We start from the raw sequence: 114,275 nt of genomic DNA on the forward strand, positions 1-114,275 counted from the left end.
CGTTTTCGGTTTCGGATCTCATTTGAAGTGTTATCCTGATATGTGTGATAAACTATTTCGTCGGTCGCAACACATAGTGGCGTACGGTGATTTTGGTCAATTTTATGAAATTTGGCCCAACGGTTTTATATATCAAGTTCTTCAAGTATACCAAGTTAGAAAGCTCAATTATACTTAATTAAGAAATAACGTTAATTAAATAATTGACTTATGTTAACAATCCCGTAAGAACCCAATATCTTCCGTTTCACAAACTGACGTACGATCATCGTACGCCATTATGTGAAACGGCGAAAATCAGATTTGATGACATTTACGCACATCATCCGTCAATAATGTGGCGTACGCTTCAGAAACCAGCCGAAGACCCCCAAATCTTCCGTTTCACATAGTGGCGTACGTGCGACTTACGCTTCAAAAACCTGCTGAAACCTCCAAATCTTCCGTTTCACATAGTGGCGTACGTGCGACTTACGCTTCAAAAACCCGCCAAAACCCCCAAATCTTCCGTTTCACATAGTGGCGTATAAGTTTAGAGCTAGATATAGATATATCATGTAAAATTCCTTTTTAACTATTTAAGTTACAGTTGAATAGCTTAATCCTTTAACTTCAATTTCAAATGTAATCGGTCCACTGAGAGATAATATTGGAGGAGTACTGACTATGTTATTAGTAGCATATCCTTCAAACGCGTTTGTCTTGCACGTACGCCACTATGTGTTGCGACCGACGATTTCATTGTAATCTTTTGTGGCTCACTGAAAAGTTGAAGGAGGTTTATTTTCGATCTCGATTATGTAAATTTCTGACATGAAACTTAAGGTGAGAAGGTATGTGCTTATCTAAAGAAGTGTCTAAAATTTACTGGTTATAAATTCGCGAGATTTTGAACGGCTTCAATTAACTTACATGTACTTCCGCCTAGTCTAGAATCAAAATATACTAAGCAGAGTTGCCAAGAACACGGAAGAGGTAGTGGGCATATATGGAGTGTCAAAAGCATCAAAATCGCGTGTATGGTGGTATATAACACAAAAGAATTGCATTCACATGACACACCATTTATACACGCCAGAAAATTATTCAAGTAACATATCTATCGGGAACTACCTTTTGTTATGGTAAATAGCAATCCGAATTTTGCGTGTTAAAGGTCGCGTTCTACCTGAACATCAAAAGAGAAGCCAGTCTCCGTGTTACGAATGTGGCGTTTCTGAAATGACTCATTTTTACGATCTGCGCATGTTCATTACCCTCTTTAACGTTGTCAACACACAAAAAATCGATTTGTTGTCGGTTTTTTGTTTTCAATACACTGACTGGAAGTTCAATCAACTAAGATACAATTACCATATTCTTTCAACACATATATGTAACTGCAATTTCACCAAAGGATTTTTAAATTGACCGATAATAATGTGATGTTTTCAACTGTTTGAGAATATAATCATATCAAAAGAATCTACACCATCAGTCTATTTTCATTATAACTAGGAATAAAATTAATTCATCTCAATATAAAACTGATGAATGTGAGACACTGAGTTTACAGATCATTGAAAGACTCGACCTTCAACGACACAGTGACAATAAGTTTAACCAGTTTATATTCATAGCTGCATCGCTACTTTATTAGCGATTGGTTTTTAGCCAATGATTAGTTTTTAACCAACATGACCAATCGCTCACCGAGCGCGGAGAACAAGTATAAGGTTATATTATAATAGAAGCTATTCTCAGCGGCCGGCGGGCAGTTTATAAAGACACATGCTTTAATGGCTATACAAAATAATTCTTTACCTGGCGTGGACGATGTGGGGTGTCTTCTATCCGATGAGCCTGGGGTGGCAATCATGTTGCCGTGCCCAGAGACCAGTAAATCAGACCATCAGCAAAATTTATTTCTGGACCCCCCTTGAGAAAATAGTCTAGCGACGGCCCTGGAAATCTTTAGGGGACACCTGGCATGACATGATGCACCCCATGCAATGCAATTGCAGACAGGTCAGTTTATTTAAAGTAGCATTTTATTGCGAAGGACCTTTTTTACCCACTAGTTGGTAGTTTTAAATCTTTTTAAAAGTCGTTTTGTCATTTAGGAGGTTATAAGCGCATGCTTTTGTTGACTAGTGGATATAACTTTATTTACCTAAACAAATATAAAAAAGTACTCATAAATGCTCACATGGAAAGGAGGCGTTGACTTTCATGGAAAATGCTGATCCGAATTTATTTTGTGCTATGCATTGATATAATCCTTGATCCGATGCTGCGACTCGCTCTGGCGCGAACCATTGTAACTCCGTGTCTCCCAACTCTAGATTGCCATCAGCAATAGTTACTCTTGCATCAGTAGGATCCAACTCCACTGGGTTTTCACCATTTATATCATACCTTAACCACTTGTACCTGCAAATCAATCAGGAAAAATTCATAAATCGTCTTTTATGTGTAAACCATGCTGTAAAGGGACATTTCATGATCCAGAGTCTCATCCCCCACTTTTCTCAAAAAAGCTGAGATTTTTATACCATCGTGACCATCGGAAACATCTGGCTACATAATGTTTGTGTTGATAAAAAAATATTGTCAAATTTGTATTTATGTCCTGATAAGAAAACGAAATTACAGCACAGTGGCTAGTATGGAGGAAATGTCATATAATTACATAAACTCGCAAGCGCAAAATCGGAACAAGAGCTATATAGAAAGTCATGCGAGACATGACACACAAGCCGACCTGTTAATGGGTCAAGTTTGAGCAATTTAGAAATTTGACCTTTGACCCCTAAACTTTGACCTTTGGGGTCATAAATATTTTTAACATGTTTAGAATGTCGTAAGAATAATTCCTGTTGAATTTGAGCTCGATTGGACCAATTTCGAAATTTGACCTTTGACCCCTATAACTTGACCCTTGGGTCACGGATGGGGTCAACTGCTCTTGCATTGCGCTTAGGATGTCATAAGAAAGATTCCTGGTGAATTTCAGCTTAATCGGAACTTATACATGGATTTTGATTTTTTAAAATTTTTGATTGACCTTTTGACCCCCTTAATGACCTTTGACTTCAATGGAAAAAAAACCTTACGTACACCGACAAAATGCATTGTTCCAATTTTAATTAAAAAATTCTAGCATGTTTAGTTCTTGAGATAAAAATTCTTGAAGTTATTCAGCTAAAAACAGGAAGTGACCCCTTAATGACCTTTGATCCCCAAAATAAAAATACCATGCATACATCAGGGAACACTAATTCATGTATGATGATTATATTATTCTGGTCTGTTTATCTTTTGAGATAAAATTTTTTTGAACATTTTTGATAATTTTGGTTTTTGACCGGAAGTGACACCTTAATGACCTTTGACCCCAAAACTGTAGGCATCCTAAAGACCCTGGCTAGTAGCAATGCATGTGTGCTAATGGCGACTCTCTGCTATGTAATTTGTAAAGACAGTGATTTTTGAATATTTTAGCTTTCAGACCGGAAATGACCCCTTAATGACCATTGACCCCTTATCTGTGAACACCCTATAGACACCGACCAAAGTCAAGTCACATGACCTAAGCATGTCACCATCACATGTTATTTGTGGAAGAAGATACATTTTATAGTAAAAATCGCATTTTAGCCATTGTGAGCAGGTCACAGGTCAAATGGAGTTCAATGTCATGTAACATGTGGGGACATGGTCAGTGGTGTTTGTGACCAAGTATGATCAAAATCGGTCAAAGCATAGCAGAGCTAGGGCGAAACGTGGCAAATCACGCAAATGTCACGTTTTGCTAAGAAAAAGCAAAAAAATCACGTTTTTGACCATTGTAGCTAGGTCAAAGGTCAGATGCAAGTCAAAGTCATATGACATGTGCGGGCAATGCCAACGGTCCTTCTGACAACGTTTAGTTAAAATACGTCAACCCGTGACTGAGTTATACGTACGAATGTGGTCGACAGAAAGAAGAACGCCAAGAAGATAAGACAGTACAAGCCGACGTTCGTCGTCGGCTTGTAATCACCTGAAATTTTGGGAACAGACTTTTTTCGTGGATATCTACATAAGCATTCCATAAAAAAGATGTTAAAGTCACAAAATACTTGTGACAATGCCAACGGTCCTTCTGACAACGTTTAGTTAAAATACGTCAACCCGTGACTGAGTTATACGTACGAATGTGGTCGACAGAAAGAAGAACGCCAAGAAGACAGTACAAGCCGACGTTCGTCGTCGGCTTGTAATCACCTGAAATTTTGGGAACAGACTTTTTCGTGGATATCTACATAAGCATTCCATAAAAAAAAGATGTTAAAGTCACAAAATACTTCCATTATTTCTTATGTTGAATTTAACTCGTCACCTGATTTCATTTTTTCTTGGAAGTCAGCGTCGCTACAAATGTCATCTAATTTCTTTTCTCTTGGAAGTCAACGTCGTCGCTAAATATGAAAATATTGAAAATTGGTGATTAAAATAACTTTGTATTCCAAACGTCAAGGCTTTCTAGAAAAGAGTGTGCGAAATGGCATAAAGTGAAAATCTACAAGGATGGTAAACTTCACGCAGTGGCGTAGCTGTGATTTTTTCAGGGGGGGGGGGGAGCCTGTATGGGGCGGGGGTCCAAACCCACCAAACAAAAATGGGGGTAGGTTCGTGCGACGCAGTGTACCCCAGTAAAAATATCAAAAGAAAAAAGGAAATAAGTTTAGATTTTGCAAGTGGCCCAAGACGGAAAATTGCAAATTACGTTATTACTTTTTCAGAGAAATTGCGTGCTTCGTGAGAAAATGTGCTTTTTTATTACTAACACTGAAAGCCAAATGGAGTCTAGGTGACTCTAAAAGCAGAGTCCAGCCACTCCATATTGGGAGTCATTTGACTCCCTTGTAGAGTCATAAATTTCTTGACTCCGCTGAATCGATGAAGAGTCACTGTTGATGACTCTACACAGGAGGCAAGTGCAGTTTTACCATATATTGGTCCAAAAGATGATGTTTTCGGCTAAAAGGGAACATACACTAGCATGCTAGGCAATTTTGAGAGCCCTGGGCCCAGGCCCATCTGACCCAATGGTAAATCCGGCCATGCGTTTGAAACAGCTCAATGGTAAATGACTTAATTGACAATTTTTGTGTCGATACTGATACTAATATGCGGTCGGGGCACACAATACAAGAAACGTGTCGCACACAGCATTCTTAACCACCTTTTTTCGACTTTTCTTTTTGGGTTGGCCCTGCAACTGTTTTATCTTTACTATTATAGTCAATTTATTGCTCCTATAGGAGCTTTTTGTGAAAATTAGCATTTCAACAGAGCTTTCCATTTAATTTCTTTGACTGAGAAGTCAAACACGATCCTGGAATCTAGTATATTGATAATAATCGTATGAGCTTCGTATGGATTCCCTCCCTCTCCACTCTCTTTTCTCTCTTTCACCCTTTCTCTTTTTCCCTGAACTGGGGGAGGGGGGTAAATTGGCAATGTTTGCGAACTCCCTGCCCCGCTCCCTGCATGCAGCTATACGCCACTGTTTCAGTGCCTTTTTATATCTTTGCCTTCATCCTGGGATATACGGCTACGGGTATATTGATAATAATCGCATGGAACTGCGTATCGTATGGATTCCCTCTCCCCCCCTCTTCTCCCTTACGTAATTACTTACGTTGGTGGCGGTGTTCCGGATGCATCACAGGACAGTCTAATGGGGATTCTTGAGTCCATCATATACACATCGTAACCTCTTGAAGGTGATGGCTGTAAAGTTATAGATGGGGGATCTGTAACAAATTACATAAACTGCTCAATTCCAAATTATTTAGATTTGTATGCTTTTTAAAAAATTGGTGCAATTTGAAAAGTTGCAACGTGTTTGCGCTGAAAGATGGAAGCAAACGCCACAATTGCTGACGCTCGGACCGGGCGCGCAGACATCGTAAATAGACGCCGACGCTCATGATAAATGAAATTAAGAGTCACATTTATTTATATTGAATACATTAAATTGTAAATTCATGCCGTTTGGTTTGAGTGTCCCAAGTTGGAAAATGATTCGTTGTTCCATCAACTTGCGGTCCTTTCTATCTGAAACTTGAGTAATTGCTGTCACTTCCACATCATCCAAGGTGTGGTCACTGGTAGTGAAGTGCTCCGGGACCGGTCGGGAAATGTCACGGAGAAGGATATCACCTGTGCTCTGTAAATCTGTCAGCCAACCTACGTTCTGTCTCCCCGATATACAGGCAGGTGGGATGACGTTTACAACCATGACAACCAATGCAATAAATCACATGGATTGAAACGCAACTGAATGTTTTCTTGATGTGATACACTCCTCTGGGTCCCGTTACGCTGTTGTTGCTCGGACTTGCTCCTTAGATGGCGGCAGGTGTTGCATCTGCGTCACTTGCAGGTTACCGTGCCGTGGTTGGCTACCGTCTCTTCATCTGTTTGTGGTAGTGAAGAGCGAACAAGGTGATCTTTAACGTTCTTGTCGCGACGGTAGGACACAATGGGTTTGTCTTTGAAGATATCAGCGGTTGTAGGATGATCACTAATTATCTTCCAGTTGCGCATGATCACATTACTTACTGCAACAGTGGCTGGATGATATGTGAGTACAAGCGGGGGACGTTGGTGATTGTCGGCACGCTCTTTGGTGCGAAGGCTCTCTTCTCTGGTGATGGTATGAACCCGTTGTAATGCCGCAGAGTTTACATTGTCGGGGTAACCACGAGACCTGAAGAAGGATTGCTTGTTGAAGTCGTCTTCACTGCTGCATAGTCGTCTCAGGCGGAGAAGTTGTGAGAACGGTATGGAATTCTTACATGACTTTGGATATGATGATGTGTAGGTCAAGTACGAATGGGAGTCAGTGCTCTTGTAGTGTACTGAAGTGCAGAGATGGTTGCCATCGATGGTGATCATGATGTGGAGTAAACTGATCCGTTCGTTGGAAATTTCCCAGGTATAGCTAAGCGCCGGGTGGAATTGATTGACAAATTCCATGAAGTGTAACAAATCTTCTTCTGTGCAGTTAGCGACGCCGATTATGTCATCAATGTATCTGAGGAAGAGATGATGTTTTGGTCCCCTATACTGTTGTAGAAACTGTTGTTCAATGAAATAAATATATATATATATAAATAAACAAAAAACAATAAAAAAAATAACACAATTAATCCAACTAGCATAACAGACTCCTTCAACAATGAGCATTTTTTGAGGAAATTTAATCTTACTTTACAAACTCGAGGAAGGCATGTAGATGGGTATCAAACACGTACAATGCTCACCAAACTGAAAACACCGCGGTCAATGAAGGACCTTAGAAAAAGAGTGAGAACTAGATAGCACAGCTGTGTTTAAGCAAACACGAATATCTATGCCCGTGTCTTCCACCCTAACAAACCTTAACCCACCATGACACCCAATGGCCCACCCTAGCACCCCATTCACCACCTTAACCTACCCTGATACCTCTTAACCCACCATGACACCCCCAATCCACCATGACATCCCTTTAATGCAGCATAACACCCTTAACCCAACGTTGGGCAAGATTTGACAATTTTATGCTAGTTGTTATTTTATGAATAATGCAAATTGCAAAGAACGGACGAAGCTATCATGTGCTATGATCTGTTAAACACCATGACATTTATATCTTTAGAAATTGTGTATAAGCATACCCTTGGGAGATATGGTAACGCAGTGTTCATTTGTAGTATACTGGCAGGGCCGGATCATAGATGAACTCCTGGATGGGGCAGCTTTAATTAGCATGAGGCCGCATTGATATGTAAATAGCGTATTGTTATTTAAATTTGTGCCCAGACGTATTGAGGGCGACAGTCATGTTATCCAGACGGAGAATGGCTGCATATGCCAGGCATGTCAATTTGCTGAGTGAAGGCTGATAATCACCTTTCTGTATAGGTAATAAGCTAGTATATTTCGTGTAACAGTTGGTTATAACAAAAAATTAGTATCATATTAAATATATTAAATGTATAAACTTTGAAATTTACATGAATTTGAAGAGCAGAGCTTCGAAATCTAGCTAAGCGAGGTGATGTGAAATTCTGCTGCGTGACCCCCTCTGCGTGGTAGAATTATATTCATAAAACATTGAATTTAACAGATATCATGCACAGCCAACCACGATTTATCAGCAGTTAAAATATTTGTTAATTAACAAAGATGAATAATAAAGAGTACAAATAGCAATTAACTAGTAAACAAGCCTGAAATCTTAAAATGTTGCCACGTGATTTCCCGAACACATGATATGTTAACATGTGACCACTATTCAGATTTACCGTAAATATTTGGAGTATGCTTGCACATCATGCACATACACTGTGCATTTCTTTACCTCCGTATAAAATCAATAATTCATGCTGGGAGCCAAGTAACATTGTCTGCTCAGTGCAGATTGGTATTTTATTTTACGTGAGAGCATAATAGAAATACATAAGACGAATAAGGCGCCATGCTGGAAGGTCAGGTCGGGTATCAAAGGTTATTATAACTTAAATACTACTTGTATTTCCCACCTTGCCTCTGTCACATATTTCCTTCATATTATTGACAGCAAGTCCTAATTTTGACTTTGCTATTGCAAAATGTCATTTCATATCAAATTAGTAGGCTTTCTTTGAAAAAACATATCACTGGTGCCTGATAGGAATACCCGTCCGCCATTTCATTAAACTGGATCGTTTTCGCCTGGTTTGTGCCCAGATGTATTGGGGGCGCGCTATACTCTCATTGAACATGTAAAGTTCGCAAAACTAACAACGTTGTTATTTGCCAAACTCAATTAACATGATCCAAGGGGTCGAACATGAATAATTCATAACGAGCTATAACGGATCGATAACTGGCCTCACTTTCTAGCTAGTAAACCAGCTGAACTTTTCATAGATTTTGCGTTGCTAATAGAACAACCGTGAATTTAGTGTCACCCCCTTGGCCGGATTTACCTTTTTGGGGGCCCTGGGCCAGGCCAAAATTTGGAAGCCCAACGCACCATGAGGAAGGCATGTGCACTAAAGTGGCAATATTTCTTGATCTTGCTAGGACATTTGCGCGCGAAAAAATGTTAATTTTAGACTATTTTAGCCCAAATTGAATCCGAATTTTGCTACATTATAGGCCAATGCGCGTGAAGCGCGCAAAATTTTGCAATTTTTGTACACTATTTTGGTCCAAATCTGGTGTTTTTCGGCTTAAATGGATGATGCACATTGCACAGGGCAATTTTGGAGGCCCTCAAAATTTGGGGGCCCTGGGCCCGGATCCATCTGGCCCTATGGTAAATCCGGCACTGTTTACTGGGCCAAAAAAAATATCCGTAAACTTGGAAGAAAAATTCTGGTTTTAAAACTAAACCATATTTAGGTAAATATTATTATTTAATAAATGCACTATCTAGTCCGGCACATTATGACACCCTATTGAATTCAACGTGACTTCCAGGAGTAAAGTTACAAGCATTTGATCAGACGAAGGTCCAATTATATATAAGTGACAAACTGGCCTATTCAAAACTCCGCGGACGACTAGACATCTGGTTCGAGAGTGGAGAAACCAAAGAACTGTCAAATAAAATGAGTTATTGTTATTAGAATGTTCACGTGACCTTGGCACGGTTGTTTGATGTGATCATTTATTAATGTTTCTAACAAAACATTGCATAATTTTCAATTCTAGACCTTTATAATACCGACAGCTATCACACTAGTGGATTCTGGAGAAAACCCCATTGAAATTAAACAACCAGTTTCAAAGATATGAGCAATTAAAGAGTTTCCAAAACAGGAGGAAACAAAAGGAAATATTTCCTTTGTTTGGCTATATCTCTAAATCAATATGTCCGAGTTCCGACTGATTTTGCTTGATCGCATCACATATACGCATATATTTTTCAGCTATTTTTAACTTAGATTTTCTTTTTCAAATTTTTCATCTTTTTCTGCCTTTTTGTGGCAATTTTTATTCTTTATTCTATAAACTGTATATTTATGTACAAATTGAAGGCGCTATATACATATATTTTAAATACAATTTTGTCATTTGTTTCGTATATTATTGACAGCAAGTTCCAATTTCAACACTACTATTGCAAAAAGTCATTCCCATATCAAATTAGAAGACTTTCTTTGAAAAGTAGTTTGACCCATTTAGAGATAGATTTAGATAATGAAAATCGATTTTTTGGTTGCTTCGACCAACAATACCTAATAGTATACCCTTAGATGGTTGATTTTCAACGCATTGTGCGATCAATATTTCCTGATCAGGCAATGTTTTGCCAGATTGGTCACATTTCCTAATCTGGAAATTTGGTCGGACTGTTCGATAGGACGGAAGTAAACCTAGCTGGAAAATACAGCGAAACCTGGAGAATTCGGCACCCCGTTCCGTCTGCGTTTTCCCTCTCTGGCATCCTATCCCACCACACACATAACTAATTAACTTATTTATAATTTCTAATTCTTTATTTTAAAAAACAAAACAAAAGATTACAGATTACAGGTTTTTATTCTCAATACATATTTTAAGATGACGATTGACTTACTTTGACGATCTATGATTTGACTGTGCATACTGCATACTGCACAGATTACTATGAGAGTTGTAAGGCCAACGAGTCTTTGTAGTACTTTTCCCATTGTGGACTGTGTTATTCTAACACGATTTGCTGCTCCATGCTGCGTGGTTAGGTCACTAATAATAATAATAATAATAATAATAATAATAATAATAATAATAATAATAATAATAATAATAATAACAATTATAATAATAATAATAATAATAATAATAATAATAATAATAATAATAATAATAATAATAATAATAGTATATTTAAAAGTAGCACACAAATAGCAAAAGCTTAAATGATGTTTTCAATTGCACAGAAACAGATGCTCTATCGTATTGTATGAAATAGCACAAATTCCACAGTTGGCATAGACTTTCAGATTGCGTATTAATACACTAACTAATATAGTAGATCATTTGCGCGAATTGCAGACCTTGTCACTACCTAAAGGCTATAGCGCAATTCGCATTCAACCTTGCCTATCCGTGGCTACTATATATCATATTGCACATGTTGCAGTACGTGTATTAACTAAGAGCTATTTGTGCGATTGGAAGTCAATTTTACTGCACGATATAGGGAACAATAAAAACGTGAGGTTTCATCCTCACTTGGAAACATCACTAGCCTGCCCTCTAAAATTATGTGAGGGAATATAATTATATTCATAATTCAATCAATGGTTCCAACCAAAAGATCTGAAATATTTTTCTGGCCATTGGATGCCATCTTTAAGCTTTCTATTGGTGAATACTTCCAGTGACGGCGAAATCATTACAATTTTAAGCATTATTTTGTGCATTATTTGAGATGGACGCGCGAAATTTTAAAGAAGCTGATTTATCGCCACCTCACGTTCGTTTCAAACAGTTGATAAAAAAGTAGCGTGTTATAAATTACATAAAAAACAATGGTTAAAAAGTAACAAGGAAACAGGTTTTGATGTACAAAAAATGTAACAGGATAGACGCCTTCGAAGGCATTCGAAATAAATCGAAACAACGACAATGAAGCTCTACTCTACTATACTTTTCTTTCTTTTTTCTTTCTCTCTTGATATAAGAGTTATAGTGTCATGAAACACGAACAAGGGTAAAGATACATGTTTTGATAATTTAATTCAACGCCTAATGTGGCAATCTGATGAAACTTTAGCACATAAACTCAACAAATTACCGGTGTATTGTTTCAACTTTGAAAATAAATTATAGTCTTGTCACCGTCATGACACAAACAAGGGTAAAGATTATATATATTTTTAATAATCTAATTCAATGCCCAATATTTGGTGGCAATCTGATGAAACTTTAGCACGTAAACTCAACAAATTACCGGTGTATTGTTTCAAACTTTGACAGTGATTTATAGTCTTGATACCGTCATGACACAAACAAGGGTAAAGTTACATGTAATATTTTATATTTTTAATAATCTAATTCAATGCCCAATGGTGGCAATCTGATGAAACTTTAGCACGTAAACTCAACAAATTACCGGTGTATTGTTTCAAACTTTGACAATGATTTATAGTCTTGATACCGTCATGAAACAAACAAGGGTAAAGATACATGTAATATGTGACTCCTCGCCACAACTGAGCCCGGATGTCGCCAGTGCCACTATTGAGATATGCTCCATCAAACTTAACAATAAACAATAGGAAAGAAAGGATTTATTGACTGTTTTATTGATTTTTCACTACTTAAATGTCAAGTACTATAGACATGATATACATCATTTTAAGGCTAATTTCAAGCAGAATATTTTGGTTGAATATCTCAAAAATGATGATTGGCGACATCCGGGCTCAGTTGTGGCGAGGAGTCACATATTATATATATTTTAATAAGCTAATTCAATGCCCAATGGTGGTAATCTGATGAAACTTTAGCACATAAACTCAACAAACTACCGGTGTATTGTTTCAACGTCGACAATGAGTTATAGTTTTGATACCGTCATAAAACACGAACAAGGATAACGTTACATGCATAATTTTATTATTTTAATAAGCTAATTGAATGGTGGCGAGTTTGCCGAGTTATAGTGTTGATAGGGTAACGTTTAATAATATTATTTTATCAAGCTTGGTGGTACAATCTGATGAAACTTTAGCAGGTAATATCTAATGTTATTCATTTTATTCTTCCAAATCCGATTAATACTCTCATACTGGCAAAATGCAACTATTTTTACTGGCTCTCGTCTTTATTTGAGAGTGGTATTAGTGCCTTTTCACGGTTGCATCGCCATTGTGCAGAAAACCCTTTTACGCGCGTTTATACGCCCAGCGCAAGGTAATTGAGCTAGTGCCCGATCAGGCTCAGCTACACCATTCGATCAGAATAACACGGGAACCGCCAAGAAAAAAAACCAATGGCAACTGGCGAACTGTATTTAGGATAAAAAAATTATATACTAAATTAACTCAACAGGTCACGTTGTCTGTGAAAAAAAAATGGCGAAATTGCGATAAGAATTTCGAGCGAAAGTAGTCAAAATACAGCTTATTTAGCCAATATCAACATGGGGTTATCAGAAAAATAATTTTCTCAACATATTGGACTAACACCACATTTATATGTTTCTTCACAATATAACAGTATTGGAAAGAAATTTTTCGGCAAACAAACTTTTGGCGAAAAAAGAAGAAGAAGAAGAAGAAAAAGAAAAAGAAAAAGAAAGAGAAAAAGAAAAAGAAGAAGAAGAATTAGCGGGATTATTTCCCACCAAAAATTCCCACTAAAAAGATCTCGTCGCCTTACTAGTTGATGAATTGGTGGACTGTGCTCGAATGGATGTCTAAAGGGTATAGATTATACACTGCAACCTGAAAGTGCCAACTAGATATATCGCACATAATATCAGAATGTGTGTCTGCCCCTTAAATTCCATATGTTAATTAAAAAACTGTGATTCTACTCAGGAGTATAATTTCCACAGAACAGACACTGATCAACCGGTGCCTGGATTACAAGGGTTGGGCGTGGGCGGTGTTATGTTTCACATAAATACTGACGATGGTAAGTGTGTGATGATCAGTCGCATCTCGCCTTTTCAAACCGATAAGACGTCTTTCCAAATCATAACTTCAATCGCTTTTTAAGCATCAGAGTGCTATCAAAACACTATAACAACGGATCGAGGTACGCTATTACTCGACAGTATTTTGTTTTGAATTTGTCTTTTGATTCTGGAACCAAGTCATCTGGAGCAGTCATTGTGGTAAGTTACACGTTTGCCTCTTGCTTTGCAATATTTATTTTGTAATAACAATACAGAGTGTCCCATAAAATATACGGGGTGAATGAATTTGGACATAAGTCGAGAATTAGGCATTACAATCCAAACATGTAAAAAAACAGGGTGTAGCCCATCTTATTGCGCATCTTATACGCTAATTTTACTTGAATCGATTGACTGATTGCGAAGAAATAAACGATTACATAATGCAAGCTATCCAATTTCATGAATCCATGTAAGTTTCATATACAGGGCCGGATTTAACTTTGTGGGGACCCTGTGCCAGGCCCAAATTGGAGGCCCCAAACTCACCATGAGGAAGGCAAGGGCAATCAAGTGGTTAAGTTTTTGTTTAGGTGTAAGATTTTGCTGGGACATTTGCGCGCGAAAAATGTCAATGTCAAACTATTTTAGCCCAAAGTGAAATTGAACTTTACTATATAAGAGTCCAATGTGCGCGACGTGCGCCAAATGTTGTAATCTTATCCTATTTTGGCCCTCAAAATGGTGTTTTCCGGCTTAAAAGGGAGATGCACATGGCAATTTTGGGGGCCCCTTGGCCCGGGCCAATCTGGCCCAATGGTAAATCCGGCACTGTTCATATATCACTGTGTATCAATGTGAAGTCAAATCAAAAGTTATTTCAGGTTGTTAACCATCAGCGAAAGTATGAATAACCAATAACATACACCGTCAAATTATATAAAATAGATAGCGAAAACTATAAGCGAATAATATGGAACAAGCGTCTGTTGATCAAACTGTCATTGGTGCGCGCATTATGTGATCGCTCATTTCTTCGTAGCCATTTAACCGAATTTTAACCAATTAACCTACTAGTAGTAGTAGTAGTAGTAGTAGTAGTAGTAGTAGTAGTAGTAGTAGTAGTAGTAGTAGTAGTAGTAGTAGTAGTAGTAGTAGTAGTAGTAGTAGTAGTAGTAGTAGCAGTAGTAGCAGTATTATTATTATTACTATTATTAGTATCATTATTATATTATCATCATTGTGCTCAATATATATATATAATTTAGTAGAGAGAGTTTAGTGTATTTTTCTGATATTTACCAACATTATCTGGATATTGGTCTTAGTCTCAGTATGTGTACCACATCACACCCTTTTGGTTGGCAGTATAAATTGGGTTAGATGGTAAAAAATGTTGTATTTGTTTTACTATACCTCATTAATATTTTCACTACCACGGTAAAATCGTAAACAAAAGTTAGAACACACCGGTAGCCTGCCAGTCAGCGTGCCGGCCGACAAGGTAAATATTAAAAAAGCTCAATATTTTGCTTACCTGCTTTTATTGTAGGATTTCTGTTCAATCTATTTACATTTAGACCTATATGTTTTTAATTTTCTTTTAACATTAACACTCCATAATTAATATTTTGTTTCATAAAACATCAAATTAGTGTGTTATTATCCATCGGTAATCTCGCCAAAATAACTGCAGCAGACGCCATTTTTAGGATAAACGCATCTGCGGAATCGCCGTGTGTAGTACAATGATACGTCTGAAGGAACGCTCACGCCCGGGGTCAAGACACCGTGGGGTGCGGAAGTTTTTACTTCCCCGCGTGAGCGTAATTGTACAGGCGCGGGGAAGTAGTCAAAATATCGTACTCGGACGCTGGCGTTTTTAACCAATAAGATGTCTGGATTACATAATAAATATTTATGAGGTATAGTAATAGTATGATATTGTACATGATCCACATATAGTTATTTTGTCTTATAATTTAATATTAACAAAGCATTCCTTTCTTTATTGTTTTTTCCTATGACTAATGAAAATATATTTAGATTCATCAAGCGGTTTATTCAGGGGCATAGTAAAGTCGAAATATTAGGGCGACCATCAAGAATTGGGATTGGTCTAACACGAGATTTTTTTGTTATGATTTGTTAAAAAGAAATATTGCTATGCCACTGTGATATTAGCTAGTTATGTTGGACTCTTAGAACCCCATATCACCCTTATATACTAACGGGAGTGTGGGTTTGAGGCTACCAAATTGATTTTACAAGTTCCATTCCCAGACTTAACCACACCTCCGATTTTTTTATCCATCATAAAAAAACGCGCCTGTTCTTACGCCCAAACGACCTAAGCTAATCGTAGATCAATCCTTTGCGCTCATTTTAGTGATAATACTGTTACCCCAGCACCTTACCCGGGGATAGGACTGGCAATCAAAAATGACCATGGGGGGGGTGAAGCCCACTATCGGTTCCTACAGTAAAATCCATGGTTGTAAAATTATAAAACTATTCAAGAGCTACTGACTTTTTAGTTGTTTGTCATTTCCTTTCATATGTAGGAGACAATTCTGTGATTAGATTGGTTCCCTAGATTCAGTAAGATTCTAAATTCAGAAAACAATTATTAAAATTATGGTTGTCTCTTTCTCTCCCAGGAAACGAGCTGTTCATCCTAGACACTGGAGGCTTGCAACTTGGCCTTACTGAGATAGATGGTCCTGGTAAGTATACATACGAGGGGGTATCCAAAAGTTTTTGACATCACCCAGAAGCGAAGGAGCTATATCAATCAAATTTTGTCAGTGTAATTACTGGTCCTTATGTACATTATGGTCCAAAAATGGTCTCATAAGTTTGTTTACTTTTTTACAGGTGGTGCTAGATGGGCAGTAGGCGCATAACCTATAAAATGGTGAAAATTGAGGCACGCAGCGTGATTAAGTTCCTGCATGTGAAGGGTTAGGCCTACAATGCTCAGAAAATCCATGATGAAATGAAAGCTATCTACGGTGATGATTGCCCATCATATGGCACTGTTGCTTTTTGAAAAAGGAATTTCCAAACTGGCCACATGTCCCTCACAGATGAGCCAAGAAGTGGACGCGTCCATCACTTTTGGATGATGCGGCCACAGTGAAGAAATTCAAGAAAGTGGAGGATCTTATCATGAAAAGGTTATGCGCCTACTGCCCATCTAGCACCACCTGTAAAAAAGTAAACATACTTATGAGACCATTTTTGGACCATAATGTACATAAGGATCAGTAATTACACTGACAAATTTTTATCGATATAGCTCTTTCGCTTCTTGGTGATGTCAAAAACTTTTGGATACCCCCTCGTACATCTCTTGGGTATCTGTCGTTTTACGTACAAACACCATCTCTGGTAGTCGCATGATGGGGCAAAATATCTTGACTACGGAGGTCAAAAGTCCTTCCTTTTGGATAAGCCCATGAAGATTCATGCTTGAATAACGAGTATTGCATCTTGCATGTAATAGTCGTTTACATAGGCACAGGTGGCGTGGGATAAGTGTGACGGGATGGTTGAGTAAATAATAATTTCCAAATTTTATTTTATTTTTATATTTTGGCAATATCGTTGCTTTTTTCTCTGCTAAAATATTTGTTAAGATTATATTAACCTACAGCAATTCATTCATACTTCCTCTGATAAAATGCTAAGATGATACTGACCTATAGATAATGTGGCATGTAACATCATACCAAATTAGTTGGTCGGCAGTTGCCATTGTTTTTCGCCATGCAGTGTGTGCGTGTCCCGGGGTACTTATATCATATTTTTTAAGGATCTGTGTTTTTTCAATTAAGATTAAGAGCAATATTAGGGCTACTTAAATGTGAAGTGGTCATTATGCTCCGGGTATATGCATGCTGTTCTTTCAAACATATCACTAGACCAGTCCCATAGCTTTGTTTATAAACACTGCTGTCACCTCGTCTATGGTAATTCATTAATTCTTCCTTTGTTGCAGTACTAATGTGACACTTACATGTTTTAATTTCTTCATTGATTGATTCACAAACTTGATTATGTGGTGAATCATACTTTGTTTCCTTTGTTTTCATTCACAGCTGTGCACTAGAGAAAAACAAGACTGTGTTTCAAGATTACGGAGCGCCAAAGCCAAAGCCAAACACTGAACAATCCAGCATATGTTACTTTTGATGACTTAGTTTCTTCTTTTGATGTGGTGTATTTTTGTGTGTACTGCGTAAATAGTAATAAAAGTATTTGTAGGTATAGTCATATCTTAAGGAGACTTTTATGTACTAACTTCTTCTCATTTACTTTTCATTTTTGATTTCTACACTAGCCTGAAAGTTTCTAAATATCCAAATATCATATTTAAGATTGAAATACGTTCACAACGAGAACATTATTATTTTACTAGATTGTTGACATTCTTCCGAAATTGCAATGATCAAGCAAACTCAACAAATTCAGTATAGGACACTGTTTACTGAAACATCGATGTTTCTAGTACTTCTTTTTGTGCTTTGGTGCACAACTGTCGATTGCGACGGTACCGTTGATGATGATAGCCCTAGTTCGCTGGAAACGTACACTGTTATGATGACAGAGTTTGTCACTAAACAAGTACACCAGTCAGAACAATCTGATATTCACGATACATCTTCGTCAAAACAAAATGAAAAAACCAAACCAACAAATTTGCCTACATCATATACTACTGCCTTTGACGATATTGTTTCTGAAAGTCCTATAAATAATTACAAATTCACAGCTCAAACTAGCACAAAGAAGGCTGACATGTTGGAAAATGCTACACATTTGGACGCTTCTAATAGGCCTAGAGGACAACACGTGATGTCTTCTCCCACTGTCCATACTACACAACATATTACATCATCCCCTACAACACAGAGTGTAACTGATGCATGTACTACTGATCAACCTCTGATAGTTTCTACCGATCATATCCAACTCAAAGCATTTACCGGACCACACAAATGCAGTGTGTTGGTTTATACTACTGAAAGTAGTACAGCTCTTTCTGTCAAAATGCTACATTCAGGTCTGAACCCTGTATCCTCTTATTTCTATATGGAAATGTTAGGAAATGAAACCCAACAGTGTGTAGGTCAATACGGCTTATTTTCACATGACTATGTTCCTTGCATGATAGGTATCAGTGGAAGTCAATTCAAATTCCACTTTCAGAACACTGAGATATTGCTAGAGATACGTGCTAACGATGGTAGTATGTCAGCTTGTTTTGAAAGTGTGTCTGATATGGTTGTAGTATGTGATTTGAAGCTACATACAAGTCTTGTCGAGCAATTTAACCAAAATAAGGAATATAGAATCAGAGACTATTATTTATACTACCGACCGGTAGATTTTATTTCCTTCGATGTAACTACTCACATAATCAAGCGTGAATGTGAGAGTCTTCTGTCTTGCACATGTTCATTGGGTTATCGAGAATGGCGGTATTTGTGCAGTACAGACAGTACTATTAAGACCGGTACAGATTTAATAGTCTATGGACCAGCTATCTTGGGTGTATCATTTGCGAACACCAGTTTAAATGACATTAAGGCACATGCATTAGCAGATCTCAGCACACTGAAATATTTAATCTTAGACCATAACAACATTCATGCACTTCCCATGACCGTATTTCAGAATTTGTCACAATTAGAAGTACTTAACTTAGGTTACAACTATTTGACTGTCTTAACTCCTGGCTTATTTCATTCATCGGTTAGTTTGAAATATCTTGACTTGAGTCACAATGACATTTACATCATAGCGAGGGATGTGTTCAGCTTACTGCATGAATCTTTCTACCTTGACCTGAGTCACAACAACCTCACTTCATTACCAGATGGAATATTCATGTCACTAAGCAAAATATATAGTACCCTTGACCTGAGTCATAATTACCTGACCATGTTACCAAATGATATATTCACATCACTGAAGACAATATCCTATGGTATCCTTGATCTGAGTCATAATAATCTGACTATATTACCAAATGGTATATTTGCATCACTACATCAAATTTATCCGGGTACCCTTGATCTGAGTCATAATAGCTTAACCATGTTGCCAAATGGGATATTCACATCACTACAGACAATATTAAATGGTGGTTCCATTGACCTGAGTCATAACAACATGACCATATTACCAAATGGTATATTCGAATCACTAGAAACAATATCCTATGGTACCCTTGATCTCAGTCATAATGACTTGACCATATTACCAAATGGTACATTCACATCACTACAGCAAATATTCAATGACGCTTCCCTTGACCTGAGTCATAATAAGTTGACAATATTACCAAATGGTACATTCACATCACTACAAGGAATATTCAACGATGGTTCCCTTGATCTGAGTCATAATTATTTGACCATATTACCAAGTGGTACATTAACATCACTACAGACAATATCCTATGGTACCCTTGATTTAAGTCATAACAACTTGACCATATTACCGAATGGTATATTCACATCACTATATAAAGTATACCGGGGTACTCTTGATCTAAGTCATAATAACTTAAACATGTTATCAAATAGTATATTCACATCACTCCAGGAAATATTCAATGCTGATTCCCTTGACCTGAGTCATAATAACTTGAACTCACTTCCAGATGGAATATTCACATCACTCCCGACAATATCCCATGGTACCCTTGACCTGAGTCATAATACAAACTTGACCATACTACCAAATGGTATATTCACATCACTACATACAATAGAATATGGAATTGTTGATCTGAGTAATAATAAGTTAAGCACATTACCGGATGGAATATTCACATCACTGCAGACAATATCCTATGGTACCCTTAACCTGAGTCATAATAACTTGAACTCATTGCCATATGAAATATTCGATTCACTAAAGAAAATCTATTATGGTTCCCTTGATCTTAGTCATAATACTTTTTCCACATTACCAGATAGAATATTTGTATCACTCTCGCAAATAGTTGGTTCCCTTTACCTGAATCATAATACTTTGAAAATGTTACCAGATACAATATTCACGTCACTAGGTCAAATGTACTCTAGCACTCTTGACCTGAGTCATAATAATTTGACCAAGGTACCTGATGAAATATTCATCAGATTAGAGAATACATACAAATGTTCTCTTGCCCTGAGCTACAACAATTTGATCACATTACCTAATAGAATATTCTCTACGATGGGAGAACTACTGGCCCTTGACCTAAGTCACAATGACTTGGTTATGTTACCAGGTGACATATTCTCTTCTATGAGGAAATTACTGACCCTTGACTTGAGTCACAATAACTTGGCAACATTGTCAGATGACTGTTTTAAGACCTTGTACCAATTAAAATCGCTCAACCTAAGATATAATCGGTTGAAGATAAATTCATCCCTGCTTTTTCAGTCTCTCACTGAATTAAAAGTACTTGATATAAGCAAGAACACAATTGTCCAATTTTCAACAGATCTGTGTCATTCAACTGTAAACTTGTTAAGTTTAGATCTGTTTGGAAACAATTTGACAGCAATCCCTTTTGGAGCATTTAACAACCTTAGTGCATTGACCTATTTGAACATAAGTAGAAATATGCTTTTCACTCTCCCTTCATTTAAATCACTTGTAGAGTTGATAGTTTTAGATCTTAGTGTCAACAGACTTCAAGACATCACATCTGAAACCTTTCATGGACTAAAGAATTTACAATCTTTGTTTCTTTCCAATAATTATATATTACAACTACCAAAATATGCATTTTATCACTTACATGAGCTTGTATTTCTAAATCTCTCTCATAATACTATTCAAGAAATTGACTCTAAGGCTTTCCAAAACAAACTTGAAACTATAGATCTTAGGGGAAATGACATGTATAACATAAGACATCACTCATTCAGCATTTTCAACAATTCAACAGTTGTGATACTAGTTGACCAATACTCAACATGTTGCTTTATTGAAGATCAGCTGGACGATGACCAATGCATTTCTCAAGAACCACGCCCAGAATATTTAACTTGCAAAAGAATGTTACCTGATGTATCTATAAGAGTTTCAGTATGGCTTATTGCATTATTTGCATTAACATGCAATGGAATTGCTTATTACCTGCGCTCACGAAAAAGACAAGCAAACAAAGTTCAAACATTACTCATATCCCAATTGTCACTATCAGACTTTCTCATGGGCATCAATATGATCATTTTAGTTATTGCCGATGTGTACTACAATGATTTCTTTCCATCATATGCCTATCAGTGGCGTCAAGGATTTGCTTGTAAACTAGCAGGGTTTTTGTCGATATTATCTAGTGAGGGATCTGTATTTTTTATTACCCTGATAAGCATTGATCGTTTACTAGCAATAAAATACACATTTGGTAGCTGTCGACTAACAACAAGAATAGCTCGAATTTGTGTTGCACTTATTTGGTTAGCTGCCACGTTGATGAGTGGTCTTTCCATTGGCTTAGCAAGTGAGGAAGGAGATGCATTTAGTATTTCGGAAGTGTGCATTGGTATCCCAATAGTTCGCAGACACTTGAACGAATATAGGAATGACAGCATTAAAATTATTAATAGGACTGTTTTTGATACTAAAACAGAGTTAAAGCCCCGCGGATGGTCCAACAAGGTAGTTTATGTTCCAGTCGATATTAACATAGAACCGCAACAATATGAACAAAATGTTACTTACATCAGTGCTGAAACTACTAGAAGCCAAATTTCCCCTATCATTTCTATTGTGATATTTATTGGGATTAACCTTTTTTGCTTTATGGTGGTAGCAGTATGTTACATACAAATATTTTTGACCGCAAGAAATACATCAAAACAGGCAGCACGAGCTCAAAGCCGTGATGAAGAAATACGCATGGCCCGAAAAATGTCTGCTCTTGTGCTTACAGATCTTTGTTGTTGGGTACCATTGTGTATAACATGCATCCTTGCACAATGTAAGCTAGCAAAGATTCCCCCAGAAATGTATGTGTGGATAATAGGGTTTATATTGCCTATCAATTCTTCAATGAATCCAGTTTTGTACGTGATTTATGGGGAGATATCGGATTACTGGCAAAAAAGGAAGGATGCTAGAAATGCTAGGCAACATATTGCGTTACAACATCGCTAGATAAAAGTTCCATGCAGTGTTAAAATATGATTAAAGAAATTTACAAAGAAAAAGTACATTTGACTTTCCTTTTCAACACAGTGGCGTCCGCAGGTTTTCAAAGGTGGGAGAGTAGCAAGTCTACGCTCAAATACTAGAGTTACTACTTTCACACAACTTATAACTGTCTCAGCTCGATATATATACCATTAAAAATACGAATATACATTCTGTGGTGTTAAAATATAGGTTATGGTATTTTTTCATTCGCAGAATGACGATTGAAATCATTCTATTTGGCAATTCAGTGCGCAAAAGAATTAAGGTACCAGTTATATTCACCCCTGTATATCCTAAACAAGACAGGCATGTCATCAAGGAAGATGCAAATTCAAAACTTGCGGTTTGCTCCATTGCATGCCCAGCCCTATTGATTTGTTCTTGAACATGAGAACTAGCCCCGTGCCTTCAATTAATTAGCACATTAACACTAGCGGCGTGCTTTCATTTATTAGAACATAAGAGTGCGACTTTTGATTTTGTTCCTTTTAAATCATTGTTCTTTAATTTCAACAAATGAGTAAATCAGAGCTAAAGAGTCCAGGTACTGGCTGCTTGTTTTAATTTTGACATATTTGACATATTTGTCTTTGTATACAGGGGTGAACATAACTGGTACCTTAATTATTTGGCGCACTAAATGCCATGCTCATAACCAAACAGTCAGCATCTTGATTAAGTTTATATCCTTGCATTATAGCATATATTACCCCAATCATCTCCGATTGTTGGAATGTTTGAGCATAAAAAAATCAGAGGCAAAAGACTTATTGGCATGAATCTATCTGAAACAACATTTTTAATGAATAGTAATATTGATTAATTTCTAAATAGTTGAAAAACGCATTCTGCATTAATTTTTCAACTTCTCATAGGTTTTGGGACAAAACTGACTTTCTTCGATTTTTTAGCCTTACATGTAGCATTAAAGTATACAATTAATATTTAATGCTTAAGAGTGCGATAGTGAAAAATATATCATAAGGTAAAATGTTTACTTTTCCATTTCACGAGGCGAAGCCGATTAAAATGGAACAGTCAAAATGTGACTGAATGATATATTTTTACTATTGCACAAATTAAGGCAGTAAATATTTGTTTTATATAACTATTTCACAGAGTTTAATCACAGTGTAATACCGTGCAATGGAACAAAATAATGTACGGCTCAAATCACCTGAGAGTTGTATAATTATTATTAGCCACACATGTAATGACTATCTTTAAACAATTTTAACTGTATTTGTTGATACATATATGTATAACTACAAGTTACATGTAATGTTAGACTTATTATAAAACCAGAGAAAATATAAAAATTAAACAGAAACTAGAACATGATTGAGTAATGTGCTTGCTTTATAGCGTGTGCCTTTGTCAATGATGAAAACTCCCAATAGCATCATGTATATGATATGGATTATTTGCCATATTAGATTGTCATTCACGGGGACTATACTGTTTATACTGTCTCCCTCTCAATAGCACATGTATAATGTGCCATGTTGAATAGCCATTCAAAAAGGACTAAAGTTGTACTGCCTCCCAATAGCACCATGCATAATGCTATGGGATATGTGACATGTTGGATTGTCATTCATGGGGATTATAGTATTACTGTCTCCCAATAGCACCATAGATAATGATATGTGATATTTGCCATAATTTATTAGGTTGTCATTCATGGGAGCTATAGTGTTACTGGCTCCCAATACTAATAGTACCATGGATAATGATATGGGAAATGTGCCATATTGGATTGCCATCCATATAGGACTTAGAGGTTAATAACTGCGCATCGGTTATTTGGAGGGCATTGTGAAAAATTGGAACCGAGATCCAAAGCAAAGTGTTTAGATTTTTCACAATGCCCGACATATTACTGATGCAAAGTTATTAACCTCATTCATAACCATCACTTTCATCTCTTCACTTTACAAAACAACACACAATTTTCCTCAAAAAATAAACAATTTTTACGTTTTGCCTTTCCAAAAATCGATCAGGCTAAAACAGGATGACCAATAAAAAAAAGTGCGAATCACAATCTGTGCAAATATGGTAGCGCGCAATCCAAATACGGCGACCGGCGCTCTCGCAATTTGTTCGACGCACAACACGGCGCGCGCGGAGGTTACTTATATTTACGCTGACGGCGAAGAGGTCCACTGTTGTTTATTAGTGACCGCGTTCAGCGTTTGCGTTTTGCCAAATAAATAATAATGATTGGATCGCATGTATCGCATATATTAGTGAGGTTATGAATTATAGCGCATTAGTTATTTGGAGGGCATTGTGAAAAATTTATGATTGAAATGAAATTTATGCAACAGATGCGCACACGCGGAAATCATTGTACCGCGTAAGCATATGCGGAGGTCATTGATGGATATCAATAACCTCCGCGCCGGCGTGCGTATATCATCTAACGAGCAATTTGATTGGGACGCACATATGGCGTAATACGCGGAGGTTATGAATAAAGTTTAACTGCTTCCAAATAGGACCATGCGCGAGTAAATTTAAACGCGCTGAGTGTACACGCACGCGTACAGGGGCGGTTTGTCGGCATGCTTTCAGCGCAACTGCGAAACAGCATTGACGTCACTACCGAACTTGAGGTGAACCAAATTATGGATTGTCATTCATGGGGACTATAGTACATTATTATTGCCTCCCAATAATACCATGTTTAATGATATGGGAAATGTGCCATATTCCCATTGCCATTCATATAGGACTAAAGTTAAACTGCCTCCCTATAGGACCATGCATAATGGTACCATATGTGATATTATTTGCCCTAATTAGATTGTCATTAATAGTGTTACTGACTCCCAGCAGCAGCATAATACAGCATGTCTAAAAAAAATACAAATGAAAAGCGCCCTCTTTGGCAATTAGAAAATACCGTTGTGACTTGATGCTTACATCAGCGTCACGGGCACAGTCTTGCCTCTCAAATACCGTTTGTTCTGTTCAATTTGCTTTTTTAATCTCGAGATATGTTTAGTTAACAACGAAAGGGTAAAATCACAATTGTGCCACTTTTACCAGGGAATAGGGCGTACATGTAAATCAATGATAGCTGATGTTGATGCGTCTAATGCACTCCCCCTTCGGGGCTCGTGCTTTAGACGCATCAACATCAGCGGGCGTGCATTATTTTGTGTAATTTCATTAATTTGTCCAATTTCATGAACTTGTCTAAGTTCATTAACCTATAAGTGTGCAATATTTGTTTGTCTTTTAACATGTCTTGAGTGACAAAGAAAACAGTATTTACCATTATAAAATAAAGCACGTGTATTTAATTTTACAGCAGAATGTGAAATATATATTTATCTTTTAACTTGTCGTAAGTGGAAAAGAGAATCATTATACCTGTATCAGGATAAAACAGTAAAAATAGTAAAAACAATTTTGTATTTTGTAATTGATGCATTCTCTTGATTTCACGAAGGAACTCTTGATAAACTTGATGCTATCATTGATTTACATGTACATCTCCCTTTCCTAGTAAAAGTGGCACAATTGTGATTTTACCCTTTCGTTGTTAAGTAAGCATATCTCGAGATTAAAACAAGCGAATTGAACACAACAAACGGCATTGGAGACCTAAGACTACGCCCTTGACGTTGATGTAAGCATTATATCACAACGGTATTTTCTAACTGCCAAAGAGGGCGCTATTCACTTGCACAACTTTTTTTGTGACAGGCTGTATAATGCTATAGGAAATGTGCCATATTGGATTATCATTCATGGGGGTAAAAACTTAAAACCTCCAGGAGTGTACAATAATTGGCTTCTAAATTTAGTAAATTGTTCCATATGCCAAAAGAAGGCTTTCTCAATATCACTCACTGCTATTGCAACATAAATTGTGACAGTTAACCTCATAATAATAATGATATTATATTTTTTTGCGGTCATATCCCAGTGTAAATGAACGAAGTGCACCAAGAACCTCTCATTCCAAGCCAATGACGAGACATGGATATTGGAAGACGTCCGATTATAGGAGCAGGAGGAAAACTGGAAAAATAAATCCTAATTCAGATTTTTTGACAAAAGTCGCTTTTCAATACAGTATGGTTACATTGACTGAGATGAAGTTTACTAATTCGATCCGCTGGAGGTCCCAGAAGACCATATTGCTTCCAAATGAAACACAATTGAGACACATGATAATTTATTTAATTTATATAATGAAAATTAACACCGACCTGTCCATCAGTGACGGGTTTGTCTTCCATCATTTGAGTTCATTTTCAACATCAAATTTGATGTGATAATACTGCACTGTAAATTGGCCAGAACACATGGAACGCGTTCATTGATGTAACGGTTTTTTAACACATGACACGTGTTCAACTTATTCAGAGAACACTAGTGTTAATGTAGAGAACACAGGTGTTATTACCTCAGAACACTAGTGTAACATGTTCTAATCTTTTAAACTCTGGTGTTCAAAATTACTATCTATGAACACCTCGGACACATGAAAGAAATGTAACGGTTTTTAACACATGACACGTGTTCAAACATTGATTTTCAGAATGCTGGTGTTCAACCTTTATTTATACATTTTCAAAATCTCATTACTCGACAATAAACAAATGCATGGTAGTATAAACAAGATAATGGCGGTGTTCCGAAGAATGCCGATGAAATCAGAGAGTTTTCACCTCAGGCAAGACCACTGGCTCGAACCCTCGCCGATCGTATCTCCCGGCTGACAGCGCAACGCATTAATCGCTCGGCCATTCCCTCTTGTGTCTCTCCGAGTCGCTCCCAAAGTTGCCCTGAATTTCATTCTTCTCTATTCCTTCGAATTTACTCTCACTATCATCCCATTTGCATTGAAAAAGACAGTTTGGAATAGCGTTTCCCGGGAGCGTTACCACGTTGCATCGCCATTGTTGTTGTTGTTGTTACTTATATCCCTCCTTCAAAGGAGCACCGTGTATTTCTCGCTGACACGTCGCAGCTCTCCAACGCCTATATCTGCTCATGCGTTCCATTTTTGAACACCAGTATTCAATATAATCATTCAGAACACTTGTGACACGTCTGATCAATACTATGTGTTCTACATTATACTAAAAGAACACTAATGTGTAAGGCTTATTATATTTTCAAATACACTAGTGTTCTAAAGAGACAATTATGAACACCTCGGACGCGTCTGAGAAGCGTCATGTGTTCGGGAACATTTGCAGTGTGGGTGTTGTAGTAATAACACTTAGTGTTGTTGGGATGATACTGAGTGTTCATATGATAACAGCGAGTGTTGTTTTTGTTCTATATAGCTTGTTACCAAAATCCGAGGTGGGTGACTTCATCATGATCATTTAATCAAGCAACCTGAATTCAGTATTATATTATAGAAGTATTATTTCAATTTAAAATCACAGAATTTTAGATATCAAAACACCTTGAGTAAATGTTTCTTGTAAAGTAAACTTGAGTTTTATTGAATTATAATTATTTGTCTGACGATACGATGAAATATATTATAATTAAATGTTAATACAATCCACTAATTCATTGTAGTTCTATCTATTTTGAATATTATTATACCAGTTGGCTTAATAACTTTTGACTGCAAAGTGCTATTAAACTTGTTAAAACTTGATTGAGGTACACTGCTGGCTAGTTTGAAATAGATTCAATCATCATTTATGAAATAATAATTTTGCCAAAATCCAGACGATAATGTTTAAATTAGAATTGGATATTTTGAAATTTTCCATGATTTTGACTCGGTGTTTTTATAAAAAAAAAACCCACAATGGTTTTATTTTTCAACTGTGAGTGGCTATACCTTTTTGTTGTAACCAAAATACACGCTAACACCATAATGGTTGTCCAACAGAGAACTGCGGGCTTTTGAAACATCACTTTTTTGACCTAAAATTAGAATAAACTAGGAAAATAACGTTCTCCCTGTTGAAAACTAGAAACACTGCAAATCTTGTTTTTTTTTTGTTTTTTGACAAAACATAATATACTGACAAAAATGGATGTGAAAATTTTAACATCTAGGCCTACATGTTAGCAGTGTGATAATGTCTTAATAATTACTCTTGATTTTAAGAGTGTTTCGGAGGCGTTAAAGCCATAATGTGTGATTTGCTTCACAGCGACGCCCTCAATTTTACTCGGATTCCTACTTTTTGCATAATTATAATGCCCAGTGGTATACTTAAATACCACGTAAAAGACTACGATTGAAGTGCTTTAATAACAGCAAAATTTAACTGTTTGTATTAAAACCGGGTCGACCCGGTTTTATTCAGAGTTCAACGATCGAGTACTTGCTAACATGTACCGTGGATATCAGCATGTATGTACACACGTCGAGCGCGATGCTCCGTGCAGTTACATGTAATACGATCGGGGAGCATAGTAACACGCCATGTAGGCGTTGGAATGATTCGCAATTTTATTCGCGTTTGGCTCGAAATTAAAAGGGGATCATGCAAATCACACATTATTGCTTTAAATTCAGGTTTGTACAATATAATCTAGAAGCACTTTTTTAATGCCCATCGTTGATGTTGTCAACAAAAATTGCCGACACCCTTCTTCCAAGATTTGTTTTTTAATCGTATGGTGGTAAGCTTTAATTGCACTTAAGGGGGTACTACACCCCTGTGGTAAATTTGTGACTATTTTTGCATTTTTCTCAAAAAATAATAAAACACTGGTAACAAAAGCTATGTATATTATTGGGGCAAGGAATCCAATTACTACACTGAAATTTCAGTGACTCAAGACAAGCGGTTCGGTATATATAATAGGAAATAAGGTACATCCTAGCGGTACCTTATTTCTTATCATAAATAACGAACCGCTTGTCTTGGGTCACTGAAATTCCACTATAGTAATTGGATTCCTTGTCCCTATAATAAACATAACTTTTGTTACCACTGTGTTATTAGTTTTTGAGAAAAATCCAAAAATATACACAAATTTATCGAGGGGTGTAGTACCCCCTTAAGTTATTAAAAGGCATTTTGGCGGTCATTTTGAAACAAGCATAAACATACAGTTGTGTACAATTTAATGCCCTTCCTACCGGGTATTTTAATTTGGACATGAGTCAAGAAATATGCATCAGAATCAAAACATTTTAAAAGCCTCGCAACGCTCATTCCATTTTGCATTATATATGCACATTTTATTTGATTCGGTTGACTGGTTGTGAAGAAAGGGGTGATTACATAATGACTGCTTCAATGCAGTTCATCCTTCATGTAATTATGTCGTGTAAGGTAATCCAAACCCTAACCCTAACTCTAAGCCTAATCCTAATCATAACCCTAACCCTAATGCTAACCTTAACCCTAACCCTAATTTCATGTAAAATTACATAAAACAGTAACCGAAGTTTGATCAACAGGACTTTTTTTCATACTCGCTTACCCCTTCCTAAAGTTTGTGTATCTCATAAAATTTAGTCCTCGTAATCTATTTTATAATCCGGGTGTATATGATTTCACTACTGGTGACTATAGCTTTTGATTTGCCTTCTGATTGACACACGGTGGTTGAATTATCAGTAACATAACACTGTAATATAATCATAGCACGCGCTCAATTTACACCGATTGAAGTAAGCAAAAAAACAAAAGACTTTAAAATCCTTGATTTATAGCTGTATAACCATAACATGCAGTCAATCACACCGGATGGAGAATATAAAATATCAGAGTTTCAAAGTTCTTGATTTATAGCCATAGTGGTTACCTTCAGAGAATCTGATTTAAAGGTGTGTTCTGACTGACATGAGATTTTGACATTATAGCCAGCTCAAAATCTTTATATAGACGAATCCCATTACACGCATTTCTACACCTCCATGGCAGCCATAGCTGGGTCCCCGTAGTGTATATCCCACCCAAAGATGTTTTACTTTAGTAAAACCTAGATAAGCTGATGCCTATACTGATGCACGGCAGTGAACGTAACCGTTCCGGCTGAAATCCAGAAATGACGTCATTTGTTCTGGTGCTGCCACTTCCGGGTAACGCGGGAGAAGAACATGCCTTTTGCAAACAAAATGGCCGACTCGTCCCGGCCCCTTTCCAGCGAAAATACAGCTTATTTAGCCAATGTGAACATGGGTCATCGCCAGAAATATTTTCCTATGCATATTGGACTAACACCTCAGCTATATGGTATTTCACGATATAACAGTAATTAAAAGAAAACTGCAAACGTTCGTTCGTCGGATGTTTGACGAAGTGACCAGCTCTAATGACGTCACTATGTAAACAACATAGAGGTATAAATAATTAATTAGGTAATACCAAATATGGAGGTATCCAAAAGTATGTTAATTAGAACAGGTTAGAAGGAACGACGAATCAGAATACGATCCTGGTATCCAGTTCTATGCAAATGAGTTGAAGGAGGTTACGTGAACATGTAAACTTATGCGACTCTTGTGTATACCGACCTCTGTGATCCCACCTAAAATATCAAATGAAGCGTCCTTTGCGGGGATTTTAAACTGCATTTCATCACCTGTGTTACACGTAGACAATAGAATGGTGAAAGTTTACAACACAATACAACATAATATTTTTTAAGCGGCTTTGATGCACCCAATTGGGCAGTCATAACACTAGTTTGGTGCGCCGGGGACCCAGTCATGGCCGACTAAATTCTGAGCATCACTTAGCTCGTGGGATTTGTCTATAGAGGTTCGCCAAACGCCAAGAGTTTCTAGAATGCGGTCAAAATAAGAAACTTTTTAATGCAAATTTATTGCACATTCTAGGGAAGCGTGGTTACCTTTTTGAAATAGTCGAGTGGGAGGGTTTTCAATGAAATTATTTTTGTGTCAAAACCAGTGGCGTAGCGCGGGTCATCCGATTGGGGGGAGGGGGCACCGGGTCTGATGGGGGGGGGCACAAGCCGTTTTTTGGCCATTTTCCTATGGGTTTAAAAAAATTTCAGATCGATGCCCCCTCCTCCCGTCCCCCTATGACGCTACGCCACTGGTCAAAACTGGAGGAGTGCCACATACCCTACAAAACACAACTGAAGTGAGCCCTCTCTCTTAAAAGCACATTTTCGCCACAATAGTGGCTTGTTGATTAATATTAGATAAAGCAGTTTGGCGAATTGAACATCAATTCTATGATTGTCCGCCAACGCCGCCCTTCCCCAAACTTGTTACATACATTAACCCTAACGTCCAAAGGGATTTTTGGCGACTGGGAGGGAAAGAATGTAGGAATAGAAAGAGATAAAACAAACAAAAGCGGTTGTTTGCTCTGTGTGGGTTTCGAACCCGTGACCCCTCGCATGCCAAGCACTAGGACGTCGACACTTAGCCACGCGTCTTTTCGCTGGCCGGGCCACCGGCCATTAATAACTTACAAAATGCCAATTTATGCGTTATTCGCGCGATTCTGTCACAAATTACATCATATTTCACTATTTGTACCATTGATTTATTCTGTCACCAAGAGGTATTGGATTCACTATGCTTTCAATTTTTTCCAACCCCATCCACCAAATCCATGAATTTCCACAAGAAATGTACGCTACTGAAAAAACACGAAATAGTTGTGTTCAAGACTTAATTGCCCTTGGCATAATCTAGACTCTCCCTCAGACCCGTGGATAACGACTGGTAATGTAGACTATATCATTATTAATTAACCCAAAATACAGGCGGCGAGTGGCATGATAGAGCCGGCAACATATCATATTACTTTAGGTTTTGTCGTAGGTCTATGTATTGCTCCATTACCCAAAGACGGAATCGAGACTGTGGGAAAGTCTAGGCATAATCAAGTACACCTTTTCTAAACCTTGTAAGGCAAAGATAAGAAACTGTAATTAGAACTCACATCGTAATGTATAAAAAGTATATTTTATTGCACCTTCTTTACCAATTATTTAAATGCACTATAATACAGTTCATGTACATAATAAAATATAGTCATTGCAATTTTGCTTTTTTTAATACAAGTTTAAAATGTATAACAATACCAATCTTTTTTCACAAAAGCAAAGAATATGTGATTGATTGTAATTTTGAATCCTGATATAATTTTTGAATACAATGAACTCGGTTTTGAAAACTTTAAGTTTTGAATACAAATGCAAGAATTTTGAATACAATGAAAATTTGAATACATATTGCATTGGTATTTGGTTTAAAATGGGGTGAGTTGACTTTTTTAAAACAATACATTGAGTCGTTACAAACATTGAATACACTGTTTTGAATACACTGATATTTGATACAATTATGAAGATTTGCATACATGAGTTTCTGATGGAAAAAGGAATTTGATTGTGAATGCAGTTATACGGGAAGTGTCATTACTTACAAGTCAAAGTGGTTCTTTCGGGTTCAGAATTCCACTTCATCATCGCATCAATTCAATCGTAAGATGCATATACAGTGCGCAAAATAATTAAGGTAACATTCATCCCTGTTTATTCTAAACAAAGACAGATGTGTCATAATTGGAATCAGCAGCCAATTGCTGCATCTTTTAGCTCGGATTAAAGACCCCATTTTTAAAAATCGTTCAAGAAATAAAGACACGATTAAAATCCCCATGAAAGGTGCATGCCCTTTTGAGTTGTACATAAAGCGTTATTTTGATTCCATTGATTAGCACATAAAAGTGAAAATTTTGATTTCGTTCCTTTCGTAGGTTTGTGATCCGATCAAGCAAAATCAGTCGGAACACGGAAATATTGATTTTGACATATAGCCAAACAAAGGAAATATTTCCTTTTCTTTCCTGTTGTTTTGGTAAAAAAACCCAATTGGCCATATCGTTGAAACTTGTTGTTCAATTTCAATGGGATTTTCTGCAAAATGCAGCTTTGTAAATGCTTTTTACTATCCTATAAGAAAATGAAAATTAAATATATCTGAGTTCCGAATGATTTTGCTTGATCGCATCATATTTAAACAAATAAAGTCTTAAATCAGAGCTAAAGCGCTACAGGGCTGGATATAACTGGTACCTTATTTTTTGAGCACTGTACTTCAACTTCCAAATCACATCTGCACTGTCATTGTAAACATACGAAAACGTATGTTACAACCTCAGACATTATATGGTCTTTTCCCATGTTGAGCTTCGCCATGTGTAAAGCGAGTTTTACCATACTCTTTGGTCGGTTGGCTGGTTGGTTGGTACATCATCTCATAAGCTTAATTTCCCAGTAAAATATAGAAACACACATACTCAAATTGCAACAAACTGATTTGATAATCATGATAATATATAATGTAGATCTGAAAGTAGATCTGGAAGAGCCATGCCAGTCTGTCATTGAACTTTGTCACAGGTGATTATGATCAACTCATCGTTAATGTCATATAATGTGTCCTATTGTTGAGAATACAGTAATAGTCAAATCATCATCAGTGTCTTATGTCTACCATCATCATCAAGTACACCTTTTGCCCAGTTACCGGGTTCAACAATACAGATACATGGGTGGCACACTGCACATCTATATTGATAAATCGGTGACATTTTTATGTGCTTAGAAAATACAATTACCCCATTAATATAGATTCATCTTCAGATGAGCACCTGCATGATGGCATACATATTAACACTTGATGTTTCATTAATACACAAATCACTTCATGATTTTCTCTTGATTTTGGTCATAATATTTATAATGCCAATCGTAGATGTCGGGATCCTCTTTGGGTTTCTTCACTTCATCCAGAAGAGTTGCTTCTTCACAAGCTTCTTCTATAATGCCCTCACAAAGAGAACAAATACCGGCAATTTCTTGAAAACACTCGAAGCAATAGCGGCCAGGACATTTATGCGTTGCACACTGTTTGTATGTATCGTGTTCGTCTTCACTGGCACAGCCTAAGCAAATGCGTTTTTCCATTCCAAATAGTTTGAAAAATCTTTGCGAACGTGGGTAGCGAATAGCTAAATATGCCATGAAGCTTACCTGTCGAGAAGCTTCAAGTTCATGCTGATGCTGTTTAACTTTATCCTGGAGGAAATTAGCAAGGCTTTGTCTTTTATGCAGTGTGTGGTTGTACAAATAATAAAGCCTTTCAAGTTCTCTTTCAGGATAGAAGAAAGCGGCAATGCGCCTTCGAAGACGCAGTGCGTAAGCTTGGAAAAGTACGGTTAAGATTGCAATAAGATATAAAGAGCCAATAGCAATTGAGAGATACTCATTCGGTTGGGTTGGTTTTGGAAGACATAAATTCGAGTCGATAGTGGAATTGAACTTACTAGCAGCTTCAAAGCTCTCGATGAAAGTTCTCTGGATGAAAGTGGCAACTGCGCCATTACCTTTGACGTTGATTTCCGTAGCGTGTTCTGCTGAAACTTCACTCTTCACTTGGCCGTGGCGAGTTATCAACGCCAGCAAAGCAAAGAGAGCATAATCGATGAGGATAAGCAAACCAGCGATTAACGAATGCATAATAACCGTAAGTAGCCCTAATTTGAATAGTCCTTTTTCTGGCTTACTCAATGAGAACTGTGTCAAATCGATCAATCGAACTTTTTCTGATTTCTTCAATGGCAACAATGAAGGCCTTCCTTGTTCCTTCCGTTTTGCATCCAGTTTCTTAAACTCTTTTGTGACATAGAAATTATCAAACCGATCTTTAGTGCGGTATTTCATGTGATATTGATACGATTGAAAGCATAACCACAACACGGACAGAGCCAACAATTTATTTGCTATTGAGAAAGCCAAATCCATGTATTCGATCTTTTCATCAAGTTCTTTTTCAACTGCTTCTTGTACGGATGCAAAAGATCGACTGGTGTTCATTCTTTCCGCCCAGTATAAACTGAAGTCCACGTCGACCTCAAATGACGATCGCATATCTTGTAGCGCCTGCAATGTTCTCCGAGCTGCATCATCGACCCACTGATCCATCAATGCCGGTGCTTCACAGAGACCTTCTACACGTAACAGTTTACAAGCACCTCCCAGATTCACTACCTCACAGATGGCCTCTACAGATATAAGAAAGGAAAGAAATCGAAATAAATTACTGTGCAATACTATGGGTGGACACCATAAACCTACGCAGACACTATTTGTTTGCTTTCTTAGGAAAGAAATCGAGATATTGTTTTCGTTTTCTTCTGTCTGTTCGTGTGATTGTCGAAATATACTGTTCCACTACACTAAAATAATATCTCGATTTCTTTCCTAAGAAAGTAAATTATATTCGACCATTTCATTATTTATTAAAGACAGTTAAAATGTGGCACTTTGGGTGTCAGAAATATTTCATTTACACTTTTAATTCTCGCAAAATACGGTAATCAAGAGTGTCATTTTACCCCCTCATTGTTCATGAACTGCCAATCAAAGAATGGTCTATATATACGATTGCCGCGCCCCATTCGAGGCCAGACGTTTGGTTAGATCCTGACAGTACTTTGCAGTAATTTTACCTATATTTGATCCTTTAAATGCTTTCGATGCCGATAATTCTCGTTTGCAGTCTCTGTAAGCTTGATTTAGGCTGTTCGTGCAGTCTAGATATGCCCCTGTTATCACTTGCCGACAACGACGACTCGCTTCAGATAACACATCGGACGCCGCCTACAACAGGAAAAAATAATACAATTTTGATAACGGTTAGAACGCGTTACAAAAAAATTAATGAAACGAAGTTTTACAATAGTAAAAAATAGGTTATTATGCTTTACTCAAACATTACATTTTTAGATCTTTATTTAAAAAAGAAAATGGAATCTATTCGTTTAGTTTTCAGTCGTTCTTTATCTGTCACTGAACAACGCCAAATATGGAAAGTAAGACCTTTGACCTTTGTACAACAGCATGATGTGATATAATGAGAAATTGTAAATGTTAAGAAATCACATATCTTACAACTGTCAATATAATTTGGATCTGTATAAATGCCTACAGTTGATTCATTTGTTGGATCCGGGTAAACTCAGTAGATGAGATTCTTAGTATCTGATCCAGAAGGTTCACTTGTGTACGTTTCAGCAACACCTGCTGTCTTTATCAACACTTGATGGTTTATCCTTCATAATAGGTGAAACAGGTAGAAAGTTTGGCACGTGACTTGAAGAACACAGAAGTGAGGCATAGAAAATAAGCAAAACGGTAACCACCAGAGCAGGTAGAAAGGAATTGCTAACAAATGCGCACAAATCGGCCATTACTGACCATGTCGTCGACAGAATCAAAAGAGAAGGGGCTCCATCATGAATAGAGACGAATGACAGTACAAACTATCTCACATATTTGATGAGTTTCTGAAACAGGGATCTAAAAAATCCCTTGGAGGAAAACCAACTGGAAACGCCAAGGAACTACTTCTAGCGTCGGTAAATAGCAGTCACTACCATTAAGTGTTGATAAAGACAACCTGTGTTGTTAAAACGTACACAAGTAAGTGAACATTCTGGATCAGATACTAAGAACCTTATCTACTGTGTTTACTCTACCGATCCTGATGAATTTGTTCAATCATGGATCTGGGTAAGCTTTTGAACATTGAACGTATCCATTTTGAATTAAGGGATCTAAAATGAGCGTTTATTGCGTTTCGACAGTATTTTTTGAGGGACATGAGAGCACCTCAGACCTATCGAATTGCATTCTGAATACGAAGCATGTCTTTCTGATATCAAATAATTTTCATTTTTTGAAAATCACAATATAATACCAATTTTATGACAAATTATAAAAATTTGATATTTTTCAAATTTTTGATATATAACAGTCCTCGAAGTAAATTATATAAATCTAATGATATATTCTTAAAGTGTATGTAGCAGGGAGGAAAAGCCGACGGTCAATTGAAAATTTTGACCTTTCATATTGAAGATATAGATTTTTTTCCCAAAAGACCTAATTTTTTTGGTGTTTTGGGAAAAAATCCATATCTTCAATACAAAAGGTCAAAATTTTCAATTGATCGTCGGCATTTCATCCCACCTACATACTCGTTAAGTATAAATCATCAGATTTATAAAGTTTACTTCGAGTACTGTTAAATATCAAAAATATCAATTTTAATGATTTGCCATAAAATGTGTATTAAATTGCGAATTTCAAAAACCAAAATTATTTGATATCAGAATGACATTCTTCGTATTCAGAATGCAATTGATATGTCTGATGTGCTCTAATGTCCCAAAATAAATACTGTCCAAACGTTCATACCCCACCCCTTAAACAAATCGGAAAGCTTTCTTCCGCCATAGGGAGATAATGCGATTAACCACAACAGCCATTGTGCTGGGATGTTATTATTATGCAATACTTCGACTGTTCGATAGTTAGCACTGTTTTGATAAAAACACTAAAAATGTACTTAAAACACAGAATACGTCGTGGCAGGTCTTCACACACAACGAGAATACACACATACTAAAGGAAAAACAAAGAAATGGTACAAAAACAAACTAACCGAAAGAATAACAACAAAACAATGGCAACATTAAAAAACCAATCCCAAAATGGTGACATTTTAAAACAAAAGTAAAATTGTAATGTTTTGAAAAGCAACAATGTCAATCCACAAAACAAAACAGGACAAGACATAGAATTTTTCTCACACGTTCAATAATTGGCATCATATCAAGCAAACTACCGTAAAACCTCGTCTACAAGCATATAGAGTGCTTCTGATGAAAGCTCAATTAATCCAGGCGCCATTATGGAATTTGAGCAAATAAATTACAGATCCAAGCATAAATACAAACAAGTATTATTGTAAGGCCATTTCTTGTATTGGTATATTTACGCATGTATCGTCTTAATTAAGCTTTCATCAAAAACACCATATATGCTTGTAGACGAGGTTTTACGGTATGTTATCATGTCATGTATGTTGAAAAAGAGGTGATATGAAATACTTAATATTATCTCCTGATAATTAAAAAAAAATACTGATTTTCAAGTTCAATGGTCAACTTTGAAATGAAGACTACAGTCAGTCTACTGAAGTACAAAGTACCGACGCGGACGCACACATTATGCCGACTTTGAAGGCACGTATACCTCAGCAGAGATGCAGCACTGCGCACTGTTTACGCGCTGTACACGCGCGCGTTGTCACTTTGTACTTCAGAGTGGACAAACTGTAAGCTTAGTTTTGTTTAAATATTTACAAATGACAAAAATGCATTGAAACTGGAAGCCACTTGCTGAAATTAACATCTGTGGATAAGTAACTCGAAATACAGAAAACAAGTAACGATCGTAGCTTTGACCGCAGATATTTAAAACTATTTCTTTAGTTCACTTCGTGACAATTTCGTGAGACCACGACGTCAATATAATATCTATATTCTATCGAGCCAAGTGGCGGCGCCACGGGACAGGAACTTGGGAGACATACCCCCTTCCGCTGCCCCAGGATTCAGAAATGGCCCTAAATTGTCCAATTTTAGGCATATGTTCATATTTTTGCCACATAGTTCACTCCCTTGTCCTTCTGATGCCACTACTGTTCGGTTATCAACCCCTTCTGCGGGTCCGGGGCAGGTCCTGGCAGCCATATCAATACATTAATAACATATGGTAAAAATAGGAAAATAAGCCAATTTGAACATACACTTTATCATGTCAATTTATTGCTGATTATTCTGTATCAAAAGTACAATATTTTGCTGACATAAACATAAAGAAATTAAAACTATATTGTTGCATACAAAAACTATATTGTTGCATACAAAACATTATTTAGAAGTTCTTACATGAGGTACTGTATAAAATTATGTGTATCAAAAAGATAAAGGTACTGCTCAGCCTTTGGTTTGCTAAAATATTACTTATATTTTTAATAGTACTATGTTAAAATTATTAGTACTCTTTGCTTTGCTGTTTGTATAGTTGCCTTTACTTATATTAGTGTTGTTCTGTTTCTGAGTAAGGCTTAGGCACAACATCTTTTTGGTCCTATAGCGCTCTCGGTACCCGAAGAGGTAACGATGATACTTTTAACCGTACCCTGAACATTTGTACAGTGCATTTGTTTTTTAAATGAAAAACAATAACACTATGTAACTGTTAATTATTATGCTTGATACAATGTATTACAATCTCCAGGGAGCGATGTTAAAAGTCATCGGTACCTAACCGGGCACCGATAGTTCTATAGGACCAAATTGGATGTGGTGCCTTAAGTATTATTATTTAGAGGTTCCAAAGAATATATATGCTGTTGTTTGTTATCAAACTTTATGTATATATTTTGTATTCCTTGTATACTATAACTCTATGGTAATGGTCCGTTCAAACCAATTATAATAAATTATTATAGAAAGGGTACTACTGGTTCTTCGTAGTAAACACGGTTGTTTGTATTCAGTGTCCACGTATCATTAATATCAGATGTGTTTGTTCTGATTCACGAGCTCTATATCCTAGCGTGAAACCTATTGGTTCCTTACACATTATTTCTTTATGTGGTACTCGTATATCAGCGTGAGGTGAGCAACATGATGAAATTAAATGTACGGCGTGAACTTCGGAATACCTTTTTCAGTCTTTAAGCAAGAAAATGATAATAATTAGAACCGCGATTCACTGCTTTCTTCAATAGTTTCGTAAATGTCTTCAAAACCTTCACCACAAATTGTGCATGTATTATTTGTTACTTTCAGACACTCGTCGCAATAACGTCCCGCGCACTTGTTGCTTCCACATTGCTTGAAGGTGCCATCATCATCACTGTCACATCCAAAACACAACTTCTGCTCTTTGGAAATATGCAGGATCTTGAAGATCTTCTTGCAGATTGGATAACGGTCTGCCAGATAAACACGAATGCTGACTTGTTGTGTTGCATCATGTTCTTTTTTCTTCTGTTTTATTATATCCTTCAGAAACTTGAATAACGTTTGACGTTTCTTTAGTGTGTCGTTGTAGATAAAATAAAGCCGTTCCAGCTCGCGCTCTGGGTAGAAATATGCAGCAACACGTCGCCGTAATCTGAGTGCATATGCTTGAAATAGTACCATGAATATTGCTATTAAGTAGCAGATACCTATACCGGCCGCCAATACGGGATTCGGTGCTTTACCATTTGGCAGACATTGGGTGTTATCATAAGATATATCGAAGCTGTTATCTAAATCGAACGAGAATGCTTCACGAATGAAATTAGATAATGCACTGTCTCCAGAAATTTCTAGCGTCACCCCACTTTCTCCTGATAAATCCACTTGTATGGAGCCATGTTTTCGTATAACTAGCAATAACCAATACAAGCCGTAATCGACCAGAATAAGAATGGTTGCAATGCAGATGTGCGCCATAAGATTAACCAAACCAAGTTTAAATAACCCTTTTTCAGGCTTACTGAGTCTCAATGACGTGACATCAATCAAGCGCACTTTTTCGGATTTTTTCAAAGGTAACAATGTCTTTTTACCCCTCTCTTTTCTTTTCATATCTAATTCCTTAAATTGTTCAGTGATATAAAAGTTATCAAATTTATCCTTGGTACGATATGCTGTATGATACATGTAAGATCTATATAGGAGATAAACTACCGACAGAGCGACTAATTTGTCGAGAATTGAGAATATATAGTAAATGATTTCAAGGCCATAATCAATGTCTTCTTCAATAGCTTCTTGAATGCTTTCAAACGTGTTACTTTGGTTGCCTCGCTGCTCAAAATATGGTAAGAAGTCGATATCTGTTTTAAACTGATCGTAGACCTGGTTGATTTCAGCGTTTAGTAGATCTACAGTGTCCACCAAGAACGCGGGAACCTGACAAAGGGCCGTAGCACCGGTAGCATAGCCATTGCATAAGGCGTTTGTAATCTTTGCTAACTCGCTGAATAGGTCACACACAGTATCTGAAACAAATAGAAAGGAGCGTGTTAGTAGAAAACGGAACAAAATAATACTTCTTCTATTGAGCAAGAATAACTTTCTGTGCCTTAAAAATAGGCCCATGACATCTTCTTCGACATTTCTTTAAAAAGGCATCACGTCGAGTAAGATCCTATAGCACTCCCGGTGCCCGGGAAGGCATTTTAATCGTATCTTGGGGATGTAATAAATGGTATCGAGCATAATAATTAACATTTGCATAGTGTTATCGTGTTCCATTTAAATATAAAAAGCAGGGCAAATGCTCAGGGTACGTTAGGAAGAGCTATAGAGGTTATCCGTGTTCTATAAGTTGCATATCCTATCAGCGACTACTATATCTTGTTTAGGACTTTCAAAAGAAGAACCTGCATTGTGCAACAGTGAGCGTGTTTATAGTGAGCCAGATTATCCGGTATTTAGAGTATAAGTACATCTTATACGGTATTGGTCGCCACTATAAACAGACCAATAGCGCTATTTGCCGCACATATTATACGGAACTGATATCCTTCGATATCGATGGATATTGCAGTATATTCATTCCGTATACGGCCACTATAAACAGACAGGGATTAACGATACCGTTATTCAAGGAAGTGGAACAGGGTTGTATAACTCTCCCAGCTCAAATTTATCACTGTAATAACACATCACCTACAAATATGGTACAGTACTGTAGCAATAATGTTAAAAAATAGGCCGGTATCGTTGCGACGGCAAACTATTTGAAACTGTGAAAATATTTGTGCCTCCCACATTGCATTGCGGTGACCTCGAACACGCCGAGTTCAACCACCTCGGATTCAGAATAGCGCTATTGGTTGCCACTATAAACAGCCGAGATAACGGATAAGTCACATTCCATCCTAATCCCATATGCGTATAAGGATACCGTATAAATACCGTACACCACTATAGACGAATCCAACGAGCCAAGTCATGGTCAGGATTTGGTCGGCCATGACGGGTCCCCGCATGCACCAAACTGGTGTAGTGACTGCCCAATTGGGTGGATTAAAGACGCTTAAAATTCGATGTTAGATTCTTTTGTGTTGTACACTGTCATTATTCTTTTGTCTACGTGTAACACAGGTGATAGAATGCAGTTTAGAATACCCTCCAAGGCCGCATCATTTCACATTTTAGGTGAGATGGAGCCGACGGGGACCCAACTTTGGCAGCCATTAAGGTGTAGGAATGCGTGCAATTGGATTCGTCTATACAACCATGACTGCTTCAAAATAGCCCGCCAAAGTCACGCAGGTAACTTCGAGGTCGTACAATGAATTGGTTTGAATGAAGAATACTACGGGAATCAGCGCCTTTTGTTAGAAGTCACGCATGAGTAAAGTGGATAACCTCTATAGGTACAAGGTACCTATCAAGCTGATCACTCGCACCTGTAAGATTAGTATATTTGAAAGGAGCGGTATTGTATTCAATCTATGATTGCAGACATACACAGGTGATGAGTACAACCTGTTTGTAGTGCAGCGCGATACATTCAAAAATTGTTTTACCCCATTGCTATGGTAGTTTTATTCCGATTATTCCGTCACTTTGACAGCGAATTGAATGCCAATCGTTCAGCACGTATCATTTTGAACAAGATTCGATCACAAGTTTGACGTCGCGCGCGTATACGCTTGAGTTAACATTTTGAATGGGGATACAAAAGTTGGTATTTTCTTCTTGATATAATAGAGGCCCTGCATGCTTTTATTGATTAGCTCCAAACAAAGGATTTGAACTGGTATCCTTAATGGCGCAGTGCAGTTCATTCAATCAAATGTTGTCATCAACATATTTGATCGTAGTGTATTTGTTATGTGTGCGAACTGTCGCGGTAGATTGCAATCATGCTTTTGTTGAATGCATTTGAGCAGTCCGCCTCTATACAAATACGTTATAGAATAAACAACAGAGGTTGTGCATATGACGTATCATACCGTAAATATGGCGAACTACTCAAATGCATTCAACAAAAGCACATAACAAATACACTACGATCAAATAGGTTGATGACAACATTTGATTGAATGCACTGCACTGCGCCATGATTACGATGAAGGACACCGGTTCAAATCCTTTGTTTGGAGCCAACCGGGCCCATTGAAAGGAATAATTTAGTAGATATATAGCTGCTGCAAATTCAATTCCCGAGATATGGACTTCATTAGCTGAATTTCGTTCCTACAAAATGCTAGGCTTGTTTTTATGATTTTAATTAATTTTTAATGCCGATTCTAAATATGTACATGAAAATTTACAATTCTAAAATTTTGGAATTGAAAAAAGAAATTCACAAAACTGCAGTCAACACCTGCGTGGAGAGAGTTAAAAAAGTTGGGGGTGAAGTTGTTCATGCACATTCATAACAAGTTTATTCTTACCGAGCGTATTGCCGACTTGCCTTCTGCAGTCTGCTCTTAATTCGATAAGCTCATCGGACGTGGCGCTAGTGCAGTCTTCTCTTGCCTCCGTCTCTATGCCGGCACAATCTCCAAAGGCATCTATAACGCCTTTCTTGAACTCCTGAAAAGAAATCAACGGTTGAAAACCCTTATAATAATTGCATTTTAAGATAATCAAAAGATCGGGGCAAATTAATCTTAAGAGTATAAAGCAAGTGCGAAGGTATTTAAGGGCACGATGTAGTTCAAGAAAGTGGCATGCTTATGTTTGAAACTCGGGTTTGGACACACCAAGTAATTTATGATTCAAGTAAGGCATCCACAACAAGCAATGTCAAAATAAACATAATTTAAAGCCATAATGTACGATCTTATAATATGAAATTGGTTAATTTTTTTCAAACCTGACTTTTTTGCATATTTGTAATGTTTACACATGTCCCAACTTGCACCTAAATGGAATCGGCCAAATTTGTTGTCTTTGTAGGTCAACAGAGCAAAGTTCGACATTATTATCATATTTTAAAAATTGTGATAATATGTCCTCCCATAGAACTGCATGTTAAATGGTCAAAATAACCAGTTGGGTTTCTTTCACTTCACCTTGTTATTTCAACTTAAAATGGACAGCAACCATTCCCAGCAGTTATTATTATTATTATTGCAACATTTTGAATAAAGAATAACAACATTAAAATTTGACGGAAATCGTACATTAAGGCTTTAATTAATGAGCTATTCAGCAATATGACAGATCACATGCATTTGGATGAAAAAGTTGATGTAATAAATCAGTACTTTTCTTAATAAAACTATAAACTATATCTCTTTCTCATTGGATTTTAGAACAATAGAACCATAGTGAAAAGAGATATTGTGCAACTTTTTCTGAAGTTTTAATGCTCTGCGTGCTAGCCATAGGTTTCAACATAAAAAGTCCAAGTTTTGAGATATTTTCTCAAAATATCAAGAGCTACCTTAAGAACCGCCAAACCAATACTAGGCTTATTTGTACTCATATTAATGCATTTTTTATGCTGAATCCATATATGGTTATGGCAATTAATAATTCTGATTGTTTATTATTTTTAAAACACAAAATTCTCAAAACAAAATGAAATCTGTCGTCTGCAGTCGATACCCGCGTGGACAGATCAAAACCAAGGTACATACAAATCATGCTGCTCAAGTTTGACCATGCATGAGGGTACATTCATGACGTCATGCAATTCAATCGTACATGCCAACTAACCTGTCACGTGTTACTATCTGCTCATCTTCACGTACAGCGCAAAGGATGACGGGATACATTTTATCCGATATGATATGAGTGTGATAATATTAAAACATTAACCGTTTTCTGTTTCACAAGTATACCAATTTCATATAAAATGACGTTTTCATTTATAACAAAATTAGAGCACTTACGAACTTTACGGTTTTATGTGTTTGCCAAATCGACATTTTGAAATACAGGTGTGTGTATGGGGGAGGGTGTTTGCATATGCGTATGTTTTTACCGGTAAACGTGGACGTTTTTATGAAACTTTACATTTCAACCGTGGACGTTACTGCAGGCGGGGACCGTGCCCGTTTAGCTGAAATGTGCAATGACTGCAAATATCCTAATAATTTATATTGAGAGTGCGTCCCCATATTGAGAGTATGTCCCCTATTATTGATATAAAAATCATTCCCTGGTTGATATGTTAATATCCTAACAGGCGCAGAAAGTCAGAAACAAAACACATCCCGTTTGCCGGCAAATACCTGTAGGTGCGGTGGGAAGGTGTGTGTGTTTTCATGTAACAAAATTAATAAGAAACACAAGATACAACATTACATTGACATTGAAAACCAATACACGGACGCGAAAACAAATTTTGACATGAGCTTAACACTCACTCATTTTGGTCCACATGGTTGCAAATAATAAAGAATAAAGAAAAATACCATCATAATTATTTTAACATAATAATAGTATTACGTTATAATTAGTGTTTAAGGGTTTCAATTGATAAGATTTAAGTCTCTATTGTCAATCAATCTTTCAAAGTATTTATTATGAATAACCTGTAGGTATTCTTTTCAATGGTGCCTACACATCATTTCATATTAAATTTTGCGAAGCCATTAAACCGTTACTTACGTTAAGTCCTCCTTGAACCGCGTCAAGTCCATTTTCAATCGGTTGAAATACTCCTTGAACCCCGTCTGCTAAGTCTTGTAGGTTAGTGACAGTCTTTTCTAGGTTCTTTACGTATTGATCAAATACTTCCGCAGCTACTTCCTTTATCTGTTGGCTTTGGTTGTATGCAAGCTGTAATGTCAGGCAATGGACAAGCAAAATACATTTTCAATGGTGTCAATTTATGGTATTCTTAATGACATTTTGATGTTAAAGGTCCGTAACCTGATCGACAGCCACATCCCCACCCGGATTTTCCTCATTGTTTATACGTTTTTGCTATCATATAATCGATCATATTTATCTCATTACCATCCTGAAATTTGACTCTCAAAATCGATGCATTTCCAAAGAAATCGTGACAACACAATCGATTTGTGGTAACCAATTTATAAAATTTCACACGCCCCCTAGAAATTCTGGGTAGCGGTCAGAAATTTTACTTCAATGAAATTGGGACATGTACAAACATCTTCCTATCAGCTACATCTTCTTTGATGTGATATGATACTTTTTCGCGGGGAAAGTCACGTTGCATGAACCACGTGACCACCGTACAAAACTGTCAATTCAACGTCCACCGTGCGTATACTCCGTGTGTTTGTATCAAAGATGAAAAACGCAATCTCTTTTTTATACGGCCTATCTCCCGCGCATTTCAATCGACAATCTGCACGTATGAACCACACGTATAAACCACACGTATGAATGAAGTCAAATGTTCACACCTCACTGTTGCTTTATTATAGTAATTTCTTACAAACAAAACATCATATTAATAGTTAGACTTTCCTCCGTATGTTCAATACCCTTGAATGAATTTTATAATATTATAAAACAGACAGATTTTGTGCATTTTCTACGTTGTCTACACGTTGATTTCGTACGTGTAGAAACGTCAATGCTGGCTAAGTAATCGACCTCGCTCCGTCACTGGAGAGTGATTTTGAATAGATAGACGGGCGTACGCGATCACGGCGTTTGGAAATCGCAACCTCTCTACTAATTTACTGATCCTTACCTCTGCACTGCAACTCATGGAGGTTGACACTTCATTGGCATTGATGAAGATGTTATTGATTGGTCCATTGAGAAGCAATGCCACCACAATGGCTAAGAATGCAGCTCTTCCACGTTGTGTGCATAGGGTTGGGACCATCAACAAAGCCACGCATCTTCCTCTCACTGTAACAAAATACTAATATTATGACTAAGGCATATATCTATATGGTTTAGTCCTAAAACGCTAAAATGCTCGCCTGCTTTGTTGCTTCATATTTTGTATAGGTAAAATGCATAAAATAACACGGGTTATGAAGAGAAATTTCCGGGCGCCGAAATTGTCGAGTGCAATGACGTCCCAGTAATACAATGAAGGCTGACGACAATTGAGCACGAATAACCATTACGTCATTGCACTTATACAATTTCAGCGCGGGAATTTTGAATATCGCGTGTTGAGAGCCGACTGTTTTTATTCGTTTTTATGATCAATATGAGTTTGTTTTAAATAAAACCATGTGATTCGTGCTTGATAATTATTTTTCTAATATATAAGGCATAATGTTAAGATTTCCGGAGACTCCCTTTAAGTATGTAAGTTTACTTTTGTTTGTGCCAGACCAAATTCAGTAAAAGTAGGCCGAATTATATTATTATCATAAATTTACTTTCTCTCTGCTCAGGCAGTAAAACATAATGAGTGCTTTTCATCTATGTAGAATTCGGCACCTTTGATTGGCGGCCATATTGGATATGTTAAGGAAGTATTAAAAAGATTTTCTCTTAAGTAGCCTCACCTGTGAATGCAAGACACACTGACATAAACACTGTGGACACAGCGGTGATAATAACGGCTGGAATAACTCCATAATCCAATCCATAATATAATCCGACCAACAAAATCACTCCCAATATAAGTCCTGTAATGATACCAGCCACCGCCTTTAATCCTTTATTTGTGCCTCGTTCACTTAGGAATAACTCATTGAGTACTTCTCTACTACCAAAGATGGATTTCATAGATTTTGTGCTTGACACTGAGCTTATATGACGCATAAGTGCTGGCCTGTGTCTTGGTGAAGATGTTGGAGAAGGTGATGAGACGTAACCGGATGATGGACTCGATGGGTCATTGGAGGAACCTGGGGTTTGAGGTTCACCCTGTGATGTAATAGAAAATAAACAAATATTATTTTAAAAGTTTTAACAGCTTGTTTTATAAATTCTAGAGTATGAAAATGTAGGTAAATAAAGCACTACGACAAATAAACAATGCTCCATACTTTACTCCTTGTTCCAGGTCCTCTCTGGCAAATTAAAAAACACCAAACAAACAAACAAAAAACACAAACACAAACATTCCAGGTGCGCCACATAAATACCTCATGGTGCAAACCCTAAACAACCAACCTACATTAAGGATTAAAATGTTCTGCAATATTTGATGTTTAGTAAATTAGTGTGAACAATTATAGAAGTAGAAATTGTAGTAAGAATGTAGATATTTTTAACGCGCATGAAAAAGAAACTTTTGGGAGGTTTGACTTGAAAACCCCATGTTTTTCATTTCGTTTGAATAGCAAAAGTATCGTACTTTTCGAAATTGGACAATAATTTTTGGTTTACAATATAATACTAGTAACTTGTAAACACGTTTGCAGTATTCTTAGCTGCTTTTGTCAGTGTTCCAAATCGTTAAGTATAAATGACCTTGTCTCCACAGTTGAACTAATAAACTGCGATATACAGGCTGGATCAAAAGGATTGTTACTCATAACTTTCCAATGATTATGGCCAAGACTTGCACATTAATATGTAACATGGTCCATCTCATAAGTAGATTATTGTTTGTAAACAGTTAAAACATTCAAAAGGATCCAAGATTCCTTTAGGGAAAAAATGGCTTTTCAATTCGCCGTAGAAGCAGTGATGTTACAGGTTTAATTATCATAGCAATGGGTTTACTCTATTGTAAATTTTGAATGTATTGCCCTGCACTAGACGTTACACCGTAGAATGATAAAGACATGGATCGCAATTCTATAGAACTTTTACACCATGTACCTTTGAAAAGAGCAGTATCATAGTCAATCTATCATTGCACACAAACACAAGTGATAAGTGCATCCTGTTTATACATGTAGTGTAGCACAGCGACAACGCCTGGTAAATAATTATATTCTAACTAAATCAATACACGTGTATCTGCTATGCACACCAATACACGTGTATTGATTTTCAGACGATAGATCTTTAGATACCGGGTTAGAAAAGGATGAATATCTCCCGTCATTTTTGGTTTGTAAAGAACCCAATTGTAAGGCTTGCACTTGAATATGTGTGTTGAAAGAGCATGATAGTCGTAAGCGTGCGTATTGACTACTGCCCTCATTCGTCAACCCTGCAGGGTTACAGAACATAGCAAGGTACTAGCGCAGTGTAGACCACTGGTAGGGGTAGTGTAAAGCAGATGACGTACCAGGCTCAGTGACATCTACAGAGGTCAGTGACCAGGCATTGTCAGGCTATAGTCTAGATCCTTGACCCATGGTCTCAAAACTATTGAATAGGTCGGAACAAAATGGCCATGTGTGGCTGTTGAAGAACTAGTGAATTCAGCATACCATGAAGATATCGGGGCGATGATACTGTGTGCAGGGCAATACATTCCTAAATAGTGTAAACCCATCGCTATGGATAATCCTGTTGCAGCACTACTTCTACGGCGAATATAAATCAAAACTTCTGGGAACCAATCATTTTGATATAACCTGTAAAGTGGCAGGCAATTACAGTGACCTAATGTATTTGGCATCTTTCGAATAAAATTTAAAGTCTTAATTTCTTCCCAAAGATAAAATTGACACAATGAACTATTTCTGTGAAACGTGGCTTAATTAAGGCGGAAACACTAAGTTGTGCAACTTGCTTTTTATATTTTACGATAAACAACATGGGATTTTTGAATTACATTAGCAGATATAGACTAATTTAAGAAATTAAGAAATAACTGAGACTTAATATTGCTAATAGAGATTTCCAAAAGTGCGTATCGAACGCCCGTCATAGGAGAGTGACATATCTTGCATCTATCGTCTAACATGCTAGCTCAGGAAATGACTGGGAAAAGTTTTGGCTGATACATGTAATAAATATTTTAGAAGATTTTTATCTGGATTTGTGAGCATTTGGTTTGGACAATTTTATAACCAGAAACTGTTGTAAGGCTGGTATGTCTGACTACCAAAATGTAAACAACCGATAAAGGTTAATTTTAATTGTACTTCTGGTACTAACAAGCTAAAAAACAGAACTTCCCTCTGCCTTATATGACAGGAAAAAACGTCGTTTTTGCTTATAATAAATATTTCACTGATTCTTTATTTTAAGTATTTGGTTTGGTCACTTTCATAAGCAGAAACAGTTGTAAGACTGGTAGGGCTGATGACCAAATTGTAACAACTCTAAACGGATATTTTGATTTTACTTAAACAAAATAATATCGGTCACTTTGACTTTTGACTGCTTATATAGTATAATATCAAACCACAAAATAAGTTGATCATTTCCTATAATGATGTACTGTATACTTCAAACGCGTTTAAATAAACTCCCGTACTGATTTGTCAAAGGCCTTTTCAAAATCGATCATAAGACCTGGAACGTTTTAAGGTTTAGACATAGTAATTAATTTAAAAAAACCCAAAAAACAACAACAGCAACAAAAAACCCAACATTGTAACCAGGGATGCTGTACGCAAGAGAGCAGAATAACCAAACACCTATGTTTATTATCATGTAACATGTGAAACAACCTATGTCATGGTGTGTTGTAGAGTAGTATAATTATTAAAGCATTGCGCTTAAATCAAGTCTTCTTCAACATTATCGTAAAACGATTGAGACATGTTTGTTTTCCATTGACACGCGTTTAAATAAACTCCCGTTCTGATTTGTCAAAGGCCTTTTCAAAATCGATCATAAGACCTGGAACTTTTTAAGGTTTAGACATAGTAATTAATGTTTTCAAACATCTAATATTATACAATTTAAAAAAAGCAAAAACAACAACAGCAACAAAAAAAACCCCCAACATTGTAACCAGGGATGCTGTACGCAAGAGAGCAGAATAACCAAACACCTATGTTTATTATCATGTAACATGTGAAACAACCTATGTCATGGTGTGTTGTAGAGTAGTATATTAAAGCATTGCGCTTAAATCAAGTCTTCTTCAACATTATCGTAAAACGATTGAGACATGTTTGTTTTCCATTGCCATGTGTTAATTAGGTCAGCGTCACCTTAACAATACAAACAGGTGTCTGGCATATGACTAGCTGTCACAGTGATATAACCAAAGGCAAAAATAGAATACATGCATATACAGTAATGCATTAATCATATCCTTTTTGTAGGCTTAACTGGAATTCTTAATTTTATACAGTAAAGGTTCGTACCAAGTTTTATTTTTTTACAATCTGCATAAATTAGATAAAATACCAAGCATTTGTGGTAGGTGTGTTGCAAACAAGTCGTTCGTTATGGTTTTGTCGTACAAGTCTTGCGTAATGTTAAGATTGTTTTTGTGAGTTACAGTTATTGTGGATTTGACGTTGAGGGCTCGGTCATCCACCTTTGAACAATATTTTTTATGCTGCCTGAGAGCACATCTGACCAAAATTGCCTTCTGAATCAAAAGAATGCCCTACTGATATCATAAATTTTGATTTTTTTTTTTTAATTTGCGATACAATACATTTAAGGCAAGTTATTAAAAATTCAAATTTTTGACATTTAACTGTCCTCGAAGTAAACTTTACAAATCTAGTGATATGTACTTAAAATTTTTGTAGCTGTGCGGAAAATATGAACATATTGACCTTTCGAATTAATGATTGGCCTATACATGAAGTTTCATAAAAGACCTTATTGCAGGTCTTTTATTATTATTTTATTTGACACACTCACCATTTGTGATCAAAATTGGCTTGCATGCAAAAATTCCATGCTGTCTGAAAAGCTTAAAAGAATATTATGGATAAAGAAATAAAACGTAAATAATATGAATAAATGAAACAAAAATCAAATATGCGATGAATTAAAAAGTAAATGGCAATGTAAATTTAAGAAAACATAAAGATTGTGGTGATGAAGTTAATGGTTATATTAATGCTGCTGCTGATGATAATAATAATGATACTATACCGTGTGCAATAAGTTCGTTCCGCCCCCACCCCAAAGCATCTTTAATGTATTTAAAATCAAACTCAAACAATAAAGTGTAGGCTATATTTTGTTATTTGTTATTTTGTTACATTAGTAGAGATGTTAAACCAATTTATTTGAAGTCATAGTATCCTTGGTGGTCAATCACCATGATCACCTTCAAAACATGCTTTCACCAGTCACGGCCCACTAATGGCACAAAAAGTTTCTTATTCTTATCTAGGCTTGTCCATACATTCTGGACTCTATCTGTAAGTTGTGTTATGATTTTACAATAAGGAGTTTCACAAAAACCTTTCTTTTAGAATAGACCATAATATCTCTATTGGGTTAAGAATTTTCTTCATCCATTCTCTAGCAATTTATCTCTCCTTGAACAAGCCACTCTCGGATTTTTTGGGACGCCATCTTTAAATTCTCTGAGGTTTGTGGTTATCTAAATTCCTCAAAACACACGTCTGCCCACACTATAAGAAATGCAAAATGCCTGGAGAATGTTTACACCATGCATGCCTTAAGAACATTCATAGCAAGTAATCCTGAGGGCAAAAGCTGATGGGGCTCTAACTATAGTGATGATATGCTTGGAGCAAACCGGACATTAGGGCGGAACGAACTTTTTGCACACCGTATAATACTAATACTTACTCGTACACTAATACTAATACTAATACTAATACTAATACTAATACTAATACTAATACTACAATGATAATGCAAATAATCAAAATAATCCCAGCATTAATTATATTATTATGGGATAACATTATTCGCTGTCGATAATCGGATTAACTACCATAGCAATAGATGAATACAATTTTTGATTAGATCTCCTGCACTACAACGTTTATGTGGTACCTATGCATTGTACCATAGATGTTAAAGAAATGCTGATCACTCGCACCTGTAAGATAAGTATCTTTGAAAATAGCGGTATTGTATTCAATCTATGATTACAAACATACGCAGGTGATGACTGCAACCTGCTTGTAGTGCAGGGCGATCTATTAAAAAATTGTATTCATCTATTACTATGGTAGTAAATCCGATTATTACGTGACTTCGACAGCAAATTTATGGCAACAAAATAAGAAAACAATATACGAATGTAACTGAGTCAGAAAAATAAGTTAAGTAGACTATTACGACAAAATTAAATTCTGTACCTGAATGAACACTCCATCCCTGTCCTCGATTCCTGACTTCTGTCTCGCAATACGGTTTATTAATTGTGTATTTTCCTGATCCACATTATTACTAGTCCTGAGAACCTCCTCTCGAGCAGGGGTTATGGCCGATGTTTGTTGTGGCTCGGTCTTATTCAAAATCATGGAATTTAATAAACCATCGCGAATAGACTGACTTCTCCTAACCTGCCTCTGAGCATGTTCTGCTTGGATCGCCGCTCCAAATGATTGCGCAGGATCCACGCTACGATCTGGACTTCGTGGCAAACTCATCGTAGCTGTTGATTTACTACGATGTGTACGCTGTTTGCCTTTCCGGATTGACGACGATCTAGTGTTACTCTGTATACCTATACTTGATCCACTGGTTGCTTTACGAAATGGTTTCTGCCGAGCTGATCCAGATGATGGGGTGATTGAAGAGCGCGATCTTGATAGTTTCCTGTGTGGACCTGACAGTATGAGAACAAAACATAAAGTTCAAACAAACTGAGAGTGATAAAAGTCTTTTTAGGTTCCTGAAAGACACATACCGTCATTTGGGCGTCAATTGCGCAATAGATAACACATTAAAAAAGACTCATTCCACATTCATGCTATCCTTCTTAAGATAATTCTACACAAGTAAGTATAGTCTTACAGAGAATAGCATACTTACGTGTTTCGTCCACTATGTTGGCAGTCGATTGCCAAGTAATTCCACTTAATGGTGACTTTTGTGTGTTCCTGACTTTAAGTGGAGAAGCAAGCGGGCTGATTGGTAAACTCTTTGGTGACGTAGTTGACGGGGTACTGCTTGAGCTAGTCGAGTGTTGGCTGCTTAGAGAGGAAGGGGATCTAGGGGACGACCACACAGGACTGACTGACTGTGGAACCGGGGAAGGGGTGGAGTCAGAACTGTCCGAGGAACCCCAGACTCGTTTAGACATTGCCAACTTTGCCGCGCGCTCCACTGGAGAGCGCGTGGATCCTTGAGCTACATCGTAGGAATCCAAAGTTGTGTCCCTATCTATGTTGAACTGTTTTCGTCTTGGTTGTGGTGTGTAAAATAATCTCTTCTTTGTCGGAGACCCGTCAGGTGAAGAGGATAAATCAGAGTCAGATGTACCTAAACCTGAAATGAGAATTATTATCAATAATATAATATAATATGGTGTGACGTTAATCTCATCACAGCGCTTACACGTAAAATATATCAGGATTTGGTTGATCCTTCATCTAATTATCCCAGGATTTATGTATCATGGTTTCTTTGTACAAACTAGCGGGTGATTGTTGTTGACGTAATTTAATTGCTCAGAAAAAACTCCGGGTATTCAGTTTCTACTTTTATACAAACAGAGGAATATACTGCTCTGAGTGCCCTCCCATGGCAAAAGGGACTAAGTAATATATGAAGAGCTTATTTCCAAACCGTGTTTTAACAAACTTTAACAAACCGTGTTTTAACAAACTTAAAAGTCCACGACCCCGTGTGTCTCATTTACTTGTGTGATACAATCACAATTAGTTTGACATTAGCGACAATGAGTTGTACCATCAACAAGCCATTATTTACCATAACAATGCTGCATAACAATATGCAGACTATTGTTCTCATTTGGGAAACAAAGCCATCACACAGTACTGTGCATCCATCCACTGTTTGCTTTGTAATAGTGCATCCAACTGAAATTATAATACCTAGAATCACAACCCATTGTAATATCGCACAGGTAAATCAGTAACATGGGTTTGTGGACTTAACATGGTTTGGAAATAAGCTCATCATATTTTGAGAAATAGAATCATCACCTCAGGGTCAATGGATACTGAATCTACGTTCCTATTAAAAACATAAAACGTTTCTATTCTAATCCACAATAAATAGTAAATACATTATAATAAATCAGAATTTAAGGGTTCAAGATTCAAATATCGTGTATTCTTGTGTCCAAAATAGCAGCTGATTATTCTAATCAGAAAAAATACGGGTATTTATTTCTACTTTTACACAGGGTTATGTATAGCTCCAGAAAAGTTTTTGACATGTAGATAGTGTATGGATATTATGATTTCGTTTGCTACGTGGCATCATTAAATGCTTTATTTTGTCTTTTAAGAGCTAAAAACGTTTAATGATTCCAAATGACATTAGCATAACGCATGTGACAGAAACAATTTTATCGATAAATGTTGCATTGTTTTCATGATTTGGGGATAGTCTGGGTGCATGCCTACCTTGATTCGGACCTAAGCTCTTCACCCTTGCTTTCTGTTGTTTGCGGAGTTGTTTCAATTCAGCCGCGTTAGTATCTGACTTCCTTCTTCTTTCTCCTCTATTGGACGGTGGTTGAGGTGCCTTTCGTTTAGGGGTCAGTGGACCACTTGTAGCCACAAGGTCACGCTTGGCTTCCTCGAGCCTTTCGTTCTCATGGGTGTGTTCAGTTTTCATGGCGTTACTAGTATTGGATGGGTTGTTGTGTGATTCATTTTCGACACATAATTCTTCATGTTCTTCAATGATAGGAATGCCATTTTCTCGTGGGGAGAATGATGATAATGATCGACGGAAACTGTTCGCTGGGGGTCTTGGTGGTATAAATGGTTTACGTTTAGATGGTTGAGGAGTAAGGTACCTGTGACCTGCATTGACCTCTTCAGCAGCCTCTTCCACGTTAAGTCTAGGGAGACTTCTGGCTTTCTGTAATCCACCTGTTGTATAATTAATAGATGATCAAAACATTAAAACAGTGTGCATTAATTAATTAAACATGCATAAATTAACAATCATTCTGAGGAAATATTTTGTCTCAGTAAATGAAGCTCTGGAAATCGTACAATAATATGTCACCCGGCAGCACAAACGAGCCGTAAATTCCCTAAATTGTATTCTGTGTTACGGTGTAAAATGTGTACGAAGGTCGTATTCATCGATAACTTAAGCTGGCCCGACATCAGTCTTATTTTGATAGTCAAAAACTAATCAATAATCCTATTGTTGAAGTGGATAATAAGCTTCTACCTTAGATGGCCGGCTATAGAACTTTTAATAGCTCTGGTCTTTGTTTGCTTTTGCTAAATCCTGTTCAAGTGGTGGGTTACCAGGCATTGTATTTTGTACAGGTATGCATAACCAACAATTAACAATGAGAGAACTTTCTTAAACCTCGTTGACTTGGGGATGATTTGAAATGACCGCCAATTATGACTGTTTGATATATATTGCCAGCAATGTGGAAAAAGAGACACATGTAAAAACGTAAAAAGCTATAATTTTGTTGAAGGAGCAACGTTTAACAAACCATAACCCCGCTTCTGGATATCGTTTGAAGTCAAATGATATACCATTTTTAAGTTTATGATGTTTATTTTTTAACACGAAATAAAACAAAATTGGGGGAGGAATTTACGGCTCATTCGCCGTGGACGGTCACATATAGTTATGTGACCTAATCTGATCCAAAGTCAGACATTTTGAAAATTGAGTTATATCTTGCTCAGTACCTAAGGTTACTTATATCATGTATGTTGAATCCCCAGGTCTCTTTAACAATTAGTTGCAAAGTTATGAATTTTTTATATGCCCATTTGCTCATGTTTTTATTGTGTTTTTTTCTCCTCACTTTTTGGGTATTATATTCATTATTGCCGAATTTAGTCTGATTGGATCAGATCTGGTCACATATATTCTGTCACATCGGGTCCACCCTGACGCTTTTTGTTGTTGCTGTTAACAGTTTATTTGAGTTATTGGAATCAGTTAAAAGGATTTGCCCTTTGGAATCAAGTCCGCCATCTAGGAATAACACGCCTTTGTCAAAAAAAAAGCTGACAATGCCTGGTCACCTTCAATGAATTTGTACATAGAGAAGTGAAAACGATTCTTTATAATATAATTTGCTCATTACTTGAAATGGTCAAATTCTTGATAATAAATATAGATATTATTCAAATGTATTTATTCGGCAAAGAGTATCAATCGCTAAACAATCTAGTTGAAGTAGTATGAAATCCCTTAAGGGTTGTATTAAAAGTTTTAGGTGAGCCCCTGTTGTTAGGTAAACATGATTTACATCAACTATAATGAAGACAGAATTAAAAAGACTAATTTGCTTCTGACGTCGACAATCAAACTCGAGCACGGTTTGTTTACAATTGTCGAGTGTCAAGTGCTGAACGCGGCGGTTAAACCGAGTCAACAATGCTTAGAAAAGTTGCTTTTTGTACGTAATTTTTCGCCATTTTCTGCTATTCCTTTTCTCCGATCGGCACCAGATAAAGCGACCTTCCTTTTACGCGCTTACAACCAATCAAAGATCGTAGGGAATTTGATTGACAGTGACGTGAGACACAAACTAGTCTTTTTTTTTATCTCTGTCTTCATTTATAACATTATGTGAGTAATGACATGGATCAATATATATCGTATCATCTATTCATTTACGAATCTGAGCAAATTGGCGAAAATCACTAATTTGCTCATTTTACATTAACTCCACGCGAGTTTCAATTCTTTTAAATAAAAGCAAAACAAAACAAAACAAATCTTCTTGGTTTAGTGGCTTTATACGCGTTTTACAGCGGGGAGGTCCTGGGTTCGATTCCCAAGTCCTTTTTTTTCTTCAAAAAAGAATGTCTGAACTGCTAATTTATCGATGACAGATATGACAAAAGTACTTATTTAATTGGCGTAAGGAATTTCTTTAGTATTCACATTTCAAATGTATATTTTACACATACGTTTAAAACATCAAATGCAGGGTGTATAGCAAGATCTTCGGGGCCGATGGACAAGGAGCAGTGGAGCCCTTTTAACATCTCATGCATCAGTCCTTATTTCATTTTCGCTTTTGCTCGGGCCCCTGTACCCTCAGAGCCCATGGACTTTGTCCATCATGTCCATCTATTTGCTACGCCCCTGATCAAATGTATGGTGCCCTTGCAGTTCTTTGCTTTTATATTCCGTGTATTCCTCCATGGTAATCAATTTGTTGCAGGGTGTATAGATAGTCTGTTCTAGGAGTTTCTTTAATTGTCCACAACTAAAGAAGACTTCAGTTTCTCAATATATTTTTAAGTAACATAGACGATTACAGGCATATATGAAAGTATTATATTTTTGAAAGGAAATGGTTAAAGGAATTTAATCGTGTCTTCAAAATTTTGACAAAAATCACAGCATTTTTGAAAAAGGTCCGAAAAACGAAACAAAACAAAAAAAAAACCTCTAAAATTAGTTTACTCGAGTTTTGCATTGTTTTTTGCAATTGGAACACAAAATTATTCCTGCGGCTGAAATTGTCTTCTTCTTGAAGTCACGAGGTGGTTTCGTGGGCATGCCGGATCGCCCTCAGCGCCAGTTTGTCGCCAATGACGCATTCTATGTCAGTTGATCATCGAGAACGGACGCATATTTTTTTTATCCCACCCACCACTCCCTTTATGTCAAGGTTGATCTGATTAAAATTGATTTAAATAGTTGACATCAACTGACATTTTGGGAATAAGCTTTTTTCGTGGATATCGATATGAAAATTGTAGTAAAAGGAGGATGCTAGGATCACGAAATAAAACGAACGTTGCTAGGAAAAACAAACACTTCTCGCGTATCAACAAGGGATTAGAAATGACTTTTGGGCTTAATGCCAGCACCCTTCAAATGAATAGCCGCTTTTCATTGACCAATGTAAGGGCAAATCTACATTTTCAAATTTTTTTATTATTTTAGTTTTATTATTAATGGTTTAACTTGATCAGTATTTAGATCTGCATTATCATAAAACGAGAGGATATGGAGTGTTAGGGTGAAAATGTCTACGTTTAATTGTATTGGAAGAATCTATGAGCATGATGAAGATAACTGCATCACATGCGCGCAGACGATTTGATAATTTCACTTAGTTACACAGGTGCACAATACTGATTTCTTGGAGTAATTTGTTTCACAGGCCGCTTGTCACACATTTTATGCAAAATCATCATCCACCTTGGCATGACCATTTGACAAATAATTTCACATTCTGCAGTACTAAAACCTACCGCGGAGCGCTTGGAAAATCTTCCATTTGTATATTTTACATGTATTTAAATTACAGTATTGTATTAATAACAAATGCGAGCGTCTGGTGCTTTGTTGCTGTTGGCTGAGCTCTTCCAAATCAGTATTATAGGGGACTTGGAAAACAAAACTCGAAGAGATTGGATAAGCTATGAACCCTGGACAATAAAACAACGTATATACGCACAAAACAATGGAACCGATTTTTTGAATGGTTACCAAGGCAACCGGACGCATCCAATCAGGGTATTTTGAGCGCAAAAACGCATATTCTTTCTAGAAATGTACCTCTTTATTGTTTTGTAGGTATTAATCTTCACATCAACAGTACCAACTTGCATCTTATGCGGACATTGTGTTCTTAAGTTACGCGTGATTCAGTGTTTAGCCAATCAGAGGCCTAGTTACGTTACCAGGTCAACCAGACATTAATAATACAATACATATTGTTTAAAACTAGACTTCAATAAGATATAACTTCTGATAGTTGGTAAAGTTGTGAAAGAACGCTGTTCAAAATGGCCTCAAATATAACCCCTCCTTAAATTTGATTTTAATAAGACAACAACCGTTTCTGTTATAAGCATGTAGGAAGAAGCAAAACCAAATAAGTTTGACAAATAAACACGTGATACACGTCGTACATGAATGATACTCCTTTGCGAGTTGTACCCCGCCGCACCCGCGGTTGTTGTCCTAGTAAAAAGTAAAACAACGTATTTGTCTGACAGGAAGCATACTAAGTCTGACATTTAGGCTTGCCTTTCCGGCGGTAATTAACTTGGAGTATTATTTACTTCATGTTGATAAAAACTGAAAAGTGAAAATAAATTATTTCAACCAGGGGTCGATTTTATAGTATTTTAAAGGATTAAAAATAATATATACATAGGCACCAAAGTACGAAAATGTCAGAAAATATATTATAAATTACTCTGTTGCTAAGGTGTGCCAATTTTTGCCGGATTTGGAAAATGTCGAAAATTTACACAAAAATGGTAAAGGAGGTTGTTCCCGGAATCAATTTTTGAATTTGTTGACAAAATGCCAAGTTACGTGACGTTTTATTTGCTCTTTATCCATATTTGGTGGCATGGACTGTTGGAGTATCCCATTACGTCATGTTTTAGAGGTTTCAAATGTCAACAACATAACAAAAACAAATGAAGAATTTTGAAACTTCTATATTTTGAACAAGCCTTACAAACTTTTACATGGTATTCCCTCGAATCCCTCTCACCTCTCACCTCTTCTTACTGTGTTCCTTGAAATATCATTGTGTTCCCTTGAAATATCATTGCATTCTCTTAAAATATTGCTGTGTTCCCTTGAAATATCAGTGTGTTCTCTTCAAATATTATTGTGTTCCCTTGAAATATCATTGTGTTCCCTTGAAATATCATTGCATTCTCTTAAAATATTGATGTGTTCTCTTTAAATTTTACTGTGTTTCTATCCTTGAAATATCCTTGTGTTTTCTTGGAATATTAATGTGTTCTCTTAAAATATTACTGTGTTCCCTTGAAATATTATTGTGTTCTCTTGAAATATTACTGTGTTCCATTGAAATATCATCGTGTTCTCTTGAAATTTTATTGTGTTCCCTTGAAATATCATTGTGTTCTCTTGAAGTATTACTGTGTTCCCTTGAACTATCATTGTGTTCTCTTGAAATTTTATTGTGTTCCCTTGAAATATCATTGTGTTCTCTTGAAATATTACTGTGTTCCCTTGAAATATCATTGTGTTCTCTTGGAATATTAATGTGTTCTCTTGAAATATTACTGCGTTCCCTTGAAATACTGCGGTGTTCCTTGAAATATTACTGTGTTCCCTTGACATATCATTGTGTTTTGTTGAAATATTATTGTGTTCTCCTTGACTTGACAGCTGACATGCCCCTACTCAGGAATACAGAAATAGCTTAATTTAAAAATAAAAATGTTATGTATGTTTTGTTTTGTTTTCAATTGTCATATTTGAGTGGAAATGAACTTTTAAGTACTATCATTAGACGTTTTTATGTAGACACGGGTCTATTGAACTAGCGCAGTTGAAATCCATACACCCTCTACGGAAGACATTGCATCACTCTCCCACACAGGGAGTGAAGATTTCAAATGGGATAACCCATTCAGATAACCTCATTTGAAATTCACACTCCATGTGAGCAGACTATTGGATTAAGGTCATGTCTTCCACAGGGGGTGTATGGATTTTAACTGGAATAGCCCATTGGCGGGAGTCTGGAATATATCTGGTAAGTAACATATCAATACCAGTCAAAGCTTATCAAGATTTTTCATCTTTTGTTATATTTAAAGCAACAAAATAATATTGAGTGTTTGACCTGTATTAAAAGGATATTATGGTCTTTGACCTATCGTACGTTGCTTTTATGAAGATATAAACTAAACACTCATCTAATCATCTTACCGGAGACAATATTCAATTGCAATATAAGATACGAACCTTGCAAAAGTGTTTGCTAAAAATATTTTGACCACATTTTAAAATTGTTGTTATAGTGGGGTTTTAAAAACTTTTATATAACCCGACATTTTATGCTATTAAAACGTTTTAACCAAAACCATAACGTGTTTATAACACGCTTATAACGTTTATAATATACAAATATTGACTGCTATGAGGGGCATGGTTAAGATTATAGGCCCAAGGTGATCTCAAAACCGAGGCGCAGCCAAGGGTCATAGCATGGTTTTGAGATCACCGTGGGCCTATAATCTTAACCATGTCCCGAATATAGCAGTCAATATTTGTTTTATATACCGAATGGATATGTGGATGTTGCGATTGCGCAGTTTGATCGGGACGCACGTGACCGGTCCACAGTTCATTTCCATGGACCGGTCCATAGTTCATTTTGCGGGCATAGTTAATTCAATGACTGCACTTTCAACCAATCAGATGACAGGAATCTATATATGAGGTATATAACACTTTACATTACACTAACATGGACACGGAATGTTCCAAGAATACCTTATTTTAATTTATATATTTGACAAAAGTACACGTTCGATTGTTTTTAGTGGTCATGGTCACTGAAAGGTTCACCACTAAAGGAAACATTTACATCCGGAATAGCTAAACGTATTACCTTAACTACTGTACAGGTATGTCAGTTGATGAGCCATTGTAATGAAATTGACTTGTTTAACGTCTATTGATCGTTTGTGACCGTACACCACGAATGAGCCGTGAAGTCGGCAAATTGTATTCTGAGTTACAGTGTTAATGTACATGACGGTCGTATTCACAGGTACCTCAAATTGGTGCTACATGTATCTCATTATGATAGTGCCAGTCAAACGCCTTTTAAACCAATCAATAATCCTATTGTTGAAGAGGATAATAATCTTCTACCTATGTCTATAGAATTCTTAAATAGCTCTATAGTCTTTGTTTGCTTTGGCTAACCAACAATTAACAATGAGAGGACATTCCTGAACCTCGTTGACTTGGGATGATTGAAATGACCGTCAATTATGACTGTTTGATATTTACTACCAGCAATGTGGAAAAAGAGACACATGTAGAACCGAAATAAGGTACAATTTTTTTGAAGGAGCAAAATTTAACAAACCATATACCCCGCTTCTGGATATCGTTTGAAGTCACTTGGGCTCCTTTGCCTTGAGGTACATTTCATGTGCAAATAGAGAGCTCCCCATTAAGAATCAAGTGTCCGTATTATTGTGTAACAAAATTCGCATCGAATGCTACTTGAGCAAGTACGAATACAATTAAATACTTCAGGAGAGGGGCTATAACAGTGGTCACCTTAGTGGTCATGAAACAAAGGTGATTAAATCAACAATATAATAAAGATCGACCAAGAATCCATGGTCGATCGAAAGATCGGGCATACATTGGTACCCATCGTCGAGGGCCTCAAGATTTTTATTGGTGTTTCATAATGAGTTTTTGTTTTATATTGCAAATTTATATATAAAAAAGGTACAGATCACGACGTAAAGGTTCAGATTTTAGAATGAGAGTTTAACTTAATAATGGTGATAGTGTTTTGTCTTATATCTAATTTCCTTTTGTATAAGTACATCTAAAGTCTGCACAAAAAGAAACTCAGCTGTTATAAACACGCTTATAGTTTCAGAACTAATAATTGTTTCCACAATATTTCAACATAAAAAGAAGGATGAATTATTTATGCGCACTTTGATACCAAATTTGTCAAATGTCGTTCAATATTAACAACACAGTAGTGCTTTTGAAGAAAAATATCCTAATTTAAAAGTTGCAGTTTACATCGATCAATGGTTATTATGCCAGCACGGTAGCACGTAATGCCCGCCATTATCTTCGCGCTTATTTCAAATCAATACAAATAGCTGCAACTTTTAATTTCGGGTATATTTCTTTCAAAACACTGCTGTATTATTAATATTAAACAAAATTGGACAAATTGGGTATCAAATGTGCGTAAATAAATCATCCTTCTTTTATGTTGAAATATTGAGAAAACAGATATTAGTTCTGAAGCTATAAGCGTGTTTATAACAGCTGAGTTTCTTTTTGTGCATACTTTATATGGATTTACATAATGTTGTCCATCTCCATGGGCTCTGACTAATTGGATTCAATACAATTAATTACATATAATAATTAAGCAGATAACAACATATTTTGTTAGCTGCGTTCTTGTGACATATACCCTGGTATCATTTCTATGTTAGGTGCGTTCTTGTGACATATACCCTGGTATCATTTCTATGTTAGGTGCGTTCTTGTGACATATACCCTGGTATCATTTCTATGTTAGCTGCGTTCTTGTGACATATACCCTGGTATCATTTCTATGTTAGGTGCGTTCTTGTGACATATACCCTGGTATCATTTCTATGTTAGCTGCGTTCTTGTGACATATACCCTGGTATCATTTCTATGTTAGCTGCGTTCTTGTGACATATACCCTGGTATCATTTCTATGTTAGGTGCGTTCTTGTGACATATACCCTGGTATCATTTCTATGTTAGGTGCGTTCTTGTGGCATATACACTGGTATCATTTCTATGTTAGGTGCGTTCTTGTGACATACACCCTGGTATCCTTTCTATGTTTAGGTGCTTTATGTGACATAAAACACTTGTATTCTTTCTATGTTAGGTATGTTCTTGTGCCCGGGTACTTAGCAATCTCATAAAATGGGGATTTTTTTACACTTACATACTTGTTTCCCGAGCCTGAAATTGATATTATAATGATATAATACTCGTTCATTTACTTTCTCCGTTGCACTTTGTTTTGATAGGTGCGTAACCTAGATCTTATTACTTTTTTTTTCCTTCCGTATCAGAGAGTGTCAGATAGTGATCTTTATAGAGCCACAGCGTTTAGCAAACAGACCGTTTAAACAGGGTATTCCAAACAACGTACACAAACATGAGTTTTAAAGACCTTAAAAATAGCGATGTGAAAATGATAACAAAGTTAACAAATAGAACACATTGTATATACTATTGCAGTAGTCGATAAGGACACATAAAATATTATTAGTTGATATAACTGAAACAACTTTAGGCAATTATATATAAATATAAACGAGTCAAACGTACTTTCGAACATTTAACTGGTGTGACATGACTAGTAATAATTAGGCCCCGTTTTTTATTATTATTTTTGAATTTGATCAACTTCGCCAAAAATATTTGGAATTTGGGAAGAGATCAGGCTTTTTTTAAAAATGATTTTTGAGCAAACATTTTCCAACCATTCTTGTTGAAAAGTTATAGGGTTATGTCAGGGTTATGTTCTACAACTGGTAGCTTATTGTGTACAATTTATAATGTTGAAAAATTGGGTAGTTTAAATTCAAAGTTGAGTCAGCTATGAATAAACACAGCTGTTGAGTTAAAAACATTCCATTGAAAAATAACACAAACAATAACAGTTTAGTTTTCATATAAGTCCAACGTTGGGTAAAATTACCCAACATTTCAACGGTGAATTAAAGGCTAAGCCACATAGCAAATCGTACTGCTGATTTGGATTATACTCCTCTCTGCTGCTATGGTAATTTCCGTTTATACAATTTTACTTTAAATACGTTTAAATTGAAATGTTTTGAGACATACTTTCAGAATTCTTCTCGGCATTTGGAAGGGATTCGAGGATTTCATTACTTTGAAATAATATTTGAAGTCATATGTAATAATAAAGTGTATCTTAGATTTAGATTTATGACGTAATATTCAATCAAACCTCACGTGATTGGTTAAAATATACAAAGATCTTAAACGTCTGACGTCAGGACACAGTTCGGTAACCTCAATATGTTGTACATTCATCGAATGAACTTCGCATGTGTTGAGTCAAAACCTCATAGTCCACAACTTGAAGTCTAAGTTTGAGATATAATGATTAAATGGAGGGTGAATGAACTGCGCCGCAAGAAATCGGATAATTTTGAGTGAAAGTGCATTAGTCATGTTAGTATGGTCGGTACACCTGAAAAGAGAACGATAAGTCAGTACCATCACCATCAAGGAAATACATCAGATACTCACGGATGCTGCTTATTAATTGACACTATTAATATAATCTATATTTCGGCAATATAAAGTAAAATAAAACCTCGATAAAGCCTGCATTTAGAACTATGGGATTAGATTAATTAAACAGTATATCTACAAGGGCCATGAATGAGTCAATGCCCGATCAATTTCTAATATGATCCATGTAGTGTATATTCGATGTTATATAACTTGTACAAAGTTTCTTGTCATTTGATTGGCCAACTGCTATTGATTATTTTTGCTATTTTTTAACGGCCAGCTATAAAATGACTATTGCACTCCTTATTTTTCCATTGCACGGACGCGGAGCTGCCATAGCAACGCTGACAGATGCGCGAGGTTTACACCTCGACTCGCCAATTATAGGTGCGGGTGTTGCTTCTAAAATAAATAAATTTTATTTTAATTTATTTTGTTTTCCTGGTGATTTTTAAAATTAAGTGGAAGAAAGGGAACTTATTTATGAGTTATATAAAACAAATATTGAATGTTTTTATTCGTTCAATGGAATTTTTTTCTTTCGGTGAAATATGAACTGTTCCATTCAACTCGGCAAAGCCTCGTTGAATGGAACAGTCCATATTTCACCTCATGAAAATATTCTTACCATTGAACTTATAAACATTCAATATTATTCTTTGTACTCAAACGATTGGTCATATTAGTATATCATTTATTGCAGTAAAAGACAAACAATTGCTTACAACAATGTAAAATACAGGGTGTATCAAAATGATTGGTACCCATGAATTTTGATGTTCATTGAAAAGCCCGCCTCTTCCAAATACAACAGTGGATACTCTTGAAATGTCCAGAATGTATAGTTTATGACTTGTTTTACAATTAATGTACAAATTATTGAATTTTGATGTGTCTGACTCAGCCATTATCAATAAGAACTGATGGGTACGTACCAATAATTTTGATAACAGGTTGTACGTGTGACTTACTTGCTTGATTACTTGCTTGCTTGCTTGCTTACTTACTTACCTACTTGAGGTGCCTTTTAGGAACTATTACAAAGCATATTGTTCAAAACTTAACTTTTGAAACACCTAAACCTAAAGAATGTTGAGTATTTTCTGCTTCTATTAAAACGTGACAACTCACATACACATTGTCAAAACGGGTTACAATCAGTCCAGGAAAAGTGTGCCGCAAAATCCTACTGTGTTACACCAAAGGTGTTAGTATCGGATTGATACGGGCTTTCTATGTCATAATGTATTTTACCGCAAACATGACGAGAAATATCAATCTTGAACAGGAAAAAAATATCCTGCACAGTAATGTAAAATGCAAATTTATGGGCTATTAAAAGTAACGTGTTTTTATAGCAAACCGGCCATGGAACACAGTCTACCGTATTGATCATATACGTGGCTAAAAAGAGTAATTAGCAGCCCGGCAGCCCGATTTTATTTTGGTAAAAATACTTTGATAACATTAAATGTCGGGTTATATAAAGGTCATGAAAACGTTCTTCAACCGTTTTGTATGAAAACACATTTTTTAAATGTTGTCAAAATGTTATTGTAAAATATATTTTGCAATTTTGTTTGCCAAATATTTCAACACTTGAATAATATTATGTTAGAATAATTCGCAACTTTTCAAAAAATGTTTTGGAATAGTATAAAAACGTTTTATACCCTTTATATAACACGACATTTAAACTTTTTCTGGCAACCGTTTCTGACGTTTTGCGAATAGTGTCGAAAATGTCTTGTTTTTGCTGGGAGGGCAAGATCTACTGTATATCCGAACAACTTGATCGGGTGTCCATTATTATTTAAGCGTTGTATTAACAGTGAAATTTCACCAAAAGATACCCATCAAAGAAAACTACCAAAGTATTTGAAAATATATCCAACATATCCTGACAAGTGAAGTGTATAATAAAGTTCTAAAAACTAGGACCGATCATTCAGACTTTCAAAGTATATACAAAATCTGCACCAGTTGAACAAATGTCCATGATTGGAAGACACTGATGTTTGATGTTCTGAATATAATAAGCATCGAACGCTTAATGTCAAATTTCTAGATGCTTTATGATATCTAAACGTACCCTGCACTCTGTAGGTGTATATCACCTGGTTATGATTTTTCAAAAGTTTGTAAAATCATATTGAAATCGTCTCTCATCAAACGATATGTTTCCTATAAATTGAAAAAATAAATACGGTTCCTCTCAAGCTTGCATCCATTTCCAGGCGCCATTTGTTCCATTTGTAAAAATTAGTTTTCTAATCAAATTGAAACGTGCAATGACTTAGCCTTTTGAGTAGATTTCAAAAGTGCGCAGCAATAATAAACGCACCATACATTCTTAAATTTCGGAGATGTCCTCGGTCGTTGATCAGATCTACTTGTTTGTACTACACATTATGTCAGCAATTAATCAACAACCTCGACTTACACAATCTTACATAACTAATTAATTTATCAATTTGCTGTGAGGTAAGACAATATAAGTTGGTTAAGTTGACTATGTACAATAAACATGCATCTGTGTTTGTATTATTCCACTTTTTTTTTCAAAGTATACTGAAATATTAATTAAGTATGTAAAATTGTATTTACATCAGTTTTATTTTATTGATGCTATCATTTTTAATGTCACTTATTACTCGTACCATATAATTTTTCAGATTATAAAATATTAGGATAGTATGTACATATTCAGGTCGTCGTCCTTTTGCAAGAAAACACACTTAGCACGTAACTATGAGATTTCCTCCAAAACTCGAGATCTGTACTGTGACTTAGTTAATCTTCATCAAGATTTTGCTTATCATAATATCAATCTGTAACATCAAAATGTCTTCTCCCTATGGGTACGTAATGCACAATTCATTGTATGTAAACAAAAAGTATGTTCCCATAGTAACTATGATATTAGGGAAAGAAATGCATCGGAAGTCTGAGACTGAGTAACTACGGGGCGTTAGGCCTCGATATATTCTTATTTACAACCTAGTATATAGAGGCCTATGATAGGTATGCAGCTATCCAACATTCACATCCTTCATTCTAATGGTTAATCTTAAAATGTCACAAAATGTATATGCCTTTATTTAATTATTATAAATTGCGATAAAAATATATCTATCAAATCCGCTAAATGCATAAAGGCATAGTCCAGAAAATAAGTCCACACTCAGAATGGTAAATAGTAGGTGTGGATCTGTTTTCTTGAATAACTCAATGCGGAGGGGGTGCACGTATCATGCATACTCGTTTTCTTAAGCAAGTAAAATATATAGTTTTTCAGCGTCAGGCAAAACAATGTATGCGATGTACCATATTTCTGATATCTAAAACAATGTAGAATTGTGTGTTTAGGGTATGAAAGATACACATGATAAAAAGCGTATATTAACAAAGCACAATTCAGCCAGTATAAAATAACTATAAACAAAAACTGTCTTCAAAAAAGACAACGCCACAGATGAAGATCACGATTAATAAATAATTGATTGAATTAATAAATAATATAATAAAATAATCATATCTATAATCTATATATTTATTTAACAGGTCAAAATAATATGGTACATTGTTAAATATTATACATGTATAAATTAGGCCCTTTGAAAAGACAAAATTGATGTTGAATAATATCAATTATTTCATTAATACACAAATAACCATAACAAACTGTAGTACAGCCTCTTTATGGTATGTTTTTTACATAATAATGGCAATATGTAATATTCTTCTAGGTTGTGTTACGCGAATGCATGGAATGCATAGTACACCTACAAATTCAAGTGGCCCCGATCGCTGAATGTGATTACATTACATGATCCATGACACCTGTCATACCATTGACCGTTAAACTGTCAAACTTTGGCATGGTATATTCGTCACCGAAGTGACGTAATAATCGGATTAACTACCATAGCAATAGGTGAAAACAATATTTGAATAAATCGCCCTGCACTACAAGCAGGTTACCCTCATCACCTGTGTATGTCTACAATCATAGATTGAATACAATACCGCTCTTTTCAAAGATTCTAATCTTACAGGTGCGAGTGATTAGCATTTCTTTGACATCTATGGTTCAATACATATGCACCACATGAACGTTGCAGTGCAGAGCGATATATTCAAAATGTACTCATCTATTGCTATGGTAATTAATCCTGTTACATCTTCACTTCGACAGCGAATTCGCCGCCGAAGTGCTGTAATTATCGGATTAACTACCATAGCAATAGGTTAAAACAATGTTTGATTATACCGCGCTGCGCTAGTACGCTCACGCGGTACCTCTGCATTGAACCATATCACGCACCTGTAAGATTAGTATTTTTGAAAAGAGCGGCATGGTATTCAATCTATGATTGCAGACATACACAGGTGATGAATGCAACCTGCTTGTAGTGCAGCGCGATATATTCAAAAATAGTTTTCACCTATTGCTATGGTAGTTAATCCGATTATGACGTCACTTCGCCGGCGAATAAATACAGCAGACGAGCACAGCATTAATGAAAAGTCGATTTCAAGTTTTTCAAATTGATTGGTACCAATGATCATTTTGATGTTAGAAGCCAGATGAACTGAATTATTTTCTTTCCATTAATTAAAGAAATATTAAATACGTTCGTAATTACGGCGTTTTTCTAATGGGAAAACAAAGCTGACCAAATCTATATTATTCATATCATGAGCAGTAAGACAATGTACTGAAAGACAATTGAATTACCACTAGACTAGCGGTTGGAGCAGAGGCGTGTAAAAAAACCTCATTGTTTTTACATTGAATTATGATGTATATTACCCACCCTATGGCCAGTATACATGGTATAGGTGTAGTTGTATTTTGTACACTACAGTTCCTACCAGTTTACGGTTAACTTTTTTACTATCTGAATCATATTTTTTTTCTACTGCTATAAACAATCCATCCTGAAAATAATATATTTGGGAAACGACGATTAGAGCAGAAGGCGTGTAAAAAAACCCGCATTGTTATATCGAATAAGATAAATGTACTACATAATACTAAACAATTTGTACTAAGAAACATTAATTTATTTTGGTACTCAGAAACTTCATTAATATATTTTCAATTTTTCAGATCGTTATCAACAACAAATGATTATAGCCTCGGGATCAGAACTATTAACAACTTCCGGGTCACTAAAGGAGCCTAGATAATTAACCAGGGTTTAGCTGTCAGTTTAATGTCATTAGTTTCCGACAACTTCCGGTTATTGGTTCCGCTCCAAGACGTGCCCAATGCCTCTTGTATAGGAAAGTGGGTGCACGGTGGCAAGGTTTGAAGTAATATAATTAGTTTGAACAACGTGATTCACTGTCATTTAAGAGTTTGAAGTTCAAAATAGGAAATACTTAATGAAAGCTACCCACAGTGTGACAGGTAGACCCTGTAGGCTTTCTCGTGGAACATAATAGCATACTACCACCGTAACTAAGGATGTGAATGTTATACAAAATTGCACATAGATAGCACCAGATGAGATATACTTCCCATAATCCTTAGCAACATGATATATAACCTCACTTCATCACAAATGACACTCCGATTACATTGCTCAGGTTCACTTTGTTTTCATTTTCAGAATAGACTGGCTAAACATTAGTCAATAATCATGAAATACATTATTTGCAAGATTTGGATGTGCTCTGTCCATACGCTGGTGAAGTGATGTAATAATCGGATTAACTACCATAGCAATAGGTGAAAACAATTTTGAATATATCGCACTGCACTACAAGCAAGTTACACTCATCACCTGTGTATGCCTGCAATCATAAATTGAATACAATACCGGTCTTTTTCAAAGACGCTAATCTTACAGGTGCGAGTGATCAACATGATATGGATCAATGCCGAGGTACCGCATGAACGTACCAGTGCAGCGCGGTATATTCAAAAATTGTTTTCACCCATTGCTATGGTATTTAATCCGATTATTACATCACCTCGCCAGCGTATTGATATACTTTCATCACTATCGACCCATGTTGATCTGGATTGCAAATCAGTATAGAATATCGAAATGGAAGCAATGCATTATGGGAATTATAAGGTATTTTCTCTGAGATGGCATATAGAAGAAGCTTTTTGAATCTTGAAAAAGAAAGTTCACAAGGTCAGATTGGCATTCACGAAAGTGAAAACCCATTTTCCTGCCTCATATGATGTTCCAGGTACTGAAATTATGATTCTGTTTTCAGTCAGTGCCATAATATATCCCGCTATATAATGGTAGTGCCATGTTAGCCATGGCAGTACTTATAACACGTCCACATCCATTTGTGGTTTAATCAAAATAACTTATGACTAACATATCTACAACAGTGAAACAATTTCCATATATGGTCAAATAAGTTACATTTGTTTCGTCGAATTGTACATTTTTAATGCGAAAAATTGTGCTTTGGTTTCTCAATTTCTTCTAAATGTAAGATTTATTCGCACGCGCAGGATCATCGATTTGTTTATTTTGGTGTTATTGTGTCTTTTGGGGGTGTGTGGGTATGTAAGTGGGGTGTGTTTGTTTGTCTATTCTATGGTGAGAGGTTTTTTGTGCATAAACAACCGGAAAACACCTACCAACAGCAACAAACAAAATAATACACCCACCCAAGCATACAGGTAAATCCCCAACGTTTGATCACAAACACTTGTTAGGGTGGGGCTTGATGCAAAAAGGGCCCTTAAAATTTGGACCCTCCTAAGGGGGGAGGGGCTGCATGAAGAAGATGCCCAAAAATTTTCCTGGGAAAATTGAGTTTATATGCTTTTCTATAGGGTTGACCCATAATTTTCATGTTAAAAAGGGGGGGGGGGCCTGACATTTTTGAGATCTGTAAAGGGGGGGGGGGAGAACAATTTTCGCGATAATTTTTTTTGTTGCATCAGGCCCCCCTAGCAATTGTTTGTGTACAGTCCCTTATGGTGTTGATCTGTGATTGAAATCATTGTTTCTTGGTTTTGATGAAATAACCTTGTGTACAGGAACATCTGACATCCGCGCCATATCCGTGTCACAAGATAAAAAGACACGACCTGCTAGAAATGATTTCCCGCCAGTTGTCAATAATATGTCCCTCTATATTTCAAAGATGAAATAAATGTACCTAATTACAATGATTAGACACTTTCCATATCCGTATCTGAGGTTAGAGTTCCTCTTCATTTACCTCTTCAAAGAGGAATTCTAAATATAGTTTGACATTTTCTATCTATTTTTGAGGTCAAAGTTATTGTCATGTCAAGTTTTAAAGATGAATTCAATAAAATAATCTGACAATTTCTATCCGTAGTTAACGCAATATGGTTACAAATAATATAGGGTCCACAACTTATAAGTTCCCCCCTAATACTATTTAAAATAAGTCGTAAAATATTTTACGAAATGTAAAATTGAAAAACGATATGTATAACCCTATTCGTTTTACCCCTGTGGACTAATTTATAGTGTTACACATCATTGCGTTCAGTCACAATGGTTAATTGTGTAAGAAACATGCCGTTTTAAAATTTGCACCTGAGTCCATTGGCATTCAGGTTTTCTTTAACAAACACGTGGATAGGCCTGGCCTATTGTATTGTTTGAGAGTTGACTACTATGAACTCAGATGCTACTTTTAACACTCTTTAAAACGGTCTCTTTTTTTGTAAAATGAAACATTGTGACTGAACGCAATGACGTGTGACGCTATAATTTGGTCCATATGTGTAAAACAAATAAGGCTACACATATCTTTTTACACGTTTGCATTTCGTCAAATATTTTTCGATTTATTTTAAAAAGTATTTAGGGGGGAAATGATAAGTTATGGAGCCTATATTTTAGACCACGTATTCCAATATATTTAGAACGTGAGCCGGAAGGACTAAGGTTAAGTTACGCTTCAGGAGCACAATATTGCAACGTAAAGCATTCGATCACTAACGATGGGTGAAATAGTGACCATGGTCAACAGCCGCAATTCGTCATAGAAGAAGTGATGTAACAGAATTTATTACCATAGCGATGGGTTTACACTATTTTTAAAGGCCATATCTATTGCAAAAACAAGTTTAACTCCATTCGAAGAGAATAATTATTACATTACAAGTTGACACTCGATGGCATTTTTTATGCGTATTTCTCCTGAAAAAGAGAAATTGTGTTGATAAAGTTCGGCCTCGTACGGGCCCTTCCCCGTTCGAAGCGAAATTAATTTTCAAGGCAACGGGCTGAATGACGTAAGTAAATGAAGCGGACACTATAGAGAAGAGTGGGGTAATCCCGAACATCTTTTCATTTACGCCTATTACTACACATTAAAACAACGTAAGATAGAATAAACCATATCATATCAATACCTGCCGTTCCCATTATGTTCACGATAATATAATGGCATAGAGCTCTTTTCATGTTCATTCATGCAAAGATCATCCAGATGATCTATGATCCATGTATAAATGCGCGACCTTCAATGGTCAACAAAAGGTTAGCTACTGGCCTATTGAAATTATTTATTTGCATAATAAATACAATATTGATCACTGAGACTAGTATACCTGAATATACTAGTCTCAGATTGATCACGCTCAAATTCTAAGCTCAAAATATTTTTTTTTTCATTTTTTAGTCGAAATATTTCTCATGATGTTGATATACGTGTGAATTGTAACATCACAATTTACTAATATCGAGGGTTGACAAACTGAAGGCCTTAACTCAAAAAGTGCCCTTTTGAGAAAAATGAGTAAAAATAATATTTTGCATTGAGATGTGACCAAGTATTATTGTGCTATAGATGCAATAGGAACTTGAATTGAGTTAAGGCTTATGATTTTAAGAATCTGTGGGTATTACAGATTATTTTGGTACCAAAATCTCAAAATGGCCAAAAGTGAGTTAAGAAGGCCTTCTGTTTGTCAACCCTCGATAAATAATAAAGAAGCGGCTGATTTTATCCATATGTTTAAAAACCAATAAATTTGTAATACTTGATTAGAGTGTCTTTCTGAGAACAACGTTCTGTGCATTGAGAGTGTTTACAGTCCATTATTTCAAAGCGGGCACATTTCATTTTATGACGTCAACTTTTTTCTAGGTCAAATCTGTCTCGTTCGAAGGAACTCACCGCTTACAGTTATTTTTGCGGAATATCAATTTTAAACGTCTTATTTTCTCAAAAAAGGAGTCATTTTCATTGTCCGCATAATATTAGCTTGCCAATGCAATGATATGATGTTGTCCGAGCAATATATATGCCCTTTAATACCGACTAGACGTTACAACGTTTCCCTCATTAATTGCACATAGATTATCAAAGAACTGTGGGAGGCTAAAGACCTGGATCTTAATGCTATAGAATTTTCAATTCATGCTGATTACTTGCACCTGTACGATATTGTCTTTGAAACGAGCGATATCGTAGTCAAACTGCCATTGCACATGTACACAGGTGATGAATGCAACCACGGAGTGCAGCCTACTTATAGTGCTGGGCAATACATTCAAAATAGAGTAAAACCATTGCTATGGTAATCAATCCTGTTACATCACTACTTCAACGGCGAATTATTGATGAATTATTACTTTAGCGAGTAACATATCAGTTAAGCTCAAAAACATGTTTATTTCTCAATGTTTAACTAAGTGAAGACGTGATTATCGTAATTAATTGACTCAATAGCCTTTTCAATGCACGCCCAATGTTACCATACTTGTCCAAGTTAATGTCAAGGTTAAACCTTCAAAACCTTATGTTTGGCACAAAATGTTGTGATATGACGTATTCCCACTAAAAACGGTTATATTAATCATCTGTGAGTAAAATTAGACAACGTACCTCACGTTTACACATAAAATGTGTTTAAATCTGTATCATTCTATCAAAGTTCATTGTCTGAGACTTGAACTCTAATTCTGTGCTTACTAATCGTTGATAATCAAATTCATGACAAAAATTATTCATAAAGTGAAGACCTTAGCGCAAGAAGACCGTAAGTCCACTTGGCCCCTCAACATGTATACACTAAAGTTGCGTATAGTTTCGTATAGTTTGGTAATGTTTTATACATGTTCAGGGGCCAAAACAAATCTTTCACAGCCTTTCATGTTTTCACCCTGGAACATGTAAGCCTATGTATTAAACATTATAAACCCTAAGAAACTGTACGTAACTTTAGTGTATACATGTTGAGGGGCCAAGTGGACTTACGGTCTTCTTGCGCTCAGGTTTTCAAGTGAAGATGATCTTGGTTTCACTGTAACATGGTGAATGTGTCATAACCCGACATGTTAATGTAAGCTTATTAATGATTTAATCATGATGTCCCTGATATGTGATTTATGTTTTTCCCACAATGCAACGGGACATAAATGATCCGTAAATAACAAAATGGCGGACAGGATGTGAATCCTGGGATCCATTCGCCGCGTTATTTTTGTCAGGAAGGCGATGTCTTATGTATGAGTAAAGTCAGCTGCTTGTGGTTTCAATATTCAGTCACATTTTATTACACAATTCAGTCAACATGATATAAAAAATGTCCGTCTCATTGAAGGATCAGTATTTTCTTAAATAGAAAACAATATCAAAAATTTCAAAAAAAGTCATTATGAAAGGTATTATTTTCTTTTTCCAAATTTACATGAAAAACGAGCGTTTATTGTTTTTGTTTGGTTCCTGAATTGAATTTAGAAAAAAAACACCAATACATGCGATCATGGCGATTGCGAATGTCAAGTTTGCACTGCTGAGTTAAAAAAGTTACTCAACTGCTGAGTTAAAAGGGAACAAAGCAACACAGAGAATACATTGAACTCAATGTTGATTAAATACTCATTGAGTAAATTAAGTAAACAAATCATTAAAAAAATTGCATTTGACTCAGTTTGCTGATCTGTTCCATTACTCAACATTGAGTATTTTTTACTTTGTCTAATGTATCTCTTTTAGTTTGAAAAAATAAAAACCCAAGATCATTCAATAGCCCAAAAACAAGTTATACAAGACAAGTGTCTCAATAGAATCACACAACATGCACCTAAGAATGATTTTAGTTAAAGCCACATCTAGAAACAATGTGAGAGTGTAAACTGATACCAGTTGTAGTAGTGCTAGTAATTTATGGCACATTGGATGAACCAGGGGAAAGTTAGCCCATATTTGCAAAACCATCCACGCCTTCAAGGTGAAATAAACCTACTTAAACCGTCTGGCCATAGTCTGGCCTGCTGTCTGATCTTTCCATGGAAAATGAGGTTTCCCCAATGTGGATCTTAATGTTTATAAGAAGTGGATTGATAAAGCGGTAAAAGTTTAATTATTATGTACATGACCACACATTAGCCTTGTGTATCTTCTTGAGGCCTTGAGGGATTAGACAATCACTCATAGTGAAATACACAGAGAAGATATTACTAAAAGTTGTCTGCATAGAACACCTCATTTCCGTACTAAACCCTGGCACACAATTGAGTGACATGATCCTAAAGCAATATGTACCGTCTCTCGTATACCTATAGTGTGCTTTAACTAGGGACCTGTTTGTGACAGTCTATGATTCACTTAATTGTCCGGTAAATCTAGGCTAATTTTTATATTATAGTACTTTTCCTTAACTTTGAAGTGTCTGCGACGTCCCAAGTGAAAGAAAATCTTTGGCTAATCATGCTTGAAAATATAATTGGTCTGTTTTGAAATTGTAGGGATATATTTTTCGCAAGATAGCCGGTAATATTATGAAAAGCAACATACACACGCCATAAGAGAGATTCGATTGAATATATATAGGGTCCACAACTTCTACGTCACCCCCTAAATACTTTTTAAAATAAATCGAAAAATATTTGACAAAATGCAAAAGGTGCAAAAAGGTAAGGGTAGCCTTTTTTGGTTTACACATGGTCCAAATAGCGTCACACGTCATTGCGTTCAGTCACAATCGGTTCATCATGTAAAAAAGAGACCGTTTAAAACAGTCTTAAAAGTTGTATCTGAGTCTATAGGAGTCAACTCTCAAACAATACAGTAGGCCAAGTCTATTCATGTGTTAACTCAGGTGCGACTTTTAGAACGGCTTCTCTTCTTTCACAGTTCATGAGTTAACCATTGTGACTGAACGCAATGATGTGTGACGCTATACATTGGTCCACAATGACAAATAGGGATATACATACCTTTTTACATTTTGTAAAATATTTTTGACTTATTTAAAAAAAGTATTAGGAGGGAACTTATAAGTTGTGGACCCTATATCATATTAGTATCAATCACTCTTAGTGTTTTCTAGTTCTCCAGTTACCCACTCTGATCCCCAGCAGTCTTTTAAAGATGATTCACTCTTTATTGAGGTTAACAGAGTAACTTTACCTTAAAGCGATTTGCAGTCTTTCCTGACATTGTTTCGTAGTTCACACGTTTCGAAATAAAAGTTTATAGCATATCAGATGTATCACAATAACGTGTTTTTAGTTTAGATTGAAACGTATTATGATACCAGCGTTATCATGTTTATGAAATCCTTTTCTTCATGACTTCCTTATTAAGGTACAAGAATTTCATCATCATGATCATGCTCACTTAAAGGTGTTTTTGCAATGGTGTTCCGGAAAAAGGCTAGTGTCCCGCCGACCCGTTCTTTGAATGACTGTACCGGGACAACAAATTCCTGCGAAGCATGCTAGGGTTAATTTTGAGCTGAAACAGTACAATAAGAAGGCTTACAACTTTCCGGGACAACTTAGCACCGAAAATTGTGCAAGCCGGTGGTGTGGGTGGTGGTGGTGGTGGGGGGGTAGGTGGGGGCAACTGATGTGTGTTTGTGCTATAGAATTTAAGAATCAAGTGAATCTGTACTATAGACACAATGATATAGGATTTCACAATTCGTGTCCTATATAGCTACAAAAGTGTAACAATAACAACTATGTAGAATAATGCCGGATATTGTGGCTTCAAAAAGCAAGTTGCATAAACACATTTTTGCCAGCACTTAGTTGTAGGTTTTATGAGTTTTGTGTAGGCCTACTCAAATTGACATGATATATGCATACCCTTTATTAACCTATATATCACGTAGGCGAGACTACGTGTAAACGTATCTTACGGGTTCTTATGCAAAGGTTCTACCATAACTGCGCTCAACAATGCCAATGGTTTATACTTCTGAACATACAATTTGAGGCACAAATTCATGAGCTTAATATTGGCATAAAGCAGTTGCAGAAACAAAACAGTTTGCCTAAAGCATGTAAAGACAGTTTAAATTAAAAACAATCTCGCGCATAGTAGAATAAAGAATACAAATCGACTCACATTTAAAGTTAAACATTTAAATGCGCATTTTCCTTCCTTTTTAAGGTTATTAATTATTTTAAACTGTTGTGATTTGGTAGTTCACAGCATCTTACGAATGGTAGTGAGCTTTGGTAAAACTGTATTGCTCAATTAATAGCGAGTGTGTAGAAGAATTAAAATATCACAGATATTCTTTTATAGTGCTGCGGTTCTTGAGTTACGTTGTAAAGAGGGCTGAAACAACAACACTTTTGTAAAACGTACATAACTCATTAACAACAATAAATTAAGCAAGTTTGCAAATGATACGATTTGCAGAATGAACTTTGCAAAACATCAAGGTGTTATTTTTCAATAATATATTGATCTAGATAAAGAAAATCGATTTTTAGGTTGCTTCGACTAACAATACCTCGCCTACCCTTAATAATAGGTTACGAGAAGATAAAGGCGGGAATATCATAGCCAATGTTCACAAAATAGGCCAGGTGTACCAGGCACATGTTTATTTTTACTTCACTGGGTTATTCCGGTTTTTTTTCTACATCTATACATAGCTGTAATGCGCAGCATGGAACTATAACTAGAATACAGAGTTTCTAGAACTACGATAAAAATGGACATGGACAATACTCGGCATATTTGTACGCGGTTCTTGAACTGTTTTGCAAAATGACCATAGTTATTTCCAAATTGTATTATATTCCAAATTGTATTATACCCTATCGAATGCAAAGTCACTCGTCCTCATTTAAATACAATTCTACACTGTAAAAAATAACAGTGAAATTTACAGTAAAATACTGTAAAAAAGGCTAATTATTATCAGTATTTGGCTGTAATTGATAAAAACAGGCAAATACTGTATTTTTTAGTTTAAATTATCTAGGCCTATCAAAGCTAAAATTAAAATTGGAGTTATAATTCAACGTTTAAGCAATATCAATATCATCACTATACTGTAAGAATGGTCACTTATACGATTAAGTACTAAATATCACGTGACTAAATTTTACAGTAAAAGTGTGTGCAGCCAATCTGCCAACCAAAACCTGTAAAATTTACAGTATCCTGTAAAAAAGATGAATTTTACAGGTTTCAACTGTATTTTCTTGACAGGAAACTGCAAATTTTACAGTTAGGCGATGTAAAAAAACTGTTCTATGGGAAGGGTGGACTTTTGAAGTCAGTCAGCATTTTTTATCCTAAACACATTCTCAAGCTCTAAAATAACTCGCCAAATATACCTATTTTACAGCATTTTGAGTGTGTTCATTTTACAGGATACTGTAAATTTTACAGGGTTTTGTTGGCAGATTGGCTGCACACACTTTTACTGTAAAATTTACAAGATTTTTTTTACAGTGTATCCTCCGTAAGGTACCACGGGACAATTCGCATGATAATACAACAAAGCAGGTATGAAAGGTTGTGGAATCGGACTAGAGACCTGTCCCTCTGTCAATTAGTCAGAACCACCCCGGTTCCGGCATTCCGTGTATCTGAGGGTACTCATGCTCGTCGGCGAACTTTGAAAACACCCCCTTTTGCAAGTTTTCAGGATAAAAACATCCCTATTTGTTACGATTTCGCGATTTTTTTGCCCTTCAATAATGCCTCTTTTTCGTTAAAACGCGAACGACATTTGTAATATACCCCCACCACTGTGTAACATAGTAACTTGAAGTAGAACCTGCTTCGCCCATTGCACGGATACACTGCAGGTACACTTTCCGATCTACCTCAGAGGTAAAAATTAATTATAGGCTACATGTACTAAAGAGGATAAAAAACGGAATCATGAGGTACGCTGAACTCTTGAAATGCCATCTAGAATGCGGCGCACACAATAAACTTCAAAGGTAAAAAACTCTTGGGTATAGTCATACGAGACCTTCCCTTACTACATGTATGCAGCCCTGTACCTTTATGAAGGCTGAGTTATGGATTCAGGAAGATAAAATCCGGGGGAAAACGCATCAAAAAGCCAAAGTGTCTACTCTGTCGTCATTTCACGTCATTTCACTCAATACAATGTTAAATCTTACGTGAAAATATCAAAACCGTGTAACGTGAAAAGGCATATACTCAGGAAACGTTATACCCAAGAGGCATTTCGGAGATCTGGTAAACTGGGCCCCTCATTTTGCCTTTCACTACTACATTAAATTAATAAATTACTCACAAAATAGTCACTTTTCATTGAATAACCAGAATAAATAATAAAAGCTTACCTGGATTTGGTGGCTCCTCAGAATCATCCATTATTTGTCACAGGTGTCAACAATTCAAAATGAAAAAAATATTTCCACGTCAAAAGAGGTTTAAATATCTACAAGCTATAGTTCCAATCGTCCATAAATAAACTTCAGTCAAGTTTTGTTAGTGATAGCGTTTAAGTTAGTTATGAGTAAACCTTTTAATAGATCCTATATATTTTGACGTGGGTGTTGCCGGAATCTCTCCAGGGTGACCTCATGATAACTAAATCGGAAAGGATCACACATTGAACTGGCCACTTCCCTAGCACCCGGAAAGACACTGCCATACCTATATGCAAAATATGGTGTATAGTCCAGTAAACTTTTAGGCTATAATAGTTAGATATTTAGGCCTTATTGATAGAGATGATATTGTTTAATGATAATTTATAATAAATAAATTCGCCAATCAAAATGATTTATTTGACTAATTTAGCATATTTGCAAAAGTTTTATCAAAGTACATTTGAATGCGTGTAATTTGTTTTCCGAGCAAACACAAAACATTATACAGAAGCGTTTAGGCCCTATATGTCGGTTTATATAAAGAGTATAAAAGGTTTTAATAACTTTCAGAAATCATTTTGTAAAACTTTATGCAAAACATTCTAGCAAAATGTTATTAAGTGTTGACAAAATATATATTTTGCGAAAATATTTGCCAAACAAATATTTTTTGTAATAGCATTTTTGACAAACTTTTTTAAAATGTTTTTTTTTTCATATTTGACTTTTTACCAACGTTTTATGACTTTTATATAACCCGACATTTTATTAAAACGTGTTTACCATAATCAAAATGTGTTTATAACACGTTTAAAACGTTTGAAAAAAGCTTTTTGTGTTTGCTGGGGGCCAATTATCAATATATATCTGTATGAATTATATAACATATTAAATGATGAAATTTTCAGTTGTGTTCGGTTTGTAATATTCTATTATAATGATTAAATGAGCGTCTACCTCCACCCTCGTATCACAGCTTCTACATTGATTAGCCCTTTGGTATCTTACATCATTCTAACCTAGGGTATCACATTATTGTTTTAATATCTTTTCCCATTTGTTGTAGGCGAATTAAGTATAACTTAAATCAGGATTCGGAGTCGCGGAAATTGTGAAAATTTGGCCACTTCAGTTGGCTTAAATTGGCGCAAACATAAAAACAAATGCTGAGAATTATATGAATGAGAAAAAAACTGCTTTTTTTTAAATATCCTTATAAGTCAGAGGTTAAAGCACCAGGTAATAATTGTATTTTTAACTTCAAAACAAAATGTGAGGCGGATGAGGCACTTAATATCCAGGTTGACAAACTTACAAATTGTTGTATCATTATTATTATTATTATTATTCGAAATGTGTGTATGAAGTGAAACTTGAACCAAACTTAACCAAAACTTATTTTGTACATGTATGTAGAACGATGTTTTACTATGATAGATTTTTTTTTAAATAAAGATTTGTTTTCATATATATTTTTGGGTCAACAATTGGGCTATTCCAGTTGGTACCCATACACCCCCTATGGAAGGCATGACCTTAATCTCCCACAAATGGAGTGTGAATTTCAAATGGAGTCACCCATTCTGGTAGAGCCTCATTTGCTCGGTGATGTCTTCAATACGGGGTTGAATGTAAATTATTTCAAATGGAACATCCCAATGTTATATTCCTCCTGATTTCTTTTTCATTTAGATTTTTCGTGTTTCCCCCTTTTACCTGAAAAGAATATCGTATTCACCTCTTCCCCTTGTAAGAATGGGTGACCATAGCAGTGACTTGGGAGGTTGGCTATAAATCCATGTTTTAATAAGCTACATGACATATAATATTATTGCATCAATTAGCATAAACATAGGCATTAGCCAAGTCACTTGTCACTGATTAATCAGATAACAAGGCAGTTTGGTTCACCCCAGAAGGACTGCTCTGACAGGACTTCCTCTTTAAAACAAAATCACATCCCTCATAAATACCACCATTCCACTGGTAAAATATTCAGTAGTATAGGTAACATTGTCGGTAAACACACTCAAACCTCAAACCTTTCTGTAGTCTACAGGTCTACAGGTCTACGTGATATAAGAATACTATCACACTGAATCGTAAAATGAATGTTTGTATAAATCGCTTGATGATTGGAATTTGAACAGATCGAATCCAGGATATCCAATCCATAACAAGTTATCATACATAGCAACCGAGGAGAAAGTATAGATAGGCCTATTTATTTTCAGTTCATTTTATTTGAGAAGGCATAATATAGAATACAGTCTAAATGTTTTCGCCTTAGCAAGGAAATTCCATAGCCTTAGAACGTTTTTTGGTTTTGTTGTTGGTGGTGGTGGGGTTTTTTTTTTTTTTGTTTTTGGGGGGGGTTGTGTGTTATTTAATATACTATATTATTTATGCACATGAGTAATAACCAAAGTCTGAAAAGAAATTTGATTTTCTAGGCTCATTTCCCTAAAAAAGAAGGTAATTCCCTTCCTTAAAAAAGAAATTTGTGGTCAAAAGTGGTAACTACAACCGGAATTTTTGCAGTATTTCCTGTACGTTTTTGCTCCTCTATCAAAACCGCTTTAACAAATATAACTCAAATTTTGGAATAGAATTGTTTTAATGCTATTCTCAATGTGTAGAAAACACAATGTGAAAAAATCTGCCCAACCGGCTTAATGTTCAACCTTATCCGCCTACAGGATCTTATTATCGGGTATTCTTCTTTTAAATGGAAATTGATATGGAAATAATAAATTGAATTGAATTGAATTAAATAATTATCAATTGTCGGTTTGTCAGATTCTTTGGTTGCTAAACTGCTAGTGCTCCCTTCATACTAAAAATTAATTATGTAAATAATTTCATAATTAATTAGGTAATTGACCAATTAATTAATTAATTAATTAATTAATTATTAATTGATATACTCAATTACTTGAGTATTCATATATAGAAAGATATTTCACTAAGGGTCTAAGTATTGTGAGACTAAACATTCGGCGTTGTGGTTGATTTTGTTCAGGTATTTCGAGTACTTTAATGTTGTATACACTTTTTACCTTTGTTTACAAATTCATTATCATTACCAACTTAACTTGCGAGGTCATGGTGTCATATATTTTACAGAATAATTATGTCAGAAAAATAATGTTTAGTTCACGTAACGGGGAAATGACGTACTTAATTGTTTACTTGTTAGTTCTCTTGCTATTGTTTTCCCTAAAGGTTATGAGAGTGGTCATCATCTCGATCTTTGGTCAAATCGTCCGTTTTCTGAACAAATATCGTCATGAATGACTATACTGCATACTAACGAGTACCACGCGAAATTAACGGCTACATGCCGCTATGTACTCTATGTCGAAGGGTTGCTATGTCGAAGGCTCGCTTTGTCGAATGTTCGCTGTGTCGAATGTTCGCTATATCGAAGGCTCGGTATGTCGATGCTATGTCGAATGTCCGCTATGTCGAATGTTTGTTATATCGAAGGTTCGCTATGTCGAATGTTTGGTATGTCGAAGATTCGCTATATCGAAGTTTCGCTATGTCGGAGGTTTGTTTTGTCGAAGTTTCGCTATGTCAAAAATAAGGTTTACTATGTCGAATTTCATATGAAATAAGGTTTTCTATGTTATATCCGAACCCTGACCATAAACTTAACCATAACCCGAGCTAATCTCATTTCACATTCGACATAGCGAACATTAGCATTGACGTAGCCGACGTTCACAGATTAAGTACATTAATGCTGGGAAGTAAGACACATAACATAGGCAGACAGCACCCGACATACATACACCGATAGACAGACAGATGGAGCAAAAATTGTCAGGTTTGTAATCTTCGTAGAGAGGTACGTCTTTAAATTAGGAGATTTCAAATCTTCTTGGCTATTTCGCGTAAATCCGTTTCAATTTCATTATTAGATTGATTTTAATTCAGGATATACCAACAAAATTGACAAATTCGTGCTTTTAATTTCTGATTTCTGCTAACAAGAGAAGTTTAAGCTTATTTCCCCTTGCTCAAATTAAATTTTTCAACAAGTTGCCAATCATTCTATGCCAAGGTAATTTTACCTACCCTTTTTATGGGACTCACTTGATGCATTACTATAGGATCCACACATAAGAAAATGGGGAATAATTCTGGAATACCCTGCGCACAAATATAACCCTAACCCTAATCTTAACCCACCCTAATTATAACTCTAACCCTAATCATAACCCACCATATTATAACCCAACCCTAATCCTTAACCCTAATTATAACCCTAATCTAACCCTAACCCTAAAACACAGGGTGGACAGGGTATACCAGAATTATTCATTATGCAAAAAAACGAGGCCGTTTTAAAACATTGACCTCGCAAGAAAACCTCATTTTGAACCCATGTCGATCTCATTCAGTGTTGCCGATGCCTTATAAGCAGTAAAAGCACAAAGGCGTTGCGAATCAAAATTGACCTCCCAGTCGGCGCCAAATGTCCACGGGTTTAAAAATGCTACGGAGGCAACGGAGGAACACTTCATTGATAAACAATCCAATACATATTGATGTATGTCGCTACATCAACTTTTTATTAAGAAGCACAGTTTTGTTTTAGTTAAATGGTTAAAACTGGAAAATAGGATTTCTGCCATCCGACTCGTCTTAAACCACAGGTAAAAATAATACTAACATGATATGTCAGACAACGCGATTACTTTCCATGAAAGATGATTTGTATGAAGTGCGACCTCTCGCAGCAAACGATTCGACTAAAAGTGGTAGTTTTTAGTGCGACCTCTTGCTCTAAGCATAGCATGTGAATTTAGCGGAGAGGGCCGCATTTGTTACGAGAGAAAATTGAATAATTATTTTTTGCCTGCCATCAGTTCAGCTCATGAGAAAAAATGACTGAATTATGTATAATACGCATTTTTGTGTGCCTGTTTTGTCAAGATACATAATATGAGGTAAAGGTAAAGGAAACGATCCTGTATAAACAGTGATCGGAGTGCCCATCTCATTGGCAATTGGGCCAGACTCCTCCATGTAATGTTGCTATAGGGGGATCGCTACACCTCCACCACAGCGAGTCTGTTACCTTGCCAGCATTTAAGAATGCCGGTACCTATTCATACACCTGGGTGGAGAGGAGTAATCGAGATAAAGTGCCTTACTCATGGGCACAACACGATGGCGTCACCGGGACTCAAACCCGCAACCTTCCGATTATTAGTCGGTGCCCGTTCCGCTAGGCCACCGTGCTCCCTTACATAATATGCATGTATTGCATTTGCACTTTTTCTGCTTTTATTTTGACGTTATTTCCCCTACCTCAAATTAATTTTTCATTTTGTTGTCATTTTTAAGGAGAGAAGCTTATTTCCCCTACCCCATCGAAACATTATGGTCCGATTTTTCGAAGCTTGGCTAGTGGTCAGGCTTCCTAAGCCAGTAGGCTAGTCCTACCAATGTGGATATATTTTATTGATTTATCTTTCTGTGATGTATGATGTGAAATTGTAAGCACTGGTATATAGGACTAACTGATGGCTTAGGAAGCTTCGAGAAACCGGCCATTAACGATTAATTCATTACGATGTCAGACGCGACGTGAGATTTTTGTGTGGTGGAGCGGAAAAAAACGGAAATTTACTCAATCCAGCGGGAATAACGCGAAAAAACGAGCGATTTTACTAATGCGCGCGGGGGCTTTGAGACGAATTATTAAATCAAGATGGCCTTAGAACTCTATATACTATATAGATCATCGATTGATATTCGAATCCGTGGTAAAGCTTAAAACTGAGGGAGTTTCGTAAAATTCTTATATTTCAAGAACGGCAAGGTCAAATGTCAAAATTAAAAAAATATGTGATAGCTGATTTATTTCTCAACCACACCAAGTATATAGTTATGTTTAGTTGTGGCGTTAAAATACCCAAACAATTACTAGTACGTTTCCAACGATACAGTTCTTTCATGCAGGGACACCCTGTATAAGATCCACTAACTTATAATAAGAAACACACTGCAGTTGTTTTATTTAAATGGCTGAAACTGGAAAAAACAAATAATGCTGACAGGATATCGGACAACGCAATTGCTATCAATTAAAGATGGTATGCATAAAGTGCGACCTCTGACAGAAAATGACTTAGAAAAAATGCCATTGAAATTGTTTATTTGCATAATAAATACAATATGGATATACTAATATACATCACACTCAAATTCTAAGCTCGCACTGTAACATTGATCTAAAACTATTTTTTTTAGTCCAACTATTTCTCATGAAGTTGATATACATATGAATTGTAATATCACAATTTACTATAATATGATAAAGCAGCGGCCGATTTTATCCATATATGTAAAAGCATTAAATTTGTAATACTTGATTCAGAGTTTTTCTGATAACAAAAACAGTATACCTTCTGCGCATTGAGAGTGTTGACAGTCCATTCTCTCAAAGCTGGCACACTTCATTTCATGACATCACACTAGTTTCTAGGTCAAATCTGTCTCGTTCGAAGGAACTCACCACTTACAGTTGGTTTTTGCGGAATATCAATTTTAAACGACTTATTCTCTCAAAAAAAGGGGTCATTTTCATTGTCCTCATAATATTAGCTTGCCAATGATATGATGTTGTCCGAGCAATATATATGCCCTTTAAACAACGAGCTGTTTAATAAAGAAAAGGGTGGTGACGTCAACATCCAATGACACATAGGCCAAGATGACAAGTGGCGAGAAGCGGAGAAATTGTATTGAACTTGATATTGGTAGGTGTACAAGGTTTAGGTCTGTATAGCTCTCTATTTATGTTTGCCGTGCATAAACTGCAAGCAATTTCGTGATGCCACGTGTGGTTAAAAATTGATACTATGCCTGTAAACTTACTGTATTGTAATACAAATCCACAGATTATAAGAAAATGGGGAATAATTCTGGAATACCCTGCGCACAAATATAACCCTACCCTAATCTTAACCCACCCTAATTATAACCCTAACCCTAATCATAACCAACCATAATTATAACCCCAACCCTAATCCTTTTTCCTAACCATAACTATAACCCTAACCATAAAACACAGGGTGCGCACGGTGTACCAGAATTATACCAATGGTTCATTTATATGCAAAAAAGTGGCCGTTTTAAGTTTGACCTCGTAATAAAACCTCATTTGAACCCATGTCGATCTCAGTCAGTGTTGTCGATGACTTCTAAACAGTAAAAGTACAAAGGCGTTGTGAATCAACAATCGACCTCCCAGTCCGCGCCACATTTCCTCGGGTTTAAAAAATGCTACGTTTAGCCAACGGAGGAGCACTTCATTGATAAAGCATCCAATATATAATGATGTATGTTGCTCCATCAACTCGTTAGTAGGTTTTTTTCATCTAGGTCGGAAATGCACTTATATTAAGAAGCACAGTTTTGTTTTAGTTAAACCCGGGTAGTTAAATGGCTAAAACTGGAAAATATGATTTCTGCCATCCGACTCGTCTTAATCCACAGAGCTTATAGGTAAAAATAATACAAACATGATATGTCAGACAAAGCGATTACTTTCCATGAAAGATGATTTGTATGAAGTGCGACCTCTCTCAGCAAACGACTCGACTGAAAGTGATAATTTTTAGTGCGACCTCTTGCTCTAAGCATATCATGTGAATTACACATCGTATTTAGCAAAGAGTGCCGCATTTGCCACGAGAGAAAATTGAATAGTTATTTTCAGCAAACGACTCGACTAAAAGTGATAGTTTTTAGTGCGACCTCTTGCTCTAAAAAATGCTACGTTTAGCCAACGGAGGAACACTTCATTGATAAACCATCCAATACATATTGATGTATGTTGCTCCATCAACTCGTTAGGTTTTTTCTCATCTAAGTTGGAAATGCATTTATATTAAGAAGCACAGTTTTGTTTTAGCTAAATGGCCAAAACTGGAAAATATGATTGATTTCTGCCATGCGAATCGTCTTAAACCACAAAGCCTATAGGTAAAAATAATACTATAAACACTAACAGGATATCAACCAACGCGATTACTTTACATGAAAGATAATTTGTATGAAGTGCGACCTCTCTCAGCCAACGACTCGACTGAAAGTGATAGTATTTAGTGCGACCTCTTGCTCTAAGAATAGCATGTGGATTATTTAGCGAAGAGGGCCGCATTTGTTACGAGAGTATATTGAATAATTATATTCTGCCTGCCATCAACACAGTTCTGTTCATTTAGAAAAAAAATGACTGAATAATGTATAATACGCATTTTTGTGTACCTTTTTGTCAAGATACATATATGCATGTATTGTATTTGGTCTTGTGGAGTTAAATTTAAGACGTGGTCCATAGTATTTAGTGGTGCACCGCAGAACTCAAACACACTCATTGGCAGGGGTTATAGCACTGTTTAAAATTTCACTGTTTAAAAGAATGTTGATCAGAAAAGTAAACAAAGTTGTCCAAAATAAAAACTTGATTATTTTAAACAACAACAAATGAAAAGTCAAAAAGATCAATTTATGCTGATCAATGCTGATTTGCCGCCATTTTAAACAACGAGTTGTTTAATAAAGAAAACAGGTGGTGACGTAAACAGCCATTGACACATAAGCAAAGGTGACGAGTGGCGTGAAGCAGAGGAATTTTATTGAACTTGATTTTGGTGAGTGTACAAGTTTTAGGTCCGTAAGGCCTGATTTATGTAAATGTTTGCCGTGCACAAACTGCAAGTAATTTCGCGATCCACGTGTGGTTAAAAATAATAGATACTAGAGAGATTGCGATGTTCAAAACGCAGCAAGTGCACCGTACGTTTTCACGTACGTTTTTACGTACGTTAATACGGTGTTAAATATTGCTAGTCTCGGTTCCAAACTGGATTGTGCTCATTCGTCACGAAGGAGAACAAGTCGGCTGGAATAAAGACTATAAATCTGATCTAATCTAATCTAGGTCGATAGAGGGCATAGTGATTGAAAAATTAACAGTAAGCGCAGGCTTCTCAGTCTCTGCCTAATTCAAACAGCCCGCTTTTGATTTTGAATAAAATTTTGACTTGACATGCTGCTTAAACTGTATTTTTGTGCTCCCCAAATATTATAGTTGCCCAAAAACATATAGTTTGGTAGATTAAAGATCACTACATCCAAATATCATGACTTTACTTTCAAAATGAGACCTTTTCGTCCTAAAAATTGGGCGCGTTGCACGAACTTCGACATGATGTAAAATCACTTTTATACTACGTTGGAATCCAAAATGGGAAATCGCAATGTCATTCTTTGTACGCAAAGTATCACACACATTTCAATAGGCAATCTCTGCGTATGGACATCGCGTATAAATTTAGTCGATTTTCAGCACATCGCTGTAAAAATCACTTTTATGTAAAATCACTTTTATACTACGTTGGAATCCAAAATGGGAAATCGCAATGTCATTCTTTGTACGCAAAGTATCACACACATTTCAATAGGCAATCTCTGCGTATGGACATCGCGTATAAATTTAGTCGATTTTCAGCACATCGCTGTACCTTTATTATAATCATTTGTTACAAACATAAAGGGTCATAATAGTACTTAGACTTTCCTTCGTATGTTCATTATCATTGATTGCCTTTAACATATTGTGAAATGCTCAAATTTTGTGCATTTTCAACGATGTATCTACGTTTATTTCGGACGTGGAAAATCTTCAAAACTCGCTAAATACGTCTCCTCGCTTCGATACAGGAGAGTGGTTTTGAATAGATCAACGTACGTCCGATACCTACGTTTGGAAATCGCAATCTCTCTACTATGCTTGTATAAACTTACTGTATTGTAATATGAAGTATGCTTGCACAGTTAAGCTAAACCACGCCACCCTTTTCGTATTATTGACCATTTCGTTGCCGTTGACGGCTTTTGGCTCTGCTAACTTCAATTAGGCCAGAGTTAGCGGAGTACAAGCACAATGGAAGTATATTGTGTTTAGCATTTTTGCTAATCTTAATCTGCATAATTAATTAGGGTTAATTTCTTTAAAATAGAACGGTTACCGCACCATAGCTGAACCATGTGGCTTCGGCACTATATTGTGGTATACCACTGTCAGTCTGTCACCCGAGGATCACACCTTCTTGGCATTTCGAGATAGAGACTCAAAATAGGAATATTTACCAGAGTCTTATGAGGAGTAGCCCCCTGGTGGGGAAATTATTTCTATTACATTCTGTACTTTTTATCTTTTTCATTTGATCCCACTCGGGGGGCATATCTTCTTGACATTTCAAGATATTAAAAGGACCCACAATTTGAATATTGACCCAGGTCAAACGAGAAGTGTCAACCCCGGTAGGAACATTTTAATTTGTTACTTTTTTTCTCTTTCATTTGACACCACTGGGGGTGTCATATCTTCTTGAAATTTCGAGATATAAAGGACCCAAAATAGGAATATTGACCCGGGTCTTATGAGGAGTGTCAACCCCGGTGGGGAATTTTTTTAAATACATTCTTTGCTTCTTTTTCTTTCATTTGATACCACTCGGGGGATCATATCTTCTTGGCATTTGGAGATATGAAAAGGACCCAAAATATGAATATTGACCCAGGTCTTATGAGGAGTGTGACCGCTGGCGGGGAAAATATTTTTATTATATTTTTTACTTTCTTCTCTTTCATTTGACACCACTCGGGGGTACATACCTTCTTGGCATTTTGAGATATGAAAATGACCCATATGAATATTGACCAGGGCTTATTATGAGTGCCACCCCGGGTGAAACAATATTTTTATTATATTCTTTACTTCTTCCTCTTTCGTTTGACACCACTTGGGGGTTCATACCTTTGTGGCATTTAAAGATATGCCCATTTGAGACCAAAAGGTTAGTTAGCTAGTAGCCTAGTAACCTAGTAACCTAGTAACCTAGTAACCTAGTAACATACACTTATTCATATTTATTTTCCATAAAAATCATTACATTACATTACATCAAAAAGAAAAAGAAAATGAACTCTAATAGCCTCTAATTAATTATGCATATTATTTAGCAAAATGTTAAACGTACTTCTATTTTACTTGTACTGCATATGTACAAAGTCTGAGCTAGATAGTCCTTATAGTTACTTGGCAAATTATTTTTGCATAATTGGAGTATGCAGTTTACATCTTTGGCCTCCTTTCCAGTTTTCTGCTTCGCTAACACCGGCCTAATTGGAGTTAGCAGTGCCAAACGCCACCAACGGCAACGAAGTGGTAAATTACGAAAAAGGTGGATAGTTATCATCAGCAATGCTAAGGGTTTTTTTATCACACAGATTACAAAATCGCATTCAGTTTTAGGAGCAGCACACATACATAAAATAGCGAAAGGAATCATTTGTGAGTTAAGGCTTTCTGGCTCTCAACCCTCGTCATGTAGAAGAAAAAAAAACAAAAACAAAAAAACAGTATGGAATAAAGCTGCCACCTTTAGTTCATAACTTGTCTAAAGGGACATTATGGTTCAAGCTCTCTGAGCTTTCTTCATCAGATGCCAAAATCTAACTTTGAAATGGGTGATGTGGGGGAATGAGGCTATCCGTCTGGTTACCAACAGCTACCAACCTTCAATTAGTTAGTAAAGTTTTCTGAAATTGAGCCTTTCTTAGAATCAATCCATATAGCTTCATTCTTATTTAAATCAATTTTACAACCTGAATAATGTGCAAAGGTGTCAAGGGTTGAAAATAAATTATCAAACGACTCAATAGAATCATCAACAAAGCAAATGGTTTCATCCGCCATCATACTAAATCTTAACCTGATCCCCAATCATTAGAATCCCACGAATATTTGGGTTATCCCTAATTGCAATACCCAAAATTTCCATAACAAAAAGGAAAGGGCAAGGGGAGATTGAGCAACCTTGAAATATACCTTGGTTCACCGAAATGCGATCAGTTAGAAACCCATTATTCATAACGTAAGACTTTCTAGAAGTATAAAATGCAGACACCCATTTCAAAATTCCCAAAATTAAAATGTTTCAAAACATTAAAGAGAAAGTCATGATTAACACTATCAAATGCTTTTTCAATGTCAAGTAAGAGTACAGCAGCTGGCAAATTGTTAGCTTCGGTAGAATCGATAATATCCATAAGCAATCTGATGATGTTACCAATATTTCTGCCTTTCAAAAAACCAGCCTGGTTAGTATGAATAAGATTATCTATGCATTTCTTCAAACGATAAGCCATTGTTTCTGCAAGACAAAAGACCATTTTCAAATTAAATGAAGCCAACAGCAAATCACAAATATCGTTCCAAAACACAATATAAAACTCCAATGGACTACCATCAAAACCTGGAGCCTTATTAAGATTCATAGATGAAATAGTTTGAAAATTTTCATTTTTAGTAAGGGGTTGATCAAGAGTAATCTTATCTTCAACTTGGCAACTTAAAAAAATTATTACTTGAAAGTCACTACTTTCTTATAATTGACAGTCTTACTCTGTGTGCAGTACAGCTATAATGAAAGACAAAGATAAGAAGACTAGTTTGCGTCTGACGTCACTGTCAATCAAATTCTCTACGATCCTTGATTGGCTAATAGCGCGTATAAGGCCGTATAAAATTAATGTTTTGGTTCTCGTCCCCTCCCTCCTCAATTTCTGGGATTTGTCAGATTTTTTTTTTTTTTTAAGATTTTTTAATTATTTTAGACTTTGGAATGATTTATGAATTTTTCATACATATAAATAAGTTTATTAGAGAACAAGGATCACTTCCAATTCTTTTTGTGGTACTCTAGGGGGTTTATCCCTCAGAATCTCAAACAAAAAAAAAAAAAAGTGCCTCATCGTTTCCTCGAGCACTGTTGGAAAAGACCGAAAACTACTGACAGTGCTGATTTTACATTGAGAAAAAACAAAAAAAAAAAAACACCTCCTCCCTCATCAATTCATGAAAATCCTCTGGACGAGAACCAAAATATTAATTTTATATGGCCTAAGGAAGGTCGATTCATCTGGCTGGTGCCGATCGGAGAAAAGGAATAGCAGTGAATGGCGAAAAATACGTACTCTTACAAGGCAAAAGGCAACTTTTCTAGGCATTGTGGACATGGTGCCTTCGCCAAAAAAAGTTTCATGCTATTAAGACCTAACTTTTGAGATGGTTTGTATGTTTAAAAAAGGTGCAAAATTAACAATAAGGCGCCCGGTTTTACCGCCGTGTTCAGCAACTCATATCATCACGACACTTGTAAACAAACCGTGCTCGGAGTTTGATTGACAGATTACGTCAGACGCAAACTAGTCTTTTTATCTTTGTCTATCATTATATCCTCAACATGGCATTCACACCACGTCTATCTGACTCCCTCTGACCACGGGGTTATCTGAAATGGAAGGTTTTCACAAGTCCTCCCGCATACCTTGGTGAACTCCTGAGACATGTAATTGCAGAAGCTGACTTCCTCAGGCAGGACAGATCTCTCGTTAGACATTTCTCTTAATTTTCTCTCCTTTGTTTCTTTCTTTCTTTGTTTCTTTCTTTGTTTGTTTGTTTCTTTGTTTGTTTCTTTGGTTCTTTCTTTCTTTGTTTCTTTCTTTCTTTCTCTCTCTTTCTTTCTTTCTTTCTTTCTTCTCTCTCTTTCTTTCTCTTTTTCTTTCTTTCTTTCTTTCTTTCTTTCTTTCTTTCTTTCTTTCTTTCTTTCTTTCTTTCTTTCTTTCTTTCTTTCTTTCTTTCTTTCTTTCTTTCTTTCTTTCTTTCTTTCTTTCTTTCTTTCATTCTTTCTTCCATCTTTCCTTTTCGCCAAAAAGCAGAAAGGGCGTTGCGCATTAGGGATAAAGAAAGTTGCCAATCCATCCAACCATTTTTGAAGTCCAAGTCAGTCTGAATTTTTAACATAATCATTTTGTGTATTATAAGACATATTGTAAGAGTGATCAACGAACACATTTATCACTGTTTCAATCGCTTCATTGAAGAAGAACTTATCACTGCTTACTAGACACAACCGCTATGCTTCAAGATCACGGTAAATGACTGCATACATAAACACCAGACTCAATGCATATACCCCTAAAGCTGCAGTCACCAAAAATAGCCACCGCATTAAGGCTTACATAAATATGGGTACAAAAATAGCGCGAATAACGAATAGGTACCTTCGTTAGCATTTGAGCTTAATAGGAAGTGAGGCTACTGAGGCTACAAAACTACAAGCGTCAAAAGACGTGACCGTGTTTGAAGTTGAAATCGAGGAACCTAAGGGGACATACTTGGCACTGTCTTACATACTTAATGGAGTCATTCTGAGCATACAATAGATCGCTTTAAATTGATATATAGCATACAACTTGTAATCTAAAATATTGTATGGATGCGTCACTGATTCATTTGCTGGTTCGATCATATATAAGCCGAAATTGACTCTCTTCTTCTGATCCATGTCACAAAAACGTGTGTTAAGTTATGATACTAAGCAGAATTGAAGCTGTGCTATTCCCGGTGCTATTGTTGAGGACTGTTATCACACAGGAAAGTGTTTATTGAATGACTACGCTGTCATGATGGTATAGTAACTTATTGCAAAACAGTCACACTTGTGCAGCTGTAAATTGTACCTACTGTAAAGGATCTTAAGACGAAAACCCTTCTTGCCAATACTCGCTGGCTCCTCACCAACTTGGAATCTAGGGTGCGGCGTTTTTGATTCAAATTCTTTAGATCTATTCTATAGATCGTAATCTTCATACTTGTTGCAGTTGGTACAAATGTTCAAGTATCGAGTTGATACATGGAATAATTGGCTAGTTCTTCTTATGGCTAACAGACATCGATTAAGTCATTTGAACCTTTGCTGGCAAAGGCTGCTACCGTGAACTGGGTTTAACAGTACAGGGTATTCCGGATTTTATTCAACATCAAAATGGATTTACTACCGTGGCGAGTTTTTCTGGTGGCGATACAGTTACACATAGTACTCTACTTTTCAAAATTTGGGGAAGTTTTTGCTCAAGATATGATATATCCAAGGAGTGTACTTGACCTTGCAAGGTCAACAGTGTGCAGGTTAGTTTTTTCTTTAGGGGTTTCAATACAACAAAGGTTTAAACGCAAGGGACCTTAACCATTCGATAGTCCTAAAATCAAGATCAGTTTGTGTTTACATTGTGAAAATACCTTATTGTTTTGTGTTAAATTGGTTATCATTTTCCTGATGTTTTTGACAAAGAAATCCTTCCATGGTTGACAAATTGGCCTTCTTTCCAGTTTTTTCAATAACGACCGACTCAATACCTATTTTTCTATATGCGGTGTCAAATTTCTCATCAAATGACCTCGACTTCATGGCCGCGTAATTCCCGTTCACTTTCAAATTTTGCATACTGAGAGATGTTGATCAAATGTCTTAGACCAAAACAAAATCTTTTTTTTTTAAGTACATGAAGTTCTAGAAACGTTTACAGTGAACAAATTAAAATTTAATTCATTATTTTAAAATCTTAGGAAATTAACTTTTTACCTACTTTTTTTTAAAGCTAAGGTAATCAAATATATTTCTGCTTTAGCTTGTCACATACATTTAGCTGGTCAAAATTTATTTTTCGCTGAAAAATATAATCAGTTCCTAAATATTTTAAGATATTGATTTAAATTTTAATGTGTTAAAGTCAATGCACGATTACCGTCAAATTTTAATTTTGTTATTGTTAACCCATGCTGACATAGTATTAGTAATAACTACTGGGACGGCTTTCTGCCCATTAAAATGAAAGAAATCCCACTAGCTATTTCACGTATGAAAAAAAAATTGACTCATTTCATATCAAAAGATCGTACATTATGGCTTTAATGTCAGTATCAAATTTCACTTAAACTTCTCCAAAATTACCCATAAGACGTATGTCTGTCATCACGTGAACAACTTTTTACTGCCGGGTACGCAATTTGTAGTTGTGGTTAATAAACGGATATCCACTTTGGGAAATTGTCAGAGATGTGATTTGTAAAGGATTTGAATAGTGTCATCAATTAAAGGGTTTTCAAATAAAGGAAATTACAGCTCTGACAAGGGGCACGTTTTGACACCCATGAACCAGAAACATTTTGTGAAACCTTGATGCAAAACATTATGTTAGGCTATTACGAGTTGATTTATTTTGCAAATATTTTTTTACAAAATGTATTTTACAATAACATTTACAACATTTATAAAATGTTGATGCAGTGTTTTTTCATACAAAGCCTTTCAATAATGTTTTTATGACCTTTACTTAACCCGACATTTAAATGCTATTAAGACTAGGGGTCTGTTACCGTCAAGAAAAATTTTAAATATGTGGACAAACTCAAAAAAATAGAAATCGTTGATTCTTTTAGCATGGAAAGGGTTTAGGGGGACATTTTAAAATGACATTTAAAAGTTGCATTTGGCCTGTTGGCATGGTAACGGACAAACCAAATTTTAGTCGAAAATGACCAAAATTTACAATTTTCATTTTTGAAAAAGGGCAAAGTTTGGTCGAATGCCACCAATAAATAAGATGTGATATATTTTTTTATTTTTTCTCTTCAGATAGGTGCATGCTTTGGTTGTCCTTGCAAATGAAGAAAGAGCTTGTCACTCTTTTAAAAGATCCTTTAATTTTAAGTAGAAAAAACCCATTTTTGGGCAAAAATTGTAACTGTCATTTTACCCCAACATTGAAGGGGTGTAACTGTAAAGAAGAAGTTGATATTTTGTAAGTGTATGGTGGCATAGCTAGAGTGAACCCTTGCTGACAGATATATAGTTTCAAAAAATTGGGGTCTCAACTTCTAAAGACGTTCTGGCTTTTTAAAAGTACCAAGTTTTTGAAAAAATTTGTATTTTTTAAGGGGAATTTATGGCAAAAAAGACAGCTAGTTACCTGGTACAAACAACAGAGTTCACCAACTTTATGAGAACACCAATCAGGGGCTGTGCAATAATGATAAGCCCTGTAGGAAGGGTAAATATGGGGGGGGGGGTCCAAGAATTTTGGCAACCCCCAAAAAAGGGGGGGGGGGGCAATTTTGGCAGGTCAAAGGGGTGAACCTATACCATGGTTCCTAGCCGTCGCAAATAAGCTCATAGGGTACTGTCAATATACCGGTAAACGACACATCTGATTTGCCCAGGTTTTTGTTTGCCACTGCAAGCTAGGTGGTGGCAATGGACATTGGAGCACATTTACGGGGCAGACTATACTACAGACACGCTCTGATAAGGGCTTAGAAAAACAGTTCAGAAATGTTCAAATATGCAAAATTCTTTGCTCACTACGCTTGCATTATACATGTACATCTAGACCATTATTATAAGGTTTGCAAATTGGGAACTCAAACATATGTCATGTCATGTGCGGGGGAGATTTGTTGGCAGGCCGAAAGGGGCAAGCAATTCTTTTTGGCACGCTGTTTGGAAGTTTTAAGCCTAGTCCTCAAGATCAGGAAGCATGTAAAGTTTCATCTCTAGCAGATGGATCTTCAGCATGTTCAGGGAATTCAACATCAGAAAATGTTAACCAAGAAACACTTGAAAACCATCAACATCATGAACTATGTGCTGCTTTTAACATCAGGCAGCTACTAGTACTAACCCAGTACAATCAACAGTGTTCACCAATTCTACGAGAACACCAATCAGCAATAGGAAGTATGTGAAGCTTTATCTTCAGTAGATGAATCTACTAGCTACGGTGGATTCAAGAGGTCTATTGCAAACGCTATTCAGTTACCCAAGGAAACATGTACATCAACATACATAAAGCATTGAAGCATTGACGCTAGTAGCTCACATTCAGTCAGGAAAATATGACAAAATTACAAACATCAAAATTAAAAAGCCTTCTAGCCAAGATAAGAGGAAATACAAGCGGACAGCAATGCATTCTTTCTGAATCAGAGATATGATTGGGTCATGAATTGGCCCTAAAGGTTATATACCACTAATAGGCCTGGGCGATACATGGAAATACGACGAGTAACTATTTGTTTGCATGGCATCTGAAAAGACTGCTCTAAAATCGCTGAAATGGTCCAAGTAATATATAGCCAAAAAAGTACTTTTTAGGGTTTGATGCTTCAAAATGGTATATTTTCTCTCATTTATGACATTTTTGTTGTAATAGTACCAAAATTCATACGCACGGCTACGGTTTTTAGTAAATATTCGCCCTACCATATTGTAACTTTCAGCTTCAAGTGCGCACTGCCATTTTGAGGTGTTTATGGTTCAGTGCGTTAAAACAAGAAAAGTCTCAGGTCAACCTATGTTGAGTTTTTGATCATTTGGCATCTAAATCATATAGTTTCACCTGATATTAGTGGCATTTAACTGTGAGAGTTCTGAATATGAGAAACGTCCACCCGAAATTAGCCATTTTGCCATTGAAACCCGTGTAATACATAATTAGTGGTATTTAACCTATAGTCAGCAAGAAACAAACAAACCCAATTTCCAAGAAGCAGAAAGAATTTATTATTGATGGGTATGAGCATGGAGAGGTCACTGGGAATCCGGGCTGGAGAAAGAGAGACCCTTCTGCTGTTGCTAAGCAAATGCGTTTTTTTGGCGGATGTAAAATAGCAACAAGAGGGCATTTAGCATGTTTAGTAGGCCTACATCTGAGACGAGTATCTGACCCCACAACACACAGGTAGTTTTTTTCCGAGCATACTGCAGTTACTGTCCGTTTTCCTATACACAATACACAGTGCTCTTTCCCATTGACGCGTGACCTCTACAAATAGCCCTACGTTAAAAGTATGGGGATATGACTAGTTAACGTCGCTGTGTGAAAAATAACCGGCCAATATTAAAAGTACTCTTCTAAAATTCTAGACAATATAGTTTTGTAACATGTCCTAAATTTTTAGCTAATTTAGGTGTTTGGAGAGGGTCGCACTTTTGTGTTTTAGGAAGGATATGTAAACGACAGATAACACCAAAAATATGAAGAAATTATTTCCAAACCGTGTTAAGTCAACAATCATTATGTTGCTCATTTTCAAGAATGCTGGTTTACAAAAAGCACGCCATTGTCTCATTTCGTGAACAAAGGTACACATACCATTGTATCCTTTCGTTTCCCTTATAATCGGTTACCCAACTGAAGCTATAATACCAGCTTTATTGCGATATCGCACATGAAAACAGACACTTGTGCACAACCAGAGAAGATCCGATTTAATCAGTTGAGCTGTTTCAATGAGTGTTATCTTGGTTTAATAGCTTTTAATGGGGTTTAAGTCCTGCAAAGGTCGAGATGAATTCTACTGTAGACATGACTGCATCATGAAGATCAATGAGGAACTTCCAGATCATGCAGATACAATGGTATATGAAGAGTGCCTAAAGGAAGCGGTGCAGAAACCAGAACTTTATCATCCCATTACTCCTATTACTTTGGGGACAAATAGATTATTTAGAGTACAAGATGACAAACTTAGCAGTGTCAGCATCAAAACTCTCACAGACATCTGTCAGTCACTGTTCATGATCTCATTAGAAAATCCCATACATGAGCGACTCCGTTTATAATTCTAACAATCTACACAAAGTAAAGACTTGAGCATCACTTTATGATGGGTTGGCAATGGCTTCACCATGTCCACATTTAACTTTCCAAAACTGTGACATTGCATTTTAAAAACAACAATAATTCAAGTGCATTGTCCAGTCCTCCATGTTTTTATAAACATTTTTCTATTGTTTTGTACAATGTTTGATCTTTCTTACATTTGAGATTTGTTTTCAGTATCATGCAGTCTTAGAACTAAATTTATAGATAACATTGTATAAAACAAAGAAAAATGTTACTTGGTATGTCAGTTACTGTTGTTGCTATAAAACCCAGATAAGGTAGAAACAACTGGTAAAAAGGATTTTAATATTATAAATCCACGAAATTATCACATTCTCATTATGTTTAAACCATATTTAGATTATTGGTGAAGTATTTCAGATAAAGTCAATCAATGAGTCCAGTAGTGAATATAGGCCTAAATAAGAAGTAGAAATGATTATTATACATGGAAACCCCCTAGCCTACTCCAGAGTAGTGACCAACTGAAATATATAATGTGTTTTATTTGGTTTCAATAGTTATAATCGATTTATCCATTGTTTAGGAAGAGTAGAGAGTAAAAGACAGATAACCACCACCAAAAAATTAATGCCCATAGTAACCATTTTTCGGCCCAACTTTGCACATTTTTCATGCATTAAACCATATGGCTGGGGAGGGGTCACTGGCAGTTTACTAAGTGAAAATTACTTAAATAAATGATAACCAATGGTTATGATGGGTCAATGAACTATTCTGGGTATGTTATTTGCAAATCACAAGCCAATAAAGGATTTTTTATACTGTGAAAGTGCTATGTAATTAGCTCATTTTTATCGAAAATAGCGAATTTTCTTCACAGTAAAACTTCGTTATGGGGTAAAGACCCCAATTTTTTTATTGGTTGGTTGATCATCCCCATTCATAGTCATTCTCATCCAACCCCTGACTTTAATCAGCAAACTTCTTCTTGAGAGTTATTGAATTTCAAAGTTATACCACTTTTACTAATGAAAAAATTGCAAAAAAGAGGATTTTGCATTGCATATTACACAATATTCTAGGTGGGTGAGAAAACTGGCAATACTATTTTTGTAACGTCTAATACATAGGTATTTATCAGCAGCAATTTAAATTGTTCCATACTTCTAGCAATTTCATTAGTGCTAGGTAGAAAAATGTGTCTTTTTCGAAATGTAAAATTGAAAAAATGTACTTTCCCTGTGGCAATCTTCAAAGAACCGTTACCATGGCAACAAGGGATTTTCGAATTTTTCATCAAGTTACAAAATCATTAGACCCAAATACCTTTCCTATCACAAGATTTAGGCAAATTCCATGAACCTTTATTTTTGGCTTTGTCCGCACATTGCTGAATTGATACAGACCCCCAGTCTTAAAACGTTTTGACCAAAAACCAAAACGCTAGGCAAAACGTGTTTATAACATTTTTATAACGTTTTAAAAATAATTTAGTGTTTGCTGGGATATGCTTTATTGTTCCACTAAGTGATCAAAATGCACTCAAAATACTCTCTGCTTATTTTATCATAATAAATCCTGTAATCTTAGACTGATTTTTAAAGACTAGTTTGTGTCTGAGGTCACTCTATCACACTCTCCACGACCCTTTATTGGTTAGTAGCGCGTAAAACTGTTGATTCATTTGGAGAAAATGAATCGCAGAAAGTGGCGAACAATCACAGTACTTTTATAAGGCAAAAAGCAATTTTCTAGGCATTGTTGACATGATGCCTTCATGCAAACTTCCTTATCATTGATTACAAAGACCTAATGATTTGTATATTTGAAGGTGCAAAATTAACCATAAGGCACGCTGTTTTACCGCTCGTACTCTCGTCAACAACCCATGCCCGAGTTTGATTGACAGTTGACAACAGACACAAACTAGTCCTTTTATTTCCGTCTTTGATTATAATAACTGGTTCGGTAAGTGTCAATGGCTACCCACAACGTCGCCGGCCGCAAGCACCTGCTCGCATTTTAATCATGGTTTCCGAATTCGACTGTGTCTATACTTTGTTTAAGAAATAAAGGGTAATGCTTTATCCTTTACACCCAAATAATGTGTCCGAGGCAGTAAAAACGTAAATAATGGGTGAGGCGCAGCCGAACCCATTATTTAAACGTTTTACTGCCGAGGACACATTATTTGCGTGTAAAGGATAATGCTGCACCCTTTATTTCTATTCTATTACCGAAAATAGTGCGATTTAAAGAGAAAATATCATTTTTTGGCACAAATATTTTAAGTTGTTTACTTCAAGGTAGAGCGCGTACGCGTAAGTGACAGCGCGTATCGCGGAAATATTGCACGCGTAACCAAGCGTGATGCTGTGCGTAGAATGTGTTACGGCTCTCGACCCATTATTGCAGAATAATGGGCTCTCACGTGACGCGTTTCAACAAATCACAGTGCGCGATTTTGAATAATGGGTCGTGGAGGTAATAGAATTATATTTATGTTCCCCGATTTTGACGTTTTTACATTATAAAAACAAATAACTTTCTTAAACACACATCTTTCGTCAAGGCGTTTGTTCATTTGACTTAATTTTTAAGACAACATCAGAAAACAAAATAAACGAAACTCCTTATAGAGACCTAAAATTATGTTAATTGTGGCACTTATGAGGGCTATATATAGTTCTTCCTGGCCTTTACTTGGGAATCATTTCTGATTCTTTGTAGAACGATTTGAGGTTCTGCATAAATATACAGGACATCCAAAGTACTTGTTTTTAAGTTCTACTTAGAACCCTTAAGGGATCTGGAATGAGCGGTTTGAGCGTTTCGACAGTATTTTTGTGGGACATGAGAGCACATCAGACATATCGAATTGCATTCTGAATACGAAGAATGTCTTTCTGATATCAAATAATTTTCATTTTTGAAATTCACGGTATAATACAAGTTTTATGACAAATTATTAAAATTTGATAATTTTCACTTTTTTTGAGATATAACAGTCCTCGAAGTAAATTTTATAAATTTAATGATATATTCTTAAAGTGTATGTAGCTGGGAGGAAAGCCGACGATCAATTGAAAATTTTGACCTTTCATATTGAAGATATGGATTTTTTCCCAAAAGACCTAATTTTGTTTGGTGTTTTGGGAAAAAATTCCATATCTTCAATACGAAAGGTCAACATTTTCAATTGATCATCGGCTTTTCATCCCACCTACATACACTTTAAGTATAATTTATAAAGTTTACTTCGAGTACTGGTAAATATCAAAATATCAATTTTTAATGATTTGCCATAAAATGTATTACATTGCGAATTTCAAAAAATCAAAATTATTTGATATCTGAAGGACATTCTTCGTATTCATAATGCAATTCGATATGTCTGATGTGCTCTAATGTCCCACAATAAATACTGTCCAAACGTTCATACCCCCCCCTTAAGTGTATAGGCCTACGTGAGAAATAACAATATATTCATTTGCCAAAGTTATTGGTGTATTTTCGTCCCATTCAACAAAAAGATAACGACGCCAAACATTTTAGGCTATAACATAATAATCAACCTCGACCTTATGAATCACTTGATGGTTTTAAGCCAAAACGTTTGTAAATAAATTATTAGTAGGTCCGAATATTCTTTTCGGCTTTAAATGGACAGAATCTCTTCCAGCATAGACTGTAAAAAGACCAGTCTATGCTTCCAGACAGTTATCTTAATACTAATTATGGCGTGTCCGTCCGTCCGTCCTCTGTCCGCGCGCTATCGCGTTCGCGTCCGCGCGTTTCGCGTTCACGCGGTGCACTATCGCGTGCTCGCGGTGCGCTATCGCGGAGTATCAACGGGAGTGTGCGCGGAGTACAGTGCGCGCATCGGAAAAACATTACAGTGTGACTAACAGGTGCATCTACAAAACATTAACAGAGTTGATTAATCATTGAGCAACGCATATCGTAGTTGTTTGAAAGGTTAGGACAAGTATTATGGGTAACGGGTGTTGGGTAATTAGAGATAGGCCTATCACGAGAACCGCCCAACCCGAGAACCGCGAAATCTAGTTACTATTATTAAGGGTTACTAATATTATTATTTCAGCAATTTTGAAAGAATAGCACAATTAAGATATGACGGAAATCATACATTATTAGTGTAAGCGTGGGTATAGGCCCTGAGGCAAAAAGAAAAAGAAAATACTGTATTCTTGGTATTATGTAGCGTCCTCAAATATATATAACAGAATTGACATTTTCAAACTTTCATAATGAAGTAAAAAAACATGCTTTTACGTTATCAAGAATACCCCCAAATAAACAAAGCAACATGTGTGTTTATATCAAATTCTGATAATATTACTTTCATGACTTATTATTGGTTTATCCTCTGTGTAATAACGAAATAATTATAAACTAATAGGATTAGAGTTAGGGATAGGGTTAGGGTTAGGGTTAGGGTTAGGATTTAGGGTAAGGGTAAGGGTAAGGGTTAGGGTTAGGGTTAGGATTTGTTTGGTGCTCTCTTACATGAAGGATAGACCTTTTTATTTTACATATTATTCTTGTTTAAGTATGAAATGACCCATCAATATTATTTGTAACAGAACTCATTTAAAATGCATCCATCTCGTAAAAGCTCACAATAAGATCAATATTGAAATTGAATCAAAACAGTGTCTAATTAGCATAAATCCAAAATGGCGGCTTATGCAGGGGTGAAATTTCACGAAGTTGGGTGTTATCTGGTTAAAAACTATACCTAAGGATTCAGTAAAAGTATATTTGTAGCTAACAACACAATAGTCCCAAAATGAACAGACTATTTGACATTATATATTTTGAATAAGCTTGAATAGGTCTATGAACAAAATCAGACCGAATCATGCTTGGGCTTCTAAAATGGTTTTACTTCATACAAGAAGAGCTCAACATTTTCAGGGTCGAGGGCAGTTTGGACGTAAGTTTTGTCACACAAAATGACGTAAGAATCTCCTTGGATCGTTTTGATCTTGAGAGTGTCCAAAATTAGATCAATGTCCGCAAACAACATTTCAGCAATAGGCCTAATCTTACTGCTGAATGGCAAGCCAGGGTCAGGGTTAAGTCTATTTTTGACATGCATGTACGTACTATTATATCAAAATACATGTATAATCCTAGCACTACTTTCGGGCTCTGTTGCTATTAGTATACTATCCAGAGAGGTTGCGTCAACAACCGACTACTCTCGGGCTCTGTTGCTATTAGTAGGCCTATACTATCCAGACGCGCTCGATTGAACGTCTCGCGCTACGCGCTCGCTAAGTCCGTGAGGGCCACAGACTGCGGCTAGTTTAATCCCAGCAAACACAAATGTTTTCGTGTTAATGTGTTTTGGTTTTGGTCAAAACGTTTTGATAACATTTTGTTAAAAACGTTTCTTAAATGTTATCCAAACAAATATCATAAATGTTGCAAAATGTTTTTGGCAAATAATTTGTTAAAATATTTTGTTAGCACTTTAATTAATATTATGTTATTAATCAATCAATTGATCGATAATCAGTCAATCAATCAATCAATCAATCAATCTATCAATCTCAAATAAAAAAAAGCGCAAAAATAATCATTCATTCATTTATTAATTCATTTATTAATTCATTAATTCGTTCATTCATTCATTATTTATTTATTCATTCATTCCTTCATTCCTTCATTCATTCATTCATTCCTTCCTTTATTAATTTATTTGTTAATTCATTCATTCATTCATTCATTCATTCATTCATTCATTCATTCATTCATTCATTTGTTCATTCATTTATTATTTATTTATTTATTTATTTATTTATTTATTTATTTATTTATTTATTTATTTATTTATTTATTTATTTTTATTTTTTAAATTAATTAATTAATTAATCCATTCATTCATACATTTATTCATTCATTTATTAAATCACCGCAATTTCCTTTTTTCGTAGCCCCCCCACCCCATCAATCATAAAACTTCTTTAGACAAGCTGTTTGAATACATTGTTTTGGACAATGTGATGACGCAATGTGCAATGTGTGTTTCACATGACACATATTATTTACATCCATCAATCAATCAATCAATCAATCAATCAATCTCAAATAATTATTCATTCATTCATTCATTCATTCATTCATTCATTCGTTCATTCATTAAATCACAGCAGTTTTCTTTTTTCGTACCCCCCCCCCCCATCAATCATAAAACTTCTTTAGACAAGCTGTTTGAATACATTGTTTTGGAAAATGTGATAACACAATGTGTGTTTCACATGACACATATTATTTACATCAATCAATCAATCAATGAATCAATCAATCAATCAATCAATCGAATCAATCAATCAATCCAATCTATCAATCTCAAATAATCATTCATTCATTCATTCATTCATTCATTCATTCATTCATTCGTTCATTCACTAAATCACTGCAGTTTTCTTTTTTCGTAACCCTCCCCCCTCAATTATAAACCTTCTTTAGACAAGCTGTTTGATTACATTGTTTTGGACAATGTGATGACACAATGTGTGTTTCACATGACACATAGTATTGACATCAATCAATCAATCAATCAATCAATCCAATCTATCAATCTCAAATAATCATTAATTAATTAATTAATTAATTAATTAATTCATTCATTCATTCATTCATTCATTCATTCATTCATTCATTCATTCATTCATTCATTCGTTCATTCATTAAATCACTGCAGTTTTCTTTTTCGTACCCCCCCATCAATCATAAAACTTCTTTAGACACGCTGTTTGAATACATTGTTTTGGACATGTGATGACACAATGTGTGTTTCACATGACACATAGTATTTACATCCAATACAGGAAACACGCCGTCACTGTTCCCCTTCCCGTTGTATCCCTGCCGGCCGGATTTATGATTACAATTTATAGGCATGGAATCTAGGTATATTTTAGGAACAATGCGACTCAACCCTGCAGGGATGTCGAAGAGACAGCTTGAATATAACTGCAATGTATTCTAATTTCTTTTGTCATGTTACACCTTTTATGCCCCACTTTCATCCTATGTATGTACCCTTAGTATAGTTCCCTTTCCTATCCGTTTATATTTAAAGTGAAAGACTAACAAATAAGGTTTTATTTTGCTAGCCTAAATATAACTAGCCATATCGCAGTCTAGTAGGGTAATCAGGTACTAAATATAAATAGACCAGGGCCGATATTCATAAAGCCTTGCTAAATTAGCAACCAACTAGTGCTTAGCAAGATGCTAAATCCACTAGTTGATAGCTACGTAGCAATCAACTAATTTCTTATTCATAAAACCTTGCTAAACACTTTGCTAACTAGCTATCAACTAGAAATATTTAGCTGATAACTTATTTGGGTGTTTTGGGTGCTATGGCCTTCAACAGTTGTGTAACATCTAATACAATAGGCTTATATAATACATGTCTATTATACTTGAGCCAGGAGGGTGAAAGTGCATAGGAACAATGCCGGAAACTACGTCACGCTATTGTTCGACCTAGGCTACATATTTTTAACGCATGCGTGTTCGTCAATACAGCTTTAGACTCCTCCACCTTCGCAACACGGTACGTGGAGTGACTGGAATCACACTGACGGCGGAGGAGAATACTAGCTGGTCAAACAGTTTAATTCTATCAAGCATATAATACCTAAGCAATCATCGTCATTTGATCTATTTACTCACAGAATATATTGTATACTCAAAATATAATTTTAAAATAGTAAACCTGTTAACTTATATATTTGTGTACTAAAGTATAAGGACACGTGAATAAAATCATGTCGAAGACAAAATGGCCGCTAATCCGCCTATTGTCTAGACCTAGGATACATATTTCAACAGAGGGCAGCATTCTATGATGCCTATCCCTTTGTCTATTATTCCTGCTTGAGCTCTGAACCACAGTCAAAATTATCAAAATGTAATGACTCATTGCTGATGGTCTTCATTGAGATTTCGTTAATAAAATTACATGTGTATTTTGTAAGCTATATAGGCCTACAAGGTTGTTACGGCAAATTAAATTAAAAAAGATACTCTGAACAAGTAAAGTTCATATACATGTTAAGTCCTTGGTTTGTTGTAAAAACATACTATACATACTATATTGCTATATATCAAATAGAAAACAACATGCATCCACTTAACGCTGCTCATTTAGCTTCATGAGCAACACTGTGTAAATAATATTAGATAATTTAATAGCATATGATATATCTTGCTTGTTGTCCTGACAAAAGCCAAGCATGATTTATCTTTATCAAATTGACATATAATTTGTTATTGAAAATAAGTCATGCATCTTTACCAAAGAGAACATTGGTAACATGTCTCCAAAATATATATTTTACGTATCAAACAATTGAACAGAATTGCTTCGATTGAACATATCTGCTTAACTAAAGATTACTTGCTATATCATAATCATTTTTCTTGTGCAAATTTGGTTAAACAATACTGGCTTAGTTCAATGTTTATTCATTCACCCTAAATTTGTTGTGTGTTTTTAAGACAGTTTCTTATGTGTAAAACACACTGAAGACCTCAGAAACAGAATATTCTGAGAACATTATTTTTCATAATTGACAACAGTTAATATGAAATTAAAACAATAAATCATGTCAAACTTAGTTCAAAATCATTAAGACTAGTTGTCAACTAGTGACTTAGCGCTGCCCCAGATCAACTCTAAGTTTTGGCAAAATTTTAGAATGTTGCTAACTCTAACTGGGTTTTATGAATAAGAATTAGCAATCAGCTAGGCTTAGCAGCTTGCTAAAGTCAATTTTAGCTGTCAACTAGGCCTAGCGTGGTTTTATGAATATCAGCCCAGTACTTCTATTAACTGTGTTCATTTTATATTGGGTTTGTACTTTATTTTAATTCTGTAGGCCTAAGGGCCATAGTTTGTTTTTTAATTTTAATTGTAAATATTACTTTTTGTTCCTGAATAAAAATGTGTATGACTTGTATTAAGTTGTGGTCAAATGATATCAGGATAACGATTTATTTTATTAAATAATCAAGTAGGCCTAATTAAGGAATAAAATCATATTTTCAAAAGTCATATATTTTTTTGGTTTTTTATTTTTAAAATTTTAATTGTAAATATTACTTTTTGTTGCTGAATAAAATTCGTATGACTTGTATTAAGTTGTGGTCAAATGATATCAGGATAACGATTTATATAATCAAATAATCAAGTAGGCCTAATTAAGGAATAAAATTATATTTTCAATAGTCATATACCTTTTTTTATTTAATTTTAATTGATATTACTTTTTGTTGCTCAATAAAATTTGTATTAAGTTGTGGTCAAATGATTTTAGGATAACGGTTTATTTAATTAAGAATCAAGAGCGCCTAATTAAGGAATAAAATCTGATTTTCAAAAGTCAATACTTGGATCGTAATTTGTCAATTTATATAAACTTTACCAATGACAATGTTTATGCATTTCCTTTAAAAATAAGTCTACAAAAATAAGATTTAAAACTTATAGTTTAAAACAAATGATTTGATACATCTGTAAGTGATAATTTCCGCGTCAACTGCAAACAAATGATTCAGAAATGACAATATCACTTAAATTGTACATTAAATATTCAACTGATAAAATTATCTAAATGGGCACTTCCGATTATAAATGATATGATAAAATAGTCACTACTGTATGGTATCGTACAGGGTGGTCCAAAAAGAACTTAGCTTAAGCTTAAAAAGCTTAATTTCTCGGAGTTTAAAGCAGATATTCCCAATATTGTTACATATTTTAAATATAATATCTTTCTAAAAATATGTGGTGGAAAATTGAGAGCGAAAGAAGGTAAATTAACAAAATGAGTATAGTTTTACGTCAGAGGGTCGAAAATTACCGTTGTCACACATAACTCAATTGGATGTATCCGATTACCATCTACATTGCGTTAGACATACATAATTGGTAAACACCCTCGGCTTGTCATTCAAAAGTGATAAATGTTTTCCATGCATGAATGAATTACAATCCCAGATTTTAATCCTCACGATTCATGCAAGATACAATAATGTATACCAGAACTTCACTCCCGTCATTGACAAAAAAATTATGAGCAAAACAATTACCATTTATTTTGTAATAACTTTTTCATCAAATACTCTTCAAAAGATGTTCTTCAAAAATATGCAACAACAATTTGAGAAGTCATTTGTGGTATATGATTATGAAGCAAACGGTTGCGGCTATAACTGACTCTGGAGTAGGCAGGAATTTTGCCAGTTCTATGACATCCATATTCCTCCGTCCTTTATAAGCCTTAACAGATACTTCTACCCTTCTACTGTAGACTTATGGTAGGTTTTGGTGGGATTCTCACATTCTGGAAACAAATTGAATTCACACAGTACTTCCAAAAATTCCCCGTTGTACCCGTAAGACAGGAATTTTGGTACAATTACCGAATAGGGTGCAACTTGCTAGACTTGAGTCCAGTCCTCGTTTACGGAGTTTAGGGTTAGGGTTTAGGGTTGGGGTAGGGCAGTCTTGTAATAAGACTAGTAGAGTAGCACCCTATTCGGCAATTCCATGCAATCACAAAATATAAAAATTTCAAATTCAAAAATTGCACCAGGTGAAACCAATATAATTGTATAATTGTTACATTAATTTAATAATGTTTATGTTTATTTCGTGTACCTTGTTTCATAATTATAGCATGACTAGTGAGGATTAAGATCATGTCAAATTTTTAAAGACAAGCCGAGGGTGTTTACCAATATACATGCCTAAAGGCAACATTGTCGTGTTGGTAATCAGATACATCCCATTGACTTACGTGTGGATAAAGCAATTTTTGACCCGCTGACGTAAAACTATACTCATTTTTGTAACTTTAGCTTCTTTTTCTCAAATTGTTTCACCACATATTCTTTATAGAAGGATATATATATATTTAGAATATGGAATAATATTGAGAAGCTGCTGTAAACTCCGAGAAATTAACCTTTCAATTTCAAGTTCTTTTTGGACCACCATATACTATAATAGTAGACAATATTTTGATTATGTTACGGTATGATATACATATCATACAAAACAAATATGAAAACACAAAGGCCCCCTTATAAACTAATAAAGTAATATATTATTAGTACGTTTAAGGTTACCCGCGTCTTAAGGGCTGGGGTATGAATCTAATGATATATTCTTAAAGTGTATGTAGCTGGGAGGAAAAGCCGACGATCAATTGAAGATTTTGACCTTTCATATTGAAGATATGGATTTTTTTCCCAAAAAGACCTAATTTTTTTTTTGTGTTTTGGGAAAAAAATCCATATCTTCAATACGAAAGGTCAACATTTTCAATTGATCGTCGGCTTTTCATCCCACCTACATACACTTTAAGTATAAATGATCAGATTTATAAAGTTTACTTCGAGTACTGTTAAATATCAAAAATATCAATTTTTAATCATTTGCCATAAAATGTGTATTACATTGCGAATTTCAAAAATAAAAATTATTTGATATCAGAAGGACATTCTTCGTATTCAGAATGCAATTCGATATGTCTGATGTGCTCTAATGTCCCACAATAAATACTGTCCAAACGTTCATACCCCAGTCCTTAAGACGCAGGTAACCAGTATTTAAAAAAAAGGGTGTATCTTTGAATTGATGTGATGGGATTCAATTTTATTCAATATCAGATCGTTCTACGGTTTCATGATTTAAATTACCATCTAATATAAATATGGTCCGAGAGGATTTGAAGTGAATAGAACAGATAATCAATTGACATGATTGAAAATGTTGACCTTTTGTATTGAAGATATGGATTTTTCCCCAAAAACACACCAAAAAAAAAAGTCGTCTTTTTTTGGGGGGGGGGGGGAGTATATCTTCAATAACAAAGGTCAAAATTTTCAATTGATCGTCGGCATTTCATCCCAGCTACATACACTTTAAGTATCATTAGATTTAGAAAGTTTACTTCGAGGAATAATTTGTCATAAAATGTGTTATATATCGCGAATTTCAACAAAATCAAACTATTTGATATCAGAAGGACATTCCTTGTATTCAGAATTCAATTCAATATTTCTAATGTGCTCTCATGTCCCACAAAAAATACTGTAGAAACGTTCATACCAGAGTCTTAAGGTTAGCAAGTATTTTAAACTGTTGCGATTTGGTAGTTCGCAGCATCTTGCGAATGGTAGTGAGCTTTGGCAAAAATTGCATTGATCATTTCATAGCAAGTGTGCAGAAGAATATACTTTTGTAGGTCCTGAGGTTCTTGAGTTATGTTGTAAAGAGGTCTGAAACAACAACACTTTTGTAAGACGTACATAACTCATTAACAACAATAAATCAAGCAAGTTTTCAAACTATATGATTTGTACAATGGACAAAGTGTTATTTTTCAATAATATATTGATTAAGATAATGAAAATCGATATTATGGCTGCTTCGACCAACAATGCCGCGTCTACCCTTAATTATTTTGAAAACATTATTTGTATAGCCGTTGTTCCCTGAGTAAATAGGCATTTAAATGTTATAAACAGCTGTCAATATGCAAATTAGGCTTCCTATAAATGAAGAGCTTATTCCCAAACCGTGTTAATAACCCCATGTGTCTCATTTACTTGTGTGATACAACCACAATTACTTTGACAAGTTTGATATGAGTTGTACCATCAACAAGCCATTATTTACCATAACAATGCTGCATAACAATATGCAGACTATTTTTCTCATTGGGAAACAAAGGTCTCCCACAATATTGTTACTGTGCATCCATCCAC

The 114,275-nt window shown here is 35.8% G+C and overlaps 1 protein-coding gene across 2 annotated transcripts; it reads right to left on the reverse strand.

The window, feature by feature from the left end:
- Window positions 1-32,713: 32,713 nt before the first annotated feature.
- LOC140164690 (uncharacterized) lies at window positions 32,714-82,068 on the reverse strand. 2 transcript variants are annotated; one of them, XM_072188045.1, is made up of 9 exons: window positions 81,852-82,059; window positions 55,947-56,420; window positions 54,385-54,840; window positions 53,706-54,178; window positions 48,108-48,471; window positions 47,330-47,493; window positions 46,270-46,440; window positions 36,286-36,436; window positions 32,714-35,838 (listed from the first exon to the last, which is right to left on the reverse strand). In XM_072188045.1, exons 1-9 carry the CDS (start codon window positions 81,880-81,882, stop codon window positions 34,475-34,477), a joined length of 3,648 nt encoding a protein of 1,215 aa, XP_072044146.1. In that variant the 5' UTR covers window positions 81,883-82,059; the 3' UTR covers window positions 32,714-34,474. The 2 variants fall into 2 exon arrangements, with proteins under 2 accessions (XP_072044146.1, XP_072044147.1); XM_072188046.1 differs by lacking the exons at window positions 32,714-35,838; window positions 36,286-36,436 and adding exons at window positions 39,431-41,687; window positions 44,100-44,241 and having other exon boundaries at window positions 81,852-82,068.
- Between the last annotated feature and the right edge of the window lie 32,207 nt (window positions 82,069-114,275).

Source organism: Amphiura filiformis, chromosome 11 (assembly GCF_039555335.1).
Source record: "Amphiura filiformis chromosome 11, Afil_fr2py, whole genome shotgun sequence".
NCBI lineage: Eukaryota > Metazoa > Echinodermata > Ophiuroidea > Amphilepidida > Amphiuridae > Amphiura > Amphiura filiformis.

What these genes read in the sequence shown, in the direction of transcription:
- LOC140164690 (XM_072188045.1), bottom strand. Translation starts at nt 81,882, where the DNA reads ATGGATGATTCTGAGGAGCCACCAAATCCAG. An exon ending in AGTGTGTCTTGCATTCACAG is followed by an intron (nt 47,494 to 48,107) that starts GTGAGGCTACTT and finishes ATTTTGTTACAG; the next exon opens with TGAGAGGAAGATGCGTGGCT. An exon ending in CCATGAGTTGCAGTGCAGAG is followed by an intron (nt 46,441 to 47,329) that starts GTAAGGATCAGT and finishes CTGACATTACAG; the next exon opens with CTTGCATACAACCAAAGCCA.